A 126,085-nucleotide genomic window follows, 5' to 3' on the forward strand; every position below is an offset into this window, starting at 1 on the left:
TTCACCTGACTATCAAACATCCTGGGTTAGGTTAGGTTAGGTTAGGTTAAGAGTTCTTTGTATAAGTGAAACCTATGCCATTAATTAGCTCTTGGTTATTAAAACAGGCAAGTAAAGCAATCATTTTATAACCTAACCTAACCTAACCAGTGAATATTGCAAAGCCGCGTAAACATTAGCAAGTTATCGCCAAATATTAAACCTTCCACTGAGTATTTTTAATAATTTTACAACATACAGCACAAGTCAGTTCACGAGTGTCATAATGTTGTGTCAGGAGCGTTAATGTATGAACTGTGTGTGTGTGTGCGTGCGTGTGTGTGTGTGTGTGTGTGTGTGTGTGTGTGTGTGTGTGTGTGTGTGTGTGTGTGTGTGTGTGTGTGTGTGTGTGTGTGTGTCATCTTATCCTTATACCAACGCTCGTGATCATTTATACACCAGTAACAACATCCTTGAACGCACCAACTCACACAGTGGACAATGACCAACACAGTCAGTTAAATTTATTACCTTTTCCCTCCTAATCGTTCAATTTCTTTTATCTAAACATTTGCAAATCGTTAACTTAAGTCTGTTAAGGTAAACACCAGGCATTAGGTGGTTTAGTGGTGTGTCTGAGGAGATAGAGGAATGACGAGCACGTGGACAATGTTAAACGTGTTCAAAAAACAGCAGCCGAGGCTGGCAGAAGCAGTACAGCCTGGGCTAACACGATCACCACTGGCGATAATGGCGGTGAACATAATGTTTTTCTTGCTTCTCGTTCATTGCTTTTGACTCTTACAAGAGAGAGAGAGAGAGAGAGAGAGAGAGAGAGAGAGTTTCCTATTTTAGGAAATCTCAGTTCAACATCAAGCGGTGGATCACTGGAGTAACACAGACAACCACTCACGAACGCTGCCGACGTTGATGACCTGTAACACTGGCAGCCGTCGAGGACTGGACAAGGTTCTCGTTTCATGACTATTTTTTCTGACATGTACTGCACGTCCTCCTCAGTAACATATTTTGATAAACACACCACACTGTTCTTTATATCTCAAAGAACATGTAAGATACTCCAATAAGAACATTCACCCGGCGGGGGCAGAGTAAGAAGCGGTCAACTGTAATTTAAGACATTCTTAGGAATGCACAAGAGGGTGTCGACCCTCCTACTGTGGCCCTAGATGGGGGAGTATCAGTGTCCTGTGTGTAGGAACAACCTAATGGGCAATTCAGGTTAAGTTATCAGTTGACAACATCCCTTGACGAGACTCATTCAAGGCTGGTGAGTTAGATTTTGCCTTACGTTCGTGTACTGAATATTAATATTACAATTTCATCCTGTTTAGTCTTGATGATGTTAACAGTACATCATGAATGTTATACTTACGATTATTCTTTATATCGTTTAAAGGTCAAACAAAAAACTGGTTAAGGATTTCAGTCTCAACAGCACATGAAGGAAGATAAACCCAGTAACACCTCCCTGCTGTAGTGTCTACCACTCACTGCTAACACATACCGGCTCTTGCCACTCATGTGTGTGTGTGTGTGTGTGTGTGTGTGTGTGTGTGTGTGTGTGTGTGCGTGTGTGTGTGTGTACTGCTATTTTATTATTTTATAAAAGATTAAACAAAAATACTGAAAAAGAATAATTCACATTTACACTAAACTTTACTTGAGGACGCTGTTCTGTTCTTTATACAGAACAGTTTATCGGACTTACATGGTGACAGCAATTCCTCCTCTGTACTGTGGTGAGCGTGTGGGCGGGGTGAGGGAGATGGTGGTCCACAACAGGAAGAGAAGACTTCACGGGCCTGACATACACGTGGTATGCAAATCATCGCGTAACGTTCATTGTTCAGTACGCTCTGCAGTTGTTTTTGGAAATGTATGTGTATGTGTGTGTGTGTGTGTGTGTGTGTGTGTGTGTGTGTGTGTGTGTATGTGTGTGTGTGGGCGGGAAGCTGCTAATGTCCACCTGCAGAAGACGTCTGGCCCGGAAGCGTTCAGGCACACACCTAGGAAGGGGTTTATCAACTGCCGCCGGGGAAGAAGTGAGTGGGGGTAGGGTAGGACTACGTGTGTGGTGGGGAATGAGGGGGTGTTGTGAGGAAGGTGATGGGGAGTGGGGGAGGGGTGATGGGGGTGGAGGTGTGAGGACAGCACGGTCGTCCACAGCACTTGGGGTCCTGGCACCTGCATCCCTTACCCATGTTGCTTCATATACATGTGTTGACTTAACCTATAGTTCACCTCCCAATACCACCAGCCTACCACACCACCACCACCACACATAACACCACACACACCACCACCACCACCACACCACCACCAGCCTACCACACCACCACACCACCACCACCACCAGCCTACCACACCACCACCACCACCACCACCATAACACTACCAGCCTACCACACCACTATAACACTACCAGCCTACCACACCACCACGACACCATCCTACCACACCACCACGACACCATCCTATCACACCACCATGGCACCATCCTACCACACCACCATAACACTACCATCCTACCACACCACCATAACACCAGCCTACCACACTACCATACCAGCCTACCACACTACCATCAACAGCAATCACCACACCATCATCGTACCCCCACCATCACTACATCCACCACCATCACTCTCACCACCATCATCACCACTACCATCACCACTAATACTACCCTCAACACCGCTCCTATCACCATCACTATAGCCTCCTATCACCACCATCACACCAACCACCACCATCATTACCATCATGGACACCACTCCCACTACAACCACCATCACCATTATTACTACCACCACTACCACCACCAATCACCGTGAACCATTAACACCAACACCACCGTCACCATCAACCTAAACAACCATCACAGCAACCACCATTATATCACCACCACCACCACCATCACACCCACCAACACCATTATCACATCCACCAACACCATTATCACCACAACCATCACACCCACCAACACCATTATCACATCCACCAACACCATTATCACCACCACCATCACACCCACCAACACCATTATCAACACCATCATCATCATCATCACCACCACACACCCTTGGACACCTGAAAGTCAAATGAACACACTGAATAAAAACTGGATCATAAACGCGGGGAAGATAATGTACTGTTAATGCGTCTTGACTGTGTCGAACGAACACTCCCCTGTCAGAAGTACAGCGCTACGACACTCATCATCCTGCTGTTGTTGTTACATTAAAACCAAGTGTCTTATCTCGTGTAGCTTTATAATATTAACTCCTTCACTACGGGGACGCTATTCTTAATCTTTGACTAACGCTATACGATTTTATTCAGCTCCGAGGGGAACCCGTATACGCGCAGGGGGTAACGTTAGCAAAAAGAGTGTAGAAGGTTAGAACTTATTACCCTTCAAGTTGTTTACCGCGGCACTGGAGGAAGTTGTCACATATGCGTGGTGGCAACTGGTTTGTATGTCAATGGGATCAACTTAACGCATTCTTCTCCTTGACTGTCATCATAATTTTACTTAGGAACTCGATACAATTGCTAACTCGATTATAAGAGCTCGATGAACCAAACGAAAGACCAGTAATGAAGATATATCATACCAGGACTATAGTGTTGAACGGGTGTAAAAATTCCCAACCTTTAGCGATCAATAATTTAAATGGGAAGAAAGCCGTGCCACGTATGCATTTAAGACAGTCTACCGTAGAGTCACTTTATGATTTTTGTTTTAAGTGTAACAAAAAGACAAATCGAATGTGTGATGATGTGCTTTTAGAAGACAATTTTATGGAAGACCCTGGATATGAAAGATGGCGGCTAAATAAAAAAAAGCACACTTTTAAAACTTTCCCGAGAACATAGCAACATGTGTGTGTGTCATAACCCAGCGAGAAGGTTTGAGAAATAAATGAGTCTGCCCTGAGACTCATTTATGATCCTATTTCAAGAGCTTTACGAGAAATAGAGACGGCAGTGGGCAGACCTTCATCAGATCAACAGTGGAACAAACAAATACTTGATTGGATCTCACAGGACAGAAAAAAACCGGGGTAGATGAAGTCAGGATACCTTGACGTACTTATCTGGTGATAGGGGGAGGGGGCAGAAACCTATTGCAGGATGGTGGCAGCAGGTGAGGGTGGCCTTCAGTTCTTTAGCATCCTGAAAACAGCGGCCTTTGGGGCAGGGGGAAGATGGACAAGTTGTTCAAATCCTATCGCAGCCTAACCTAACCTAACCTAATCTAACCACTGCTCGAGGCCATAATCTTGCCAGCAAAATGCTTGATTATATTTTACTTAGGGATCAGAAAGTTTGCGTGTTTCCATTGCTTGGATTCCATCTTCGACTCGGGTCCCACTGATAAATCCCTATCTCACCTTCCATCACCAATCAGGAAAGAAAGTTGAGTGGATTGGTTTTGTCCCGTTCAAGGGGGTCACAACTTGAAGCCTTTCTGTGGTGTCGTTACTGAGCGCTGCTGTTTCAGGGAACTGATTTGACAGAAAACTTGAGACATCCTCAACAATTCATGATTGGTGACCACAATACTTTCAAGGTAAATGCCAACCTTAGTGTTTATGTGATGGAAAAATTAAGGCTTAAAACCCTTTGGGAATTCATTAGTATATTCGTTTTTATACTTCTTTTCAGATCTGCAGATTTTTGGTATAAGTAGCATTATTATTATTGTTATTATTATCATCATCAACGCCCTGTAATCCCACTTACAGTAAATAATATTTTAGATTATAGTTCTTGTAGCTTTTCCTTCTTATATAATCTTTCTTTCCCTAACCAATTGTATTATTTATATTGCAATTTCGTTGCCACCATTATCAGAAACACATAATTATTAATCACTAAAATGGTGTTGTATTGCGCCACCACCATCGTTCTACACACAGGGTGATGGTGGAGGAGAACTGGCAATATTATTGAAGATGTTCTCTCCGACAGGCGCCACCGGGACACGGAGTGGTTGTGGAAGTAGTCCGTCTCAGGCTGCGTCGTTCACGTCGCTGCGCCGTCAGCCGGGTACAGATCCTTCCTGGACTGTCCGTGGACCAGACCCGCACCAGACCGCTGGCCAAGTAAGTATCCAGAAGTAAGTTTGGCTGGTTGTCATACCCGCCTCACCTTCACAAGTAATAGACTTTATTGATCCTGTGTGTAGTCTATATGAACACACACACATGCGGTATACAACAATCGACTTCTCCAGTCACACCATTATTATTTAAACCGTAACCAGTAATTCTGCCTTAACAAGAATTGGCTTATCCAGAAGAGTAAAGATAGAAAATAAAAATTCAGTGAGACGTGAGAAATATTTTCATATACTGTACAATAAAAAAAAAATTCTGGAAGATGGCGAATAAGAAGAAAAAGTGATAATACTGAAACAAGAATATATTAAAATGTAATAGGATGTTGGTAAAAGAGGGTGTTTAGGGTAGTGTAAGGATTAATCTGGGTTGACGACGTTAGGGGTACTGAGAGAACACTTACAAGGTGATAGGGTGGCGTGTCAACAACATCCACTAATGTTAAAATATACGTCATTAAAGCGGCCAGCAGTTATACCGCCTCGACTATTGTCACAGTAACTGAACAAAATCATGTCATTTATCGCACCCGTACTATCAATTAACACCTCTTAAAGTCTTCTTGTCTGAATAATATTACCTGGTAGGCGTTCAAATTAAACCATGAGAAAATTAATGATTTCTTTTGTCTATTGGCTACAAAAGATCCTTCATGTCTACTGTACACTGGTCTTATCACTCAAGAAACAAAATGATGATCACGTACTCTATTTCCCTGGCTCCGACTCGTGAGGGGGTTAGGGGCAGTGTGAATTCAACACCCTGCATATTAACCCTTGTGGTACGTAAAGAGGCAGCACGCCGGCACTGCACTTGACTTCCTTCATTTCTCCAACAATCGAACCAGCGGGCCCTAAGACAAGGAGACAAGAGGCGAGCGTTATATCCACTTATCCACCGCTTCACCCTCAAACAGTTAGCACTCAAGGTAAACACGCCCTGTGTCGCTCTCCAGTAACATACAATGTGTCGTAGCTCTGGACTGTGATGACAGGAAATATTGATTACTGAGCCTTGAGACCTTCTGGTGATACATCCACGACCCAAGTTTGGTTAAAGTCCATCGTTCTTTTACCATATTCACAACTCCTGGGTGGACGTACAGTAAATATGCATTCCCTTCGAGTATTTAATTTCACCCCCCAGAAAACCTACGATAAACAAGAAAACCAGGAAAGGGAAACAAATTGAAAACAAAAAACAATCAAGCCGAATATTTATGGTAATAAAATCCCCGATGGCGTTCTCCGTCGGTAATTGATTACAAAGACCGGAATCACAAATTTATAGTTTAAGAGGACACGAGAACACGCGACACCACAATAAATGTATCAGAGGAATATTAAAGCGCCATTGTCCCTTGGAGGAGGGACCACCTGGTGTGGTGTGGCACTAGGCCTGGGGGCTGCGCGTTACTTCCCAGTAGTGGGAGGCACTTCCGTAGGCGTGGTCTCCCGCTTGTTCAATGGTTAGTTTCTTACGCTGCTGTCCCCACTTGAGATGCTTTTAATGATTGGCCAACTACGAAGCCCAGGTGCTCCCCTTATTACAGGAGCCAGCACATTATTGTTAATATAGTAATTGTGCTGTTGATTTATGTGACTCGTATGAAAAATAAATATTCAACATTTTCTATATTTCTATTTTTTATACTTTCTATATTTACCAGTTATTCGACCACTTGGAAAGTTCGTGCAGATCATGTGTGTATGTGTGTGTGTGTGTGTGTGTGTGTGTGTGTGTGTGTGTGTGTGTGTGTGTGTGTGTGTGTGTGTGTGTGTGTGTGTGTGTGTGTGTGTTATATAAACTGACAGTTGTTTTGATAACCTGTGTATAATTGCAGGTATTGTGGACAAACGCCCAGAATCAAATTATGGAAAACTACATTCTCTGAGGTTGATATAGAATATAAAAATGGCAAGAGCGACCGACTGAAGGTGAAGAACAGTCAACAGGACAGAAAAGTGACGAGACCCCAACAGCAAGACCCAGACACTAGAAACAGATCACCCTCTTCAACATCTCGTTCAGAGTCTAGGCACTCATCAGGTTCTACCAGAGCCGAGAAATTAGCGCGGATCAAGGCACTCCGACGATTGTATCAACTCAAAAACCAAGGAAATAAGCATTCTCAATCACTGAGAAGCCGCGAGCATTCCCCCCAGAGCAGACAACGCATCTACCGTTTCCGAGAGACAAACAGTCGTCGATTTTACAGGCACTCAAATGGCTCTACAGATGACTCCTCAGACCTTCCGATCAATGATAACTTGTTGGTGGACGGTGATCGTTTAGTGTTCGATGTGGAGAACAACATCTACGGGACTGTGTCAGACTACCCCAGGATGCAAACTGTCAGACTCCTCAGCGTCGGTGAACCATCATGGATTAATTCCAACTTTATCATCCATGACGGATTGAACTACACAGATTCAGAAGTTACACACTACATGGATGACTTGGCAACAGTGCAAGACCTTTCATCAAAACGAAAAAGGAAAAGACTTTCGACTAAAAGTAACAAATCTAACCGAAATAAATTTTTGGGAGAGTTGATGAGCGACATCGATGTGAAGCCAAATGAGTCGACTGAGAGACACCCAAGGTCCCCTCGGGTAGTACAGGAGACCAGTAACAATGGAAACACCCGCCGCAAGTATCACCGCACGCGGTATTACACAGTATCACGTGGCCGTCACACTCCCAGCGTAAACCAGTACCGGGTTACCATCACCAATCATGAACGACCCAACTCCAATGGTGACGTCTCCAAACCACCTCGCAGGGCTCTTGATACCAGTCATCATCGCTCACGAGGACACAACGAAATCATCCCCCATAAACCCTCCAAACCCGGTCACCAACACGGATCTAAACAAACATATTCTCCCACCAAGAACTTCGGGTATAAACACCCCAAATTTGCTCCACAGAAACCAGCGGTGCCAACACCTCCAGTGAACGGTAACAGGAGACGAAGACCGAAGGAATTCTTTGTGTTTAAGGTAAGCTGTAAATTTACCTTAATATGAGGAGGGTCTCAGCTATGCTATCCCTTTAACTTTTTTTTATTTGTATTTTTTCATTTTTTATTTATTCTTTGTGGGGCTGTCACAACCACAGCTAACTTACTTCCTCAGGTCACCCATCCAAGGTGTCAATGTATGTATGTGTGTGTGTGTGTGTGTGTGTGTGTGTGTGTGTGTGTGTGTGTGTGTGTGTGTGTGTGTGTGTGTGTGTGTGTGTGTGTGTGTGTGTTTTGTACAGAAAACAGGAAAAAATATTTTCAAATGAAGTGGCCTAAGACAGTAAAGGATCAAACTTACTTACTGTACATAATCAGAATTAGCTCTGAGGTCATGCGGGACGTGAGAGGTAGAAGTTTCTCTGAAGACGTTAGCAAATAGAGATAAGTTTTGTTCTCCATACTACAGTACTTTTTGACTGCGGGGAAAAGCATCAACGACATCGTTTCATAGCAGATATAGACGTGTCTGAGTGAGTGAGTGAATCTGCTACTACCTGTTAGTGCAATGCATCTAAGATGATATGTCGCTACAATACAGCTTTAATTTCGCACTTCTATGCCTCACAGTTATATTTCCTGATGTTTATAATCCACAGTTAAGCATTCCTTCATTTGTTTACCATTTTTCTAAGCCCCAAGCTAAGGTTTCTACTGCTTACACACTCAACTAAGCTTTCCCAAGACCTCCTAAAAGTTGATCCACCCAAGCCTTTTCTCCTCCCTCATCTGCCTTACCTGTTGGCATCGAGATCATATTTTATGCTCTCTCAGCTATATCTCCCTCATATATAGTTTATCATAAACCTTTCATTTAAGTTTGCTACGTCCCTTCTGATAGGATAGACTACCCCCCCCCCCCTATCCTCTTTTCGTCATTCCGTGTTCCTTTCATCTCAGTCTTCCAGTCTCCCCAGAGGTGTGTTTTAACGAAGGTGCAATGACGACGGGCCCCTCAAATTGCGGGCCCCTCAAATTAACGTCGATGTGGGAAGATTTGAACGCTGTGGTTTTTCTTTGTCTTATGTTCAATACAGTGGGAATCAAAGGTGCTGTGGGTCCTGGCGTATGGTACGTATACACATAAGTATTTATTGATTTTACACAGAATTATTGCATGAACTACCGCACGGAAAACTGCACCAAGTAATTTTGAAGTCATAAACACGCCTCTGAGTCTCTCCTTCAGTAAGTTGTTATGTTGTCCCAATCAAGTAAGTCTCCGATTGTCCTTCACCTGTTGGCGTCTTATCTTTCAGCTACACTTTCCAAATTTCCTCCCACTAGACCTTAAACCATTACACCTAAAATTAAACCATTCAGATCCTCCTGGAGTAAACCAAATCAGATCTTCATGAAATAAGGGGATCTATGTTGCCCCGAAATTAAACTTTCCCTTGGTTGCAGGTGTCAGCGTTCCGAAGTGGATGTGGCGGCCAGCTGGAAGAAGAACGAGGGAGGATCACCAGCCCCAATTACCCACACAAGACAGGCGGCAAGAGCTCTTGTTTCTGGAGGTTCAAGGTAAGAATTTCAACAGAGTAGCAACAAGGATGACTTATTACCTCCTTACAGTGTGCAGGGAGAGTTTGTGACGGGGAAGTTATGGTTACCTTCTCGTCTCAGCTCATTCTCTCATTTCAGTTTACACCCTCATCTCATCTTAGCTCACTTAATTAGTCATCCTAGCTCACTCAATCACCCCAGCCCACTCCATCACCCTTAATCACTCAATCACCCTAGCTCACTCAATCACCCCAGCCCACTCAATCACCCTAAATCACTCAATCACCCTAACCCACTCCATCACCCTTAATCACTCAATCACCCTAGCTCACTCAATCACCCCAGCCCACTCCATCACCCTTAATCACTCAATCACCCTAACCCACTCCATCACCCCCAGCCCATTCTGTAACTTCAGCTTCATCACCCCGTCTCTCTCTCTCTCTCAGACCCCCGTCGGGAGCCACTGGAAGCTGGAATGTCAGGACTTCAGAATCCGAAAATCGCAGCAGTGTCGGCGTGATCATCTCGCCATCAGGATTAATGATGCAGACTGGTCCAGGTGTGTTTAGTGTTCTGTTCGTGTTTGTGTTTGTTCTAATTTGGTCTTGTTGTTTGTGTCCGATAATGTTTATATCTGGTAATGTTTATGTCTAGTAATGTTTGGTAGAGGGAGTTGAACGGGTGTCTGCCAAGGATCGCTAGAACACACGGACATATAACTAGTGCCTATATACAGTGAAATATAAAGGTAAGAAAGACATCTTTGACATACTTCTCCATTGCCAGGTACTGCGGCCGTGAGGGACCAAGCCTAGCTCTCACGTCCTCCCATGAAGCTTCCGTTGATGTGGTTCTCAACACCTTCAGGAACAAGTCTGCCAAAGTCTACTGCTCTTGGGAGACAACCAGAATCGGTAGGTGTAATTACAAGATTGTAAGGTAAGAGGAGGTACTGGTGATGATTGTTTATACCTGTCTACCTACACATTCCTCTAGTCCTCTCGTAAGTGTTGACGTTAAATCCCGGACTGTTCCTCAGGGGAGACCAGCGAGCAGTATCACAACTACGGGAGATACTGGAGCTACAACCTGACGCGCGCCACCACCACAACCACCACTACTACTACCACCACCACAACCACTCTGCCGCCACCCGTGGCCTCACAAACTAGGTTAGTGGACAATTCCTTGAGACAAACTGGTGGAGGATGTGGGAAACCGCTGCCAGGAGGTCCCTTTCTCTACGCCTGGCATCAACTACCACTAGAAATGACGTTAAGATAATAAAAAGCAACTAACTGTACCGCTGTCACGAAACATTTTATAAATGTATAGGATAATAGTGAACTAATAAATTAATGAAATCTTAGTAATCACGAATGTGTGTGTGTGTGTGTGTGTGTGTGTGTGTGTGTGTGTGTGTGGTGAAGAAATATTGCTGATGTACTGTTGCGTGAGGTAAGTGCAAATGGCACTACTTACTGAGCACGTTAAGACAATCGTGGTCTGTTGATATTTTTAACTTTATTTCATGAACAAAAATTCTGGTTATTTAACAGAGAACTTCTCCTTCTGTCTGTCGCTATTCATAAATAATTTATATTCTACTTGTTAACTTGACATGCATTTTCTCACCTGATTCTAGAACTACAGTTATTAATTTCTGTAACTCTCGTTTAAAGAAAGATCTATAAAAAGAGAAAAGTAACATCGAATTGATTTAATATTTCTGTGATTTTGTATTAAATATAGAACTTACTAAGGCCTATGACAGTTAACATACAGAAGGTATTGATGAGGCTACCTTGTCTTAACCTTCTTCTGCTCTCTAGAAACTCAGGCAGTGACCCCTCTCTTCTCAATACCTCTTTGTGGTAACTTCTCCCTGGTCCTCAAATGGTACGACCCCCTTACGACTCCTCCACTATTAAGACTACCTTACGCCTTCAGGTGGAGTTGCCGGGACTACACCCATCTCAGCTCGGACCACACCATGTGTCGGCCGACGCCCTCCACCTGCGCCATCTACCATGAGGGCATAACGAGAAGCGACAAAGCTGCCATTCTAGAGTCACACAATAGGTACCGCGCTAAGGTGGCCCGCGGAGAGGAAAGCGAGGGGCTGCCTGGGCCACAGTATTCCTCCTCTGACATGCAGCAGCTGGCGTGGAACGATGAGCTGGCACAGGTGGCTCAGGCTTGGGCCTCCGCCTGCCCCGACTACCACGACTGCCATGACTGTCGTCGTTTGGTCTCCAGTAAGACCATCTTATTTCTTAATATTCCCCATTGCCTTCCCTCCTACCTAGTAACTGCCCCCTTTTTTTACGGGGATTAGCCCACCCGGGCACAGGTCACTGACCCACATAAGGGCGTGGAGGGTGAAAATGTAATAATAATAATAATAATAATAATAATAATAATAATAATAATAATAATAATAATAATAATAATAATTAATAACAATAATAATAATAATAGTAATGATAATGATAATAATAATAATAATAATAATAATAATAATAATAATAATAATAATAATAATAATAATAATAATAATAATAATAATAATAATAATAATAATAATAATAATAATAATAATAATAATAATTAATAAAAATTAATAAAAATTATAATGAATAAAACAATAATAAAAGTATAAATAATAACAATAAATAATAGCCTACAAAAATAAAAATAAATCAAGAGTGAGAAACGACATACATTATGTACAGTATGTTGTGTTGTTAAAGTAAAAGAAACAATTGAGACCCTGCAATTGTGAGTAAATGAGGCAGAAAGTCAGATCAACAACCTGGGTCTTGGTCACAATTTTTGTGGTGCCATATGGCAGCAGGGTCTACCACTAGACAGTACATTATGCTTCCAATATCTTCCCAGGCGGTAGTACCTCCCCATTTGATAGCTGCCTACTGCCTATTTCTTGACCACATATACAGTCTTCTGTGAAAATGGAACACTCCAATACTCTTTAAGTCCAGTTATAACATGACTTGTACGTTATACAGTATATCTAGCCCTCTGTTAAAAGAGGGTGGATAATGCTATAGCAACATTGCCTCACCAGGAACTCGTCTTACTGTTCAGCACCACTCACTCCTCTTGTCTCCTGCAGGGGACTACTACGTGGGACAGAACATCTTTTATGAATGGAGCAGCAGCAACTCCGGCTCAGTGTGGGACACGGCCGTTAGGCTCTGGTACGAGGAGGTCAAGTATGTCCCTAACCACCTTATCAAAAGCTTTAGGTAAGTCAAGCCTCCACATCACACCTCTCACGTCTTATTCAGTTAATTGTGCAAAAAAGTTCCTGTTATTATTATGGAATTATATTATATAATATATTTTATATCACCAACAATATCTTAATCTTCCAGACTACAAACTGTCCCCACTCGTCCTGTTCTCATTAACTGATGATTTAGAGGACAAGTGACAATGATCTATATTAAAGCGACAGTAATATCGCCTAGTACACCAGGGGTAAGCAGGGATTTAGCTGGGTAGTGAGAAAGTGTTGAACGCCATTGATTCATGCATGTAAGTTATAGGTAGATGAAGAACCATGAAAAAAATATAAAAGTGAAAGAAGAAAATTCAACGCGGTGGTTCTTGAGTGTGAGTGGCATGATAAAGAATGGCGTGTGTTATGACTGGGGATGGAAAAGAAAGGGGGAATGATAGATGAGATCTCACTAACACACTGACCATAGAAACAGTGGCACAGAAAAAAAATGGGGGGGGGGGCAGATCATCTAGCATCAAGATGATATATGGAAGAAGTTATTGGGACTGGTCGTTGATGAGGAAAACAAAAATAATAACTAAAATTATGATGTAGTAAGTTATGAAGGAACCCGAAAAGTAGACCTACTTTTCTTACAGACATTTATTTGCAATATTTAAAAATATAGGGATTCAAAGAGTTTATTAGCTGTATGCAAAACTAAGGATGCTACGATACTGACTGATGTAATAGAGGCGCTACTGTATATAAAAGGAGACTGAAAAAAGATCTTGTTTTGTGAGTCAGTGAAAGCTTGTGTGTTTGGTGGTTTACAAAGATGAATGGGTCCTCCCATGTTGTGAACTCTTTAGGTGATCAACTGGGTGAGATGGGGCTGAACATGGACGATAGAGCGATAGTAGATAGCCTTTTGTGCTGCAGGTTAGTGTCATGGGCAAAGAAGGAAGAGAAGGACAAGAGTATGGGCATGAGTCTTTTAAAACACTTCATTGTTGAGAGGAAAATAATGCAAATGCCAACAGTCCGTGTCTTAATGGTTATAGCTGCCTAATACAATAATAATCGTTTCACATCTTTTGTCTGCCGAACACTTCTCCCAAACTGACATTCCACCTTTTAATATCTCCACAAACTATGCCGTCTTGTTTATCCTAGTGAATTGTTTATTTTTTACTGTACATGATTATCTTATTTGCCCAGCAGAAGGTGGTAGTGGCAGAGGGTCGGTAAGTACAGGAAGGTATAGAGAGGTATTTGCTATTTGCTAGAGTCTCGCCGTGAGAGATTTCTGGTTTCTCGCGCCACAAAATGGACAACAGTGCGCTTCCATGAACTTGACTTTCTGTCTTTTTCTTCCTCTTGAAACTCTTGAGCTCGTTCAGTATCTTAACATTAAAGATAATGAAGCAAGTCAGACCAATCCCTCCACTTCTGCAGAATGATGAACCACGCTGTCATCGGCCACTACACGCAGTTAGTGTGGGCCGATACCCGTGAGGTAGGCTGTGGCGCCACCTACCATGATTGCTCCAAGGTCTTCAAGGGCCGCTCATGGAAGCTTAAATGCAAGATCTATGTCTGCAACTACGGCCCCACGTTAGTATTACCTGTGTTCGTGAGTGTTTAAACATTGTCCTTCGAATTTTCCAGGTAACATATTGTCATTAGTAAAAAAAAATCATGGTAAAGAAAAAATCTATACCTTGATTGTAACTGTTATTTCTTTCTTAAAACTTTTATTAGAAACTGTCAAGGTAATAGTAACTATACCACCTATATAACGTACTACTATAGAAGATAAATACTTTCTTATCTCGTTAGTATACCAAAAAGTGTACGAGGAATACTGTACTTTGGGTGTAGTATTATTTTTTATTTTTTTTTTACGTGTGGAAGGTGAGGACGAGAAGCTTCCTTGTGTACTCCCTGTTAGTCTCTATATTCTATAATAAATCGTTCATAAAATGTACCAAACTAACCTAACCTAACCCAAAATAATATAGTTATCTTGAATTCTAATGTCATTAAAAGCAAAAAAAAACTTGCTAAGAGGCTGTCAAAAGTTTACTCACGGAAACCAAACCCTGGCGGACAGTGAGAGCTCATATTTTGCCTCCCTGGTGTATGTAAATACTGTATTCGTAAATGTGATATTAAGTAAAATATATTCCTCGTGCACATTTTGGTAAGAAAACATTTATCGTCTACGACTCTACGATGATAAGTTCTACCGTTATTAAATATTCTAGCATTTAAAAAAAAAAAAAAGAGAGACTCGCATTTACACAAGTTATGGTACACACTCGGTATCGTCCCCCAAAATGTTTCTTCACTCTCACCTCTTTTCGATTAACCCACGAATCAGCTTTAATTTGTGCATCCACGTCATTTGCCATTAGTCATTTTACCAATTTACAGAATTACATTTTTCAGGCAGACTTGCGCAACAATTCATTTCTCTTTACTCCCCATTTTTGTTATGGCTTAAAGTGTCCTATTTTACTTGCAGTGGTAACTACCTCAAGAAACCCATGTACAACATAGGACCAGCTGCCTCTGCTTGCCCAAGTGACTCTCGTCCCTCACAGGAGTACCCTGGCCTCTGTACCTCCCACTGATGAGCGTTTCGACTCAGGACTTCCACTCGCGACTGTACTTGTACTAACGATCGTCTGCTTAGCCCGTTTGAACACAGGTCTTCCAGTTTCTGCACTGCGACAATCCACATCCCTGCGGACATCCACCAGTGTGCTGGCGGGTGATGCGCGCAGCTAAACAACCACTACCTTTCTTCACCCTCCCTACAGACGCGAATTACTGACAGTGGCTTTCATGCCTTTCAGGTTGCACACTTAGATAAAGAACGGTGGCAGTATTTTCCCTGTGCATGGTTGCGGGTGTGTGTGCACTTTAAGCATGCACCGTGCACTGTATAAGGGAGAAATAGGAATTATATCAAAGTGTAAACTGTGACTCAATGACTGAAAAGCCAGGAGTGGTTTAACTAGTACTGTGTTTGTTATTAGGAAAAGACAGACTGAAAATGCTTGTTCTTATTTCACCGTATTTGTGTGAAACAGTCCGATCGCTGTACTACTTCCTTCAGGTTATGGCTGAAGTGTTCAATCCTGAGTGACAAGGTTATGGCTGAAGTGTTCTTTTACTGAGACAGTGTTGAAGTGATCACAGAACAGAGAAATATATTAGTAAAATATTGATATATTGAAAGTTCGAGAACTAAGAACTATTTGGTACTCTAGTCTTGTATCGTGTGGTTGTTGCTCAGTTACCTAAAGTGTTGGTAACTGGATGTTCGCTGACTGAAATGACTACAATATAAGTGATTAAGTAACTTAGCGAGAAAGTTACCCGAGACGTACTCTATTGTAGGAGAGATTAGTATTACGAAGATGTTCCCTCGCTGGGAAGCTCATTATTGATGTACTGACTGATCAGTGAGGTACAGTAAACACGTTACTCAACTGTATACCGACTGAAAAGGTTATTACTGAAGTGTTCCCTATTACAGATAACACATACTGCCGTTCTCTCTAACAGGTCGTGATCCTCCCCCCAGTGAATGGTATCTATCCCGCTCCCTCTCAGCAAAAAAATTATGAAAAAATACTTAGAAATAGCCAGGAGTTTATATTTATCTTAGGTGTATCGTGTGAACTCTTTAAGCTGATTGTAAGAGCGGCTTTCTATAAGTTATACGGCATCTAGTGCTTAAGGACGACAGTTTTGACACACTGGTTTAGTTGAAGCCTCGACCTGTGGCACGGGACGTCTGCGACTGTGATATTGTTTTTGTTTTGTTTTGTTTTTTTATGAAAAGAAGAAAAAACACAGCATGTTCTCCACCGCCGTGGTCGACTGGTCTTCTTGTGGCTCTATAGTGGTAAGGATTAATTACTCCTTAGCACCAAAACAAAATACAATATGAAAACATCCACCTCTTGTTTATTTATCAGATCAGCACAATCCAGTGTTAAAAAAAAGAAATATATATATATATATATATATATATATATATATATATATATATATATATATATATATATATATATATATATATATATACTGTATATATATTGTCGTTCCCTGGAGCTACAGATCACGACCTTACACCCTCAAGATATAATTGTTGTCCATTATCGCTGCCAGGAAGGCTGCTGGAGTGACGTAATGCAACACTGTAACACGTGTTCAAGCGCTCACGGAGACAGGTTCTCACACAATACTGTAAATACTTGATCAATTAACTAACTTTCACTCTATATGTTTCTTTCTTTCCACACAAGTTACACCACAATGAATTGTATCACCACTAGGAAATAAAAATTAAAACCATAACACACCTAATTGGTCTCATCAGAAAGAGAAGATTAACTTGTACAAATAATAAACATTAAAATAAACTGTATATAAAGATGTGGATTTATTAATCTTTTTAGACCTTATGATTTTTATTCATAACTTGAACCTAACTATACTAATTTAAGGAGTGACGACGACGACCATGTATAATATTATAGTGTAAGTGAACATAACACTGAGCTCTGGGTAGTGGGTGTTAATACTCGTGTTATCAACCTCACACAAGCGATTTACAGTGTTTCTTACATTTAAGAGTCTCTGTATTAGCCGCTATCAATTAATATTATATAAATATGAGCTAAGGACATATATTCATTATATACATTCTATCACCCAGACTATTGAGCATACAGCTACATTAAGCATTTGTTCTGTCACACCTCCGAGGGTGGACGGCCTATAAACATTTGTTGTGTCACACCTCAGGTATACAACCCATAAACTTACTCCTCAGCCCTCCGTGTGTGAGTAGGCCTGTTTAGATCCTATGTCCGTGTTGACGTATAGCTTACTCTCCAACAAACAGACTCAGAGAGGTCAGCCAGTTTCCCCAGTTCTCACGAGTTCACGGCCAGACACGATACCATAGAGACGTGTTGTGAGCCTAGCTCTCCAGGCTGTACCTCTCTCTAATTATATCAGCTAATTACAAGCTAATAGCTAATGCTCATTAGTCTGTCAACAATCAACCTTGTAAAAATCAGACTACCCAATATAACTAGAAAATCGCCACGTGTGTTTACATTAAACCAGGGAACAACAAGTGAAGATAACATAACTTGTGTAACTTACAAGCTAACATAATTACAAGTGCAACCCAGGGCGGCTGTGACGATTTCAACTATAAGTAATTAAATAATACATAAATTGAATGAGGGTGTAGTATTGTACTCAGGCGTGTTTGTACTGTAAAAAGTAATTACTATTAACCTCAGAATAACTCCTAATATCAAGTGGATATGCCTTCAAAATGTCCTCAAAATGCCCATGATATTGGTCAGATTAAAAAAAAAAAAATAATATATATATATATATATATATATATATATATATATATATATATATATATATATATATATATATATATATATATATATATATATATATATATATATATATATATATATATATAGCTGGTTGGGCTAGTTGTGCTTGCCTTGTTTCCCCATCCACAATTTCTTGGACCCCCTTTGATATTCCTGGATCCGCCCTGCGTGGATGTTTCAGTATGAGAACGTAAATTAAACTATTAACATCGATGTTTCGTGAGGATAATTAGCCAATGACAACCTAGGTTTATCTTTTCGTCCAATAAGAATGTTGCTTGCTATGTAACATTGTTTTTTTTCAGTATATTCTTGTTACAAATTATAAATAATTGCTCAAACCCTTGAATAAATGTAGATATGTTGAACGCTAATACTTAACGGAGAGTGAGAATCCAGTACAGAGCTTAGTAAGTAATAAATTAAATAGAAGACGGAAAATTAAACAGTGACTTCCGACCAATCTGAGCCGACATCTTGGCAAGACGGTCAGGGTCGAGGGAGGTCAGTCGAGCAGAAGTGTCCACGAGTGTACCTGGGATTCCCAACATGGCTTCGCAAGCAGGCGTTCATGTTTAACTAATCCATTAACATTCTTTTCAGCTGTTTTCGAATCAGCGGACGAGGGGCACGACTATGATGTGGTATATCTTGACTTTAGCAAAGCCTTCGACAGGGTCCCCCACGAAAGACTAATAAGAAAAGTGGAGGCTCAAGGCATTGGAGGAGATATTCTAAAATGGATTAGTGCGTGGTTACAGGACAGGAAACAGCGATTGCAGTAACGTCACAAGTGGAGTACCCCAAGGCTCAGTACTTGGACCATTATTATTTAGTATATACATGAACGACATAGATATCGGCATAGACAGCAACATTAGTAAATTTGCTGATGACACTAAAATAGGACGTGTAATTAAATCTGGCGAGGACTCCGCAAAACTACAGGAAGATCTGGACAAATTTTTCGAATGGTCTGAAAAATAGCAGATGAAATTCAATGTGGACAAATGTAAAGTACTCAGTATAGGAGATGTAAACAGACAAACCAGATATCAGATGACCAACGATGTTATAGAGAAATCCGAATGTGAGAAATATTTAGGAGTAATGATAAGTAGGATTCTTAAGCCAAGTAAACAATGTGTATTTGCTCGAAACAAGGCTAATAAAGTACTTGGGTACATACAAAGGAGTGTAAGTTAAAAAATACTGGAGAGGTCATCCTAAAACTATATCTTGCGCTTGTGAGACCTCACTTGGATTACGCAGTTCAATTCTGGTCACCGTATTACAGAATGGATATATAATCCATAGGAAGAATTCAGAGGAGAATGACAAGATTAATCCCGGGCATTAGGAACCTCGAGTGCAGAGACAGGTTAAAGCATCTTAATTTGCACTCCCTCGAGAGACGTAGAGTGAGGGGCGATATGATAGAGGTGTATAAATGGGAGTCATGGCTAAACAAAGGGGACATAACAAAGGTACTCAAACTATCCAACCAGGAGGGAACTCGTAACAATGGTTTTAAATTAGACAAATTTAGATTTAGGGGTGAAATAGGTAAACATTAGTTTGGAAATAGAGTAGTGGATGAATGGAACAAGTTACCAAACATCATTATTGACTCGAATACGATGGATAGCTTCAAACATAGGTTGGATGGATATATGAGCAATAGGGGTTGGGTGTAAATGGGACTGTTCAGTATGGGCCAATAGGCCCGCTGCAGTTTCCTCCATTCTTATGTTCTTAAATACACATACTGTACACAACAACACAAAAACCTGATAGAAATGGCAGTTCAGGTAGCAAGTCTCGGTTGCGATGGCCAACCACAAGGAACCAGGGATTAGCGCCGTAGTCCACTATCATCAAACCACCACAACACCACTGGCAGTTGTCCTTAATACATTTCGTCGTCCACACCCCGGGAGAAGGGAAACGCCGAAGAGTGCAGAGAAGCGACTCTCCGCCTGTATTATTAAACAACATCTTCCCTTGAAGAGGGTCGTCGTGTTTCAACCCGAGTTTAAAAAGAAAAAAAAAAGAATCCTGAAGGACACTGCAGTACAGTACTTGACGGGCTGATGTGGCGGTAAAATTAACTATTTCCAATATTATAAATTAATTTTATTGGAATTAATTAATTTTACCGCCACACCACCCCGTCAAGTACTGTACTGCGGTGTCCCTCGGGACTCCCTTTTTTTCCTTTTTAACTCGGGTTGAAACACGACGACCCTCTTCAACGGATGTTTAAAACTCCGGGCGTTGGCCTACCAGGAAGATACACTTGCCTGGATACCTCGGTCTCATAGTCAGATGGGAAACGGGTCTCATAGTCGGATAGGAAACTGGTTCTGAAACGGTGCTCACTGGGGTCGAGTAGCTTCGTGAAGCAGTTTTTTCTCCTGGTGTAAAGTTGGAGCAAGTGATGGTTATGGCGGTAGAGTGAGGAGGGGACAGAGTTGTCACAAGCTCAATACTTAGTACAGTTTACCAGTAACACAAAATATCATAATTCTCTGGTATCATTTTCCAGTGTCTATAATTTTAACTGTTAAGTCAGTAGATCTGAAGAGAGTATTATGAGCTATCCTCCTCTTGAGAGTCTTATAAAACATACCATCACTTGTTACTGTTGTATTAGTTGTGATGTCTCATCTGCTTCCAAATCGACTTGAAACATAGATATCGTTGGTGACAGAATCTCCGGGTCGGGCCACTAAGTTGTTTTTAGAATCTGAAAAGTGTATTATTATTCTTGCTAATAATAATAATAATATTATTATTATTATTATTATTATTATTATTATTATTATTATTATTATTATTATTATTATTATTATTATTATTATTATTATTATTATTATGATGATAGTGAAGATAAATACTGTACTAAGATAGGCATGTGCAGATGCCTTAACTTGTTTTTTCCCTGTTATCAGTGTGAGCTTTTTTGTACCATTCCTTTTGTTTTCGGGGAACTTTTATGATATGACAGTCAGTGGTGGACAGAGGTGACTGCCAGATGCCAGATTCTAAATTTCTCCCCAATTGGTGATGTGAAAACGTATCATCCTGGTTTATTTAATATCTAGGAAAACTATAGTGGTCTGAGTGCCATTAAAATTACACTAGCATTCTATCATCACCCGGTCTACGTTTTCCCATTCTTCGTTTCGAGATAAAAAAACAAAAACAAAAAGAAGTGCGCAAGAATCCGTGGTGATGCAAAAATTTGACTTACACTGAAACTCTACAAGCACATTGTTATAGCAAGAGAAAGAGACAAATGGTTCCAAAGAGAGAAACATGGTGAGCAGGTTATAGTTCATATATACACGAACTTCACAACAGGATGTAAATATTCTTACATTAACAGGAAGGCTCTGTCACGTGTTCTATTGATGTCACTCACTATCTCCAACTGTTATCATTGACTTTCCGCTTGACGGTGTTCGCTATCATCCTGCGTCTCTCTTGCTCTTTCTCTTTTCTCCTTCATCATGTCTATCTCTCTCGTTCTCATTCTACCCTTTGGCTCATTCTACCAAGTGGGTACAGCGCTCGCCTTCAGTCTTAAGAGTAGTTGGTTTCTTTCCCCTGATTATTCAGCTGCAAAACAGGCTAAGTGAAGATGGCCAAGTGTAGTGCCGGCCACACTGCCTTCTTGTGTACTGTACAAGTGTACTGTATCCACACGGTTTATGGGAACCTCTTTTATTTAAATCCTGCCCCTCCTCATGGCGTCATCATTATCCATTCTCATATTATCTTTCACTCAACCTCACCTCATGTTTCTCTCACATTACCTTTCTCTATATACTTTTCCCCCATCCAGATAGAACCACAGCCGACTACACACACCCCGCCCTTGTCACTATGTGTCATGGTAAAAAATAGGTAGACGGAGATGGGAAGGGAAGATTAGGAGGAGTTGGGGAGGTTAGGGGGAGAAGGAAAACATCTGGTTATGAATCACAACTTACGAGCTGGCTCAGAATAACCTAACTAACAGCCACTTTCACAGTTGCTTTATTTGTGAACACCAAAAGTACGGCTCAGGAAAGTTGTCAACGCCAGCGCAATGTTTTGATTGATATGTGTAATATAATCCCGATACTTGTATACAGAAAATTCAATCACCTTCCACAGATAGACTTACAGTAGACGGTCCTAATCACACGCATAAATACTACACATTGATGACGGTAACGTGCTTATCCCTCACCAGTGCGTCATGGTTTCTTTCCATAGAAATAAGAGACAACGTGAAGGCCAAAAATGTATATGTATTAATTGTTGTTGCTTTTGTCATGTGGCAAACCCTTAGTAAAATTTCATGTATTTATTTTCTACCTTTCTAGTGAACCAGTATTTTCATGTACGTCATATGAGTAACTTAGGTAAATTAAAAATGTTGTGTAGTTACAATTCATTTTATAATAATGTTATAAAAAAGGGATGGCAGTTGTTTGCCCACAGCGACCCCACAACCAGCACCACAGCACCCCCACCCCTCACACGCTCTTGATAAAAGGATCCGGCGGACGTGACAATATGTCAAACCGGAGCTGAAATGAACAGTACAGTACAGTACAGTACAGTACAGTACAGTACAGTACAGTGCAGTACAGTACAGTACAGTGCAGAAATATAACTTAAAGGAATTGGCTTAACTAGGGATTTCAAGTAATCCCTTTAAATGTTCTAGTAATCACTGCAATGGTCGGCTGACCTAACGTATACAACCTGATCATTAGCCAAGTTAGGTTAGGTTAGAATAAGTTAGCTGAGGGTTGCAACGATTACAAGAAATTTTTAAAATTTTTAGGGATTACATAAAATTCCTGAACATTAAGTTTGTATTACAATAGATATGTGCTGCCCACTTCTGACTGTTTGATTGCTAATTAATCCCTTCACTATGACGTGGATAAGATAAATCTTGATAAACTCGCACAGGAAAAGGGAAACAATGGAGCACCTTAGCTTTCGTCTTTTTATTCAAGACGAAAGCTAAGGTGCTCCATTGTTTCCCTTTTCCTGTGTGAGTTTATCAAGATATATATATATATATATATATATATATATATAGTATATATAACTTTGGGATTCCAAATAGGATATTTAGGTTAGGTAAGATTTGGGTTGGGTTAGGTTACGTTAAGTTAGGTTATTTGTTTTCCCCCAAAAATTATTATCACCACAAGAAACGGTCTAGACTCTGGAAAAGTCGCGTTTTACGCTAAAACCATCCGCCGGTGTCATTTGGATTGTTGCCTTATATATAGTTACACTTATACTTAGTAGCCACGTAAATCTGGCTGATACTCGTAAAAAGTACTGTGTTACAGACCAAACTCCTGACAGACAATGTTCATGGAGACCCTTCAGTTTCTCCCCAATTGGTAGTCCTGAAAACCATTCCTTTTTTCCCAGTGGTTCCCAGTGTTGTTGTTTAGGTTCCGCTTGATTTAGGGGACATAATAATACACTAAAGAAGATCTAAATACAAACTAAAGACAGAGTACACAGCGCAGCAAGAAACACCTGGGATTTGGGAATTGACACTAAATGCCTCAGCCTACTGCTGCCTCACGTTAACTCCCCCCACCCCCCTATAAGCCAGAGCCTCGTCCGACTTATGGGGGCTTTCGACTTACGGAAGTTCCGACTTTGAGAGGTCTTTACTACTATCAAAATTATGGGCACGAGATAACATTTATATATTTCCTACCACACTCCAAAGGGTTTTTTATATGCACCTTACAATGTGCATGAGGCAAATCATTTAATAATGTTGCACTTTTTAGTAGATCCTCTGGTGTAATTTTACATTTTGCTGGATCTTTGAACCCTTCAAAAGAATGTGAGTACAGTCAGTATAGCCACTACTGTGACTCGGGTGCAGGAGATACCATCAATTCGTCATAGGACTCATATACGTCGTTTTCAGTACACACTCCCTCATGAGTGTTGGCGGGAGGTTGTGTAGACGTGTCCCGGGAGATGAGTGAATGACCTGTGTAGAGGCCGATTATTATTATTATTATTATTATTATTATTATGACATGGCATAAATATTTTTTTTGTATCACTTATATACAAGCATCCTTTTGAAATAACTGTTCCTGAACTAGTACCAACACCTTTGCAACTAAATTAACAAAATGTAAAATGGAGATATAATTTAATTATTGTTTAGATTGTCATTGTGCAGCCTATAAGTTATTGTGTCAATAAGAATTTTTTATCTTTTAGCAACAAATGACTTTGAATATCTTAAAGAACATGTAAGATAAGGTGAGATACTAAATTATCTCCAAAAGTCTCTTGGTTAGAAAGAAAGATGACTAAGGTCAGTGAACAGGTCTTCGAACACTGTCACAACTCAGTTCTCAAGCAACACTTATAATGCTTAAAACAGCGTCAGTTATGGTGATATAAAAACTTTCTTCTCTTGATGCACCATGACTTTTAATCATACAAAGAAGCTTGACAAGCACACTCTTACACACACGAGAAATAGAGACATACAACGGAGGAGAAAGACACACAGTCCACAGATAAAGCACAAGAAAAAGAAAACAAAGAGTGATCACAGCTTTGTAATCAGTAGCATTTACATTTTAGACCTAGTCAATCTTCTATGCTCAACATCGAGGCGACAGTGACAGAAAGAAGGGCTAAGGGGAATGCTTGGTGGGTAGAGGAAGTTGGTGCAGAAGTTAATAACATTGCCTTGCCCGCCATGAAGTATATCTTCCACATGTGAAGGACAGGGTTGGGTTGGTTGTAAACGGGGCTCATTAGTATGGGCCAATTGTCCAGCTGCAGTTTCCTCTATTATTATGTTAAGACATAGGAAGTTTTTATTAAATATGTATAAGACGGTAATTAGAACTATCTCTGAGCGTCGGCGAGGAACACCACGATATCCAAAGTTGTCTTGATGAACAACCGAGGCTTCTGCATCAGTCTCGAAGCCCTTATATATACTAAAAAAATTATTGACAGTAAAGGCTAATACACTTCCTCTACACCTATGGCCTGATACTGACCATCCGTGAGGGAACTTCATACAGGTCCATCTCCACGCCTTATGTTTCTCTACAAGAGTGCAACTATAAAACATTGTACGCTCCTTTGTCCATCCAACAGCGGACAACAGTTCGCCTCCGTGTAGCGGCTTCATGGTGGGGAAAAAAAATCCTGAAGTTGAGATCTACTCACCCAAAGTGATCATGACAAAGCCAAACTTCCTGTCATATCATCTAACAACTTCAACTTCATACAAAAATAAATATAGAAATGAGCAACATCGCCAATAATCTAAAGTTAATCCCCCCAAAAATGAACAGGTCACCTCGTCACTACAACACCCTTAGCCACTCACTCAGTCTGAGAAGCTATTCATAGTTACCTACAGCAGCTAAAAATATCACTTCCTTAGTGAATAGAACCAGCAGTATGACGAAATGGCGGTGTTTATCTCAAAGTTTATCCACTTCCGTAAATTATCCTCTGTTACTTTCCGCCTGTCTTTTTCCACCCGTGTCTCACCATGTCTCTTACCTTGCATGTATCTCACACGTGTCTCTCACTCTACTGCTCATTCATACTGACTCCCGTACGCAAGAGAGTTTACTAACACACTAACTGTTAGATGCGGCGAATCGGAGAGCTCCCTCCAACACGATGCTATACTCTACTATCTTCTATTTAACATATCTTTCATCCTCTATATCCTCTATATCTCTTCCTACCCATCTCTCATACCGCTCACTCTTATTATGTCACTTTACATCGCAGTCGCCTGTCTTTCCCTAACTCTACATTTTCTTAATTTGTTAAGTTGGTGATCAATTGGTTCTCTAATTCTACCTTTTTATCATTAAGAAAGAATAAGCTCAGGCAAAGCATCTGATACATGACACGATAATTGATAACTTGATGCGACAGAAAACTTTGCCAACCTTTAAAATGACAAGATTCGAAGGTTTCACTTGACAAAGAAAGAGGAAGCGTATCAGCAGCAACAGAAAGTAGAGCAGCTGCAAGAACACCAGAAATAGTAACAGCAGCAGAAACAAAACGCCCGTGATGGCACGATGCCTCACCTGTTCGGTGGTCTGGTTGATTTATGTCATTTTGACCAGTGTTCCCATATCGCACCTGAGGGTACACAACCTCTCATTAATTAATGCGCTATGTGCTGTTTTGAAGATGAGAGTGAGACAGAAGACGGGCATAAACGATATATATATATATATATATATATATATATATATATATATATATATATATATATATATATATATATATATATATATATATATATATATATATATATATGTGTGTGTGTGTGTGTGTGTGTCTGTGTGTGTGTGTGTGTGTGTGTGTGTGTGTGTGTGTGTGTGTGTGTGTGTGTGTGTGTGTTTCTTCAATACAGCGCATGTGAGGGAGGAAGTGAGTTCAGGAAATAGAAACAGATAAATAAAGACGTTTCCCAGTCTCTCAGAGTTTCTGACGGGACATCCTCCACTCAGGCTGAACTAATAGCCCTCCTTGCTGCCCTTCTCGCTGAGGAAGAAGCAGATGGTTTCTGCCCCTTGCTTGTCTGCTGCGATTCCAGGTCTGCTCTCGACGGGATCGCATTTGGATCAGGGGAAAATAAGGACTTCATCCTCCTAATACGAGGGTTAACATCCACACTTCAGGATGCAGGCCGTCCTGTGATATTCCTATGGATACCCAGTCATGTCGGTATCTTGGGGAATGAGGCAGCAGATGGCCTTGCCAAGACTGGCTGCAACAAGGCCACACCTGACTACGTTGTTCCTCGAACACTTGTTCCTCGAGCTTAGGACCCAAATTCGCCGCAAACAGAGAGAAGCTCGGGAAGCAGCCATCCCCCTGGACTCCCCGCCCACCTGGTACGATGTCCTCCGCTTCCTCTATCAAGGAATAAACAATTGTAATTGAATTGAATTGACTTTTCCCTGTGTAAATTTCCTGGAGACATCAGCCACAACACAACGCCGCCCTGCTTACAGGAAGTAAGATACAGATACTGTATATGACAACTGAAATATCACGATGTGGGTCCTCTCTTTGTTGAGAAATATCACATGTACACGTTATAAAGCCTTGTGCAGACACAAAATATATAGTGGCAACACTTCCCTCTGTAGTTTTTGGATTTAGCATTGAAAGGCAAGAATTATAATTGCCAGACGCCTCCCGGCGACGAGCACATACTATAGTACAGTGTACAGTACAGTATATAGATTTAGACAATATTCGTTACATAAGAGAGTCTTTGTAAAGAACAGTATATTGTAAACAAACCAGGTGAGGATTAAGCACTTCAGTATATTTCACTTAATATTTAAAACACCCGCGCGCTACTTATGTTAAGTTAGCGTTAGGTTACCATGAGTTGATGTTAGGTTTGATTCGTGTTTGTTATGATGTATGTTGTTATGTGGTATGTTGTTATGTGTTGTGTTGTTATGCGTTGTGTTGTTATATGTTGTGTTGGTATGTGTTGTGTTACGTTTTGTTTTGTTAGGTTAGGTTAATATTAAAGGCGAAATGAGCTGGGGTGCCTTACCTTCACACACTCCCAGTAAACAATTAAATTGCAGCAGAGTGGAAACAGCTGGTGGGTGAAGTCTGGTGATAAGAATTCAAGAGTTACGCAAACAGTATACATATAATGATCCCCCTCACCTATCAATAAGGCACTTATCTGATGCCTCACCCTCACACCTCTCTATGAGCCTCTCCTGGTGACTCAAGTAGAGATGAAGACAATATCTAGAGACTTCAACAGATGTAGACTCAATTTGTGGAAGTGGTGAGGGAAATAAGAGTTAGACTCAGAGAGGGTCATAATATCCGGAGTCTTAAGATAAACAGAAAAACTCTCTTGAGTCTCACAGAAACTAAGGCAATACCTTGAGTCTCCGAGGGAGGTCGATGACGATAATGAAGAGGATGACGGCGATGGCGGCGAAGATGCCCAGGAAAATATTACTGAGAGTACAGTTGTGGCCACAGTTTATTGGTGGTGAGGATGTAAGGCCTGTTTGGGAGACACCGTCAAGTAAATTTAATGTGCCTGAATATATTTTTATACTGTATTTATATGATTCAGGTGACACACACACACACACCACCCCTCCCTCACCCCATGCTGTGTCCCTAGCCTCTCGCATTCTCTCAGTCCTAACCTTCTGTCGCTTCTGTCGTCTGTGAGAATTCTGGAGAGGTAATATCATCTGTACCTTTCTTCTTGTAGCTCTCGATGCACTGGGCGATATATAATGTTCCTGCCAAGTTCTCGGGAGAAAACTTGAGTGTCATTTCACCAGAGAGCGTCAAGTTGTCCAGGAGTTCCTCTCCAGACAGGATCTGTGCAACAAATTGCAATTCTGACTCGTTGTTGTGACAGATGATCATTATAATTAGATTTTCGCTGAGCTCATACTGGTGAAAAAAAAAATTTTAATTTAAATTTTTCTTGCTCACTTGCCGAAGCTATTTCCAAGTTCACACTCATGATTTATTATCAGGAAGCCGAAGCCAAGGCTTTAAGCCTTTAAGGGATACACCAAACTTTATCACCATTATTTATATAGTATACCGTATTACCTTACATGTTGATGGGAAAATACTGTATATGATATTCTAAGTTACAGTTAGAATTTGAGACAAACTGATTTTAAGCTGATTGTTCTTAGGGTAAGTTTACACAGCGTAGGACAAAAAGAGATTGCACACACACACACACACACACACACACACACACACACACACACACACACACACATATATATATATATATATATATATATATATATATATATATATATATATATATATATATATATATATATATATATATATATATATATATATATATATATCAACGCTATTATTAAACATACTACCTACCTTAACTGTGTCTTCCTCCGTATTCTTCATAAACTGGAGTTGGACGGGAGTGTTTCTGGTTAAGTTGCCACATTGCTGTCCTTCGTCTTGGTCCATCACTGTCACTCTCGAGTTGTTCAGACACAAAATCCTGTTAGCCTCTGACACTGAAAACTGTACCTTAGTGTCCTGGGTGGGTGTGAGTACCAGAGTCTCTCCTTCATTGCCAGAGGAGGGAATTTCTTGAGCACTTGCCAAGGCTTGACTCAATTCTCGATTCAGCCATCCTGAAAAAATATATATTTACCTTCTTTACTTAATGGCCACCCACTAGACGTAGCCATGCCGAGGGAAGGTGGCCAGTGGCAATGGGAAGGATACCTCCATTATTCTGGGCTGTTTAGAAGATCACTAATGTTTTCTATTCCACAGCTTGGTCTGGTAGACCGTTCTATAGGTCTACCACCCTCTGTGTGAAGAAGTATTTCGTAATGTTCATTCTGCACGATAACTTGGCATGTTATGTCCCCTCGTGTTGGTGGTGTGTAACACAGCAAAGAAATACCCAGGGCTCAAGTTTTCTATTCCTTTCAAGATTTGGAGATCTGCCCAATTGTGCCGTCTGAAGGGTTGTTAGTTCTAAGGCCCCAGTACATATAAAAACATATACAAACCATAAATTGAGCTAAAAAAACTAGCCCAACTCATCATTTACGTCACTAACGCGACAAAAGCCATTTACCTTACTTGACCCATTTGATCGATAAATATATACCCAAGACCAAATCCAGTGCTTCTAGGAATACGAGGGGATCCCTACACATGAACCATGCGGCGGTCGACAAAATTAAGAAGAAAACCCAGAAATTCAAGTCGTGGGTTGGGTCAAACGATGAGCAAGACAGGAGGATGTATGCAAGAGCCAGAAACCAAGCAAAGATAGAGTGTAGGAGGGCTGAAAAGGAGTTCCAGAGGCTGGTTGCAAGCGAGGTCAAGTCAAACCCAAATGCGTTTTACCGCTATGCAAAGTCGAAATTGAAAACGCGAGTAGGAGTATCAGACCTGAGGCTGGTGGATGGTAGTTACGCAGATTCTGACCAGGATAAAGCCGAGGCATTGAACAACTTCTTTTCCTCGGTGTTCACAAGAGAGGATGCAACTAACCTTTCTGCGTTTGAGGACAGACGGTTCGACACAGCACTGACCTACATTGTGTTCACAGAAGAGGGTATTAGAAATAAACTGTCAAAGCTAAAGGTCCATAAACGCCCCGGACCTGACATGGTGCATCCTAGAGTGCTAAGAGAGCTGTGCAACGAGCTTGCCGAGCCCCTGAAGATCCTGCTTTGTAAAGGCCTGGATGAACAAAAGGTCCCCAGTGAATGGATAGTGGCTTATGTGAGTCCTATCTTCAAGAAGGGCGATCGTCACTCCACGAAACACTATAGACCGGTGAGCCTGACCAGCATAATATGTAAAGTACTTGAGAATATTATCAGAGATGCCACAATGGAACATCTACTACGAAACAACCTTGTAAAGGATTGCCAACACGGTTTTATGCCGGGACGCTCCTGCTTAACACAATTGCTCAAGGTATTGGATATTTGGACCCATATTCTGGAACGGGGTGGTAATATCGACAATATTTACCTAGATTTTGCCAAGGCTTTCGACAGTGTACCCCACGAAAGGCTGAAAATCAAACTGGAAGGGTACGTAATTCGGGGAAATGTCCTAGCGTGGATAGAAGACTTTCTACATGGCCGCAAGCAGTGTGTGGTGATTAATGGCACGAAATCGTCAACTGTACCTGTCACAAGTGGGGTACCGCAGGGCAGTGTATTGGGCCCGCTGTTGTTTGTTTGTTTCATAAATGACATGCCTGACGTTGTACACTCCTCCATACAAATGTTTGCCGATGACACCAAGTTATTTCGAGAAATTAAGAACCAAGCGGATTGTGAAGAGCTGCAGAAGGACCTCTGTGGGCTCCAGGAATGGTCGAAGAAATGGCTGCTGAGATTCAATGTCACGAAGTGTAAGAGGATGCACCTGGGGCGTACCAACGGTAAGGAGGCGTATCATATGTCCCAACGGGATGAAGAAACTGCACTAGTTGAGACTGATTGTGAGAAGGACCTAGGTATGTATGTTGACAATGAGCTGAAGTTCTCGGGCCATTGCGAGAAGAAGGTAAATCAGGCAAATAAATTATTGGGTTTTATAAGAAGGTCGTTCAGATATCTAGACGGTTCGTCCCTCTTAACGATCTTCAGGAGTGAAGTGCTTCCCCATCTGGAGTACTGTCACCCCCATCTGGTCCCCGAGATATGCTAGGGACTGTCAGTTGGTTGAAAATGTTCAAAGGAGGGCCACCAGACTGGTGCCTGCACTTCGGCACCTCAGCTACCCTGAGAGATTGGAGCGCCTGAACTTGCATAGCTTATACTACAGACGGGCAAGGGGGGACCTAGTTGAGGTGTATAAGCATCTCAGGGGGCACTACTCAGTTGAGTGTCCTTACTTGGAGCTGGCGGACGCTCGCCCCACGAGGGGTCACAGCTCAAGATTGAAGAAGCCGCAAGTCCAGAAAACTGTGAGGGCCAACTTTTTCGGAGTGAGGGTTGTAAACTCTTGGAACAATCTACCAGAGAGTGTTGTGACGGCACCGAGTGTGAGCTCTTTCAAGACAAGACTTGACCAACACTGGAGCGGGTTCAGGTACATTCAGGAGCCGGTGCAATGCCCAGTATTTGCCAACAGTGCGTGACAGAGACGTGACCGATCGCTCAAGCGGCTAACGAGCCGATCAGTGGCGAAGAGGATAAAAGTAAAAAGTAAAGGTAAAAATATTAATTCAGAGGAAAAGTCATAGAGCAAACGCATTATTAACTCCAAATTTGAATCAATGAAGCTGAGCGTTGTAGAGATTGTAGAAACTATGTTCATAAAAGAAAATGCCATGTACATACAGAAGACTACTTACTGAAATAGCTACAAGGAGTCAACAACAGAATATAACGTTATAACAAAGTTCTTTCCTCTCTGAAGGGAATCTACCGAAGCATTCGCTTACACACGTTTAGTTCTATAAGGAAATTATCACCAAAAAAGAACAACAAACCGACTGATGAAATGGAAAAAAGTGGTCCAAAGTTGACGCAAATTGGTTCAAACTTTATCAATATTCCCGGAAACAATAACCAACACTGGCGCAGCCAATACGTGCCCAGCATTTGATAAGGTGCGTAAGAGACGTGACCGGCCGCCCATGAGATGAAGATGAATAAGTAAATAAAGCTAGTCTACTAAAGATAATACAGTTTATATATATATATATATATATATATATATATATATATATATATATATATATATATACAGTAAACACACATATTGGTCAGTGTTTACATTAACATTCATTTCATTATCCATTGTTTGTTTTAATATATTTCATTAAAAAAACTAACATTTCCAAGAGAATATTGTATCCGTGGAAGCAGTCAATTGATATACTGACCTCGAGTACATCCTAATACAATGCGAACTTCATTGTCAACAATGATTGTTTTCTTGGTTCCTTTTCTGATACTTGGTTTACCGGTAAATGATTCATTCCGGCCTTGAAGCTGCAGCTGTGGAAGACCGGTCATGTTCAGTACACCAGACATCCATTTATCTTTAGAAATATTTTTTATCGTGTGCTTATATTCCTCTCCGTCCTGCTGCACTGTCACTTCCACTTGTTTTTCTTCGCCACCTACGACGCTAAGATTGATGGAATCTTTAAATGTCTCAAGTTTCAAGCTGCTTCCCTTCTTAATGATACACTCTGAAATATTTCAGTTAACTTTAGAGTAAGTTAAAGATATGTTCTTATTCTATGTAAATTATCTCAATATTTTCTTTTTCTCCAAAGTTAATTTTAGGTCCTGTTAACTAGACTTACACCAGATACACTAAGCGAAAATAGTACAAGAATCCTATTATTTTACATATTATCTATACACCATTACTAGATATTTACTATAAAAACGAAGGGAAACAGGATGAAGCTCACATATCTTTGGTCAGCTATAAGTCATAACAGAAGTGGCCTTTAATCCAAAGTGATAGAACGAAAATAACAAATAAGAGCCATCTTGAAAAGTGTTTTAACTTTGGGAGTTGTCGAACACAAACCCTCGTGTTCTTCATCGTCACATTAGTGGTGAATATTCCTTGACAGAAGTTGTTCTACATCTTACTGAGTTGCTGCAGTAATAGTTTATCTAAAAAAATTACATAAGTCCTGAAGCTGATAAACTTAACACAAGCACGAATGGTCAGTGATTGTCTCCGAGGGGGCACTCGCCATCATATAAGGAGTGACAGTGACTGGGGACAGGACTTACTATCATCTACAGTAAGCAGGAGTACCAGTAACTAGAGAAGTACTTACCACCATACAGGTGAGTTGAGTCAGACACAGCCAGGCCCACCGCTACTTGAGTCACCATCAACACCACCACGACCACCCTCTTCATAATGGGCACCTCAATCCTGATGTAAACTTAAACCTTTATACCTTACGTTATAAAATGCTACAGAGAGTAATATATGGGCACGTATTATCTAATCAAATGTTCAATAGAATTAAAAAGATTTTATATGGCTTCTATTATAAAATGCTCACAATCACAGCTTACATTATACCTTCTATTTGCACACAAGCCAGCTGGAACATATCTTGACTTTGCTAATAAAAAGTCTAATTTATAGGATTTCTATTTAATTAGTGGTGCCAAATTGTTCGTCAGATATGTGAAAACTTAATAACACATTTTCCCCTTCCCCTAATTCACAAACTAGATCTGTTTCTAGAGCTGATGTCATTACATCTGAAGAAAAAATTTACAATTATAGCAAAATAAAAAAAATAAAAAAAACATGCCACATGACTCAGAGAAAATCATCCATCTTCTCCTAACCTTTTCTCCATTAGCAAGCTTTCGGGAAAAAATGCCTTATTTAAGTACCTGGTTCTTCCATCATCATAAGTTTTAGCTGGGGTTTTCAGGTTTAGTGCATCCAAGTCCTGTTCAAGCTTTTTCTGAGAAAGGTAACCACATAATTCATGTGTAATGTCAGTCCACAGTGCGGGATCCTCAGAAAATGTCACTGTTTGTCCTCCAAAAGACTCCCTCCTAAACGAAATGATTCCGGGACTTAGAAACCTTCCATATCAGGATAGGTTAAAGAAACTAAACTTGCATTCCCTAGAAAGACGAAGAGTGCGGGGAGATATGATAGAAGTATTTAAGTGGGTGAAAGGAATCAATAAAGGGGATATAGATAAAGTTCTTATAATATCCGAGCAGGATAGGACTCGTAACAACGGATTTAAGTTGGATAAGTTCAGGTTTAGGAGGGAGATAGGAAGGAACTGGTTCACAAATAGGGTGGTGGACGAGTGGAACAAGCTTAGCAACTTTGTAGTAAATGCTGGAACGCTGGAAAGTTTCAAAAGGAGGCTGGATAGATTCATGGATGATAGAGAGTGGTAGTAACTCTCGACAGGAGCTGCCATGCACAGGCCAACCGGCCTATTGCAGACTCCTTATTTTCTTATGTTCTTATGTTCTTAAAGGGAACACTTAGCTAGGTCTCATAAGGGGCGCAAAATTTTCACTGTACGACTTCAGAACATGTAATGCATATGCTGATAAAGTATACTATTTAGTTTGTAACCGTTATAATAATCCTCTTAGAATACATATTTCACAAAGGATTTCATCCATTTTTATACAGGCATATTTTCTGAGGGCCACGTTCATCACAGTAAATTCGGCCCTGATCGCGGGGCCCCTTGAGTCGCGGGGCCCTGGGCCATGGCCTTGCCTTAATCCGGCTCTGGCCACTAGACAACACATTATGATTCCAATATCTTCTCAGGTGGTAGTACCACCCTTTTTGACAGCTGCCTACTAATCAATCAGTCCAGTCCTACTTTACTTTACTTACATTTATCCTCTTCACCACTGATCAGCTCATTAGCCGCTTGGGCGTAGTGTAGTGTGAAACTCCGTTTCCCAGCTGAGAAGAGATCATACTAATACTCCGACCAAATCACGGGAAGCGCGCGAGGGCGCGGGGGTTGCCGTTTATCACTCAACTCTATGACGTCATTTTTCATCACGTTTTCTTTTGGTATTAATGGGCATTACAAAGCATGTATTTTAGGTATAACTATTGTAATGTCTTGACAAAATATATATATGCACATACAAAAACCCTACAATCAAATAACATTATAACATAACATGGGAAAATTAAACACTAATTGAACAAAAAATATCAAACACAAGTTAACATCCTCAGATTTGGCGTAAAATTTATACATCCACCCTGGAATTTCACAACCTCGGACAAGGCTATTAATGAATTAATAGAGGGAATTTGTAGAGCGTTTCTGGATTTTGTTTTCATTAAATTTAATTTATAAAATATTCTCTCTGCATCTGCATTGGATGTTGGAAGAGACAATACCTGCAAAGCAAATGTACAAAGGTCCTTAAATTGGGAAACACCTACACTGTCCTTAAGTTCCCCTAGTTTTGTATAAACGTCCATTATGTCATTTCTGTCCTTAATCTCGGGTGGTATAGCAATCACATCTAAGTCTCTCCATTGACCATCTAAAACTTGTATACTGCCACTGTATATATGGGGCACCGCCTTCACAAAGTCGTATAAGGATGGCATCTCCTTCCTGGATTTATTATCAAATACCCTATTTGATGACATAAATGAGCAGATCCATAAAAACCTACTCCCAAACTCAAATCTTTGACGGAATTGCACACAAAGGTTTATCATGAAGATACGACATCTGAATTGTACATCCTTGACCATATTCGGGAGTTCTCTATGGTGTTCACTTTGCAGAAGGCCATGTATTGTTGCTCCCACGTATATTTGGCCTATTGGGAGGTGATTTTCTTAATTTCTGGTGTAATGACCACGGTCATACACGCCAGTTTACGTAAAATCAGACGATTCATATTACGCTCAATAGCCCACAAAACATGTAGCTATGCCTTCTTATTAAAGTTACCCATCTGAGGAGTACGTTTTCTCATCGCTTCAAGACGCCCGAGTCCTTCGTTTTCTTTCAATCTTGAGTGTACCCGAGACTTCATTATTCCTTAGTAATGACAGAATTTTAAATTGCAACTGTGGTTGCAATTGGTGAGGCAACCTAGATATGTCTGTTTACAGTTGGAACTTTCAAGATCCATTGTGAGTGGTGTTGAAAGCTTCAACTGTCTTTATTGTTAGTAAAACTTGTCAAGTAAGTGAGTGTCGAGTTTGTCAGTTAGAGTGGCCTATTTTATGTCGTTCGTAGGGACATCCTGGATTTACGATCGCTACTGAAGTTATATTATTTTGTCGCCCAAACCTCAGGGAATCTGATGGTTGTAGTTTAGTTAGTGTCAGTTGTCTATTTTAGAAAGGCATTAATCTACTGAACAGTTTCTGTCAAACTCAAAATCTCCAAGACTTAACGGCTGTTTCGGCCTGGGCTGTGGTCTGCGGTCAGGCCAGTAGAGTTGTTAGTGTATATATAACTCTATTTCACCTCTTTCCTGACAAACTCATTCTCTGATTTGATCATAAAGATAGACGTAGAAAATTAGCCTGATCTGTGACACTGACGGTCACAGCTAGGTGTCCAGCGACCACTTTGAATAGAAGGTCTATTGTTAGTAAGATTAGTCTTTCTTGGAGGCATATGCCCCAGGCTCGTATATACTGTATACCGATGCACGAGAAAAATCACTCTCTTATGATTTCTCCTCAAACGCATCTCCAGGTATGTGTGATTGTTTCTCGCCGTCATGTTAATTCAGTTTAACTTAGTCGATTTTTGTGAATACCAGTGTTCATGTTTTAACCTATTAAAATATTCTGTGCCAAATAAGTCGAGTAACGTAGATATCGTCTGTACCGTTGCCAGACGTATGTTTTGTATAGTTGAAGTTAAACATTCACACCCTTGTGATTTCTCCTCGACGCATCTCCAGACGCTGTTTGTGAGTTGGCAACACTACTGAGGTTCGGGAGTCGCCTATGGGCAAGATGGCTCTCGAAGGATGTCTTTAAAGTGGCGAGATTAGAATCCCATGGCGAGATTAGAATCCCATGGCGAGATTCCTAGACAGACGCCAGGGCCGACCCACTGCCACGACAAGTCAACCCTCCCCGGGCCGGGCGCTCCTAGGAGCGAGCGAGCCTGTAAATAACTTTGGCCCCCTGACTCCGTCTTGTGATGGTGGTCCATCTAATGATCTTGGCTATATATATGGAGCCGTATTAATATCTATTGTTGGGGATGACTAGCAGAAATATAGTCATCCCAGGTTAAGTATTGAATCAATGAATGTTGGTGGTACCCGGGTTATTGTTATTCTCGGAGTTGAGTCCACCAAACCACTGAATACTATGGAAGTTAAAGTGTCACGTTAGTCATTCCGAAATAACATGTTATAAAGAATATTTTAATTCGGGATAGTGTCAAGTGTGTCATAATACCCATTTGCAGTGACAATTGAATAATATATTGATTGTTAAATATTGTAACCAAGAATTGAAGATGTAATTTGTTGCTTATAGAAAGTAAGACCTGAGGGTCCAGTGTTATCTGACCGTGTGTAGTAATTCCTGGATCTTACTTGTCAGAGAAATAATACAACAGTTGTCTAATGAAGAAATGAGTAATTGAAGTAGTTGACCTCCGTAATGTATAGCGGCGCTGGTTGACCCAGACCACGAGGCACACACTGTTGAATTCGCGGGGTCGTCTACTCAGCGACAAACAGCGTTTGTAGGGGAGAAATCCACTACAATACTCCCTCCTTCCCTCCAGGCGGTGTAGGAGACTTGTTGTCTGCAGGGTTGCATGGCACATGTGAGGCAGAACGGGCGGTGCATGCCTCATGTGAAACATAACGGCGATGGCGTGGATGAGCCGGCCGTTAGTGGAGGCAACTGTCTAGATACACAAGATCTGTGGGAGAAGAGAGGGAGAAAAAGGGTTGTGGAGGCGATGAATGTTGTGCTTCCCTCACGGCAGGTACAGAGTCGTCAGATGCGCCTGCTGGGGTGTGTGGGCCTGGGTCAGGAGCAGGGGCTGCATCAGCAGAAGCGGATGAGGGCTCGTGACAGCAGCTGGGTCCACGACAGCAGCAGGGTGCAGGACATTAGCAGGGAGTACCTGAGGGAGAAAAGAGGGGTGTGTGGGTCCGCACTCAGGAGCAGGGGCCGCGTCAGGAGAAGCGGCAGGGGGTACTGCTGGGCCGGGGCAGCGTCTGAGGCAAGACGGGTGTGTTGGGGTCGGTAGGACGTGGTGCTTGGGGCAGGAAGAGGAGCTGGTGTCTGCTTAGAGAAGCAGTGCTGCTCTAGGGTGTCTAACCTGCGGTGTAGAGACATTAGTTGTAGAGCCGATGAGAGCTGCTTCTGTGTGGATAAGCCAGTCTTCCAAGTTACTTGAAGACTGGGAGCGTGATCAGCTTCTCCTCCATCCTGTGTGAGTGCGAATCTCCGGGGGTCACCATTTGTGGGGTATGGGTTTGTGTTCACACTCAGGATGGGTTGGAGAAAGGAAACTCACAATGTGCTCTCTGTATACATGTTGTATTGGATGTACAATGCAGCTTGGTGCTGGGATGTGGCAGCATGGTTACAAGCGTGATGTAGAGAGAGCTGGTTGGTGAGGGTGCTCAGAGGAGGACAGCTTGTGGATCGCCATGCTCGCCGGCGGGAGCGAGGACCGCCAGGCAGGGGGAGGAGGAGGAGGTGTTGCTGGCTGGTTGGTGTAGGTAGAAAGAGCGAGATCACCACGAGGTCAGGTCTTAAATAGCAGGGGTAGGCGTGGCTTAGTAGTTGACCTCCGTAATGTATGGCGGCGCTGGTTGACCCAGACCACGAGGCATACACTGTGGAATTCGCGGGGTCGGCTACTCAGCGCAAACAGCGTTTGTAGGGGAGAAATCCACTACAGTAGCGTCTTTGCAGCCTCCGAAGCGCATAAGTGAATATAATGACAAATACATTTCAATATGGTTATACCAGGAATAGTGATACGTAGTCTGCTGCTCACAGAATTGTGTTCTCCCATAATGTTACTAGTGCCGTCAGCAGCAAAGCCAATCAGGTTCTCATGTGGAATTCGGTGTGTTTCTAATGTTTTCATAATTAAATTATACAAAATTTTCCCCTGTTGACCCTGTAGATGATTCATCACCATATACATTGATCACCTCTAATAACCCAGATTTAATGCTGTTTGTGGTTGAATCCTCAAATCTTACAAGAACAGAGGATGCTTTCACCGTACTAACGTCTGTTGTTTCGTCAACGATAATGGACAATTTATTTTCTCTAAGTTTATCTACTAATCCTCGGTGACACACCGTCCTAACGTCCTCACAACCTCTGTACATTTTGTTCTTTTCATGTTCATGCCTTGAGCAATTGCAGAATCAGGAAACATCCTCTTCATGAGGCCTACTAGATGATCAGCAGTGGTAAATGGCAAGTTGTGCTCGGCTATAAAGCAAGCAAAAAGAATTGTTGCTATGGCTACTCCATATGCTGCATAGTTCCCATGGTGGACCGGGATCCTCTCCTGCTGGACCTCCTGTGTTCCGAGGCCTCATAAACTGCATGCATCTTTGTCGCTGTGTGACGTTTGATGGCTGTCAACTCTGCACTCACTTCCCTCTTGCATATTTTGCAAAAGGCCCTAGATGGATTGTCTTCAACACGGGACAACCAGGGCTGGAAATCATTGTTCAGCCACGCATCTCTGAAGCTCCGCTTCGCAGCCATCACCACCTGCAATAGGAGATTTGATCAACTTTTGTGTAGGCTTTCCTGCAAACCCAAGGTATTATATGTCAAAGAGCATTGTAAAAAGTTTGATATTGATATTGAAAGTTTACTTAGCCAGAAAAATTACAGATACAGAGTCGATAATAATAGCAATATTAATATGGCTTAGCCAGTTGAGAGCCTGAGTTCTCCTGAAGGCACTTGATATACAGTACACTGTACATGTATCTCAAGTATTAGGTAACGTGAGGTCATTGGATTCAAGGTAGGTATCTACCTACCTTGATTGGATTAGGTTAGGGTAGGTTAGATTCGGTATCAGAAAATTATTAAAAAAAAATTACCGCGATACCCAACAATAAACCACTTGCTTTTGAAATAACTACTTCGCCATCCCATTACAAAACGCACTAAGCGTTATCTGTTTAGTTATAATGGAATTTTTATTGCACATTAATATTTATTTTATTATACTGTAGGTAGAGCGCCCTCACGCCTCCCGCCCGTCACTCACCGCTGCTTCACCTCAGCTGGTTGATAACATTTGAACGTCGCTCGTCTCAACAACACACATAAGGTATTAATGAAATAAAAGGATTGCATGCTTAATTCACTGTGCTTTTAAGGAACCTTTAGCACCTAATCAAAATAGTTTAAAGGTAAAATGAAACGGATATCAGTGGATTACTTAATATTACGCAGATAAACCATAAATACATTGGAAATAATACCAGGCTAACTTATCCTCTTTACCAGTGATCGGGGTCTTATAGATGATTAATTGATTTGGCAAGTATTGCAGTAGTGGACATGTACTAGTTCTAAAATGTTCTTGAATATGAGCCAGTTTTGTCAAGTGTTAAATGAACTCACGCGTGGCACTCTTTAAGGGGGTCTGCCCATTTCGTCACCTCGTTCACTCCCATCAATATATACACTAAAGAAACTGTTGCCTGGGATAGAAAATGGTAATTATATAGGACTAACCCGCAAGCGAAATTGATTGAAAACAATTATAAGAACCGGATTTTCATTGTTATATTACAGTGGACACTGTTGTAGTTTGTGGAAATATGTTAAAAAATTGATATTTTAAAAATAAATGCTACTTTACACTTGTGAGTGTGAAGAACATACCTAACCAACCTAAACCTACCTAACCTTACCTTAACTTCCCCTGGGTAAAGGTGTAGAAGAGGGTGACCACCAGAAGGAATTGTCCAACTTGGTTGAAATTTTTTCTACACACTAAAATGATATTAAACACCAAATGGAAACGACAATGCATAGAACCTACTAACACCTGACCTAACATACCCGTAGGTTGGGTGTGTTAGGTCAGGTTCTATGCATTATTGTTTCCAATTTGTGCTTAAATATCATATTAGTGTATTGAAAAATTTTCAATCAATTTGGACAATTCCTTCTGGTGGTCACCCTCTTCTACACCTTTACTCTTTCCTGGTATATTAAACGGAAAACTTACTATGATATGGTGAAATTTGAGGCATTTTCTGGACGTGAGATGATATGGCCCCATCGGTGTTATGCAGCCGGTTTTGAATTGAGCAATGTGTTTTTCCAATGGTTTGATGTGTTTTATCCAATTTTTATATTGATTTTTGTTGGAAATCACTTTTTTGGTAGTGGGAGGGCTATCTCAAAAACAAGTGATTGCCGACAAAACTCAATATCAAAATTGAATATAAAACATCAAAAACAATCGAAAAAACATTGTTCAAGATTCACATGGAAATTTACAGAAACAAAAATAGGTTTTCCTAGTCTATTATGTGTTTCAAGCGAATCATCCCTAATACGAATCTTTACCCATCCACTAGCTCAAGATGTGAACAATAGATTAAATTGTCTTTTTTTTCCTTTTCTTCTTACATCTGACCGTGCTATCGTATTATCATTTATGACTAAACTGATCTCTATATATGTTCAGTTTGGATCATCTCCCATAGGCTGTGTCATAACAGGAGGAAACTGTGGCGTAATACATTAGGACACCATCCATTAAGAACCAGCAGCTCTACAAAAATTTCCAATAAATATTTGGTAGTGTACATGAGAAGAAACTACTAAAATATTGATTTTATGTAGGGCGAGAGAGGGAAAGAAACTTGGTGGATGCGAGTACGGCAGCCGTATTGATCGTATAATTATTGGACTGTGTTTTTAATGGTTAGATTAGGTTACAGGGTTGGTGAGATTATGTTAGGTTTGTTTAGGATATGTTAGATTAGTCAGAGAGATGGCCATCTTAGTAATTATTTTTGTATAGTCTACCCACCACACAGTGCATTAGCTGGCGTACCAGTTGACATTGACGTTTCACATACGGCTGCCGTACCTCTATCCTGTGCCAAGAAAGAGAATACTTAACAGTAAAATTTTAGTTTCCATCATCCCTGTACTGTATTTAGATATCCAAACTACAGTACTATATATGTCAAAACACGTCAAAAGCCATTGGAAAAACATAGTTTGGATATCTAACCTAACCTAACCTAAGATTCCCCGGATGACCGAGACAACTTTATAGCATCTCCATTGGAAATTTATAGTTTTCAAGTTATTTTGACCTATTTCACTTTAAGAGAGTACAAGTTTGTGGGGATATACATTGTTTTACCTCTTACTCAGCCAATCAGCAGAAGCTCTGGAACTTGAATTGCGTACTGTCGAGCTGCAAGATGGAGTCTCTGTGAAGGTTGCTCATGAGGAGATTGGTGTGTAATTCAATGAATATTTGAGAATAAAGTCACAGCTGTTGACATCTTTAGATCTCATGGTTTTCTTCTTGGTTCAGTAAAGTGGCCAAGGTGTAATTTATATTTTTATCTTTTATTAAAAATTTTACAATTTACATTTACTGTATTCATAAATGTTACATATTAATATATTTGTCTGTGACTGTCTGTATTGTCAAGATCTTTCTCCATCTATTAATTAAGGTAAGTTTGGTAGGTAAAGTAAGCTTAGGTTAGGTTTACAGTGGGGTATGCTATAACGAATCTAATTGGTTCTAGAACCTTGTTCGTTATAGCATTCGTTTGTTATAGGATTAATCCGTTCCAGGCCCCCAAATACAACCACTTAACACTGAAAAATATAATATAAAATTGTAAAAAAGTGCATAAATATACATCTAAACCCCTGAAATAAAGAATATCATTAATACTTGTAATAAAAAAACAATAAATTAGTAAAAAAAATAAAAAAAAATAAAATTTTAAATAATGTTCGTTGTAGGAGTTTCGTTCGTTATAGCATTCTTAATTTTATAGGTAAAACCGTTCGTTATAGGAATATTCGTAGTAGGATCCGTTCGTTATAGCATACCCCACTGTACACACTGGGAGGTCCAAGGGGTGGAGACCTCCTCGGGTCCTTCTGATTGATTTCTTTGGTTAGGTGAAGTTAGATATGTATACAATACTGATATTTGAGTAATTTTTGCTTGTTATCTCCCCATAATGTTGGTAATTAGGGCAGGTCAGATCTGCATAACTGTTCATTTCTGACGGAAATGAAGGTCAAATTCGCGTGAAAAATGCGATAACAACCAATTTTCCATAGTACATATCTGTGCATGGTAACTACCAAACATTTACCAAAATCAAGGATGGATCCATGGGGGGTCCTGGAGTCCAGACCCCCTCCTCTCCCCCCTTTCATCAGAAAATCCCAATACTTTTTCTTTAATGTAGTATTGTACTTGGGCATTTTTGTATAGTAAAAGGTAATTAATGTTGACATCAGAATATCTCCTAATATCAAGTGCGCATGGGTTTAAATGGCTGGGTGGGCTCACTGTGCTCGCCATGTTTCCCCACCCACAACTTCTTGGACCCCCCTTTTGATATTCCTGGATCCGCCCCTGAAAATGGGTTTTCATGGTGTTACAATCGAATCTGACCTTCATTTATGTTGGAAATGAGCAGTTATGGAGATATGACCCCACCCTTCACTACAGTACAAGTACTGTACAGTACAGTACTTACAATTTGGGGTCCCTAGAAATGGGCAAAGTTTTGAAGTATGTAGAGGGAATTTGTGGGGTAAAAACATGCCTAACCTCACCTAACCTTGAAAATGTTAATTGTAGCAGCATTTATTTTCAAAAACACATTGAATGGCTTACCATTCTGACTGGGAACATCCTGGAAGACACCTTGTGAGTAACAAAATTTAAATTCAAAAGCTTGAGCATGCACAGGTGTAACCCGTGACGGCATAACTTCCACTGAAAGGTGGAACATCATCGCATAAGTAGAAGTCAACAATATACAGTAGTAGGTATTCCGCAAACTTATTTGAGCGAACTTAAATCCCTCCAAATTGTACTTTCATAAATACTGTAAATTTGAAATGACAAAATATAAATTTAAATTTGCAGTGTAAATGCTGTAAAGTATTATTATTATTATGTATTATTACTACTCTATCCCTCTATTAATCAATACAGTATGGAGTTGAGTTCAGGTACACTACATAATCTTAACCAATTCCTACACAGTATAGTGAGTATCATTTTATTCACAAGTTCCAAGTGCTGTACAGTGCAGTACTTTATATCACTTGCTTCAAATATTGGTGGTACAGAGGTAACATGTGTGCCTCTCAACTTGTGCCCCCAGTTTGATCCCTGGCCCACATCACCTCTGAGAGGGATTTTATCCAATGTGACCTTTCCAAACATATCAGGTTTGCTCTGGGTACTCCAGTTTTCTCTAGTACTGTACTAACACTGGACAAAAAAGTTTATAGCAAAGAACTTATGTACTGTATGACCTTAATGGCTAGTAAGCTGATGCAGTACAGTATCTGGTTGAAAGACAAGTTAAAATTTAATTACTCTTGTTTTTTCTTTTACTTTTTTTAATTTCTTGTGAAAGAAGGGTAAATTTAAATAATAGCTATTGTTTGTACTTTGATTTCAGAGTAAGCAAATCTGGATGGTGTGGGTAAACCTAGCATCATGATATCATGTGGAGACGCCCAAGAATATGTTCCTTTTGGGCGGGAATATCTCGGCTATCACCCAGGAGATGTGGGACTGCCTCCACCACGACCAAATCCAGCACCTCCACACATAGATCTTTTAAGACAGCTCGATACAGTCTCCATTAATGGCTCCAAGGTGCAGTATACTTGCCGTGTCTTTCAAAATTATTTAATTATTTTTTTTAATGTAAATCTGTTTATGGCCTATGAATTATGCGAGTGACTTCTTAAAGGGCTTTGTCTCTGTGATGGACACCTTCCTGTGTGGGTCTGTGAAAATGTTGCATAATATCACATGCCCAACTGATATAGTGGTTAGTGACTGATGAACATAAGCCATAATTCAATGGAGTTCTAAAAAACCTGCAAGCCAATAGAGTCATTGAAAAGAATCCTTTACTGATGAGACCACCCTGTCATTAATGTGGGTTTCTGAAGTTTCAATCCTTTGCATCTTTCTTCACCTACAAACACACAGGACAATTATTTCGTATTTTAAAACTTAATTCAAAAGAGACTGAATTTAATACAGAATATTTAACCCCATGACAGATCGTCATTATTATTGTCTGTGCTCTTTACACTTCAATATGTCATCAAATGCCACCATCCATGTTATCATTTCTATCATCATCTTTTTGAGAAATATGAATTTAGAATAGGCAAGGTCAGATGAAATTAGTCATTGAATGAGTTTATTAATGTTTTGAAAACCTGCAGTATGAGTCAATGAATTAAGTTAGTACAGTATTTCTAGTTTGCTTTGTGTGACTGCCTAATCCCACTTTGTGAGGTACAGTACCATCGGTGAACCAGAGGAGTTCTACTGTAGCTGGCATTGTATTGTAGTTTATGATAGCAGTCTAGGAGATACAGTATTACAGAACAATTGTAAAAATTCCATTACAGGTTTTCCTATTTATTTTGACAGAACCATACAGAACTATAATACCCCATACATGTTTTTGTTTTTTCTGGACTATTTTACCCATGATTATCCACACCCACATTAAGAGCTCTGTATGAGATAGTCAGATATCTAATGAATTAGAAAGTTTGTGTTTGAGAGAGAGAGAAATGGAAGATTGTGTATCAGTAAAATTACATTTTGCATAATGGAAAATACTAGTAATCCCAAAATTATTTCATACACATGAAAACATGTAAAGCGGGAGCGCGCATAGTGAGAACTGCTTGTAATTTGCATTTGTCTGTCTCCATTTATTTGAAAGATATATTCATTCTAATGCTGTAATTGAATTATCCAATGGTTACATTTCAGGATTGGTGGGAAATTCGTCACAGCACTGATGGCTTGACAGAAGAAGAGTTATATGTGTGCGGACCAACAGTAGTATGGTCACGAGGACAAGCTGGGAATGCAGGGTCTCGTCAGGTCATTAAGTGTATGACCTGTGATTCTTCAGTGCAGTATGTAATGTTTGCTACATTCTACACTTATCCTGACCAGCCTCCATTGCTTGGGGAACCTGTCCCAGAGGAGCCAACAGGTAAGAATGTATTTACTAATGTGAATTACAGTACACTGTACAGTTCTAGTTTTTGCTCTGCATTGGGGAGACAGTATATCCCTGGACTGTATTGATGAGTTCTGTTACAGTACTTAGGTGACGGGTGGAAGGGATGGTTGTAAAGATATAACTGCTTGAAAACATTAAATTTCAATATATGAGTGAAAAAAAAAGTTTGAAATAAAAAATATTTACTGTCAAAGCTACAAACAAATTCATGCTTTTGGAGAATACATTTAACACTTCTCCTTTCACTCATTCTTATGTACAGTACTTGTATATCAAGACAAAAGACACCAAACATATAAAGCAATGGATAATAATGACCTTTTGATAAATAGTAGAAATATTGTATACTGTATACAGTACTATAAATGTGTTGGAAATGTTTGGAATCTTTTTTTTTATCTTCACAACACCTGGTTTCTAAGTACAGTATATAATATTTCTATGTTACTCCCAAGGCCTCAGGTTGGCTTTTTAGGTCTGGCAATTCCCCTCTGTACTGTTTTGGTGGAAACAGTACTCATTTGGGTCAAGTTAGTATGAGATAATTGAGGTAGCCACAGCAGAAATTTTCTAGGCACAGTCTATGTTATTTATTTATTTAGAGTTTTAACATTATTTTATTTCATATTTTCTTTTTCAGAAAAATATTTTACAATACTTTTAACATGATGAATGTTTTTATTTTTATTTATTTGTTTTTATTATAAAAGGAACAATTCAGAAGGATCAAGGGGGTTTCAAAAACTCATTGCTGAAAGTGTGATCAGTCTACTGTTTTCAAGGCATTTGTGTATGGAGTCTACAATACAGTGCGTATAAGTATTGTTGTAATTCAAAGTGCAGTACAGTATCTGTTGTCAGGTATTTACTTATCCAAAGTGAGCTGATAGGGTAAACAGAATGCACCTGCATGGTTAGGAGTGGTTTGGGTTATCAGTACGTTAGTTGGTGAATTTTTTTAAGTTTGTCTATTGCTTACCTGATTGTCAAATTAATGTTAAGCAGTATCTTAGTCTCCATACTTTTTTCAGGTGAACTCTTACCTAGTATCTGTGTCGTGGAGAGTGACAGTTTGAATGTCTTTACTGAAGATGGGGATGACTACTCTGTGGCCTTGCCATTTCCGGTGAGTTGAGAAAACCTGAATTATTTTTTTCAATCTCTTTCTAGTAAAGAAAATATCTTTTTTGTTTCCCACAAAATCGAGCATTAAATAGGCTGCTAGCAAGGGAAATAGACCTACTTTAAACCAGCCTAGTTCGTCCCAGTCCAATTCATTGCAATTGATCCTGATCCAGCCCAAGATAAATTAACATAGCTAATCTCATATACCCAACTTTTACGAGGTACTGAAGGTGATACAACTCGGAATTCAGCTTTGAACAAAAATACTATAACTGGTCATTTTGGTGGCATTGACTGGTTGTATGATTCCATTGAAGGTAATAAATATTTTATGTTGCACAATATGCAGTGTTTTATTAGGTCTTTAGCTTCAGCTTTGAACTTTAGGCTTTAGGTTAAAAATCAAGGTAACACACACAAACACTCTGACATACCTCCCAAGATGATCTGGTAGAGTAATTATTTATATACTGTATTAATGTTACTCTGATTATATGATGATAAGGTAATGCGTATATATTTCAGGTTCGGAAAGTGTGGCCGGTAAAGTATGGGATACTTCTTGAACGTCAGGTTCCATCAGCTGAAATAGCGTCTCCAAAACCAGAAGGAGAGCGACTGCCAACATTCTACAGTTTACTGCATCCACTAGATGAAATAAATCCTCTTCTCTACAGAGCTGGTTAGACTGGAAAGCCCTTCCTTATTATCATAAACTTAAACTTTTGAGGATATGCGAAGAAAATTATGTAATGTCACTTACCAGTCATAGCTATAGTGTTTGTTAAAAAAATTCATCCAAACAACTTATCACATACTAAAACAAACTTACCAAGACACCACACCTAAACAATAGATTACAGTACAGTACTGTTCTTCACTTTTCTTTTTTTATGTCTCACCTCACTTCTGAGAGCTCTTGTTCAGGCATCAATCATTTATATCCAAGTGATATGATTACACTAACAACACCTCCTTCACCACAATAATCACACCTTCTCACTCTACATCACTTTCATGTTTTCTTGTTGCTCCTCACCACCTCATTTTTAACTATTACACCTCCATATAAAGAGATCCTCTTTTTCATACATAATAATATTCCACCATACTCACTTCCTTATTACCAGATCATTTCATTTTTGCATGTTTATTGTTTTTTGCTTCGACACTTTTTTTGGTTTATCAACATATTTTTTGCATCCACACTCTTCTTTAAATATTACAAGCACTTAAAGATATGTATAGTACTGTATTGGGTCATCTTTTCCTGATGTTACTTATACTGTACAGTACTTACTTCATTAAGCTGAAATATACTGATGCATCATTAAACATCTACAGGTTACAGTGGCACTGCTCGACCTGCCTACATGAGTGACTTGTCTCAACAAGCTGTGTTCATGTCAACAGATCCTTCCATATGTATTCTCTACAACTCCAACAACAACAGCCATACTATATGGAAAATACGTAGAGCAAAACTGGAGGTACAGTAATTATGATTGCTTTTGAGTTTATTTGAGGGAGAAATCTGTTATTCATTTATTATTAGGTACTTTTTTGGGTGATTCTTAATGCTGAAGATGAGTCAGGGATGTGTTAATCAGAGTAAAAGTATTTAAATCACTGATATACATTGTCAGCTAAATTAAATCAGTACGTGTAGTAAAAACCAGGTCGATCATTGACTTTCTGTGTGACACCCAGTTATATTGTGGACATTTTTTGGGGGGATATTTATCATTTCAATTGTGGTATTACCGGTAGATAAAATGCAAATGATAGAAGCCCCATACACCAAGTGAGAGTGAGAAAACTGTTCACTGTTTTGTTCTGTAAAAGGAGAAGTAAGCGAGGATATCATTAAACGTACAGTGCAATATGATTTCTGACTTTTCATATTTTTTCATCCTATTTTTATTTTGTTTGATTTTATTTTTTCTATCTATATTTCTCTCTCTCTCTTTTTCTCTTTTTATTTCTCTCTTTCGTTCTATCTTCCTCTCTCTTTGAATCATCTTCAACATTTGTTTTGCTTCCCAACTAAGGTTTGTGCTTATACCACTGAATAATGAAGTTTGACTCCAGCTCCACAGTCATGAAAAATGAGAATAATTTAGGTTTCTGCGTTATATTGAAAGCATAATACTGTATTGAATCTTGTTGTATATTGAGGATTTACTCCGGGTGTGTTTGTGTACGTGTGTAATTAAGATAGCCAAGATCTGTTTCAGAGAGTTTTCTGACCTCAGATTGTACAGTAAATATCCCTTTACCCTGGGAAGGTTCTATTAGTGAGTTACGAGTTGGCTGTGTCATAAGTCACTTCCTGACAGCTATAAAATGAGATTTCCTTTTTCTTTTTTTTTCTTTATTTTTAACCCATAATTCTCCAAAGTTGTTTAACATGGTTTTTCATTTCAGGAAAATAACTTGGTACTTCAAAGCAGTGTTCAAGCCAGTTTAAGTAATACTCCAGTGTCCTCTGTACTCTCCAACCCTGGGTCATTTGCACAACTGCATTCCTATTCACACAGTCATTCTCTTTCTCAAAGCCACTCCCATGTTACTTCTCCTGCTGCTCAAATATCTTCCCATTCACCAACTCCAACAAGTTCTCGTACAAGATCTAGCATATTCCCCAATATGCTGACCACGCCGAAGACACAGCATTCTCAGACACCCAGGAACCATATGGCAACCCTCAGGTAAGTCTACAAATATGATTTTTTTTTTGGCATGGATGGTTTACATTGCTTTGATATTGTACTAGAAAACTTACTGTATCACCCATGAGACTCCCTGGATAAGACTCTTGGAGTAGTTTCTTTAATTTATAATGTACTGTTCTAGAAGGCTTCAGGTTACAGTACATACAGGAGGTCCACGACTTACGAACGTCCGCTGATACAAACGGGGTTAAACTTGAAATTTACAGTATTTTATTTACTTGATGACTTATTTTTTACTTTCATTTACTGTATTTTGTCATTCTATTTCTTCTTTTGTCTTAAATTAATTGATTTTAGCTGTATATAAGGAGGAGCCTCTAAAAATTTGTAGAGGCTGTAATTCAGACAAGATTTAGCATATTCCCCAATATGCTTTCTGCTTATCTACACTACTACCTCCCATATTTTGTTTTACTTAATCATGTCACTTTACCCATCTGAGCTGAATAAAATCATCTGGCATTAGTCAAGTAAAATATTAAAAGTGCTTTCCCTGTAGTGAAGGGGTTAAGCTTGTGGATTAAAGATTAGACAGGAAAAGGTTATATGCCTTTGTGTGTGCATCAAATGTACTGTAAGTGTTGCTGTCTTCATTATTATATGTTTATTGCATTTTTAAATAATTTATTCTTCTTGAAATTTAGTTATTTTTGTGCATCCCTTTTTCCAGAAACACTTAATGTCATTATCAACAGTTTTACCATTTGTGGTGATCTCAGATATATAACCCCCGCAAATACCTCGGGTCTCTTGTACAAACGGTGTTGCAAAGTACCAAGATTAACTTAATTACCATTGAGAGAATGGTGAAGTTTTGTGTAGGGGCAGGCTGAGATGGTTTGGGCATATGGAGAGAATGGATGAGACCAATTGGGTCAAGAGGTTCATGAGTCTAAATGTAGAGGGGGAGGAGAGCCAAGGTTAGGCCAAGAATGGCATGGGAGAGGCTTTAAGAAATGACATGAGAGTTAAGAAACATAATTACAGGTAATTACAGCTTACCCATGCAATTGTGGAAAATGGCCGTGAAACATTGATGATGTAAGTTATTAAAGTAGGTAATAAAAACATAGATTTTATGAAACACTGGGAGTTGTTGGTTTTAAAAAATTAATATATTTCTTATATATTTTCAGCCGAACTCAGTCACCATCATTGTTTGGAGGACAGCATTTAAGGCTAGCTATGAGTCCTTCTCCAGCTCGATCACCTGGACCACGCACACCCCGAACATCACAGCATACTTTTCTTAATGAGACCTTAGTTGAGCCAGAACCCTTGGTGCCTGATATATGTTTAGATCACCTATGGACAGATCATTCACTTGCCCGAGCCACTAAGGCTTTCCTGACAGAGGACAGTGTTGGTCAAAGATATCTTTGTTTAATGCTGTCCCAGGCAGGAATGCTTCGCTGCATTAAATATGATTATACCAATGATCAATCTAGTTTGGTCTTTGGTTCTGTATGTTCTATACCTGCCAAAGATGCATTACCAATTAAAGCCCTCAAAATGATGATTGTTGTGGATGGAAGTAGCAGTCTATCCCTCTACACAGGTTCTGTCCATGTGAGTCGTATTAATCTTTGCGGATTACCAACCTTTAACTCCTCACTCTTCAAAGATTTTTCATCATTAAACATATCATCTAGGCTTCAGAGTCCAGCCACTACACCACTTCGTCGATCAAGTCTTCTCACGTCAAGCAGGCCAACTTCAGCTGCGGATGCAAAGTTTGAAATAGGTCTTTCTCCAGTTGTTACTGAAAGGTCCCACATGGATGGCTCCTTCAGTGATGATCCAAATTTACCAGTGTCTTCTGCCATTGTGTCCCTAAGAGATCCAACTGATACTCGGGTTACATTAGAGCATGCCAATGGAAATTTTTATAGAATAACTCTCCCTGACGTTACATCCTCTCCGGTGGTGAAGCAATCTTTAGCTGCACTCAAACATGTTCTTCCCCGAGATGCAGCTCTTCAGTTGGTCAACAAGTGGTATGCAACCAGGAATGCCCCAGGGTCTGGTGACTTTTCCCCTCAAGGGGAATGGACTATGTTTTCAATGATGCTGTTATCCATGATAGGCTATGACACAGACAAACTAGCTCTAACATGTCCAGTAGAAGCCTCTGACTCATGTAGTACTCTTGTGGCTACTAAGAAGTTTCGTGCTGCTGAGAGTGGTTCAGATAATGATTGGGAGTATATGTTATCTTCGTCATTTCACATGGCTGCTGGAAATAGTCTGAGTGAAGTTTTAGGTTTACAGAAAGTTGGTGTGATGCAAAAGCCAAAAGAAGTTAATAGGGGTACAGTACATACAAATGCACCTCTGTTTTCCCATTTCCCATCAATTCTTTTTGCTCTTCATTTGGTTTATGAAGACTTCAAGTTAAATACTTTACATTGGGAGTTTTGTAGTTTACTGGTTACATGTCTGGATCAACTAGCCTCAGATTTACGACTTAATCAGTATCTCCACCACTATTGGAGAGATTTTCCCACTGTGTGCCCTTTACATGGTCCACCCTCACAGGTACCACTGCAAGAGTCACAAAAGCTGACATACCCAGGTTACTTCACTGAGAACCCCCCTAATGTACTAGCTCACTTATACACAATAATGGGAAGCATTGAACCCGAGCCTTTTCCATTCATCCCACAAGTCTGCACTACAACCAAAAACTTGATTCTGCTATACTCAGTAGCAGCAGCAGATTGTGGCTTACAGAATATACCCTTGGAGCGATTTTTGAGGCACATCAACCCAAATAATCCAAAACCATTTGTGTCAGCTAATCTGACACTGAATTTTCAGTTTTGTTGTGAAGCTATTCCCAAAATTCATGAAAAGATTGTTCTCTTAACAGATCAACTTGGATTAACAGTCCGAGACATTCAACTACTCTCTCCCGGGGTATCATTAGTTCTAATGAATGCACAGCACATGTGTCGCACTTGTCCCCCACAGGACTGGCCTGCCTCAGCTTACCACCTTATCCACAGACCTGATCTTGTTGCTCACAGGGAAGAAGCTGCGAAAAACGAAAGTGTCAGTGGAAAAAAGTCAAGAGATCCATTTAATATAAAAGTGAGAATGCAAGAGGAAAAGAAAGTGTCACAGGCATCTAAAGAAGAAGAAGATGGAATGGAAACCTTGGATATGGACATGCTGGCACTTAGGTGGCGCGAAGATCAACGCATAACTGAAGTACAACGCATGTTTTGCTCGTCCCGTGCCGTTACGATTAACATTGTTCAGCGACCAGAAGTATCAGATCATGATTTCCTTGAAGAACAAGAAAGACATTTATATGCCCTCTGCATCAGGACAATGTCACTTCCTATTGGTCGAGGTATGTTCACTCTATTCACCTCTGCTCCAGTAATTACAGAAACTCTTCCAATACCTAAACTCAACCTATCTGGTAGAGCTCCACCAAGAGGAACAACCATTGATCTTTCTAATATTGAAGTGCCTCCAAACATGGATATGTGGCCACATTTCCACAATGGTGTTGCAGCTGGACTCAAAATTGCTCCTAACTGTGGAGAAATAGATTCAACTTGGATTGTATACAATAAACCTAAGGGATCTTTGGATAGCCCAACTGAACATGCAGGCTTTCTCATGGCCCTTGGACTGAATGGTCACCTTCGGAACCTTGCAACTGTTAATATGCACGATTACCTAGCTCGTGGACATGAAATGACTTGTGTTGGTCTTCTGCTTGGGATATCTGTAGCTAAACGAGGAACAATGGATATCCAAACTACAAAACTACTCAGTGTACACTTAGAATGTCTTTTGCCACCCACATCAACTGAGCTGGATGTTCCTCACACTGTTCAGGTGCGTCAGGTGTTTCAAGAAGTCATTTTTTATAATGTGGTATACTTTATCTACCTATATAGATGTTTTGAAAGTTTACATTTTGTATAGTATATTCTTATGATTTAAATTTTTTTCTCTGCTGGAAGCCTTAATATATTGTGAACATTGTATGTATGTGTGTGCGTGCGCAAAGGTACTCGCTGCTTAAAGTAAATCCAGTTTGGTTGATGTTCCTTCTTTTACTGTGACATTGGTGACATTATCTTAGATTTATTTAGAGTAGTGCCGTGTTTTGTTATAACATCATCTGCATGTAAGTCACTACTTTTTGATGGAGAGGGTGGGATGTGTGGAGTACTTAAGTGATGCTCCCACCTTGCCAGTGGTCCTGCTGTGTTAATTGTTTATATTATGGCTCCCTTACTACACTTATATTTTGGTCTGCAGATGACATTGCTCTGGTAGATAGCTTAGAAAAAAAATTAATTGTTAGTGAGTGAGTTTGGAAGATTGTGTATTAGGAGAAAATTAGTTGATTTTGAACAAAACTAAAGTTGTGAAAATAAATGAAGAGAGACTGGGAGAAATATATGATTCTTGAATAAAGATAGATAAGAAGAATGTTTCAGATATTTGGGAATGGATTTGTTATTGTGAAATGATTAGAAAAGAACCATGTAGCAATAAAACCTAGGACATAATACAAAGTCATTGATTGCTATCATGCATTATGCCAATTTCATGGAGGACATAATTCTTATGAATCAGGCCATTTTTTTTTGTTGATTATGAGGTGAACTGACCAGTGTATAGCTAAACTCTTGCAGAATGATAATCTGCTAAATAATCTCTGTGGTGTTGAATGATTTTTGGAGAAAGACATGGTGCTGATAGCCTTGTGATGCTGGCTTGTGTCAAACAATGGGTAAACTATTGTAGGTTTGCAGGCTTGTTGTGGAGGGGAAGTGACAAAACGGAATGGATCTATAACACTGTAGTGGTAACAATGATTGAATGTCATTTATTTTAGGAAAGGAGTAAGTGGATGTGTTTGTTTCTTATTATGGCAACCCTGCATTATAACAGGAAAAGGACTGAAAGAATTAGGAATAATTATACTAATTCAGACTCTTTTATATCCCTTTGCATTGTCTTATAGGTTGCAGCCATAATTGGAGTTGGTTTAGTCTACCAGGATACAGCTCATCGTCATATGGCAGAAGTTCTCTTGCAAGAAATTGGTCGCCCTCCCGGTCCTGAAATGGAAAATTCAAATGACCGAGAATCCTATTCCTTGGCAGCTGGGCTTGCACTTGGTTTAGTGCTATTTGGGAGAGGTGGGGAAGCTGCAGGGTTTACTGATCTGAACATTGCTGGAGAACTGTATCACTATATTGAAGGAGGGCATAAGAAACCACTTTTTGGCATCCACAAAGATAAATATAAATCACCAAGTTATCAAATAAAGGTGAGTTTGATATTAATGGATGAGTCATGTATACAGATGTGGGAAGGAAATTTTTTTGATAAATACAATAGAAAAACAGTAATGCTGTATTAATGGAAGCAAGTTCCCTACAACTTGTATGTGTTGGGGAGATTAAATCTTAAATACAGTAAAGCCTCCGATGACAACGGTTCGACCAACAACTTTTCATATTTAAAACCCTAGTTAATTTATGGCTCAATTCAATTTACGTCCTTATTTCAATCGTATATACGACCAAAATATAATAAAAGTAAAATAAAATTACATTTTCATATAAATAATACCCAAATCCTGATATGTATTATTAAAAAAAAATTACTCAAAAAAAATGAAGAGCGCCTTGCGCAAAGAAGCTGTCTTGTTAATGAGTGGTAAACAACAGTCGGAGCTTGGCGGGCCTTTTGTTTTCACGCATCTGGAACAGGAGAAAAACTTTCTCGGGTTTCTAACAGCTTTTTTGCATCCCTATTCAACATGAGCAAGTGATGGTAGTGTTGTTTCAAAAGCTAATAGAAAGTGTCTAAGCTTAGCCGAGAAACTAGATTTGTTAAAACGATATGAAAAAGGTGAGAGGTCTGTGGATATTATATGGAGTAAGCATTGAACATATTTTCTTAAGTGGATCCATTAACAGAACAAAGCATTAAAATTTAAGTAAATGCAAATGACCTCTACATAAAGATGTATAATGAGAAAAGAAAGCAGCTGGGCAAGGTTCTTTTGACACCTTTATTATTCGAAGGCTTAAACCATCAACTTCAGCTACACCATCAAATTCAGCATCATAAGCAGCCTCAACAACAACTTCAGGTTCAGTAACAGTTTCAGCAACAGCTTTATGGAAAGCTACAGCTTCAGCCAGAGTTGAACCTGATGACTTTGTCATCTGAGTAAAAACTCACAATATTCATTGGCTGTCCTTATGTTTTAGACTTTACCACCATTGGTGAATAGAATTTTAGTTTTACTTTGGTAAATATTATTTAAAACATATATGAACAGTAAATAAGTGTTGCTTTCATATTCATATGTAGAGAAATGACGATATGTTTTCACCTGTACTCACTTACTGTTCATCCGTTGGCGTTCCCAATCGTCTCGCCTTATTTCTTTACCATGAGTGGTTAGCTGCTTCTAGTGTTCCATTTATTAACATGAAATAGCATTACTTAAAACATACATACAGGTATTCATTTTTTTAAAATTAAGTTCACTACAGCTGCAACCAGGGTCTTATTTTCTTCAGTTTCTTATGTAGAACCATCGTCACTCATGAAAACAATGCTTTCTTGTCTCCTCTTGTATGTTTTAATATTCTACATATTATTAATGAATTGCATTATTCATTTCACATATATAAACATTAATTCAATCAAATACATATTCAGTAATAAACAATGATGAATCTTTTGTACATATTCTTAAGATAAATAACTATGTTTCCTTGAGTGCTCACGTATACATTGGGTGTAAACACTGACAACAACGTCATCTCTTATCCTCTTGTGTGTTTTAATATACTGTACTACGTATTAATGAATTGTATTGTTCATTTCGCATATTTAAAGATTAATTAAATCAAATACATATTCAGTAATAAACAATAATGAATCTTTTGTACATATTCTTAAGATAAATGACGTGGTATCCTTAAATGCGCACGTATATGATGGCGTTCCCAATCCATCTCTTTTTTTTTTCTTTGCCATTAGTGGTTAGCTACTTCGATTGTTCCATTTATTAACATTAAATAACATTACTTAAAACATATATATTAATTTTTTACATTAAATTTACTACAGCTACAACCAGGTTCTTAATTTTCTCGTGTAGAACTATCGTCCCGGACTCCCGGCTGTAAACACAAACGAAAACAGTGGCGTCCCATCTCCTTTTGTGTGACCATATTATTATTCATTTATATTATATAAAGTGCATTCAGAAACATTATTTAAAGAAAATAGTTTGCAATTGTCATTAATTACATTGTTTTGGGGGGAAAAGAGGGTAAAAAACTACACAAAAGATATGAAAAGGTCACACTTGGGAACGCATCTCATTATTATTGCTTTATTTTAATGGTAATTAATGATTCCCGATAAGACGATTCACCTTACACTGCAATATTGGAGGACACATTAACGTCGTTATTCGAGGCTTTACTGTACAGGATAAGGAAACAATTCTGTTCTTCACCTCAATGGGTAGGAGTAGTTACTGGTACTTGCAAAATATACCAGTTATATAAAATTTGTGCCGTTTAAAGTAGAAACAATTTATAAAGGATGAGGGGTAGCACATCCAACGACTTGCCTGAAGTCATAGAGTACTGTATTAGGAACTTGTACAATAATATGAAGTGTAAATGTTGTGTATAGTAATTTATTCTCCTTTCCACCAATAGGAAGGTGATTGTGTGAACATCGATGTTACTGCTCCAGGAGCCACCTTAGCTTTGGGGATGATATATTTTCAAAGTAATAATAAAGCCATTGCAGAATGGATGGTTTCACCGAGCACGCCCTACCTATTAGACCAGGTAAGTCTTGTACCTCTTTAGTTTGTAGTGATGATGTTTATTGTTACTTCACTACATTGGGTAACTAAGCAAATTAGAAGAGATATGTGTATTTTGATGAATTAGTGTACATCAGTTTACAATACAGTCCACAAGTTTTCTTAATTAAAATGGAGAGCAAAACAGTTTGTCAGTCATTTACTGTAGTGTAAAATTGCATCAATTCTTCCTGACATAGTGAGTTTATTTTTGTGTGGTATCTTATACTATATCTAAGTTGTATGTACCACTGATGAAGTATTCTAAGTAAGGTGTATTCTAAGCAACCTTATATATATATATATATATATATATCCTTCCATACTTATAATGTATCTCTCACTTCCTTCACTTTTCTCCCCGTAAATATTTTTCTTTCACTGGTTTTTTATTTTGCCTGTTACAGTACAGTATTAAAACTATTTGTCCTCTCCTGTATGAATTAAACTTAAAGTAGAGTGCCTCAAGTTTTTTAATAACATGATTACTGCGCTGTATTTAGAAAGACTTTTTCACTTAAGTGTGTTTATGAAAATTTTAAGAAGGTTTTTATGCTTGTACAGTATATCCAACCCCAGCAGTCCAGCTTTTGGGATGGGAAGTTTACTGTATATTGTACAGGCAGTCCCTGGTTTATGAACATAATGTGTTCCTGAAAATGCATTTGTAAACCACATCAATAAGTCTCATTGAAAAAAAAATATATATATATAAATAAATAATTGGTCACAAATGCAAGTGAAAACCATTTTTTTTAATAAAAACATTAATTAATACACATTTATGAAAACATGGTCTCTGGTACTGTACTTGCATTATGCTTATTGTGGTGTAATGATCAGCATGCTCGCCTCGCAAGCGAGTGGACCCAGGTTCAATCCCTGGACAGGGTGAAATTATGGAAAAGTTTCTTTATACCATTTGCCTCTGTCTACCCAGCAGTAATTGGGAACCTGCGGATTGTGTTCACGGTTAATACCACAAAATTGGAGAAATAGTGAGCAAAAATTGCGTTACAGCAAACAAGCGTTTGCGTTATACAATTATCGTTCCTCCATTCATAAATCGTGTTAGAGCCAATTAGCGTTGTCAAAACACGCGTTATAGCAGAACTCACTGTACTGTGCAGTGCCTTGTATTGTAGGGTTATGCAAGAAAATAGCTCTTCTCATCCATGTACCTGCTATAGTGCAGGATGGTGGAGTCGACATGAAGATGTACTCTGCCACAGTATAAATCACTGTCTTTAATTCTCCTTAACTACCTTGAATAGTTTAAGTATATAATTGAAGGTAATTTTTATCATTCTAGGTACGACCTGATTTCTTGCTCCTGCGCACAGTTGCTCTTGGCCTTATCATGTGGGATGCAGTGATGCCAACATCTCACTGGATTGAGAGCCATGTGCCTATGACTGTTCTTACTCATGTTCATCGAGGTGGAAATCACTCCACACCGGGAATAGATTATGAATCTATGCATCAGGTTTGTGTGACTACATGACTGCTCCACTCTCACTAGGCCAGCACATATAGTTTTCTTGAAGCTTTTCTGGAACAAATTATCTCTACTTTTGCAGTGATATAATATTCTATAATAATTTTTTAACAATTAGTTAAAGGAACTCTGTATTTTGATAGAGTATTGTTAGCAAATGAATGAACCAGGTCACCACTACATAAATTCAGAAATAGTATTGAGAAGATTGAGGACTGCCACAGTAGCCTTGGGTTATTTTGGAATTTATTTGTTTATTTATTTGATTTTTTTGTGGCTACCTCAGTTATTTAGATACATTTCCACTGAACTTTATCAGACTGACTTTACAGACAGACCCTTGATCTCAGGATGATGCCAATTTGTTGTCATCACATAGTCTCATTTTACTTTTATTACAATAGTAAATGCAGTTAAGAATGTGTCTGTTGAGATTGTGTCATATTTCTACTAGGCCTACTACAACATACTAGCTGGTGCTTGTATGGTCATAGGATTGAAGTTTGCTGGGTCTGGCAACAGTGAGGCTTTCCAAATTTTGTGGAAGTATACAAGAATGTTCACCAATTTCACTAAGAGGTAAGCCCCCCCCCAAAAAAAACTAAATGTTCTAGCATGATGTTAGGTACAGGGGTATATTGCATTCATGTTCCTTTGGGTTTTCTATAAGTGAATGTTTTTTAATTAGTCAACTTATGCTTTCATGCAGTTTTCATCTGAGTACTTAATCTTTATAATATTAAACTATTTTTTCATAGTTTTCATAATTATTATTTTTTAAATATATAATAAGTTTTGATAAAAAAATTGAAAATGAAACAATTCATGTTTCAAAAAGCATAATGTTAATACAGTATTTTTAATTCATTGTTTGTATTCAGCATATGACATCTTATCAACATTTTTCCTTTACTTTGACTTCCACTGATATTAAGATATTTCTTTATTAATGAAGTTCTCAAAATTATTTCTCCAGACACACTTTACTATAGACCAAGCAACTTCTTCCTCATTTTAGGAGTGTAGCAGAACTTGCGGGGAAATCAACCATAGAAACTTGTCTTAATGTGATTCTACTAAGCCTCTCCATGGTAATGGCTGGAACAGGGGACCTCGATGTACTTCGTATCATCCGGTACCTCCGCTCCAGGGTGGGGCCGTCTAACTCCACTGTTGGGTATGTAGGGGTCGATGTTGTATCAAGAGTGATGATGATTAATATTGTACAAAATAAACTGTATGAATCTAGAATTATTATTTATCAAAGTCTTTCAGAAATGACTGCCATTTTCTCAGATATATTAGCTATAAAGTGTATGTTCTGTATTTCTTCCTATTTGTTTTATAAGATGAATATTAGAGGAATAATCCTGAAGAAAGTGTTGTTGGTAATAGCAGAGGAGATTGTTAAAAGACAAGTATAGAAAGAGCTGAAACAGGTATCATAGACATAGACTTCCTGCACCCATGCTACCCTACCTTCTCAGTTTGCATACAATATATCAATATATTCATAGGGAATCTTTAACTGCCACATAGATTTACAATGCATCAGACCGATTCAATATGCGCACTAAATTATTGAGTAAATCTCTAGAATTGCTTTTCCAATTTTCTTAAACAATGATGGCAGCATTGTTAGGTTGAGCTTGTGTAGTCTCTGCTCATATTGGAATATACAAAAGGGTTCATGTGTAGTATACTGTTCTACACAAATTTACCTTCATTTTGGAGCATGCATTTCATAATAGTTTTTAATACCGTATATGTCGGCGTATAAGATGGAATTTGGGTATAAAATCCGAACCTCTACATCCTGTGGTTTAGTGTGTCACCAGTGGTGATGGAAAACATCGTAAAACACTCGCCTTAATCCCACGGTCCTACCACTAATTATTTTCTACTGAAACTTACGTTTGGGAAGCTGGATTAAAAATAAGATTACCGGAATATTAAAGTAATGAAAATGTATTATAAACCTGTCTAACATACTGTAAATACCAAGGTGAATTTAATAGCATCATGGTGAAAAGGTGAACTAAAAATGATTAGGGAGGAAGAAAGGAGATTGAAATTTGGACAGGATAATGACTTTTTTTCCCTTTTACCTCATTCTTTCTGCAGGTGTCATGCAAAGTGTAGTTAGTGTACAGTATATTGTTGAACCTATTACTATTTGTTCTGATATGTATAATAAACAACAGACCCATTTAGATTATATATGTATTAATGTTATTTGTTGCAGATATGGTTCCCACTTGACAATCCATATGGCATTAGGCTTCCTGTTTCTGGGTGGCGGTCGCTTCTCCTTAGGAACTTCTAACATGGCCATTGCTGCTCTCCTCATTGCGTGTTTTCCCAAATTCCCAACACATTCAAATGATAATCGTTATCATTTACAAGTAAGTTTACGTATACTGTACAGTGTATTATTGTGTAAATCCAGTATGGGGTGAAGAAATTATGAAAGTACAAAGTTTTATATTTTTATACAAAGTTTTATGTAGCCATGCTGATATCGTCATATCAACTCTTCCCTTACGTACAGTAGGGTAGCGTATGCAAAATATTTTAAAGATATTTGAGGTACAGGAGACCCTCGATAAAGTGAAAGAATGGGACTGAGAACCGTCGAGCAATAACAAATCTTTCTTTGTATTTTAACATGAAGTACAGAATAGGGTACAGTAGGACTGCAACCCCCCAAAACATACACCAAAAACTTCCTTTAAAACATCAGTTTTTCTTACATTAACACTAATTCCGTTATTTCAAAACACTTTCTAGGACAATATAATTCTCCTTGAGTCTGAACAAATCAACACTGCACTGCATTATATATTGTCAATATGTAAAATAAATTTCAAAATGACCAATAATTTGCTTGGAAACACAGAAAAAAAGCATTTAGTTGAAGAGAGTCTCAAGCAAGATGTTACCTCCAGTGAAAAGAGAGAGAGACTAACGCCTGTTTCTTGTGTTGCCAGGCTGGATGGCATGCCAGAAACTAGTTTCTTTACCTTCAATTATGTTCAATAATTGTTAAAATGACTAAAAAATTTAATATTAAACTTTTAAAATTATTGAATAGTATAAACTTCTTGATATTTACTAAAATGGTAAGGAATATAAGCCTTAGAACCGATTACTGTATTGGCAGACTAATACTACAGCTGGTGGACCGCCAAATGCAAGCGAAAAAATGTTGAGGTCGGCTCGTAAGAAACTCGTTAATCGAGGGATTGCTCGTTAACCGAAGTTAAGAATCTTATGGAAGGTAACTCGTTAACCGAATTCTCGTTAACCGAGGCGCTCGTTAACCGAGGGACCACTGTATATAGAAAATCTAAAATGGGCGTCTCTTTTTCTTCTCAGCACCACGAGAACTCTCACTTTTACGCTTGCCAGTCATTTTAAAGGGAATTACAAACAAAAATTTTGTCAGTACACAGCGCGATCACTAACGTCGGGACTCGAAAATACGCAATTTGAAAAATATTTTATACGACTGCGGCGGTCGTATGCCCTGGTGGTCGTAAGTGGAGGAGTACCTGTACTTCACTTTATGCAGTGTCATTACAGACATGCTTCTAAAAAAAAATTTTTTTACCTGTGCTTATTTTATTCATTGTAACAATAATACTATTTCTGCTAGTGGCTTATTGTGAATGTAGTATAAAAGAAAACCCACGAATTTATTATATACTGGTAGTGTGTCACTCTTCATATTTTTAGGCTCTGAGGCACCTCTATGTTTTAGCAGCCGAGCCAAGGCTACTGATGCCTGTTGATGTAGATACTGGAAGACTCTGCCAAGTTAATGTTACAGTCAGGTGAGGTCATTGTTTTGTTTTTGCTTCTTATCATTTCACAGTTGGATAAAAATAGATAGTTATATACAGTGCCAGTGATGTAGTTGAGACCATGAAAGAGGCCATTTGCAAATATAACTTTTAAATACTACCTGAAGATTAGCACCCCCCCCCCCCTCTCCTACAGACATTTTTGGGGTGGTAAAATTTCAGGCTGGATAAACTGAAGGGTGAAACTTCAAGTGAAAGTTTTGGGGGACTGATCTTAGGGTGTTTCTAAAAAGCTAAAATTGCAAAGGGTCTTGTTGACATCACTGCTACAGTATGTACGTTTAGGTCTATCAGGTGATTTTATTTATATTTGCTTTACTGTCCTTAAAGATAAGGAATCACAACCCTGAAATACACTTGTCAAATTCCAGATTTTTTTTCATGCAAATGTCTGACTAAAATAGTTTGAAGTTAACAAAGCATTTTAAGAAGTAAGCTCTTGATGTCTTAAATAATTTGATGCCTGAATTGATAATCCTTTCTCCATTATCTAGGTTCAGTGACACGCATCAGTACAAGAATCAATCATATGATGCCATGGCTCCAATTATGTTACCAGAATTATCAAAACTGTCTCAAGTTATCATAGAAGGTGACACCAGTAGCCATCGTTATTGGCCCGTCAGGTATGGGTAATTTACAGTACTGTACTGTATGTTAATTTTGATTGTTTTTATTTCTTACCTGAAGATTAGACACCCCAGCTTATTTCACATGATTAAACTTCCTAATGCTTACCTAACCTAAACTATTAACCAAATCAAACTTGACCTAATATGTATAACAATGGCTAACCAAACCAAATCTACTTTAACCTAGCCTGGTTACAGGGTTTCAAGATCAGTCCTCTAATTTTTACTTTTGTTGGCAGCAGCTTAGATGACCCAGTTTAAAAGACTACTAAAGCCTTCTATCATTTTTTTGTCTTTCTTTCTTTCCTCATTCTACCTCAAATGAGCAGTAGATGTGAATTATATCATCATTTCAATTCATTATTTTAATTTTGTTTATTTGATTATTTTTTTCTCTCTAAGGTTTTCTGCACATAATAGAACCTGGTCTGTCCTGGAAACAATATTATGTTCGGGGGAAGGCTTAGCAGTTAAGTTAAAAGATGGTCGTTACCCATACGGTGATGCTCCTTCAGGCTTCCAAGTTCAGCTGGCCCACCTGCTCACACAAGACAAGTCTGCTCGTTGGACAATTAAGGTAAATGGCCTGACATCTTATTTGTATTATCATTTGTAGAAATAAAATGTTGGTAAGTGGTCATAGATAAGAACTAATGCAGGGTTTTTATGTAAAGATTGTTTTTGTTTATTTAATATTGTGTCCCAGGATATGCATGTCTTTGTTATCTTTGCATTTTGAAAGCAGTTGAATATTTACCAGACTCAACACATCCCAAGTCAAGGCATACTGGGTGTCATTCTGATTTAAAGCTAGTCCTCTGTTTTCTTCTCAGTGTTTGGTTGACAGCCTGAACACTGTTGCAGCTGATGGACTGGTTGACAGTCTGAACACTGTTGCAGCAGATGGACAACACCTGTTTTGCCTGCATTTTGCAAAAGATAAATATCAGCTAATTTAGACACTTTAGGTATCTGTTGACTTGAGTTACCGCAGTCTGGGTCATAATGTTAAAGTGGATAGCCTTAGCACTGTCATTTATTGATTAATTCGTACAAATACCTTACTTCAGTCCAGCTTATGGTGAGTAAATTAATATTTATTAAAAGAATAATCCTCCCACACAATTCGTTACTGTTTCATCACCCAAGAGTAAGTACAGTAACTACGAAAATGTAACTTTTATACAGTACAGTATACAGGTATACCCTGTAGGTGCTGTAATAAAAAAATGCCCATTGGACATAATAATGGTGCCAAATTCATTCACTAATCATATTCAACATCAGATGCATACACAATTGAGCAGACACCGTCTGTCCTTGACCCGTGTGTGCGTGTGCGTTAATTCACCTACCCTCACAAATATATTGACCCAGTATTAATGGGAAAATTACATGAGATGAAATTTTTTTATGTTATCTCACTCAGGGGTCACTGCTGGAGGAGGTGAGTGGGTGTTCAGCAAGACTTGTTCGCACCCTGGTTGGTGGTTCTTCTCCTGTGCCATCCTCCTCTTCCACTACCTCCTCCTCCTCTCCTACCTCTTCATCATCCAAGGTTTCTTCTACTTTGTCAACTGCTGCCCCAGCATCATCTACCAGACCAGATGAGGGAGAGGCAGCATTTACTCAGGCATTAGTTACAATTATATATGAGTATCTGTCTGTAGGCAAGCCTCAAGCTATCACCAACTGGCTAGCAGCTCTACAGGTGAGAATGTGTTCTGTATTATTCTGTAAGTTCGAATGTGCCATATTTCTGTTATACATATGGAACTGATCCTCCATTGTCTTAATGGTTCTAGGTGTGAATTCATAATGACCTATTAATAGTCCTGTATGGTAATTTTCATCCATTAATTATAAGAAATGAAAAATAGGAATAATTCTTCATGTTAAAATTCACTTAACAAGCTAGCATGTGCAATCATGCTCACACAGTACTGTACTGTATATGCATTACTGGGTCACTGGAGAAGGTTATCCTTACATTCATTATACTGTAAATGTATAAATAATTTGTCTGCTGATTTTGGCATGCCTTGTCATTGCAGGGTGTTAGGCGAGTGTCAGTTCTTAGTCAAAGAGCAGGACTGTTACTGTGGCAAGTTAAATTAATAGCCCGTGCTGCTCATTTCCTTCATTGCCTCTCTCGCATATCAACGGAAACATCTCCATCAATTGAGGAGAACAATAGCGGAGAACCCAGTCCTCTGGTGTCAGCAGAGCAAGCATTATCACTTAATAAGCGGCTAGAGTTACTTACTGATACCTGGCTTGAAGGTAAGTTTTGCAGGGTTTATAAAGTTCCCATTTTATTGAAGTACATTACTCGTATGAGATGATAATGGTCAGTGGTTGTACTGATAGTACACGCATTTACATTATTGTGCAGTACAGTATACAGTATTATACAATCTAGAGCTAACAAAATTTACAACCAGTTATACTTTGTCTCCCTCAGTACAGTATACTTATTTTTGAACTACTATATAATACAAATGTATTCATTTCTGAACTACAGGTTGACAACCCTTTTTACGAAATCCCGAAAACCTCTGAAAACCGAAAGTTTTTTTTTTTCTTCAGGGATTAGCCCACCCGGGCATAGATCACTGACCCACATCAGGGCCTGGGGGGGTGAATGTAATAGTAATAATAATTATAATAATAATAATTATTCATAGTAAATAAAATTTTTAATAAAAATACACCAAAATAAAATAATATAACATTAATAATAATAATAATAATAAAATATAATAATAAAATTAATAAAAATAACTAATACAGGAGTACTGTAATAGTAAGATAATAATAACAAAGAAATACAAGAATGAAAAAAGATCAAAAATGAGAAACACAACCTAGACCTATGAATTATTATTATTATTATTATTATTATTATATTTTTTATTATATTTTCGCCCCTCAGGCCCTGACGTGGGTCAGTGATCTATGCCCGGGTGGGCTAATACACATTAAAAAACTAACCATTCTGAAAACCGAAAAATTACGAAATGCCTCTGGTCCCAAGGATTTCGGATAACGGATTGTCAACCTGTACTATACTGTACTATATAATACAAATGTATTCTTATTTAGTTATCATTTAACCTAAGTGTAACCAACATCTTGGGATAGATTTTAGATACTGGTATGTATAAGTATAGCTCTGCAAATATGTATCTAAGATAAGCACTTTTTTTTTATCCCAGTATAATTATAGTAAAACCTTGCTAGTCCAGATTAAATGTGGGGTAGTCGGAGTCTGAATTTTAGCCCAAATTCCAGACTATCCAGCCTACTGTAAAGTACTGTACTGTATTTATAAAATAATGCATTACACATGTAAATGAAGCACAAGAAATCTGTAAAATCCAAAATTAATGCCACAACCACCCACTGCTGTCAACAAAACTAGGATTACCTAAATGTTTAGCGAGACTTTTGGTTGCAAACCGAAGCTCAACACCGCTTGAACGATGATACATATATACTGTACAGTACCTGTACCAATTGTAACTACCTTCTTTCAGTTGTGGATTAGTCATTTGTTTCAGTCATTCTTGTTGACACAGTAATGTTCCTGTACTACCAGCACTGACATCAAACTATAGTACACCCACCTCTCGTTTTAGGTAGGGGGTTACGTTCTTCAAAAACACTGCTTAATTAAAAAACGCGTAAATTAAACATAATTTTCCCATAAGAATACATGTAAATGGTACAGGTTAGGGGAACCATCATATACCGCACAGGGTCTGAACAGTGCTCTCACTTAACCAGGCACGCGGCCAACCTACGACACACGCTCTCCTCTCTGAAGGCGGGTGATCACATTTAATTTTACGTCCATTGCGATTGTTTTTCGTGCCTTTTTAGCTTTAGGCGCCCCAGAGGAGGCAGATGGGTATTTTCCAGACATGCTTAATGGGGAAAACGATGTTTAACATTAAAAAGGTACGTGATAAACACACAATGCAAATAAGAGCACAGAAAAAATAGTGCTGGTGTGAACTGAGAAATCAATACGCGGGAAGCTTGCTGGACGTGGTCACAGTTATGGAAAGAATACTTCATTATCATCATTATCTTCATCATTAGTAGTAATAATCTTTATTGTTACATTATAATATTTATTATTACCTGGGGTAATAATAATATTAAAATCGTTGATGTTGATATGACTGCAACTTTATAGTAATAACTTACAAGCACCTCACCAGGCATCACACTTAACTCCACTGCCAGGCGAATACGCGTGGCAAATTTAAACTGTCTTGAACGCGTTATTTAAAAAATAGGTGCGCGTAAATAAGCTTTTGGTGTTAATTGAACAATCGCGTTATTCCAAAAAATGCTTAAATCAAACTCGCGTAAAATGCGAGTTATCTGTACTGTATAATGTAAACTGTTTTTCATAATATCAGACTACAGTTTGTTAGATATGCCATACTCCTTCGTGATCTTTTCTCCACCCACTTCTTTCAGCTTTCTTTATTATTTTTCACTTTTCTGCAACAGTTATGGAGACATGTTTCTTTTCTATCTATAGACCCACCTTTAAACATTGTATTGGGTACTAAAACTTAGAAAAAAAAGAAAAGGTTTATAATACAGTTTCTCAAACCTGTACAGCCTCCATGGATAAACACTAACACTATGTGGTTATGCCAGGTTGGAGGCTCCAGCATCATTTTCTTTTAAAACTGGGTCTTCTTAAGGCATGAGCATTAATAGCATTGGGCTCAATCTTCATTTTCCCTTAAAATGGGTTTTTATTAGAACATGAGGCCCAGCCCCACATCTTAATGGGAACCAAACTTGATACCACACACACAAAGATTACATATTGGTATCAAGACCAAGGTTCTCAAAAACTCTCTCTCTCTCTTGCCACCAGATAGGGTTTACTGTACGGTACTGTCAATGATGACTGACAGTTTCTCATTAGAATTCATGTAAGGTAAGCTAACTTGCAACAACAGCAGTATGGAATCAGTTGAACATTATAGGAATTGTGTCAGGATAGATTTAAGGGTTTTTAAATTAACATCACTATGAATAAACATTAATGTTGCAGAAATAGTATGTGATGTGCTGTGTAACAAGGGTACAGTATTGTATTTGAATACAGTATACTGTACTGTACACTGGACCCTCACTGAAGAATGATACAGGTATTGAATTCTTGAAAAACCTTGATCATTTGCAATATGTCCTTTATCACACTTTACTTTTTATGGGAAATAGGGGGTTAAGTTCTTGAACAGGCACAACTTGACCCTTTTCACCTGTACAGTATTTACAAAAAAGAAGGGATAAGATGAGAAGGGGAAACACAAAGACAGAACCATTTATTTTCCTCCTTCACCCTTAGCAACTACTGCATTCATATACAAATTAATTTTCTCTCAGTTTTAGGTAAAATCCAAATTTTAACATGCCTCACACAGAACTAAAAATCAAGTTTTTCAGAAAATATGAACAAGCATTCTCATTTCAGAAGTATGTGAAGAAATTGTGCGTTACCTGCGAGGAGATACAGAAAAGCAGTATTCAGCAAAATGTGCATTTACACTTGTAATGCGAGATCTTCCCTCTCCTGTTAATATTCAAGGGATTGAAGGTAAGGAATATACCCTACGGTAATTATTTATCTGATTGTACAGTTGCAGAAATGTGTTTCTATGCCCCCTGTGGTCACTCATGTCTCCAAAAGGCAACGCTGCAGTAGTAGCATCATTGTATATGAATGATTGGGTATTGGTTGTGTAACAATGGATGTGATTGGTAGATAGGTTTCCAATAGGTCAAGCATGGGCAACTTTTCCTCAGTCATGGGTTGTATTCTGATTGAGGAATTTTTCTGCAGGCTTACCCACCAAAATTTATATCCTATCTAACCCAAAAGTAATGTTAATATTGTATTAACACGGACAGTGGAACAGTTTATCGTCCATTCACCTTACAATATTTTCAGTCTACAATCGCAGTCTTCTTCCCATTTATGAAACAAATCAATCATAATAATTTTTTAAGTCATATGTTAATGTTTCTAGGCACTCAACAGAAGATGAGTGAAACATTCTATGAATATTAGATTTTTTCTACAGTTACAGCATTTTTCATACTTATGTGACACACCCACCAGAAAAATGCCAATGTTAATCTTGGCATACGAGGAACTACAATGAAACAACCTATAGGCACATCTATCTCTCTCTTTTCTCAATTTAACGAACTAATACAGTCTCTCCTCGACTTACAACGGGGTTCCGTCCCGACAACCAGGTCGTAAGTCGAAAATATGAAAATAATACATAGAAATTCTAAAATGGGTGTCTCTGTTTCTTGTCAGCACCACGAGAACTCTCACTTTTACGCTTGCCAGCCATTTTAAAGGGAATTATAAATGAAAATTTTGTCAGTACAGGAAAGGAGTTGTTCGTACAGTACAGGTACTCATCGACTTAAGACATACTCGACTTACGACAACCCAGACATAGGACGGCCATGGTCGTATAAAATATTTTTCACATTAAGTATTTTCGAGTCCCGACATTAGTGATCGTGCTGTGTACTGACAAAATTTTCGTTTGTAATTCCCTTTAAAATGGCTGGCAAGCGTAAAAGTGAGAGTTCTCGTGGTGCTGACAAGAAAAAGAGAAACCCATTTTAGAATTTCTATGTATTATTTTCGCCTTTTCGACTTACGACTTGGTCATCGGGACGGAACCCCGTCGTAAGTCGAGGAGAGACTGTACTTTCTTTTGATTGTTTTATCATTTAAAAAGGTTAAAAATTATTTTTGGAAAACTTTTGATTTTTCTCAATTTACCCCCGTGTGGGGGAACACGGCCAGCGGCACCCTAGCCCGGGGTGTAGGGGTTAAAGTAAACCATGGATAATATTTCTAATGGTTCTATGTGCATATTATGTGTCTGAAGTGTCTCTTTAGGTGTGAATGTATTAACGGAATTAATCTCAATTTGGCGAACTAGTTCACGAAATTGGGCTAAAAATAATGGAAAAAACTCCTTCCGCTAAATCGATAGTTTGTTACATTGGGTTCTGTTAAATCAAGAGTATACTGAACATACTGATTCTGAATCTATGATTCACGGTTCGATTGCAGGGAAATTAGTGGTCATAATGAGGCTTGGAAGATTTTAATTACATTATTTCAGTGTTAATTACTCGCCAACTATGGGTTTCCGAGGTGCAGTCTTGGTGTTATTCTGGAAGGATTTAATTCGTTAAACCCTTTAAATTCCAATTTCAAGAGAAAAATATATTTTGGTCAAAATATTACCAAGACATAGGGCTTAATATTTTGGCGGTTTTGGCCAAAAATTAGATCTCGTTGAAAATCTCATTATAGGTACTCCTGAGCATGCTGATTACGAATCTATGGTCCACGATTCGATCGCGGGGTAATTAATGGTCATAATGATGCTTGGGTGATTTTAATTACATTATATCAATGTTAATTAATCACCAACTATGAGTGAACAAATCCTAGCTCATTTAGAAATTTTTATTTTAGCATTACAGTAGTTTCTAATGTGTCCAAGCAAAAAAGAAAAGTTACCGATACTCTCTCATTAATCCCTTGGTTGGTTTTCCTGTCAATAAGAAAATGTGAGGATTGATATTTGGAAACCAGGTTTAAGACCAAGAGGTTTGAGTAAAGCAAAATAGTTTGTCTCGGTGTATCTGTTGGTTTGCTCATTTTGAAGTATGGTAACCATGGAGATGGGATTGGAGCTTACTTCACAAACTCTTGTTTGGTTGGGAATCAGTTGTTCATATAGTATTAACACTACTCTTAGCAGGACAGTATCCCCATCTCCAGAATACAGATATCCCAGTAAATGAGGCAGGCTCTGCCAGTGTTGTTTGGGCTGGGTATTCACATACAGTTTGTCACTTAGTCTCGTTCTTAGAATGGGATTTCATAGGCAATTCTTTACTTTGGGAGAGGGTTTTATTGAATCCTGGATTCCAACAGAAAAAGAATTAGCATCAATCACTTCCATTCATGTAGTCCTTGTTTTGGCAGGTGACTGGCTCAACTTAAAGAGCCTGTAGAAAAACATTCACAGAAAGTTTTTATTTTTACTCCGGCATTATCATATTATGTCAACATTTTGACTATTTTTAAAGGTACTAATTAGAGCATTTTGGAAAGATATTACAATACAGTATTATACTAATTATGCCAATACTTTCAGTACTGTACTGTATTATTTTTTACTTACAAAAAATATAGATTGTTAGACAGTCAGAATTTGTATTCCGATACACCATCAGCTTATAAAATATGACATAGCAGTTGTATGTTAGTGGTATTGAATCACCTTTAATGACACTCAGTATAATATTTCTGTCGTGACCATTTGTATCATACTAATTTATTCATGTTTATCCATAGGATGCTCAGATCCACTGTCTTTACTTGGCATTTTGCACAAAGCCAAGGTACCAGCTGTTGCAATATCTGCACTTGCAAAGATACTCTTCCAGTCTTGTACGTAATCTTCATTTCAGTAAGTGTAACATATTTTATTTTGTGATGTATCATTTTATTCTAAAATTTTATAAAATCAGTAATAACATCACTGACATTAATTGATAAGTCAAAACAGTGGTTGATACACCAATTAAGCTCTCTTGTTATTATGCTTCATAGTTTATAAAGTATATACTGTACTGTAGTATTGTACCTTCATTATACATTACTGTAGTGTGAAGGTACAGTATTACAGTTCAAAGAATAAACTTCAAGGCATAAGCTCATTGATAAATGGAGACATTTTAAGCATTGTGAGATGTAATTTCACAGATTTATTGCAAAGAAGTATTAAAAAATAACTTTAAAAAAGCCATTTTGTCATTAACTGAGGTTTAAAAAAAAAGTACAGTATAATGTAAAATTTTGAATAAGTTTAAGACCATTTGGTGTGTAATGTAAAATATGTTTACATTACATTGTTGAATTGCTTATACAGGTATTAAATGTGAGATGCTGTTATAATTTTCTATACTTTTTATAATTAAATGCTAATTTAAATAATTCATTTTTATAAACCCAAGTCTATTAACTTGATTTTTAAAAATCTACATCTCCAAAATAATGTAGATCACATTAGCCCACCTTCTGCTAAGAATACCCAAACTTCCCTTTGATGAACAAGTACTGTATCCTTATAAAAGGTTGGAATAGCACAGTTGCTCCAGCACCAAATTTCAAATTTCCTGCTGTGCCTAGGTTGGTGAGTTTTAGGAAACACAAGTGATAAACCCATTAGCCAGAACAACTGGTGCAAAGTTCTTCTGGAGATGAGAGATTTCTGGGTAACGAGACAACAATTCTCTTAAACCTGGAAAAATCCCACATCACCAGAATTTTTCCAGTTACAGTATCCTGTACTGGGGAAAGTTTTCTGGAATTTTCCAGAAATTGCACATTATTTCATCCTTGGAATTTGCTTCCAGACCCTGGGAAAATATTGGAGTGTTATAAGAATTTTATCTCCTCAGAATTTCCTGCCTGCTCCCCACCCACACAAAAAAAAATTGAGCTAGTTTCTGGAATTTTCCCAGAATTGTTCAGAATTAGCATACACATTACAGTATTTCATCCTTGGAATTTGCTCTGGTATTTTATTCATTAAAAATATTTATCTTCAATCTTCATTATAAAAAAAAAGGTTCTAAAGTAAAGTATTATAAAACATGAAAAAGCATCATACAGAATTTAACAATTTATTTAACCATTTTGTTAACATTATGCAATATTTATCCTCATAAGTTATTTCTATAACTAAATTTCTGAAAGGTTACAGAAATGTATATCAATTTCTGGATTTTTGAAGAACATGATGCCAAATAAAAAATAAAAAAGCATTATTGTACAAATAAAAAATTATCACCAATCCATCTCTTAAGCTGAAGGAATGAAAGCAGGGGCTTAAAAGGAAAAGAGAAGAGAAAGATGAGTATGAAGTAGATAAAAAAAGATTACAGTAAACCCTCGATAACTCGGCACATATGGGGCTCTAGCGTTGCCGAGTTATCCCAAATGCCGACTTATTGAGCCACTTACCCCCTCCTACAAAAATACAATTAAAAATTCTCAACCCATGTACAGTGAACCCTCACTTTACGCGGTCAATTGAACCCACGGCGGCCCGCGTAAAGTGAGAAACGCGTAAAGTGAACAACATAACATATGGGATTAATTGAAATAGAGACCGGGCCGACCCCCAAACTCCACTTTTTCAGACACAATACCTACGTTGTAGTAAAAATAACTTCTTAATTTTATGATGGTATGCACACACAATTAATAATTAAGAGAAATATCAATAATATTAGGTTTTTTAACACTTACATTAGTAGAAAAGATGGCTGGGCACACGGGGATGGGGGAGGTTGGTTCCGAGGCAGAGGGCAGATTATTGGCCCTCACCTGTATCACTTGTATCAATTGTATCACTATCCACCACAGAGGCTTGCAGGGCCTCTTTGTCAAACCATTCAAAGTCCATATAAGTCCATATCCTCACTATCATTATCTCTATCACTGACTTGGGCTGGCTGTGGTGGGTGGCGGGTGAAGACCTCGGTAATGTTTTGATGACTGGGCGACCTTGTGCGCACCCTGCTCGCGCCGCTCTCAGCGTAAAAGGGTACACACACCGCGGAAAGTGAGCATTCCGTGTTCGGCAGGGTACCGCGTAAACGCGTAAAGTGGGACCGCGTAAAGCGAGGGCTGACTGTATGTGTACAATGAAAGACAAAAGTCGTGTCGTGAAATTTGGTGAAAACATATGCCGAAGGGCTAAACTTTTGGTGCGCTCTGCCTTGTGGTAGGGGGCTCTCATAATGTTTCACGAGTTGTATTTAATCTTCGGACAAAATTGCAACACGACTTTTGTCTTTAATTGTACATGCAATTACTAAATGTAAAAAGGTAACTTATCAGCACTGCAGGTAAAGAATGTAGCATCATAGTAGGAGACACAGATGCATGGTAGGTGACACAGACGCTGGTAGGTGATGCAGAGGACCACATATGCCGAGATTTTCCCAGATAATTTTATATATATCCGCATTTCCAGAGTTATACTAATACATTCTGAGACCGTATCCATGCTGAGTTATATGAAATTCTAAGTTATCGAGGGTTTACTGTAAATGGAAGAGGGAATATGTAAGGTAGGAAAAGATTATTTGGAAGAAGAAAAATAAAGAGGGTTGAAGGAAAGGTAAAAGATTATGAGAAGAAAAAAAAGGAAAGGCACAGACTTTAAGCTTGAAGAGAGATGAGGAGGATAAGCACAAAGATGAAAACCAAATTAGAAAGATGGTTTACAAATGGAAAGCCGTATGGAAAATAATTAAGGAAATGTCAAAGAAGCAAGGCAAAAAAATTTAGAAGTCGTGGTAAACATAAAAAGATGGGAAAGGGAATGTCATCAAGGAAGGGGTAGATAACAACTTAAAAGAAACTCCATCAATCTTTTGGGTTAAGAGAGCATGTTTTAACTAACAACTGTCACTTATCTCAACTGAATTAAGAGAGCTTGTTTAGACAGTTATGATAGAAGAATCAGCTATATCTCACATACATTCCCTGCATAATTATGTCATTGTGACACTACAAAGGAGCATTAATTGTATTAATTATTTCTAAGATATGTGTATAACATTTAATAACACAATGAGAAGGCTTACCTAAGCACAAAAATCTAACATATGACTTACTCAAATAAAGTAAGTATAAAAATTATACAATAGTGACTTTTGAGACTCAAATAATGAGTATGATATAGTGAATATATATACTGTATTTATATAATAAGTTTATACAAAAGAATATAAAGTACCCATTAACTTACTAATATGACCAGCAAAAGACAGGGATGTACAACCCGATTCCAAAATTATTAACATGAAATTGACAAAAAGTTGCGAAAAATCTATGATACATAAAGATAAAAGAAGGCATGTTGTGAAGAATTCATTATCAAGTATAAGAAACACAATCTATTATTTGTTCTGGTTAACATTACATGCCACATCTCATGTGTTAACTGTATGTGACCACTGAGGGGTTGAGCTGCCTCATTTGGTAAGGTTTTAAATGATAGGATAAAGTTCTAACTGATGTTTGCTCTTTCTAAAGTAATTGTAATTTATAAGAGTAAACATTTTTGAGGATATCCAAATACCAAACTTTAGTATAACAGCCATTGACATGAGGATCTATCTCTCTCTCTATCATAAATGCCAATGATAGTGGTTTGCCTTTTTTGACACATCAACTGCAATACATATGCTAACTTATCTTCCTTTATACAGAATTGGGTTTCTTGTCAGATGAACTTTTACAATTCACATTGATTAACAAGCATTTACCTCAACTGTTCAACAACTCTTAATCAAGTCTGAATAAATTTAGCAATCTGCACCATTACATTCTCCATACCAGGCACACCTCATTTAGTGATCATCCATGATACAACCTGATAATATACAATTACATTATTCTATTCACATTTACATTACAAGAGTACTAAGATGCACATGTGATATTAGACAAAATCCTCATGCATTATTATTATTTTCTAAACTGATAAAAGTATTTGTTGGCGAGATGCATATTTTAAGGCTCAAATCTAAATTTCACAATCAGTCCTTATCACTGCTAATATTTCTTCAGAGTTTAAAGAACAGCATTTAATAAAAAAAATAAAATAAATACAAAATTCCATAATATGTTGGAATAAAAAGAAAAAAAATTAAAATACAACAATTATGAGCAGTGGTGAGAAACTCTTAAATTACAGCAAAACTATCCGTCAGCATTTAGAAGAGTCATTTACCTATTCACTGTGCTTGTAGAGGACCCAATTACCCAACTTGGATCAGGTAAGAGTATCACCCTGCTCAATATTTTCTGGCTTATCACAATAATACAACAGAGCAACTATGTACACAGTACTAGATATCTGTTGCAAGGTCTGCACATCAGCAAGAAGCCAGGAAATAGCAGTAATATTGTGCAATGATACACAAGACAGCAAAATTACTCAATTATACATTGTGATACAAATTTATCCCATATGTGTCACTAAAAAGATTGTTTTTGCATATTTAGGGGAAATGAAATGAGTTAATAATACTGATTCATAACAATGTCAAAATAAATTATTTGTATTATTGCAGTTCAATTACAACAAAATAAAAGAACATTTCATAGCATATGATACAACCATATTAATTTTATCTGTTGAATCAAAGCCTTATATCTGATGAAACGAATCAAAACATTATAGCAAAGGAATTACAAGTTACTATTCAATATCAAGACTCTTCAGAACAATAAAGTAAGAAAAAAAAAGTGTTCGCAGACACCAGGCACCATCACTGGTGCACAGCTTGCTTCCTGCAACCTATGCTCTTTTCAAACATATACTGTATATACAAACACTCACATTTTTCATTCACACCACTATTTCTGCATCAAGAAATTCTACAAAATAAATACTAAATGACACAAAGAAGCCTAGGGATGAGCATTTCATGGCCTCTCACACTGGGCCACACAGGTTATTGTTTTGATCCCTCAGCATTTGGAATTATTGCACACTGGCATTATTAATACATAAAATATCCAATCAGTCAATGAAACTTTGTTACTATAAAATCAAAGCAATGAAAGGTAAATTAATCAAAGCTGAAAGTCATTTTAGTACTCTTCTAACCCAAATTCTTCAGATCAAAAAGATTAATTAATAATGCACACTCTAAACATACCATTTCACATGGTAATCAACCTTATTTGACTGACTGGATAAATACATAACAGCCTGAAAGATAAGGTAATATATGCTATATTACTACAGCATATTATATTTACATCACATTTGGAATGTTGCTTTTGTAAAATAAAGACGTTCATGATTCATGCTCAAAAAAGAAAAAAAAATATTATTCAATAGCTCATAAACATTGGACCTATAAAAATAAGGATATTTGTTAACCTTGATTAATACAGCTGATCTCAGCTACTGACAAGTTAACAATTATGGTCTATTCAATGTCAGTACAATGGTCTAGGCAGTTAAGGGGATATGGTTCTTGGAATTCTGTAAGTTTTTGCCCTCCAGCAGCTACTGGCCAATCACCAAGAGAAAGAAAAAATAAGGAAGACTAGAACAGGAGTCATACAAAAATATGCTAGAATTGGCTCTGTAATCAATAGGAGTGACAGTTGCATCTAGAAACACCAATTCTATTAAGTACACTTACTAATAATGAGCTCATTGCTCACATACACCAACCAACAATGCTTAACATGACTTGGACTTCTCTTTGCTCTGGGCAAAACCATCTATCTGTACAGATTTGTGACCTTTAAAACAATATGATTCTATGTATAACCACAGGGTTAACTTTTGTATTTTCAACTTTTAATATGGTTGACCTATCAAATGACTCTATGTAACTCTATTATTATTACTCCAATATACCAATATGTATATACATATATTAATAACCAAGCTCTGAGTGTGAAGCCCCTAACACCGAACTTGTACTTATAGCAGCCCCTCATTGTACTCTGGACTGTCAAGAGTGATGGGCCGTGACCGTGAAGTCTCCAGCTTGGGTAATGTTGGAGAAATCGGTGCTGAGTAAGTTTTGGCTTGTGAGGTGAATTCCTGCGTGAAACTAAAGTCCTGAAGTGTGGTGGACAGGTCCTGTGAGGACATGTCCAAAGGTGAAGAGAAGTTCTGTGAAGTTGTGAGGTCCATTGAGTTGGAAAATTCTCTTGGAGAGCTTCTTGGAGTGGAGGAATGTTCTCTTGGGGAAGACAGAGAATCATCTCCATCAACATGGATCATGATCTTATTAGGATCCTTAGAACCAGTGGAGATGAATTTGAGTTCCTCAACAGGAGGAGACTTTGGGACTTGAGTTTTAGGTGTTAATGTTTCTGTGTTCCCTGAGTATGGTACAAAGATTCTCACAGTATCAGGTGTCTCTGTTGCCTTTGGAGTGGCAGGCTCAGATAGTAGGGCCTCTTTGTCCTGCAATGTGGTCTGACTAACAGACAGACAGGACGGTCGTGGAGTGGAGGGGCTGTGGGATGGGCTGCCCAATATACCGTTATGCACAATCTCACCTTCACTCTGGATTGATCGTGTATCACCATGTACATCACCATTAGTCTGATGTGGGAGTGACTGTGATGGTGAATGACTATTAGAGTGTCTGAACTTCTCTGTTGGTGACCTTGGTGATCGTACCGATTGTACAGAGCGGGTATCTGGAGAGATGAGTGAACGGCCGGATTGTATGGAAGCTGCATCTATATCCCCACGTCTGGCCAACGTAACAGAGGAAAGTGTGGATAGATCCGCAGCTGAGGTAAGAGATGTGTTGGCAAGGGAGGCTCGGGAACCTCCAACTCCACCTAGGCTGCTTACTTCATCAATGCTGCACTCCAGTGAATACCTTGACCCTGTAGCCACAGCCATCACATGATCAGAACATTTATGTGCACATGATTGGATTATCATATATAATTTAATACAATGAAAATCAAGGTATGATAAACAATAAAAAAAAAAAAAAAGTATAACCTCAGAAAACCAGAAATCAGATTTCCTCACGTCTCAGAAAAGTGGCCCCTTCAAAAGTATTAATAGCAAAAATATCTATTTGGCACCCAATGTAGTAAACAACACACTGGTTTGAATGTCCAGCTGCCATTGACATTTTATTTTCCCATGACTGATGTAAGCCGTCCTCAATGGGTTTGTGTGTGACAAAGCTTTCTAATTTTGTGGACTTGTATTACATAAAAATTTAAAAAAATTACCAAAGAATTACACCAAAGGAAGTAAAATTGTCAAATTTTCAATCAGGAGAAACATCCACTATTCCCCAATCCTCTGTAGTCACACAAAACATTTATTGGTTTGCAACTGTGAGAGTTGGTTCCTATGAAACAATCTACAGTATTTAATTTACTTTAACAAACACTGAAAATTTCAGATGCTCAAAAATCTGAATACAGTAATATCTCCGTTAGCTGGAATCCCTCAAACCAAGAAATCTTTGATTGCTAGAATTCAAATTTTCTGAGGGGCACATTTTCCTGAAATTCCGAGAAAATTTCCAGGGATGGGGGTTGTTTTTCCGGGTTCAAGAGATGATGTAATGGGCAATTTCTGGAACTTCCGAGAAAATTTTTCCGATACCCAGAAAATTCTGGGGAAATCTCTCATTCCCGGAAGTACTCTGCACCGATTGTTCCGGCTAATGGAGACATCACTATATTATTAACTCGTAAAATTTTAATAATTTAGATGAATAAACAGATATGTTTTAGTCATCATATACTTTGCTGGATAATAATTTAAAAATGAGTTCATTGTGAACTGCATACAGTATTGCATAAATGTTAAACAGAGATAAATTAAAACAAATGCCAATGTTATAATGAGCACTAAGAAGTCAATCACCTTCTTGCCAAAATAATAAATTTATGGAAGTATGGCCAAGAAATGATAAGGTACATGGCCTCAGTGTAATGTTTCAAGAGCTTCATCATCAAAATACTTAGTGGTTTTAAAGGGAGTGGGGAGCAGAGTATGTGACCTTGAATAAGCTTAAAAAATCACAAATCTGGGATACTATTCATCTTAAGAGTTCTGGATTTCTGTGGTCATACTGTAATGTTCTAGAAATAATAATGCAGTAAGGAAAATTTAAACTATAATGAATGAATGATGAAATTGTGAAACAAAATAACTGGAAACAGTGTAATTGAAGATTTTTTTAAATAATAATATTTTATATGTGGATGGATGTTATAAATTTATTGCATTAATAAACAAAATAAAACTTTAAAAGAAAATAAAGACAAAATATATCTTACAGAACATTATACTTACATTATATTCACGTGAAAATAAATTTCCACATTTTTACTTAACAACTGTACATACATGCATTTAATTATCTAAACAAATTATTTACCGAAAACAATTACTGTATATAAAACATAACCAAATTCTCATGATAAAATATTCACACATGCCTATGCTAAGATAGTAATCAATATATCCCTATTTGATTACATAATAAATATAATTTAGTCCACTCTGCAAAGTTCAAGTCTCCTGATTATATCCACATACTTCAAACAAATACACTATTGTAATAACATTTGGTAATGCAAGCTCATTCCAAGAACTCCCAACTAAAGTTGCATATAAAAGTAAAGGAACATATCTTTCCATGCCCTACAGTTTTGAATATACAGTATTACTGTAATAACAGAAGTAAAGGAGACATTGATGTGTCATCAACATCATAGTCTAAACAGACATTGTGTATTAGTACCTGTAATCACTTCGTGCAGTTTAAATGAAAATTTCCATTATGATGAGATATAAATCTCCTTATGATATATTACCTGGTTTGTGTTTCCAAGAAATATATTTTTTGAAAAGTAAATATTGAACAAATATAATTTTATTTTCTTGGATAGGGGGGTAATTTCACATGTGCAAATTTCTCCCCTTAAGTTGTGTGATCCAGATCACATAATTTTCACTGAACAGTAATTAAAAACCAAATGGGTATATCTTAAAAACAGAAGCTGCACAGTATAACCACATACTGCATATGATTGGCTTACACACAATATGGGAAGCAATGACAGCTAAATATATACAAGTGCCTTTGAAGACAAAAGTAAAAGCCTTTTAATACTGTCCTTGCTAAAACAAACTAAGATGCTGCTCTAGTATTAGACAAATTGTTATTCCAAAAAATTAATATGAGGAAATCAATAGAAGCTGAAAAAAAATATTGGCATAGTTAAATGAATATAAGCTTAGAAATCCTTCAAACAAAACTCATACTGTCTATTAAAAAAATCCCCCAGGGACCCTACCAAGAAGCTTACAATAATGGTATTGTACTTAGCTGTGAAAGCATATTTCAGGAAGTCCAACCTAGAGTCTACAATACTGCAGAGCCTGACAGAAAACTATCCTCCTCCATTCCTTCCAACTCAAACCCTGAGAAGGAGAAAGGGCCATTCAAACCCAATGGAGGAGAGGAAATCCTATTCTGATTTACTGCTGAGGGAGCTAATCACTAAGTATTCTTCCTAAACCTTTTCAGGCTCCTGAAACCAATTATCATTCAGGGAAGGATCTACAGTCTAACTCTAAAATAGGACTCACCCCAACATGTACACTAATGCCCCCCCCACCCCAAAAGGCCTTAACAAACTGGAGGTGGCATCAAAGTCTCCTCTGTAAAGTTGAGTAATATTATCTAAAATCCTGTAACAAATCTGACAGTACTTTGGACGAAATGAGTTCAAAGCACATCAATGATCATGGACACAACTTGTGGCTGCAAATCACTTGAAAAAAACACTAAGTCACCTAAAACCATTTAACTAAAAATCTCAGTGACTAAGATATCAATACAGTATTCCATTTTGACAATGTAAACTCAGTGAGAAATCAAACAACCCAAATTCATTCATGTTGCAAAAGGAATAAACTAACAGCCTATTTGATTTACTGAAAACAATATAACTTTGAGAAAACTGTCCTTGACCTACATTTTCCCTTCTTGGTGCACTGCCTGTGGAAAGGGCCTTTGAGTGAACCATATAGTAAATAGTATGGATTGTTTGGTTAAAATGCTTTTTACTGGAGAGCATAACTCAATCTTGTGGTGATGGGTCATATTAATGATTATATCACACTCATCATAGCTACTCCATGCCAATTTTCATTCGCGTTTCCATAAACAATTCGTTGCCTAACATTCTCATGTAATAATCCAACTGAAAAATTAGTCCCGAAAAGGATTTTCTTGTGCTCCACTGCAAAACATAATAATAATAATAGTTGCCCCTTATGTTTGAGGGCTGGCCCTAGGTCCACCTTGGTGTGAATTTATATGAGAACCTGTAATGTATACAGGTTAAAATATTGTGCAAAGGTGTGAATTTGTTTAAAGTGTAGATGTTGTCACCAACACAACAACCACACCATAAGTTAATGAGCTACATGACCCAGTGTCAAGGAATACTAAAATCCAAAAAGATCGGATAATTTGCCAACTGTACTGGCTCACCATTACCCTGGAATGTGATCCTCAAATCGATTAACATCCAGGTTCCCCATTACTGCTAGATATACGCAGGCAAATGGCATAAAGAAACTTGACCATAGTTTCACCCTACCCTGGGATCAAACCCAATGATCACTCACTTGTGAGGCAAGCATGCTGACCATTACACCATAGATTAATAGAAATAATAGTTGGTCTTTTGTTTCTCAAAAGTGCAAGTTCTTCATCTGTGAAGACCTATGACCAACTTTGATTTAGGCATTCTCCTCTTTCTCTTGGGACAATACAGGTAGTGTATACAGTATATGTTATATATAGTTTCTTTAAAATATTTGCAAGAGTTAAGCTCCAAACAGGAAAAAGTTTATGCACCTCCAGATACGCTGACACACAATTAGATGGATAAATAAACAGACTCATAAGTCATAACTTTCTCAGCCATATTTTCAAATTGAGAAAATAAAAAAAATAAATTACCCTCTTCACTTAGCCCATCATTATATTAACTCTTACGCTGGCCGCTCGTGCGGTCCAAATCTCACCCATAGACCAGCCGATGACACTATCTGCATCATCCAAAATGCGTAGACTTTTCATTTAATTTATTTTTAATTTATCAGCCACAGGTATAATTATGCAAATTTCTTTTTTATTGACATAAAAAGATAAACTATTATATCTGATTAAGTGATAAAATAACAATATAGTTGTATAAATAATATGGGATGGCTGAAAATGAGTGTGGAAAGATAATATCTTACACACCGGATCCGCACGCGGGTGGTCTAGCCAGTGTGAGTGCCGAAGGTCACGGGAGACATCTAGCTCCCTTCAGCCCGCGAAGTGACACAAATAGTGTCATTGGCCAGTTCCAGAGAAAATTATACTTCATTAAGGGATGGAAAAAATGTCTGAAGCATGCTTGTTTTCTCTTGTATAGGTGTTGTCACTAACAGCAATATCTCCCACCTCAGTTCCTCTCATCCCATTGTGAAAAACTCTTAAATGACATAATTATTGGCACATGATGCACATATACAGTAATGACTAGCACATTCACATATGCTGCTGTATAACTTCTCATACCCAGTGTAAGCTTGATATCAACAATTCAAGTTTCTGTTTTTAAGATACAGTTTGATTTTTCCTTGATATTGAAAAGGCTCCTATGATCAGGCCAATAAGTGATGAAGACTGGATATAATTAGGAAACCAACTCTGCACCATCATATACTGTACCTACATTTCTTCCTAAGTTGATAATTGTTGTAGAAAATTAATACTGAAAAGATATAAATTAGTATTCTTTTGTTACAGTTGAATTGATGATATGTCTTACCATTACAGTCAAGTTATTTGAAAAATATGAAGACTGTTCTACTAAATGCATTAAGGCTTTATCACAACAATCTTTGAGCACTTAGAAAATATTTGACACAATAATCTAAATTACAGGTGATATACTTACACTGTACTTTCATAAGGAAATGCTCACTTAATTTTTAAAATCAACTACCCCTACTCAAAACAACAAATGTTAGACAAATGAGCACATAACACTCCTATATAAAAAGGAATTAGTTGAAATGCCATCTGTCAACTCTATTTCACCCCTACCTTAACATGATACAACAGATGCACTAACTTAGGAAGCTTTCAGCATCTTCATACCTTTTAGATACCTCCTATAACATGCAAGGGATGCAGATGATCTATTCCATGAGGCCAGACCTACAAAGCATGTCTTAAGATGCCTACAAGTGTGTGTACACTTCCAAATTAATAACAATAAGCAGGGAGTTGTTTAAAACAGTAACTAAAGCAGTAATGAAATCAAGAAGCAATCCTAAGCTTTGTACTTCTGGAAGTATAGTACTATACAGTACTAGAAAACATCATATAATATATATATATAAATATATATGTATGTATGTATGTATGTATGTATGTATGTAATACTGTAATAATAATAAAACTAAACGGTTTATTAATAGAGATGAAGTCGGTGGCTGAAAATATACAGACTTACATTTGATTTAGACATAATGATATAATATGCATTGAATACATCATTTACAGGGCTGTACAGTACATAAATCAGGAGTTGTTTATTATTTTAACAATATATATATATATATATATATATATATATATATATATATATATATATATATATATATATATATATATATATATATATATATATATATAACTGACTTCTAGAACGCCTGAACCTGGCAGCTTGACTGAGAGCGTAACGCTGGACCACCAGGATACTAAGCAGTCTAGACTTTCTGTTATATTTCACACACTTCAACAAGCTTATGGCGCCGTGAACCTCAAGTGGGACTACCCGGTATCGTAGGTGGTCAAATAGCGTTTTTACCAAATCGGCAAACACGAGGATCCATATATATTTCATTAGCCCAATAAACAAGTGAAATTTCATACAATCAACACTCAACCGCCAGGATTACCTGACCTGAGCACATGACTGTGACCGGTCACAGTCATGTATATATATATATATATATATATATATATATATATATATATATATATATATATATATATATATATATATATATATATATATATATATATATATATATATATTACAGTATATATACACACACACACACACACACACACACACAGCTCCTCCCCGACTTACGACGGGGCTAAGGACCCAAATCAAGGTTGTAAGTCGAAAATGCTTAAATAATACATAGAAAATCTAAAATGGGTGTCTCTTTTTCTTCTCAGCACTACAAAACTTTCACTTTTAAGCTTGACAGCCATTTTAAAGTGAAGTACACATGAAAAATTTTGTCTGTGTACTGACATTGGGACTCGAAAATACGTAATTTGACAAAATTTTGGTACGACTGAGGCAGGTCGTAAGTGCGGGTTGGTCGTAAGTCAAGTAGGTCGTAAGTAAGAGTGTGTGTGTGTGTGTGTGTGTGTGTGTGTGTGTGTGTGTGTGTGCGTGTGTGTGTAAGGAGGAACAGAAACCAGCTAAAAAATATACATATTACCTAAGAAATGCCATTCATGAAAACACACAGCAAATTAGTTAACAAAACAAATTCTAGTAGAAATCAAAGAAAAATCAGCTATAAAATGCAGCAATGCAGGATAACAAAAATACACACAAAATGAGCGAAACGTCAAGACCAGGAGGGTGTACTAGGCAACCTACGGATACATGTGACACAGCAGACGTAACAATTATCACACGACACTTGTAGTTTTGCAGTCCTTGGGATTCAGGGGCATAAATATTGGGAAAACTTAAATTACCTTTCTTTCCTATGAGATGCCAAGTAGGGAGGGTATAGAGAATTCAGTTTCAAATATATAATAAGTAAGTGATTTTCAAATGAGATATAATAATTATAATATATTAATAAAATGTGTAACTACTTTTTTCTTTTTAACATGATACTCTCAAAGATCGTGATCTAACCGACAGATGTCTATGGCACCCACCTAAGACTACAGCTGAACATATAATTCAACAGAAAATAAATACAGGTAGTAAGAGAAACACACAATACCTTTATAAGCATGGAACTAAAAGCATTCTGGCCATGCTGCAGCACAGTTGCCTTATTTTAAATTGTTCAATGACTCGAACTATCATCAGTGCTTCAATCAGATGAGAGGCCACCAAGCAAAGCTATAATCTACAAGAACCATCTGAAGACAACATCCACCCTCTCTCCTGACCAATAGATTGGACAGAAAGATATAAACTCATCAGAGCAAAACTATCATAACACATGCACATCATCCATCCACATACACCATCTGTCCCAAGTGGCATGAATTCCTATTGAAAACGTTGAAAACTGAACACACACACAAACCCATACTCTGACAAACATCTCTATATTCCCATGCCCAGGGAAGAGCAGACAATAAAGGTGAAGAAGAATGGTTATCCTCATTAGATCTGATTAGCTCTTTCTTTGTAATAGAATTTATCATATTTGACTTTTGAAGTTTTTCTTCTTGGGGTAATTTTTACATGCATAATGCAGCAAAAAAGAGGAGTGATGTAAAACTATGGCAATATAACAGATGAAGATATGACACAAAAACTCAGATCCTGTAATTGTTGATATATAAAAATTATGCAAAACAGAATGGTCCAGGATAGAACCAAGAAACAAAATAGAGTACACTAAGATATTTATGTTTCCAAACATTGATGAAACAACCTTTTCTTAGACCATCATGTAAGTATAGTTTGGGTGGCCATTAGGTGAATAAAGGTACAATTGATCATATATACAGAGGAGTGAAGAAACTCATTATTTGCAAAACCAGAAATACAATCCAGTGCAAATGCTTCATGTAAGATTCAAGTTTCAAAATGTGATGCAGAAACTGAACTTTCTTTTATATAAACAATACAAGGGCAAATTAACCAGTGTTGTACTGCATTATCTTCCCCATCTTGGTCACTGTTTTATGACCATTTTCCACACATTCATGAGATAGCCATGATTACTCTACCTGATGGCATGGTGTCCCATTTGCCGTCAGATAAATTTGAAGCAAGTTTTATAGATTGACGCACTTCCAATCACAAACCTACTTTTACAGAGTGGGAACTAGGCTTTATAGTGGGATTTCCAAGTTTCCTCTTAGCTGGTAAGACAGGGTTGCAACTTAGTGTGAAGCAAAGATAAAAATTACTAAAATGTTCGTAATTTGTTAATTACTGTACTGCAGAGTACATTTTACTGTTGATTTTGTTTTCGAAAGAAAGGAAGCAAAACTGATTATGATACAAAAATACTGCAGCCAAGACGATATCATTCACAAAGAATTTGTTTCCTCATACAGTACATCATTTTCCAAGAGAGTAAACTTTACAAAAAATATACAGTACGTATCTGAATTATCAGAGCAGTACAGTACCTAAAGACCGGGGAATACATTCTAGGACAAATGACCTAAGGTGTGAATACATTTACAAACTGACTTGAGAAGTGAATGCATTAACAACAAAGCAAAGGGTTAGTGTGAAGTGTAATGCAAGATTTTTTCTCTCACAAAAAAGCACAGCATCATACCAAAGCATGAGTTATAACCTGAAGAAAGTTAGTCAAAATGTCAAGGATAAAAAAAGTTTCGTCCATGGATAAAAATATCATCCTGAAACATCACAGTGACCATGTACGGTACTCTAATAACAAGGGAGGTGTGCTCCATGATGAACCAAATCAATTAATGCACTGTTGAGATAGGGGATAAATTCTCTAAATGGCCACCATGGTACACCATTAATACAAAGAATTACAGCACACTTTATTATGCAAAATGGTTAAAGTACTGTCAAGTTATTGTACAGAAATAATGACCTCTCTTACAAAAATAGAACTAGTTCCACATGCAGTGACAATGGTAGAGCACTGCCTTTTAATAGCGTAGTGCATCATACTGTATAAGGTAAATGTAGAATTCTTGACAAAATATGTTCGCTTTAGATGCAACCACAATAAAGTATACCATAAAATTCTAAAGTCTTTGAATTCCAAATCTGCAACAAATCAGATTAAATGCAAAAAAGTTTCCCTGAAAAGAATGACCACTCAAAAAGAAAAACAATCTCAACCTATTCAGATACTATCTAGAGATGAACAAAAACAAAAGAGGGAGAACCAATTCATAAAGCATCTCTGACTGATATATGTTTAACTTTAGCTAAAAAAATTTATGAACTAGCCATGGATAAACTGGGGAAGGCAACCCTTTATATCTTATCTAAATTTGGGTAAAAATTGATGTAGATCCTTAAATATTCCTCAATTATCCAGTCATAAGAACTAAAAGCCAACATAGTAGAGAAACAAAGTCCATACCATTGATCACCATAATGCTCAGTGGGTGGTTGTCAATCTGAATGAAGCTCTGATACCATGTCTATCCATTAGATTATTTTGTGATGTGGTGGGAAGGCAGCTGTGCATGCCCTTTGTCTCATGTTCTCTTAGTCCACATATGCAAATAGTACAAATTTCCTCTTATGCCAGTCCTTTATATGAGGTCTGCTCAAAATGTTCCAGGGCAGAATTATTTTTTGGAAAGCTTAAGGTCATATAGTTAATGAAATTTATAACCAAGCAGTGACTCCAGTGGCCCTGCCAATTAAAGTACCTCTGGTACTTTTCTTTCAAGATGGCATTACATTCCCACACGGCATTTCCCTTGATCTGTGGTACATACTGAAATCTCTTTTCTTTTAAGGTCTTTTAATTTTAAGAACTTAAGACAACTAGACCCCAGTTACATTTATGCAAGCTATTAATGATAATGTCTGGTATTGTATGTTTTCTTAGAAACCATTACAAAAAATGACTAAATTTGTGATTAATGATAATTTGTTGAAAAGTTTAAAATTTAGGTGTGTGTGTGTGTGTGTGTGAATAAGTTGGGTGTGTTGATGTATCTGACAAAATGTGGTTGTCCAATGAACCATTTGAATTGGGATATGTTCCTGAATTACATTTATAAATTTATTCTAGTACACGTAGTTATTTTTGTGGCCTAACTATTCTTAGAAAATTTTCTAGGCAGATAAAATTGGAAAAAATTTTAACATGGGGAGTTTAAAATATAGCAAAACTGCTTTTCTACTTTTCTATCAGTCATCCTAAGAACATGTTATGTCCTGATTTCCAAATAATAAGTGATAATTGATGATTTAATTTAATTTGTATTTGATTAAATGTTGCTATTTCCTCTCCTGTATAAGTTGCAGCATGCTGCATAATGTCTGACAAATTAAACAAGATCCATGCTAGTGGCTCTGCCAAGCAGAAAAAGAGCGCAGAGCTTGAGAGCAAAGTTGTCAAAAGTCACGTATTTTGGGGGGTAAAAGTACAGTCACCTGAAAGACAAGACAGTGACATTGAAACTGAGGCTACTGCCAGCAATGATACAACTCATACCAGCACCAATACACTACCCCGGACTTTGTCATTACATATAATTTGGAAAGGGGGCATAAGGGGTTAAAATTAATTTTGCACAATGGCCCTTAAGTGGAGTATGGCCACAACTGCAAATATTAAGTCTCACTCGATGATCAAATGATTCAGGACTCTCTTGACCAATAACTAAATCATACTGAATTTCTAGTTAAAAGGAATCACACTGTGAAACAATTACAAGCTATGGACAGATCACATATGTACACATATAAACTGTACACATACACTGAATTATTGTAAACAATGAAGAAAGCTGCAAAATATTATACAGTACTTTGTTAATAATAAATTATGATAGTCAACAGTGTCCTTTTTTTAAGCTTTCACTGTTATACAGTATAAAGGAAACATTGTGAAATATATCTACTTTACATAAATTGCCAAAAGCATGATAAATTTGAAGCCTTGAATGCTCAATCATCATTTCACTTATATCCTGGACTGTAAGGGCATGTACTAGGTACAGTATATATGTAATACCAGTACAGTAATATATATCCTTACAGAATTATTTAGAAGATAATGTGACTGAGAATTCGTTGCAAATGATGTGCTTAAGTACGTGATCATGCTTGTACTGTAGCCTGAAGACAAACATTATTCAATAGCTTGATGACTCAGGTTCACAATTATAAAATGTACAATAAAAACTGCTCCAGATTTGCCGATCTTATTTCTGGAGAGCATTACGATTAATCTATACAACAATATTACCAGTAGGAATATCTCAATAATATATACTGTAATTGTGTATCTGAGGTTCATCACAAAAAATTAAGCTCTGAAGTCAACTAAAAAAATGATAAACTCTTTGACTAACCGCGGTCAACAGAGAGATGAGACCCATTGAGCCCAATAGTTTCTGTCCGCTTCATCAATTTCTCGGTAATCATGCGCTCCTCATCTGTGAAATCCCGACGAATTCCAGATTCCTTCTCAATTGTAGGTTCTATAAACATTCCTGTTGAGTTAGAGAAGCAATGAATCAGTAATAAGAGCATGATCCAAGCAAAAAAAAAAAAAAAAAAAAAAAAAAAAAAAAAAATATATATATATATATATATATATATATATATATATATATATATATATATATATATATATATATATATATATATATATATATATATATATATATATATATATATATATATATATATATATATATTGATTGATAAAATCACACAGGAAAAGGGAAACAACGGAGCACCTTAGCTTTCGTCTTTATGCAAGACATCTTCAGAGGCAACTGAAGATGTGATTTTATCAAGATTTATCTTATCCACATTTTCATTGTGGATCTATATGAATATTATATATATATATATATATATATATATATATATATATATATATATATATATATATATATATATATATATATATATATATATATATATATATATATATATATATATATATATATATATACACACACACACACACACACAGTAATATCTCCGTTAACCAGAACAATTGGTACAGAGCACTTCCGGGAATGGGAGATTTCAGGGTAACAAAACGACTCTCAAAGCCAGAAAAATCCCTCATCCCTGGAATTTTCCGGGTAACGGAAAAATTTTCTTGGAAGTTCCAGAAATTGTGAATTACATCATCTTTTCATCTCTTGAACTCAGAAAAATATTCCCATCCCCAGAATTTTCTGGAATTTTTCCGGGTATCGGAAAAATTTTCTCGGAATTTCCGGAACATGTGCCTGATTTTCATCTCTCAAACCTGGAGAAAAACTCCCCCATCCCTGGAAATTTCCATACTGGGAAAATTTTCTCAGAATTTCCCAGAAAATTTCAATTCTGGCTATTGGAGAGTTCCGGGTTTGAGGGATATGGCTAACGGAGATATTACTGATACTTCTGTGCAATTTACGCCAATTAATTATTCTCAACAGTACAGGAGGTAGAACGTCCGCCTATTCCCACAACCGTTTTTTTTAAGTTGATTTTTTCTCAATTTATCCGCGGTGGGGGTTACTGCCAGCAGCACCCTAACCCGGGGCTTAAGAGCTAAGGATGTTTTGTCTTTATCAAAGTTAATAAATTGTATGATAAACTAAACTAATACTGACAATACTGAAAATAAACCAGGAATCTTAACTGGTGAGGAACATCTTTACTACTGAAATAATAGCTGTAGAACTGTGTGACCCAACACAAGGTCAGTCCCAGAATATTATGGATCAGATAAAAATGAAGTAGCTATGAAATAAAATCCTGTGACACATGGGAGGAGGAAAGAGAGATGCTTTAGGAACTAAGAATCACTGAGAAAGATCAAAACAACCCAATTTTTCCCACAAAATAACCTGGTTTATAGTAAGCCAGCTAAGAGTCTTCTCAAGTCTAATACACAATATTCAAATGGAAAATGAAGAGCGAGACCTAATCTTTACTTGCTATTATTTTACTTTTTTCCAACATTTATCTTTTACATAAATTTTTAAATTTCTGCAATTTCCAAGAATTATTGATGAAAAACTCACTTGACATGCATCAACTTAGTACCTAACTCTTTCAGCCCCTATAAATATCACAAAATAAACTGTGTTAGATTTTTGAGACCATTATTCACAACTACTACTTCTACGCCAACCTAAATCAATAGTTGTCACAAGTTTTGCTATAAAACAAAAAAGGAATCTTGTCAAGAGACCTAGTACTTCTACTTACCAAAAGGTTGCTGTGGTAATTCCCCATCTGGTGGTGCTCCAGGATGATCTAATTTGGCTTTCTTTAACTCATCCATTGACTTTTCCAAACTCTCTATCACATAGTCATCTTCATAACCAAAATTTTTCTCCAACCTGCAACAATAAGAAGAAATGTAATACCTGTATGAAATATCTTGACCATGGAAACAGGTTATCTGTTCTGAGTTTGATACAGTCCCTTTTCCTCTAGTCCTAAGATGAGGGTGAGTAACCTCACTGCCTTGTAGTTGATCACTGATATGAAAAAAGGAACAAGAAGAGTGGGTATGAGAGAGATTCTAAAATGGAAAGATATGAAAAGTTGCAAGGAAATCATTAGATGACATATAGTGATAGTAATGGAAGATTTGAATGCAAGAGTTGATGATAAGTAACAAAGCATTATGGAAAACTATAGTCCCAAAAATTAATGGAAATAGAGACATTAAAAACAAAAATTGAGAGAGAAGAGATATAGTGGACAGAAGAATTAAATATAAACAGATTCATGTGAATGTACTTCATGGTGTGACAAACACAGTTTCTGACCATTACTCCTGTACTTGGTAGAAACATGATTAATTGTAAATGGGACTTCAGGTTGAAAGAAATTCTAAGCAGTGAGAAACTGATCAGCAGGAAAAAAGTAGCAAAAATATTTCAAGAAATTATCAAGACAAGAAAGATACAAATAAGAAGAATGGAAATGGTTCAAGAGTGCAGTCAGAGAAAGTGGAGCTTAAGTGTGTGAGTACAAGGAAATTGTATGGAAAACAAGAAAGAATGGTTAAACGATAGATTGGCTGCACTCATTAAAGAAAAGAGGGGGCATCTGAACACCAGCTGCAAGGAGTGACATAAGATAGGTGGAGTACTGTACAGAGAGATTAGAAGGAAAGTAAAGAGTGGTGAAAGAACAGAAAAGTGGAAGATTAAAAGTAGGAAAGGATGTCACAAAGTTTAAAAGAAAAAGAAGCCATTCTGGATTAACAAAATAGGGAGAGAAACCTAAGAGAACAAATGAAAGTGACAGTTCGTGTAAAATGATATCAGCCATCAATGAGAATGCTGGATAAGAACATAGGTGACCATATTTAATAGTAGAATTTATATTAAACTGAAATACTAACTTTTTCTGCAGATAGTCTAAAATCTGGTCCATATCTAGACGGGCTATTTGACGACGATGTAGCTTGAGGACAGTATAGGCAAAGGCAATTAGGAGGTGCTCTCCTACCATCAAAAAGATGTCCCACAGCCGCAGGGTTAAAGTGAATGGAACCTGTGGGCAAGATGGAAAAACCATTAGTGGCCATTTACACATCACTTCTCTACCTGTACTGTGTAATTTTCATGTTCATTTCTCATACTGAGCATGCAACTAGAAATGACTCATGTCAATACCATGTGCATGTGTGTGTGTGTGTGTGCGTGTGTGTGCGCGCGCTATTGGGTTAGTGTACTAGATGAACAAGGGTATAAGACACACCAAAACTAATCCAAATATATATATATATATATATATATATATATATATATATATATATATATATAGTATATATATATATATATATATATATATATATATATATATATATATATATATATATATATATATATATATATATATATATATATATATATATATATATACTGTATATATATATATATAATATATATACAGTATATTATACTGTACAGTATACTGTGTGTACATAATAAAGTATATCATAGATTAATTTTGGATTTTGAAGGGGACCCACCCTATCAAGAAAACACTGAAAGAACCACTTGAGGGTGTAGAGTCCAGAATCTATGCAATTCCTTTCCAAGTGCTTTTTAAGCTTGGGGAGGAATTTTTCAAGTATTTTGTCATGGTGCTGTTGATATCGCAAAAGTTTTGGAAAGCCAGGTATGAAGAAGCCTGAAAAGACAAAAATAATAGTACATCAAAATAAATTCATGACAATACATACTGATTTCAGAGTTAAAAATATAATAAGTAAAACAGTACTAAAGCAGCATATAATATAAAAGTTGGAATACTCTGGTCTGAGTGAATAATAAACATAAAACACCCTGCAACATTGTTGCTACATTTGGTGAGCAGCTACAGAAATGAAGAGTTGGAATATGAAATCCCACTCTACACTCAAGGGGAAGATACAAATGACATGCATGATAAAAGCCAATAAAATAGTGAACAAGGGAATAAGTGAATTTGAATAAAAAAAATTTAAATAATTAATTAGAGCAACATTGCAAAATACTAATTATTATATAAACATTATCAAGATATTAGGTTCATGAGTCAACCTGTAGTTCAATGCAAAGAGTGATTTTTTAAAAAATAGGTGAAGTCTAGTTCCACCAAAGGCTAACAGGCCTAGACCTGACAATCATACAGTGTCCCAGACTGTGTAATATGACTTGTGGAGTACCTCAGATTTATGCCTAAGCTAAATGGCATAACCCCAATACCTTTTCAAAAGGGCACAGCACTAATCAAACCTCATTTATCCAACCTATTCTTAACCTGCTGTGTACAGTGTCCTCTCTGTGCTGAATAAAATCATCTGACATTAACCAAATAAAATATCAATAGTGGCATCCCTGTAGTGAAGGGCTTAAGAGTCACTTGAAGAGTTTACAGACGTTTAATCATGAAGATCAAAGGTACGAACATATAATTAGAGAAATCATCTTAAAATTTACTTTTCATAACAAAACTTTCCATGAAACAACGTGGCATGGCAGATCATGCATATTGTGCTTCAATCAAAGTTATTAGTTTTTACACTTATGCATTAATATTACTGGGTATTCTATGTTTAAATTAATTTTAGTCATCCAATACACTTGACCATCAAACATCCAGCTCAAGGAGCATCAAAACACCAATCCAAATCCATTCCTTCACAAATCTTGAATTTGAAAATTAGCAGATAGGTTTATGTATAAAAATCATATGCTTCACATCATATCTGTATAAAAGGCCCATAATAAGAAACAACTGGGCGTTCTTGCACAGAAAACAGCAGCCCTGTAACAAGAAAAAAAAAAGAAAAAGAAAAAAGACCCTGAAATCCCTTTTTATAATAAAGCATTGATCAGGAGACTTATGTACAGTACTGTGTCAATAAGCTTGAAGGCAGATGCCCCAGCAGACCCAGGACATATCAACGTACAAGTGGAAGCACAGTACATTATAGCCTTACCTCACAAGTGTGACTAAGTTTATATAGTAATTGTATTCTGGATATACAGTTAAGTGAAAAATTTGAAAGAGGAGATTGAGCCTAAAATCCTATTCTATAAACAAGTTATGACAGAGCTTCTTTGTATAATTAACAACTCCAGAGGTCATAAGACCAGGGACCCAGCATGTGACTAGGATTTAAAACCAAATAAATATGATTAATAGATTGTCAAAATATCAAATACTAATCACAAATAATCAAACTGTCTTGTCAGTATGATATTCTCTTATATGCACAACAGAAATTATTAACAAGAAAAATAATATAAAAGTTAAGACACTAAATACAATTTATATTTCTTAATTAAACATCAAAATCCTTATCTTATTGAGCTCACCGTGCATAGAATATTTAGGCGAGGACATAAGGGCAGAGAGCGCCCAAAAAGCATCCTCTTCATTCAGGTACATGAGTAACAAAGCAGCAATCTGGGACATTCCTTGGCAGTAACCCACTTCTTGGTTGTACATAGAGTAGGCAACTGAAAAAGAATAATAATAATAATAATAATAATAATAATAATAATAATAATAATAATAATAATAATAATAATAATAATAATAATAATAATAATAATAATAATAATAGTACCAATCTAGGCAGCATCAACCTAACACTTCACTAGTGATATACAGTACAGTATTTCAATGCATTTCAGTTGTTCCTCAGATCTGGCATAAACTATATATTAAAACTGATGATACGTAACAATAGGGGTCAGACAATTGTACAGTAGTTATTACATCTATTTACCAAGATGTTCTCTTTACAAAGACTGAAGGTAGTTGAAGCAAAAATTTTTAAACTGTTAAGAGGTTGTATGATATGTAAATTAGAAAATAATATAATGTAAATACTCAAATATAGTTCAAGTTTTTATGATAAAATTTTTAAGCAAAAAGTAAGTCGAACTGTATATGCATAGTATCATTGAGGGGTTAAAATTCATGCATTTCCACGGGTCAGTTACGGTGAACAATAGCTACCTGGGCCATGCTCGCGGTAAGCTAACCTTACCGAGCTGTGAGGTGCTATGGTTATTTTACAACTCATAATTTTGAGTAAATATTCGTACCCTGTACGAATACCCTGTAAACATTTCTTTGTGCATGAGTTAGGAGACTGAGCTGGGGAAGTGGGAGGGAGCTGAGGGGAGAGGGTCCAGTTGTTGTCGAGTTGGCAGAGGCAGAGTCCCAGCCCAGGTAGGCTGTATTGCTATGGGCACTGGCGAGTGTTGAGATGGTCAAGTAGCCAGCATCTATGCAAATGGCGGTTGTGTTAAACTTTCATTTAGTTTTCCTTAATGGTTTTAACTGCATTTTTTTAACCACAATTTCTACAGTTTAGAAGAGTCAACATTCAGATGATCAATTAATTAACCAAGCACCAACTCATTTATTAGTACAACTAGCAAAGGTTATCTGTAAGAGATACTTTAGTTCTCACCAAGAACATGGAAGAGCTGCTGTTGCTTCTCATCATATCTCTTACGAAACATAGTATGGTCCCTATATGTTCTATTTACATCCAAGTCAATCTGTCGGACATCTGTAGACCACTTGCATCCAAGTCTCTTCATTTCCTGTTCATTAAAATAAAAAAGCATTATACATTTATATATATACTGTAGTTCCCATACATAACATCATTTCTACCTGAGACAACAAAAGAAATAGATTACATATCAAACTCATGAAATTAATTTTTCTAATTCACTATTAACATGAAATCTTCAACAAAGGGATTAGTGAATGCAATATTACAAAATAAGTGTAATAACGACACAACTACTGTTGGACAACAATCACAGCAATAGTTTCAAAAAATTACCAAAAACTATATTATTAACTTATATGTTTAATAATTCATTCCTCCCAGAGCTTGAATGTAACAGCACTAAGAATGTTGCACAAACCTCTCAACATGATCAAACTTCTAAATGTTAAAACTTTGATTTAACTCTTAGACACATCTGATAATGAATTCTATATATTGCTTTGGCCCTCATGTGATTGAAGTCATCACTGCTTGTTTACTTATCACGTAAGCAAAGCACAGAATACTTGTTTAGCCAAATAAGTACCTGTAAAGTATTAAAGTACAGGAGGTCCCCGACTTACGAACAACCACCGATACAAATGGGGTCTAACTTGAAATTTACAGTATTTTATTTACATGATGACTTATTTTTTATTTTCATTTTCTGTATTTTGTCATTCAATTTCTTCTTTTGTCTTAAATTAAGTGATTTTAGATGTATATAAGGACTTAGACTATGATATAGTGGGATTTTAAATATTGTTATGTAAGTACGGTATGCACACAGCATGTGTTCCGACTTACGTACAAATCCGACTTATGAACATCCTCAAGAACAGAACCTGTTTATAACCTGGGGACCCCCTGTAGTGTTTACCTGTTTAGCCACTACATAAGTGAGGAACTTAAGTATTTGGCCATCACTTAAGTGAAACAATGACATCTTGCTTAACTGTAACTGAAGCAGTTTATACCAGTTAGCTTTAAGTGAAATACTCATTACTTGCTTTGCCAAAACATACCGTAAGTGAATATTCATTACTTGTTTACCAATCACATACGTAAAGAAATAACTATTTGTTTACCTTTCACATAAAACACAGTCACAAATTAATCAGCCGTCTCATACCGGGTAAGTGAAGCAGGTCCAGCACAGTACTGTTGCTTATATATCATAGGAGTGAAGCAAGTCACTACTGTACTTGTTAAGGCTTAACACAAGTACAGTGACCCCTCGTTTAACGAAATTTCGGTTAACGAACTGCCTTCCATAAGGATCTTCAATTCGGTTAACGAATTTCTTACGAACCGACCTCAACATGTTTTCGCTTGCACTGACCGGGCAACCAGCTTTAGTATCAGTCCGCCAATGCATTAATCGGTTCTAGGGCTTAAATTCCTTACTATTTTAGTAAATATCAAGAAGTTTATACTATTCAATAATTTTAAAAGTTTAATATTCAATTTTTTAGTCATTTTAACAATTATTGAACATAATTGAAGGTAAAGTGACTAGTTTAATGCGCGGCATCCAGCCTCTTAACACAGCAAACAGGCGTTAGTCTCTCTCTGTTTTCACTGGAGGTAACATCTTGCTTGAGAGTCTCTTCAACTAAATGCTTTTTTCTGTGTTTCTAAGCAAATTATTGGTCATTTTGAAATATATTTTACATATTGACAATATATAATGCAGTGCAGTGTTGATTTAAAGAAAATAATCTTGAAATACACCAAGAGAACTAAAATTTTATGGATGAAATGGTGCCATAGGGTGACTTCTCTTCCACCCCAATGCCTTCTCTTCTCCCTTCTCCTCCACCCCCATTCTAATCCCCATCATCATCATCCAGGAGCCTTCTACATACACACCTCAAAGTAAGTGAACTTTTCTACCATTTTTGTTGAATTTAGGCAATTTTCGGTGAGCTGGAACCAATTACCCAAAAACCCATTGAAACAATGGTTTCGGTTAACGAACGACCTTCTGGAACGGATTGAGTTCGTTAACCGAGGGGTCACTGTACTGCAGTCAATAAATGTTTTAGCCAAAACATAAAAGAAGCAATTACACAATCATCACCCTGAACAGAAAAGAGAGAAACAAACCAGACAGTCACTAAAAGTGGAGATCACATGCTCATGCTGACAACAAAAAATATGAGCGCTGCCACGCAGTCACCTGGTGCACTACTGTACCAAACTATATTCTATGGTGATGCCACATTGCCGCAAACATGTACTTCAACGATTATCAATCAGTATTGGTGTTGCTACTTTCATGTGTTTTTTGTTTACCTTACAGAGAGAGGACATCACTAACTCTCACACTGTGCTCTGTTTTGGTGACTGTGAAGTGATTTTGGCTATGTTTTTTGTGACTGTAAAGTGCTTTGTCTCTTGTTGTCAACATGTGAGCAGTGGTGGCTGCTATCATTGATCTTATGTTATCATTGTTTGCTTCATGTTTGTGACAAGTGCTTTAGCTCTGTTTTATGACTGTGAAGTAAGCAGTGTTCTTGTTTAATTGTTTTATGTATATTATTAGTGTATGATTTTTGTTTAAGGTGATGATACATGCTGGTGTTGGACTGGCTGGGAATGTATTCCATCAAACCCCATGTTATAATGGTCCCAATCTACAATATTTCAGCTAGCAATGGGTTTTCAGGAACCTAACTCCATTGTATAAAAGGGGAATACCAGTACAGTGTACCGGTAACCTGTTACAAGTACTTAAAAAATGCGACCTTCTTAAATAACAGCAATTTCCTATACAGTCTCTCCTTGACTTACGAAATATGTGACTTACAACAACCCAGACTTACGATGTTCATTTACGTTATATTACAGTAAAATATTTTTCATTATTTTCGCGTCCAGAAGTCTGGTCATAATGTCTAACGACCCTGTACGACAACTTTGGCTGGCACCCTGCCGCGTGGTGTACAGCATCCACGTAGTATCCCGCTCAGTTTGTGTGTTAAAAAGTAAAAGTTTTACAATTATTACAGTAGGGTTGGGATGTATAGCGAGATAGGGTCCAAGAATGTTCGCTATGTACTAAATCGTGATATATAATTACATGTAATCAATGGGGAAAATAGGGTTAGGTTCTGGAGGCCAATAAAAGTGACTAAACTTAACATAAACTGGCACAGACTAAAGTTAGCAGAATATAAATTGCACTGCTGGAATCCTTGCAAGACAGCGAATAATTTGAATATAGACATCAAATATTTTACACAAGAGGTAATTTTTTTAGTCTTTTAGAGTATACTGTACTGTACTGTACTGTACATTTAGGTACTGTACAGTTTTTCAACTCGTATTTTGGGGGCAATTTAGGGGATTTTTAGGAGTTTCTGATTTCATACGGTTTTTGGTTTTATGTGAGATCCCAGGAACACAACCCAGAGCAAGTTGTGAGTCTTCTGTAAATAAAATTATCACTATATATAGGAAAATGTCGATAATTTTGGAAGCAGCATATAATTTTTGTTTTATATATATACCTGTAAAGTCTCTATATATCCCGACCCTAATGTACTACGTATTATTTTCGTCGGTTCGACTTACGACCTGGTAGTCGGAACGGAACCCAGTCATAAGTGGAGGAGAGACTGCACTGTATCTGGCTCAAGAGCTGGTCCCATGGTTGCCACATGTATGAGTTTCAACCTGTATTAGTATGTTCTCATTTGTATTATTATTAATACTATTATCAATACCCCAATGAAGCCCTCATATACTATATAAGAAATGCCAGAAACACTGTTGGGAATGCCTCTCCATACCTAGAATGGCATTAAAGACCCTTTTAACATAAACTTGATTAACACTCACTTATTCATGAACACATCCTGAGCTAAGTGAGGTATCAGTGTACAGTATGTCATTCCCCTGACATTGGATACTAAATTAATATCCATTCATAAACATTACCATATGGAAATCACATTCAGACTTAGCACAGTACACAATATTTAATATACAATACAGTATTTTCTCCATACAGTACAGTACTTCCTCCATACAGTACAGTACTTTCTCCATTCCTGTAACCCACATGGATCCCATATCTACAGCATGTGTAAAAAATGCAAAGTAATAGTTCATACATGTACAAGAGCAAGATAATTAGCAACAAATTACAGTAATTTTAGTCAGTAGCTTTGTACTTGAAAATATATAAAGTCTAACCACAAAACAGAAGCAAACTTTATCAGCTATCCTTACCTCATATTTTCCTCTTTGTTCTTCTTTTATTTGTTCCAAGAGAAGTAATTTTGCCCAAACTACACCCCGAAACCTATCTGGAATGCCTTTGTATATTCTTTTGATGAATTTGTCTTTGTCCCAGTATTTATCCCAGCTTTTGATCATCTTCAACCACTTTGGGATCCGGGAAAGCTCAATTTCCAATCTTTTTTCCTCTTCCTTTGAGCGAGACTGGGGTAATCTTGTGTCACTGGTAAAAGTATTGCAAGACATAAATTGAGGCTATTTCAATAATAAAATAACTTAATAAATACATTCATGATTTAACAGAGATGAATGATCTTTTTTGTAGTGAATGAAAAGGAGAATGTCCCATTCCAGATTTTATTTATTTTTTAATGAGACTAAAACAAAAACATTGTTCAGAAAATCCACTACAGTAGTATACAATATTCAATTGTATTCATATGAACTATTGTAGCAAAAATCTATACCAAACCAAAAATGCATTCAATGTACTGTACAGTAGATTCATTCAACAAGACTCACTGTATAAAGCCGTATCTGTCTGTGGAATGATAAACCTCGAATTCTGGGTCTTCCCATGGGTCTATGATAGCTCCTTCTTCGCGGCCGAGTTCGTATCGTCCAACAATAGTTGCACGTTCTTCCCGTGCCCGGATGAGCAGCTCCTCCTCGCTCAATCCTGCAATATAATCATTTCTATAATAAAAAAAAATACCGACAGTTAAAAATACACACTGTATTGATAATTGTATATAAACACTCACACATACCCGGTACATATAACATACTGAACCTTCATCAGCAAGGCTTGAACTCAGATTTACAGCATGTTAACTCTCTTAAATGTAAGGTGCATGAAATCTGTGAAGGCCAAAGAACTTCAAACTTTCATCCCTATAGTACAAGAAAAATCTGAAGAGTAAGTTTATATGCAAAATAATTCTTTTCATATTACAGTAAATATAATCGATCTAAGTGTTTTTTTATGATTAAAAGCCTGTTAATATATTGTACAGGATAATTTTTTTTAAATTACTGTATAACTCCCACTTATTCAATTTTATAAATCTAATATACTGTACAGTCTGTACCTCTATTATTTGCCAAACAAAATTCTGTTCAAAGACATATAATGCAAACCTAATCTGTCAAGAGAAACTATTAATTGTAAAAATGAAATTTATAATCTAACTTCTACTGACAGCAAACTATTTTCTTCTTAACCTCTAGGAGAAAATAGTATGTGGTTTCTGCTCTAGTTATGAACAGAGAAAAAGGCTTTAACCATTTCACAGAGACCTTTACAGCTCCTGAGGTCTCTTATACAGTGAATCTAACTGCTAATTGACTAGACATTTTATAATCTGTCTACTAAACTAACAAGAAATTAAACACATTCAGCGTATGTACACATTTATCATGTGTATATTTTAGTAAAGTGTATGTACAACTATACCTATGCAGAATTCAAAATAAAAAAGGCAGTATCATGCATAATTAATAAACAGCATTTTGAACACTTAAAACTCTCTCACAAGTAAGTATGTTTACACTGGTCAGGTCCACCTCAGTTAAGTTTTTAAAAATAAAAATGAAGGGTCAAAACACAATATCCAATTTTATTGCTTTAGGGAACAAACACAATGTCCTAGGAGATCCACACCATCAAAACACTGCCTGCCAGAGCCTATCAATACCTGAGGGCTCTGACAATCTTTGCAGTGGGATTCATCTTCCAGAAAAACAGCTCACTGTGCTGCAAAACAGCTCCTCACCCAGCAAATCCAGGGTCATATCATTATTTCAAATGCCCAACCACTGACAAGGCTCTGTGCTTCAGTCCTCTCAGTTCCTGCCAATTTTGAACAATTAAAGAAAGAAAGAAAGAAAGGGAGGAAACTTGGATACTAGTTTCTTCCACTCACTAACAAAAACCAGACTCACAAGTAAATACAGTCCAGTATTTTAATTTGTATTACCATTTTTTTATACTGAACTAAGGTTTATATGTGTGCAGATGCACATAATGCTTTTCACCTTTCCCATATGTAAAGCATTAGGGGAAAACATCTTGTGTACCAGAGCATCTGGGGTTTGTTGTGTAAAGACAATTGCTAGGATTTCTGAAAATTAAATACCAGATACTTATGTGCAGCATAAAGCAGAGACTGTCATTTTGCAGTAACACATAGCTACTCAGTGGTATTTGTGTGTACTGTAATATAAAGATACACAAATAAATGCCAGAATACATAAAATGTAAAAACTCATAATAAGTGTTTTCTTATGAGGTACTGAACGAGATTAAAGGTATTTGATTGATCATTAACAGGTCACCACTATGCATTGTATTTCACATTTATTTAAAAAATCTGGTTAATTGTTTGGCCTTCTCAATTGAAAAAGGAAGCCAAAAATAGGCACCCCATCACTTCTTAAGCCATTAATATACCACTGTGTCCAGCTCTGTTGACCCTGCTTCATGCAATGATTTATGCTTGGCCATGCTCTTGTTTATTTCACTGCCAGCATAGAACTAATTTCTTTTCATGCTGCCTCTTGATATCATAAACTTGTGTTCCCAACATCATGCTGTTCATTGTGTACTGAAACACCTTAGCCTAGTTTCTTTAATATTTCAGCTTTCTGCCTAATATTATGAGTTATGTGCTTCTATTGCTATTCAAAGCATCACTAACCCATGGTCTTTTTGGGAACCTATTGTTTAGAATGGCCGAATTCAAGAAACAAATTACAGTCACAGTCACGGAGAACATTATGATGCAAGACAACAACTGCTTGGGTGAAGGGAGTCCAAAGGGTTTATTGCAGCTAAACTCCCCCCAAAAATGCTCAAATCTTGATGCACACTTTAAATCTGAAACTGTGCAGATTTTTTAATTTTGGATTTTTAAGTTTTGGCTATAATGGCTCCTCCAACATCTTTAAGTTCTTCTACAAGTGAAGAAGCCAAAAATTATATTAATACAGTACAGTACTACACTAGAAACTAAATTGGAGATATTGAGAAGTCTTGAAAGAGTTTAGCATACATACTGGAATTATATTCATGCACTATGATTATTCAGTACACTAACCCCAGGAACTGATCACAGTGTTATTAGCAGCCTTTTATTTTATTCAATTGTTACATTCTGGGAGTGACAAAATTTAAATTTAGTTCCAGCAATAAGTTGGATCCTGGGACCAGGGCTTCACCCCTTAGCCTTGTCTGGTTATACAGTTACCCGAGACTTACATTAAGTTACAAAAATTAAGCAATGAGGAGGCCAGCAAGATTTTGTAAGGACGGTGAACATATTTTAAGCATCATTAACATCTATATGGCTGAATTTGGGGGAATAAATTCATCTACTATGCAGGCATCATGTTATGCTGAAGTAACTGCTCTCTATTGGCAATGCTTGACTGGTAGTAAGAAGCCCGGCATAAAAATTTAAACATAACAAGAACAGAATCACTTCTTAATTCATATGAATGATGCATGAACACACACTGCCTTCAATTTCTTTTTATCATTTGGGCTGCAAAACTCTAAGCAATGAAAAACATAAAATTAATTCCCACATACTGTACTGTATAATGAAGCTTACAAGATGACCTGGATGATGAAAGAAATTCTCAAAGAGTGGTTTGATATCATTTTGTACGGAGATGAAGAACAAATTTTCAATACTTTAATGTATTTAGTCAATATCTTATACCTGTATACTCTTATGTTTCTTAAGTTTTAAGATGACCCACTACACGGCAGCAATTACCTCAAAAAATTATTATCTACAAGATGCCAGTGTACTGTAGATACTATTAATAAAAATTCCATTAAATTTGAAACTACTACTTCAAAAGAAAATATCCTTTACAAGATTTGATGCTACACATTTTAATGACAAAAAGGTCAAGGCTGAAATGTTCAAATGATCAAACTGGACATTTTCAAATGTGAAGGTACAGTATACTAACATAACATTAGGTTACACTCATTCTCCTCTAACTTAGCTGCTGAGTTATCTTAATGACTCCCAGGTGTATGCAAGTTGCATAAAAATTAGTTATACAGTACAATCAATTATAGTACAGGTACTGTATGATATAAATAATTTCAAGTTTGGATGCCAATGTGGAGTTACCAATTACACTATAGCATATTTCCTCAAGACCATAAACATGCAACACCCACGTGACATCATACACAACTTATCACACTAATTCAATTGAGGCAGAGTTATGGTGTTGGAAATCTTGACATTGAAAGAATTTATTTAACAAAACAAAATGAACTGAACCTGATCAGCAGATTTACAAAAGAACTTTGAAGAATTGTTTTAACTCATATGTTTACTCTATCTGGCTAACTTCACTTTTGGGTTAACATGCACAAGGAACTCTGGGGAATGAAGCAATACAACCTTCACTTCTTATTACTGGAGAACTGAGTTGGATCAACTTCTACCGTCAAATAATATCACCATTACAAGTTCCAATGTACAGGGGTAAACTCAATAATCTGACACCTGGCATATAACCCTTGCTCATATCCTAAACTTGGTAGATTCCGACTGGGCACTTTTCATAAAAATTGGCAAAAGCAAATTTCCTTTTCAAAAGATTACCAGATTTTTCATCTCTGCATTTTCCTAAAAGATGATATAATGCTTATGCACATACAGTAACAGATACTGCATGTATTGATGGAGATATACATTTACTGTATAATTAAAGAATAAAATACATAAACATGTCCTGTAAAACATTGTTATGCAATTTACTGTACTACTGTACATAAAAAGGTTATTTTCATTTTCTTAACTACTGTGACAACTCTTCATTTCCACTTCCAAAATAAGATGCATAGAATAACTGATATCTAATTATACATAGGAAAAAGATAAAGGTTTGTGTTTTGCAAGCTGTGCACTTTTGATATCACTTACTTGGCCTTTGGAAAGCATCATGATAATAGCCGAGAGCAACACTCTCCAGCACCCCAAGTGGATGTGACACAATTAGCTGCCAAACAGCCACCCATAAATGTTTATACCAATTTAAGATTTTTAAAGTCATTTGCAAGTATTGATAAAAAAATATATATATACAGTATATGATTGTTCTACAATACTGTACAGTACATCAGGTACTCTAGTACAGGAATTAATAAAAACAATCTTTTTGTTTGTTTGTACTCGTCCTTGGAAGGTTGACATGAGTCTAAAACCAAACAGGCACCAAAAGAGCCAAAAATGAATTCTTAGTGAATTTACTAAAGTAGATAAAAAAAAATTATGACATCAACTGATCACCTCACCATAACTAATGGAGCAGTGACAGTAAAATAATCCTGGAGTCTTCCCAGTTTTCTTGGAAATTCTGGATTAATGAGAAGAGTTTACAAAAGAAAAATTAGCTAGTTTTCAAGAAGAGCCAGGTTTTTTAAATACCAGATTATTGAGTTTATGCAATTAATGGAAATGTCCTAATACTGAAGTAATAAAATATGCGCAACGTTTAAATGAAAGGTCACTTATACAGAGAAACATTCATCAAAGTAGACGTATTTCACATATATATACACCGTACAGGCAGACTATGATTTACGAGAGGGTTACCTCTCTGAAAAACCACTCGCAAGTAAATTTTTCATAAATCAATGCATATTTTCCTATTGATTCTCATTAGATTATTAGATATGATCTCTACGAGAAAAAACAAACCCCCCTCAAGCCCTAATTCATCATCTTTGATTTACATGGCACAAACACTGTGGTCACAGACACTTGAGCTATGACCGACACTTCAAGGAGTCTTGGTTCCTCCCGGTTGTGCTTTCACAAAGCCCTCAAATACAAAAGTAATAAAACTGAGTTTAACAGAGCTGAAAAGAAACATAAAGTGCTAAGTGTAAAAAAAATAAAAGTGGATATTCTATGAAAACTGAAGCAAAGACAATATATGAGCAAGGTGCCTAGATAAAGTGTTTTACGAATATTTTAAGCAACGAAATGTCTGCAAAGAGGCGTAAAATATTACGTACGCCAGCTAGCATTCCCGTCCGGCCGCTCCCACCCTCCTACCAGCCAGCCAGCTACACATCTGACTCGGCTCAGCTGACGCTCCGCTCCTCGTGCGTTGTCAGCGTTCTCCATACCTTCAAACATCTCTCTTCATTTCCAAATTCCACACTTTCTCTTACAATTCTAGACCTTTATTGTACATAATTAGCAAATAAAATTCAAATACAGAATGATTTTCTTTTATCAGTACTGTATCTAATTTTCCACATACAGTATTACATGAGAGAAAATTAGGAGAAATTGTACAGTCAGCTAACTGGCTCAGTGACTGTGTGTGGGGCAGTGAGAGTGAAAATTCACTTGTCTTCAAGTGAAAGAGGAGTAAGTTATACATTGATTGTAGGAGAATGATGACACACTGAAAGCTTATTTGAAGACTTAGTAACACTGCAAGTGGTAGAGAATAATGAAAAAATTTAGTGAAATAAATAAGCATAGTACTGTACAGTACTATGCATTATTTTACCATATAATCATAATTAAATTTTGTCCTCATAATTTCAGGGTTTTTTACTCGCAAATCAAATTGTGGGACAATTTTTCTTCCGAAATAGCAAATTTTCATAAATCAAATCTGCATTAATTGGGGTCTGCCTGTATACAGCATTTCATTTTCTTTTAAAAAATGATAAGAGCATGTCTACCTATTATCAGATGTTTAATGACAAATTTTGATAACTGGACTTTGTTCAATTAAGTTCTCACTTCCTTAGGGTTAAGAAAATCTGTGGAAAAGTCGTCAACTTCCATCTTTGTGAAGTGAGAGAGTTTAGCAGCATAATTTACAATCCTAGATATTCAAATAACAGCTGTGAAGGAAAATGGAGAGTTGATCCCAAAATCCTGTAAACCAAGACTGGATCAAGTAACTCTGTATGTCAGCAAGTCAGTAGGTCAAAATCCCTGGCCCCAGAGCCTTGACTTATACAACCCAGAAACCCTGCATCTGTAAAAGTCCAGTAAAATCAGAGAATTAGAGATGCAATCTCTCATAGATCAACTGGTCAACTGCAGCCTCTATACACAGTACAGTATAGGGGTTATCCAGGGAGAACCAATTGTATTAGCTGACAGCAGAGAGCCTACACCACCATAGTACCGAGCATGTGTTCATGTGATTCTATACGAGATGTTCAAGCAACCTTACTTTCCAGCTCAATCCAGCATCCTTAAGCAGGGGGGCAAGATCTGAATCACTCAATCCATACTCATGATAAAATGAGGTTTTAGGATCAATCCTTCATTTATAACTAACACATTAGATCTGGTGACTCATATATGCTCAAGTCAGTTGGTACTGATTGGAAGGATTGAGACAAATTAAAAGAAACAGCAAAACTTATATCCTTCATCCCAGTCAGCAGATTCAAAAGCATCAAATGTTCCCAGGTGTCATGGAGACCCAATCAAAGGGATCACTACTGTGTGAAAGGGTAGATCATACTTTGAAGGGATTAGGTTACATAACTTTAGAAGATAACCTAAAGTGCTCCCACTGAATGGCCAAGCTCCTCTAAATCATTTCAGTGCTGTATGCTCAACAAAGCGCATAAAACAACTTAAGCAAGAAACCTTATAAGTGCATTTTCATGTTAGAATCCCTGAAGCAGGGATATCTCATAAGATATTCAGAGTGGAACATTCCTGGAATTTCACACCAAATACACTCCTCCTCAGTAACAGGATCACCTCTAACTAGCCTTGGGCAAACACCTAACCTGGTACACATACATCTTATAAAAAATAAGCTAATCTATAAACAGCCTCAGTGCACTGACCCCATAGCAAGTCTAGTATCAAACTCTCCACTAAGTCGTCAAGCAAACACACTGTAAAGTGTTTGTATGAATAAAAGTAAAACCTAAGGCTGTGTGGCTGACAATGCACCCTCTTTTTAAGTGCCAAAAAATATAAAGAACACTTCAATTTCTCTGAAGTCAAAGCAGGAATTAAATATCCACACGTTACAACAGGTGACCGAAATCTGAAGAGGTCAATCCAGATTGAGTGTTCTGTAGTCAACGTAAATAAACAAATTAAATATATCAGTGTACGCATCTTGTTATGCCCAAGAGCAAAACACTAAAGTCTTCTCCGTTTCTAGAATGCCTTTGTACCAAGTGGTTGCCCTTTGGGAGCCTGGTATGAATGATATCTGTATTTTCAAAGTTATTAAATTTTTAGTCGCCTAGACTTGCTGACTACAGAGTTTTTTCATCCTCATGTAATGATGTAAAATTGTTTGAGAAGTTAAAATAATCATCTTAAAAGGGTGACAGCAACTAGTCAGAAGGCACATGTGGTAATCAGGTAGTCACAAACACAAACCAGTTGACTGAGTTTATCTGATCTTAGGAGTCAATCTCTGAGGATGTCATAATAACAACTGTATATGGGGCACAATTAGCAATAATGCAAAAGATTATTTTTCACTTTTATAACAACTTTCTCCTATGGGAAAAGTAAAGTCTTCTGAACAGTGAATTCAATAAGGTTAATGGAGAATTTAGTACAGGTATAGGCCCTCAAATCCAGAACACTTGGGACCAAGACAACTGTTTTGAACATCATCCAGTTTTCTCAATCTTAGGTCATCCATGTTACCATCAACCCACCAGTGGAATATATCAAGTTTTGATTCCACACACACTATTACAAATGCGGTTGAATTTTGTTTTACTTCTTAAATAACAAAATAAGGAAAATATCGCTGTATGCATACTGTACTTTAAATAAAATAAAAAATATATTAGATATCGTTTTTTTAGAAGTACCCTATACTGTACTGTACAGGGCTGCAGCGGTAGGCCTACATCACACTGTATCTTGGGTTTGTTTATGCCTGACTCCCAGAAGCTCATGTGTCTAGCGAGACATTTTCAGTAAATAGAGAGTTTATAAACAAATATTTTCTAATTGAATAAACTACCCAATACAGTACGTACCTTGATTTTCTTTATCTATATTTATTTGTATTACAGTAATAAAATATCCTTTATGTTTTCATATACTGTACAGTCTCTCCTGGACTTATGACAACCTGGACATACGACGGCCATAGTCGTATAAAATATTTTTCAAATTACGTATTTTCGAGTCCCGACGTTAGTGATCGCGCTGTGTACTGACAAAATTTTCATTTGTAATTCCCTTTAAAATGGCTGGCAAGCGTAACAGTGAGAGTTCTCGTGGTGCTGAGAAGAAAAAGAGACACCCATTTTAGAATTTCTATGTATTGTATTATTTTTGCCTTTTCGACTTACGACCAGGTCGTCGAGATGGAACCCAGTCGTAAGTCGATGAGAGACTGTACTGTGCCTTTAAAAAAATAATATTGATCAAATTAAACCAAAGACTTGAGGTAACTTATGCCAGACACTGCCTGTTCTCACACAGGCCATGTGAGAAAAAGGAAGAAAATTTAACCTAACCCAGGGAAGGAAATAACCGACTTTCGAGGCTTTCTCGTTTTCTGAGATCCGGTTTCGAGGGTCTGTACCTGTAGTCTAAACTTGCATCTGACTTTTCTGACAAATAATCTCAAGGGATTTGGGATACTTTCTTTTTATCCAATCATCTTTGAGGAACACTTAATAATTAGGGTGGGAAATTCTTCTTGGCTTAGATGGCAGGAAATCAATTATCATGGTCTACAGTATTAACATTCAGTTGCTTCAATCATGAAACTCTGCCATTCTTTCAGTACTAAAATGTGCAGTCTGTTCATACTCTCATAAAACTTAAACTCTCTATGGAAATCACACTTTAAAACTACTTCCTCCTTATCAGTTAAAATGTTATCCCATTATAATCACCTCTTAAAAAAAATTGAATATCTCGTAGAATATCAACTGGACTTCTCCCTTACCAAACAATTCATGCATTTGGAGATTCTTCAGGGAAATAATAATTTAAAGATGACCAACCATAAAACCACTGTGTTAATTCAGAAGGACAGTATTTGCTTGTAAAACTACTGTATATACTACTGTATCCCTCTTTGAGACAATTAGATACATTTGTTTGAAGATTAACTATGATGCCTGGTTGTGTATAACTATTACTGGAAAAGAGGCATTCTCATGAAATAAAAGGAAGATTTGTATACTGTATAGACGACCATGTTCCCATAGGTATTTAGTTAATAGCCAATTGAGGTATTAAGTGTTTCATATACTGTACATGCTAATGATCCTCTTTTAAAGGTGCACATTATAATTATATCTTTCACTAAGAGCATATAACTTCATCAGAGGGCTATCATAATAAAACTACTCATTAAGAAATGCATAAATTATTAGCAATCTCAATTATTCAAATTACAAAACAAATTTTCATATTCCAACATAAAAGTACCTCAAACTTTAAATTTAAAATCAATTTAGGCAGTCAGAATATGCACTACGTATTTATCTTTCCATGAGGACAGGAACACAACACAAAATACTGTACAATACAACATTCCATCTTTATCAGACAACTAATGGAAACACAAGCAAAACAACCAACTGTACACAACATGTGCATGTCCATGATTAATACCTGAAATGAAAGGCATAAACAGCAGTAACGGTGTATAAAGTAAAGCACTTTAAGGGTTGGTGGATAAAATAAACTTTAAGGGGATATGTTCACAATAAGACTTTTCAAGGAAGTAAATGGAAGCAGGGACAGAGAGATAAAAGTTTACCCATGAGAGACCGGGAGTCTGGGTTCAGCATCTTCCGAATGTCCTGATTTCTGCGAGCTAGGGGGAGGTGAAGTTATTATTCAACCATTTATGAAGGGTATAAAATTCTCTTCCTTTACATGCAAATACTTTTTTTTATATTGGTATATCTTATCCCTTAGGCCCCGGGTGACGTTCCAGAACGTCCTCCTATTTTCCCGCCATTTTTTTTATTTATTTAATTTTTTTTTAAGTTTATTTTTTTCTTGATTTATCCCCGCGGGGGTACTGTCAGCAGCACCCTAACCCGGGGCTTAAGGGTAAAATGCCATCTGCAAACTGCAGGAAATCCTTAAAGATAATTAACATATGCTGAACAATGATGGATTCTTAGATAATTATATAAAAGATTATTTTACTCAAGCTTTAGTTTATTCTTAAGTATAAGCAGCATTAATGGGTACATATTTAGACTATTCTGCACATGACATAGATGGTGATAACAGAGGAATTTGAAGAAAAAAATAACTTGCACAACAGGATATTCTGATGATTAAAAATCAATAAAGTACAGTATTTCCCGTACCTTTTGTAAAGTTGTGTCATAAAATCCCTTATAAAAGGTTTACCATATATTGCAAAAGGTATTAATACAATATATATAATAAATATTTATGCAAAAATGGGTCATGTCAACAAGACCACTCGAAACTAAAAAAAAAAAAAACATTAATAATATAATATATATATATATATATATATATATATATATATATATATATATATATATATATATATATATATATATATATATATATATATATATATATATATATATATATATATATATATATATATATATACACACACACACACACACAGTGGGGTATGCTATAACGAACGGATTCTACTACGAATATTCCTATAACGAACGGTTTTACCTATAAAATTGAGAATGCTATAACGAACGCAACTCCTACAACGAACACGGATGAATACGGGACTATTTCGTCTGGCACATGAATATTGTTGTACCACGGCTCACAGCAAGAGCGTCAGGCGCCATATTGGTTCATTGTGTAGTCAGTGCACCACTGAACTTGTTGAAATTTCGTCTTTTGATGTGGAAATTCGTGTTTTTTTATAACTATTTTGTTATACAAGTGTACAATTGTAACAATGAATCGTCAAAGGCGAGTGAGAAAGCTAATAACCCTTGAAACTAAGAAAGAAATTATAAATAAACAGACAAAGTGCCTGTAAGACAGTCACCAAAGAGGGCTAGGAAGGATGACTCCTCTCCTTCCACCTCTTCTCCATAATTCTCTCCTCCCCCTCCTCCTCTGCCTCCTGTCCTGCATGCTAACAACACTAAGGTAAGATAAAGTACCGTATTTTTTACAATTTCCACGTAAATTTTTCAGTGTTAAGCGGTTGTATTTGGGGCCCTGGAACGGATTATTCCTATAACGGACGAGGTTCTAGAACCAATTAGATTCGTTATAGCATACCCCACTGTATATATATAGTATAGTCTTCATTACGTGGTCAATTGAACCCGTGGAGGTCCACGTAAAAAGAGAAACGCGTAAACGAAATAACAGAACATATGGGACTAATTGAAATAGAGACTGGGCCGACCCCCAAACTCCATTTTTTCCGACATAATACGTACGTTGTAGTAAAAATAACATCTTAACTTTATGATGGTATGCACACAATTAATATTTAAGAGAAATATCAATAATATTAGGTTTTTTAACACTTACGTTAGTAGAAAAGAGGGCTGGGCACACGGGGATGGGGGGTTGGTTCCGAGGCAGAGGGCAGATTATTGGCCCTCACCTGTATCACTTGTATCAATTGTATCACTATCCACCACAGAGGCTGGCAGGGCCTCTGTGTCAAACCCCTCAAAGTCCATATCCTCACTACCACTATCACTGACTTGGGCTGGCTGTGGTGAGTGGCGGGTGAAGAACTCGGTAATGTTTTGTTGACTGGGCGGCCTTGTGCGCACCCTGCCCGCGCCGCTTCCCGCGTATATGATGGAATGAGCCGTGTAAATAAAAATCGTCAGTCTGGCAAGGTGCCGTGTAAATGACCAAACGCGTAAACCACATCCGTGTAAACCGAGACTATACTGTGTGTGTATATATATATATATATATATATATATATATATATATATATATATATATATATATATATATATATATATATATATATATATATATATATATATATATATATATATATATATATATATATATATATATATATATATATATATATATATATATATATATATGTATATATATACATATATATATATATTTATTTATATGCAGTACTGTACATTAAAAGACTAAATTGATACAATATGGAAAGGTCATGCATAAATAAAAAAATATTTAAAATTAATAATTAATTTGGACACATCACAAAGTGACCAAAATGACCAGGTACAAAGTGAGAGTCAGTAAACACCGAGAGATTGTAAATTTAATAAAACAAGGAGGTAGCTTGGTCACTGACTGGCCTGTAGTGGAGTAGTGTGCATGGCAGTCACATAATGAAGAGGTGTGAGGTGTAGTCAGGTAATATTGCCCAGGAATGTTGTGAGGTCTCTAAATGCTGGGTGTAAATGTGCTCCAAGAAGACGTCAGGTGGTCTAATGGTGATGTGCAGGGAGAAAGTGAAGTAGAACAGAACTGCCCCCTATAAGATGGGTGGCGAGAGATGAGTTGGGGTAAGGCCACTGTGATCAAGTCCATGCTACTGTTGTTTAAATACTCACAGCAGTAGAAGTATGCAATTTGTATGGCAGTGTGGGTAGTGAGTGATATAAGGTTGCAGTAGGGATGGTGGCATAAAGTTGTGATATGAGTGTAGTACAGCACTGTAGTATCTTAAGGCTAGTGTTTTAAATTGGTGGACCTCTACACTATCATGGCACCAAAGCAAGTTGTGGTCCATCACACCCACCTAATGCTCAGGACACCTTGGCCATACCACCACCACTATACCTGTATCTTTTAGGTATTCAAACACTATCTCCAAAGTAATTACAAGGTAAAATTACTTATCTACAGTGTCAATTACATTATTGAAGATATTCTAATGGCACATGAAGGAGTAATGACCTCAAATTCATTAATATATTTCAATTTGGACTTGCAAAGGAATCAAAGTGTCAGCTATGACTTTACCTTGGAATGTTGGTGTGCTGTTTACATACCCTTGGCTTTCTCCTGGTGTGCTTATGATATGTGTATGTTATTAATATGTAGGGGGCTGACTGTGAAAGACACCAGTGATACAAATGGGAAATTCTAAGATACATTTATTCTTTTTAACATCCACAAATGGTAAATTTACAAAAGGTATGGGAACTAGTAGACTTGATACATTTTTCCACCCAGCATGAAATTGAAAAAAAAAAATGAAATGACAAAAACATGTTATTTTCAAAAGCCAGGGTTGACAGAGAAATAGAGTGTATTAGCAAGTACTGTATTCATTTTGTAGTCATAAGAGCTTTTGTAGACGAGATGTAAACGAAGACAAACAATAAGATACAAATGATAGCCAATGAAAATGTATACATAAAAAGTTTGTAGAATCCCAAATAGTTCAATAGAGTTTTCTGAAGGGCCTACCCTGATGTTAGATAAAGTGTTCAATATATTGTATCATCAAAATAGTGCTCTTCTTCTTAAATTCACTAAATTTTTTAGATGTACTGAATTTGTACCCAATTACCTTCAATAATTATCATTACATTTATTTAGTTTTGAAAAGCAAAAAAGAATTTTAACATTTCAAGGCATGCATCAAGCCTTATAGGTTTCCACATTATGTATTTCTATAATGGTATTAGAGTTTACGTACAAGTATTAAGGGTACAGAATAACCTTAAATATAGATACTGTATACTGTATTGCACTAAAGTACAGGGTACTTCTAAGTCCTAGTCTTAACTTATATTAATTCACAAAATAAGCATGTTATCCATACCAGCATCCATGTTGCTTGTCATTCATTTGAGTCATCAACCAGAGTATCTCTTTGCACCCATCACATCAGCACCTGAAAAAATGATCAACAACATCATATTAATGCACAGAGTACAGTACGTGATAAGTCGTACAGTACTGTATTTACATAAAAACAAAATGAGTGGATTATGGTAAGAATTCTCACAAGCATATCTATAATATTATTATTAAGTCTAAATCATCATCCATCCAGAATCAATTTCAAGTAAACACTCGAGTGACTATTCATCGATGACAACTTAAAATGGAAGAACGATCCTGACTGACATTTCCTTTTATGCCCAAGTCTGGATCAAGCAAGTTAAACAAAGATCAGAGTACATGTATTGTAGTGTGAGAAAATAAAATAAACACGAGTATTTCCAAAACCAGAACAAGTTACACGAGGTAGCAAAAAAAAAACGGGCATATACCTACGTTAATAATCAAGACTTCAATATACCGAAAAACTTGATAATCTGGACTTCAATAAACCAACAACACAATAACCTGGACTAACTGAAAGATTCAATTATGTGGAATTCATTAAACCAAACAACTCAATGATCCAGACCATTAGAGCCTTAACTAGCCAATGAGCTTTTCTCCTCAGTCCTCAATTGTTTACCTTTTGTGTTTGATGAGGTAAACAGTACAGTATATGTTAGGTTAAGTGGTTCTCTCTGATGAATCATATAATGTAGCCGTCATTTGTAACTTATTCCTGTCTGAGAAAGTCATGTCATCAATGAAGACCACTTCCCTGGGTAGATGTAGATTTAGTGTTCAGGGTTAAAAACATCACCACAAAAAAATATGACAGAAATTGCAAATTATTGTCAATATGGTAATACACTGGTACAACGACTCATGATAATCAGCAACTTGATGATAATTTTCTATACAACAGAAGAAAATATCTTTCTTACTTTTAGATCTAGAATATCCCAAAGAAATTGAGGAATTAAATCTTTCTCACTTTTTGTTTGTCTCTAATTTTTATTATGACTAAATACAGTCCCTGCATACATGAACACCATGTTTAAGATTCTTTGGTTGACAAATGCTTCTCAGAGACTGACAGAATGCCGAGTGACAAAATGCTTCAGTGACCCTTCCATACCTTACACATCCATAACCAAACCTACCTAACATAAATCACCTTACCAAACCTAACCAAAAACAATATAGTTTCATAGTAGGGTAGATAGGTTGGGTAGTTTTGGCTAGCTCATCTTATCTTGCAACAAATATAATGTAATGTAATAAAGTCAACATGGCAATGCTAAGAGCTGGTGCTTGCAGAATAATTACCAGGAAATCTTCCTTATGTTGCTGAGTCAGTACGACTGTCAACTTTTGAGATATTCTTGACAAAAATTCTACAGAAAACTTGTCTAAAGTTCCTGGTTAGCCTATATTTGTCAGTTCCAATTGTTCTTCCCTTATATAAGAATATTTTTCAAGGAATGTTCACTTAACGGTAATTCATTATTCATATAGTATATAAAAAATATTCACAATATTTATTCCATAGTCTTGTCCACAGATACAATGTAAGATTCTACAATATAGAATTTACATATTTTGTGTGCACTGATTGTGATTTAATATAAATCATCTCCAGGAACAATCAGATAAAGTTTCATGTCATATAAAAGACCAATTAATAAGCGCCCACCTTTCACCAACAGATTTATACACTTGTGTGACCAAGTTTACATCCAATGATTCTTCCAAAGGCTATAAATAAGATATACACCAACCAAACTCACCCCAGAGGCAAGCTTCCTTTAATCACTGACGATAACAACGGAAACGCCCACAACATTCATCACCAATTGTATTAATCATAAAATTTTCTCTCACCGTGGCGTCAACTTCTCCAGTGTTAATTACAAGACTAGATCATGATCACACCACATCAACAGAGACCAATCATCTTACTCACCCTATAAACTGGAATTAATTATTATGACCCTGGGTAACTCCATCAGTCATAAAATAAAGAGATTCCGTACCGCATATTGGTCAATGTTTAACACTCTTGTGTACATGTAGCTGCTGCCATCTGTGGCCAATCACAACACGGCTAGTTTGGTGGTTCTATATAGTAAACAACCATTGATATATATTGATTCATTGATGTTTTACCTTATAAATTGAAGTAAAATAATTCTAATTAGTGGTTTTCCTTTCGTTTTTTAACTTTAATTTGTTTTGGGAGGCAGATAGGGGGTCACAATATGCATCCATTCTGAGTCTCATAATCATTCTTAAAACTTTATACAAAGAAAAGTTAACAACACCGCCCCTTTGAAATCTTTCAGTTAATATACACAGATTGAAAATGTTTTCTTCATGGTCTTATTTCTTTATTGGGCGAACTCAGATATACATTTTTTTTACCGCGCATTTTCTGTGATATGAATTGAAAGAAGAGGTGATGAGCAGCACATTGTAGTAGTATCACTTTATCTTATCTCGTACAATCATAGAATATCTCGCGAAGGAATATCACCATGAGATAATATCGCCTACTTGGCTCAGTTGCTGGTTACTGATGTACAGGACTGGAGTTTTCGACTTATGGATGAGTAGAAAAAAATAACCAAACACCATCATTATTCATTAACTTTAACTCACTAGGAGGCTTCAAAATGTAGGTTGGATAGATTTATGGATGATTGAAGCCCGCTACAGTTTCATCCATTTTTATATTAATATATACGAAAGACAAGAGGATAATTTTATGTACTTTGCACCGTGGTCGTACTACCAATAAGTTCTAAACCTCTATGTGATTATTTATCTGTTACGTTTTACTATTTACAGTATATCTAAAGTGTTATGCTAGGGCTTCAGCAACTATGGGAGGGGAGTTGAAACTAAGTAAATAACGGTAAGGTGACCCACATAGTAGTTACTGGTTAGATACAGGCTGATCAATGGCCAGAGACCTCATGCCCTACTTATCGTTTGTATTGCTCAGTCAATTGCTGGCATGATCCAAGTTTATAATCCATAACGATGGGTTGTATGCAAAAGCAACCATTCGAAAAACACATACAAAGAACGTGTGACACTTATTCAAACTAGACAAACACTGAACTCCCCCACCCCACCTAAAGAAAATAACTTGCAACTTAATTTTATACTTATTGATAACTGAAGCTTATCCTCCATAAGTACTGTAGTTGTATTTTGCAAGTAAATTTTAGCAGTGAAATGCAATAATGGTCATACGACGTGACAAAATAAATCCTGGAATAATGGTATGTACAGTACAAGAGCATAACATAATGGAAGAGTAATATAATGTTCCGCACTGTGTCGCCGTGTTACCGTGAAGGGGACTAAAGGTTTGGGGCCCAATTAGTGTGGGGCTAATTGGGAAATGGGTTAATTGACTTGCATTCGACAAAAGGGTTCTGCACACACACTGCCCTGAAAACAGTCCCAGCGAATATTCTAGTCCTATAAAACTACTATTTCACTTCACTAATATTACAGATTCAGATATAAAAAACATACTTGTTAAAAATCCAACAGCTACACAACTCGGAACTGTTGAAGAATTTAATTAAGACGATTCAAAACATTAAAAAATCCCTGGTAGTTTTTTGTTGTTGTTGTTGTTTCATCCAAACTGATATTCTACTTTATTTACGGTGCTGGATAAATTACTCGAATATATTACTGTTCCTGTGGCACACATGGCACTGATTATTCTGATTTGTGATGTACCATTAACGAGTGTGGCCAATTTTGTGACAAATAATTCATTCTGTGGCAGCCTATCCTCTTTCATTCTCTCCTCCGCACGCTTCCCCTTCTCATGCCAAAAAACTACCACACTAAGTCGTTATTTCTTTGAGGTACGGTATCTGAATGCTCTAAGCTACACCACTGATAACAATTATGTATTAATTTAATACATATTTTGTACAGATTTCAATGGCATGCATGAAAGTAATATACTGTACAGACTCGTGCTTTTGAGTAAATTATCATTATATTACCACTCGGTGACATCTCAATGAAATCCCTAATTTACCTGCTGAAATATAACATGATAGGCTAGCCTAGTGTAGAGTAGCATAATCTAGCAACCTAACCTAATCTAACCTAACCTAACCTTACCTAACCTTATGATAGGCTTGATTAGATTAGCTTCTTACCTCTATTCAGAGCCCTAAACATTTTTTTTTTATAAATTTCAATACTTTCTACCTTTTCTCCAAGACATTATTTATATTTTGAAACCAGAACGCTAATCTACGTCAGATTAATGTGTTTTTATTATAAAAAAATGTAGTTCATCAAAACGAAAAGAACCAAACTATGAAACACTGATTATTATATATGTATTTTATTCATTTTTCATTCATAACAGCTTTTGTCTCTTTGTGTACAACTCATTCAGGGCGTCGCAATTTTTTACGACGAACCATCAATTCACACGACGCAATTTTTATTTCAGATACAATAAATTAGTAGCGGCATGGTTGCAGTGTGTGGGATGGAGATGACAACGCCCACCCACCACAACCTCAGTTCAAGGCCGTTGGGGACGAAGAACTTGGGGGAGTGTAGTGGGTGGCGGAGGAGAGGTGAGGGGGAGAAGAGGATATACTTGTGAAGGTCACCTCATCCTCATCACTACTTCCAGCTCGCAGACCCTGGGGAGCAGTGTGTGAAGTAGTTAATGAATATATTAAGGATCCTTTGTTAAACATGTCATGGGGATGCCAGAAAGTGTAACCTAACCACGAATGACTAATAATATTGTTTTAGCTGAACTTGACGTCGTTAATCCCTTTCTTTTTCAGTTCAGGCAGCCCTCATATTATCGACTGATATGCAAAGTGTTATCCGAAGTAATTTCAACGCCATTCTGGCCGCCACGATAGCAACCCTTTTGAGTTAATAAATTTTATTCATAAATATTTATTTTCTTAAAATTACGAAATGGCTATTGTTATGAAACGTTATCGCCTTGATGGTTAAAGTTAGGTTCGGTTAGTTAGATTACATTAAGTTAACTTTCTCTTCTGCCATACCAATAGCTTACTAATCCCTGAGGTTCCACGGTATTGCACAATGAATACCTGTAATAACTGTATCTACAGTACTCTCCACTCAGTTATAACAGTGAACAATCTACTATATAACAACAAGAGTAATTAAACTCAGATACTAAAAACCTGAGAACACGAACTCAAAACAATTATATTCGTACACAACAAATGCGTCAGTGTTTACAATTACAATATTTAATATAGTACTGTAGTCATTTTGATATACTGAAGGCAAGTGCAAGTGAGATTAATGGGCTAATTTGCTTTTAAAAACAACTTGCTGGGGTTACCAGATGTTCACCATAATTGCTAAACTCATCAACAAACCCTCCCCCTCCCCAAAACTCTCACAGTTAGTCTACCCGGGAAGCTAATGACATAATATGAAGCGGTAGGGTACAAATTCTCCGATTTTTTACAGCAAATTTCCCGCTGCAAGAGAGACAAAAGCCTCTTCTGAAACACGCGCTTCATTGCAACACACAACATACTTTAGTTACATAAATTCAGTAAAATCGCCCTACAAATTCACATTGACTCTGCAAGTATGTAGACAGTGCAAGTATACGATGTACAGTACATAATGCAAGAACCGTATACAAACAATGTACTGTACATAATCAGTGCAGGTGTCATTGGTAAACAGTAAATTGATCATTGCAAGAATAATCCAACAGTCCTGGATACCTTAAGAGCATTTCCAGCAGGGTCCTTTACTTAAGCTGGAAGACTAATCAATAACTATAACCACCAACTTTGTGTCGGAACTAACATGAAACAATTCTGTGCGTTCATGCTCTCTCACATTCCAGTTAGATGGAAAAGGTTAAGATGTATGAACCGCTGGAAATTCACGGGTTCATTATTTTCAACGGCGGTGGATATGATCAACAGCGGTGGGTATGTTCAGCGGCGGTGGGTATGTTCAACGGCGGTGGATATGTTCAACAATGGTGGGTATGATCAACAGTGGTGGATATGATCAACAGCGGTGGGTATGTTCAGCGGCGGTGGGTATGTTCAGCGGCGGTGGATATGTTCAACAATGGTGGGTATGATCAACAGTGGTGGGTATGATCAACAGCGGTGGGTATGTTCAGCGGCGGTGGGTATGTTCAGCGGCGGTGGATATGTTCAACAATGGTGGGTATGATCAACAGTGGTGGGTATGATCAACAGCGGTGGGTATGTTCAACAGTAGTGGGTATATTCAACAGTGGTGGGTATGATCAACAGCGGTGGTTATTATGTAGGGTTTTCACAATTATATCATGTAGGTGTTGGAGTCACAGTGTTAAAGAGAAAAAATACGTGTAAGTGACGTCCAGTTTATGATGGATATGACCATAAGGACAGCAACTACACCCGCGTCAACAACCACAAGCACGTCAACAACCACATGTACGTCAAACATACACGTCAACAACCACACGCACGTCAACCACACGCATGTCAACAACCACACGCACGTTGACAAACTACACGCAATGTCATCAACAACCACACGCACGTCAACAACCATGGTGCATGTGCTAACAACCACACGCACGCCGTACAATAACCATATCGCACGTCAACCACAGGCATAAAAGCAACAACTACACGCACGTCAACAACCACGCGCACGTCAACAAACCATTTCTAATGTCAACCACACGCACGTCACAACCACGCACGTTGACAACCGCAGTGCTGTTAACAACCAATGCACGCCAACAACCATATACGTCAAATCCACACGCGTCAACACAACCACACGCACGTTGACAACCACAGGCATGCAGCACAACCATACGGACGTCAACCACAGGCATGTTAATCAACCACACGCACGTCAACCACAGGCGCATCAACCACACGCATCGTCAACCGCAGGCATGCGTTAACAACCACACGTACGTCAACAACCACACGCATGTCAACAAACGGTTATCGCGCACGTCACCACACGCATGTCAATGAAACGCCACACGCATGTCAACAACCACACGCACGTTAGCAACCACAGGCATGTTAACAACCACACGCACGTCAACAACTGCAATTACGTCAACCACGCACGTCAACAACCGCACGCACTTCAACCACACCTAAATCTATAACAACACCCACATCCATAAGATCATAACACCGCATCCTTTATTCGACAGTGGGATGTAGTTAATAAGAGCATATGGTTGTCAGCGTTAGGTGACGGATGACAGAAGGTCTGAGGGAACAGTAGAGGACCTTGACATTTCTCATGAGGGTCACACAAAAAATATGTAACTGTAAATATTGTTCATGTATCATGGAGGAGGCACGTGTCCTGTATACCCCCACCCCATCCCCTTCTCCTCTGGCCGGGTGTGGACCATTGCCCCCCTTTACCAATGACCTAGTAACATTTATATCAGTTTCCGATACCATTCATGTGACGTGTGTTCGTTTTCTTTGAAGGGTGTCACCTACTGTATTGCAGTACAATACTTTGCTTTACTTTCCCTCTTCGTCACTGATCGGTCTGTCTTTATTTGTACTGCCGTTTTTATCGGTCTGTCACGTGACGTCTTTTACCCACTTTTTTTTTATTTATCATTTGTACAAGATGTTGAAGACGGTTTTAATTCCCTCTCTCGCTGTCGCCGCATCTTAATGAATGGAGTCATGTACTATACACTGCAGCGTTTTAGCGTTGTGTCTGCATAGTATTGTGGTAACACCAAACTATATTCAATTGTTAGAAATTCAACATTTTTTTAATGATGTAAAGAGTATAACAAATGAATGTGAGAATGTCCCACAATGCACCAGTGTATGTGGCTACACAGGAGAACCACAAGTTATAAACATCGTTCTTGCATCTTAATGGTTTAATTTGTGATAGTTAGTGCATTTACTAGCCTAGAATACGTGGTAAAGATCTTAGTTGTTAAAACTCAATAATACACTATTTCAACTTCTAAAGACATGCGTATTCACCGATACTTCAGCATTCAGGAAACGCATGGCGGTTTTAGAAATCCACCTTATGGTGAAAGGAAAAAATATTTTGTATTCTTTATATAGAAATCCTTACATGAAACAACGCGACTCCATAAAATCCTAAACCCCATTTGACACAAGCTAATAATGCATTGATTATATATTATTTGTAAAGGTAGTTCGGCCATAAAATAAATTTGATGAAATTTGTCTTACAGTCTGTTGCTATCCGCCATCGTGTTGCTTTGAGTGGTCGGAAACAGGATGGCTGCAAAGTCTAGACTAGCAATAAGTGAAGCTAGGTAGGTGCTAATAAGGGCTCGTTACTCGGATACTATGACAGCCTAACATGTGCAGAATCGAGAAAAAAATATAAAGCGACGTTGGGGTATTTAGAATCCCGTTAACAGAACAAAATTCTAAGAAATGAGTGGCTCGATAACAGACGAACCGCTGTCGATCTCATACAACCCAGGTAACCCACGTTCCAATTTCCGATTCAGAATTTCAGAGTTGCCCTAACGCAGCGTGAGGTAATGAACAATCAGGATTGTCGGGTATTCACTAAGCTACTGACGCAGGTGGAAAGAACGAAGGGTCTTATAAGAAGGTCGTTCAGATATCTAGACGGTCCGTCCCTCGTGACGATCTTCAGGAGTGAAGTGCTTCCCCATCTGGAGTACTGTCACCCCATCTGGTCCCCGAGATATGCTAGGGACTGTCAGTTGGTTGAAAATGTTCAAAGGAGGGCCACCAAACTGGTGCCTGCACTTCGGCACCTCAGCTACCCTGAGAGATTGGAGCGCCTGA

At 37.4% G+C, this 126,085-nt stretch overlaps 4 protein-coding genes across 17 annotated transcripts in view; 2 read left to right on the forward strand and 2 right to left on the reverse strand.

Annotated features, from left to right (window-relative positions):
* Positions 1–17,365, forward strand: part of LOC121878949 — a 97,003-nt gene extending 79,638 nt beyond the window's left edge. For all 3 annotated transcript variants that reach the window (XM_042385402.1, XM_042385401.1, XM_042385399.1), the window contains exons 5-14: positions 4,981–5,114; positions 6,973–8,134; positions 9,562–9,678; positions 10,110–10,222; positions 10,450–10,577; positions 10,703–10,835; positions 11,614–11,921; positions 12,800–12,932; positions 14,369–14,527; positions 15,441–17,365. In XM_042385402.1, coding sequence (XP_042241336.1) covers positions 4,981–5,114; positions 6,973–8,134; positions 9,562–9,678; positions 10,110–10,222; positions 10,450–10,577; positions 10,703–10,835; positions 11,614–11,921; positions 12,800–12,932; positions 14,369–14,527; positions 15,441–15,549 — 2,496 coding nt within the window. In that variant the 3' untranslated portion in view covers positions 15,550–17,365. The remainder of the gene's footprint in view (positions 1–4,980; positions 5,115–6,972; positions 8,135–9,561; positions 9,679–10,109; positions 10,223–10,449; positions 10,578–10,702; positions 10,836–11,613; positions 11,922–12,799; positions 12,933–14,368; positions 14,528–15,440) is intronic.
* Positions 17,366–22,789: 5,424 nt separating this feature from the next.
* Positions 22,790–35,447, reverse strand: LOC121879043. 4 transcript variants are annotated; one of them, XM_042385528.1, is made up of 8 exons: positions 35,317–35,447; positions 33,755–33,855; positions 32,834–33,145; positions 29,332–29,597; positions 28,662–28,788; positions 28,332–28,459; positions 26,490–26,544; positions 23,452–24,391 (listed from the first exon to the last, which is right to left on the reverse strand). In XM_042385528.1, coding segments are annotated over exons 1-8 (1,122 nt in total). In that variant the 5' UTR covers positions 35,319–35,447; the 3' UTR covers positions 23,452–24,260. The 4 variants fall into 4 exon arrangements, with proteins under 4 accessions (XP_042241463.1, XP_042241462.1, XP_042241460.1 ...); XM_042385526.1 differs by having other exon boundaries at positions 28,608–28,788; XM_042385529.1 differs by lacking the exons at positions 23,452–24,391; positions 26,490–26,544 and adding an exon at positions 22,790–22,940 and having other exon boundaries at positions 28,608–28,788.
* A 5,232-nt stretch (positions 35,448–40,679) lies between these two features.
* Positions 40,680–74,398, forward strand: LOC121879023 (anaphase-promoting complex subunit 1-like). 2 transcript variants are annotated; one of them, XM_042385489.1, is made up of 21 exons: positions 40,680–40,765; positions 45,141–45,340; positions 46,487–46,715; positions 47,777–47,871; positions 48,396–48,552; positions 49,215–49,360; positions 50,298–50,581; positions 51,742–54,460; positions 55,602–55,910; positions 58,336–58,470; positions 59,800–59,973; positions 60,440–60,564; positions 61,004–61,162; positions 62,231–62,390; positions 63,724–63,821; positions 64,346–64,477; positions 64,886–65,060; positions 65,913–66,194; positions 66,538–66,766; positions 69,993–70,115; positions 72,924–74,398. In XM_042385489.1, exons 2-21 carry the CDS (start codon positions 45,179–45,181, stop codon positions 73,025–73,027), a joined length of 5,997 nt encoding a protein of 1,998 aa, XP_042241423.1. In that variant the 5' UTR covers positions 40,680–40,765; positions 45,141–45,178; the 3' UTR covers positions 73,028–74,398. The 2 variants fall into 2 exon arrangements, 1 of the variants encoding a protein (XP_042241423.1); XR_006091269.1 differs by lacking the exons at positions 64,886–65,060; positions 65,913–66,194; positions 66,538–66,766; positions 69,993–70,115; positions 72,924–74,398 and having other exon boundaries at positions 63,752–63,821; positions 64,346–64,474.
* A 943-nt stretch (positions 74,399–75,341) lies between these two features.
* Positions 75,342–119,312, reverse strand: LOC121879024 (TBC1 domain family member 1-like). Of its 8 annotated transcripts, none has more exons than XM_042385490.1 (14): positions 119,182–119,312; positions 117,211–117,282; positions 113,212–113,268; positions 108,482–108,595; positions 102,952–103,108; positions 102,421–102,652; positions 98,092–98,227; positions 96,983–97,126; positions 95,149–95,309; positions 94,516–94,667; positions 93,366–93,499; positions 91,499–91,639; positions 86,975–86,983; positions 75,342–80,024 (listed from the first exon to the last, which is right to left on the reverse strand). In XM_042385490.1, exons 2-14 carry the CDS (start codon positions 117,230–117,232, stop codon positions 79,099–79,101), a joined length of 2,385 nt encoding a protein of 794 aa, XP_042241424.1. In that variant the 5' UTR covers positions 117,233–117,282; positions 119,182–119,312; the 3' UTR covers positions 75,342–79,098. The 8 variants fall into 8 exon arrangements, with proteins under 8 accessions (XP_042241424.1, XP_042241425.1, XP_042241427.1 ...); XM_042385491.1 differs by having other exon boundaries at positions 119,252–119,300; XM_042385493.1 differs by lacking the exon at positions 113,212–113,268 and having other exon boundaries at positions 119,182–119,306.
* Between the last annotated feature and the right edge of the window lie 6,773 nt (positions 119,313–126,085).

Source organism: Homarus americanus, unplaced genomic scaffold (genome assembly GCF_018991925.1).
Source record: "Homarus americanus isolate GMGI-L3 unplaced genomic scaffold, GMGI_Hamer_2.0 scaffold4060, whole genome shotgun sequence".
In the NCBI taxonomy this organism is placed as follows: domain Eukaryota; kingdom Metazoa; phylum Arthropoda; class Malacostraca; order Decapoda; family Nephropidae; genus Homarus; species Homarus americanus.

What these genes read in the sequence shown, in the direction of transcription:
- LOC121879023 (XM_042385489.1), top strand. Translation starts at nt 45,179, where the DNA reads ATGATATCATGTGGAGACGCCCAAGAATATGTTCCTTTTGGGCGGGAA. An exon ending in ATGTTCCTCACACTGTTCAG is followed by an intron (nt 54,461 to 55,601) that starts GTGCGTCAGGTG and finishes ATTGTCTTATAG; the next exon opens with GTTGCAGCCATAATTGGAGT. An exon ending in CAAGTTAATGTTACAGTCAG is followed by an intron (nt 63,822 to 64,345) that starts GTGAGGTCATTG and finishes TCCATTATCTAG; the next exon opens with GTTCAGTGACACGCATCAGT.
- LOC121879043 (XM_042385526.1), bottom strand. An exon ending in TGTATTAGGATGTACTCGAG is followed by an intron (nt 29,598 to 32,833) that starts GTCAGTATATCA and finishes ATATTTTTTCAG; the next exon opens with GATGGCTGAATCGAGAATTG. An exon ending in ACCTCCCTCGGAGACTCAAG is followed by an intron (nt 26,545 to 28,331) that starts GTATTGCCTTAG and finishes GTGTACCCTCAG; the next exon opens with GTGCGATATGGGAACACTGG.
- LOC121879024 (XM_042385490.1), bottom strand. Translation starts at nt 117,232, where the DNA reads ATGACAAGCAACATGGATGCTG. An exon ending in AACAAAGAGGAAAATATGAG is followed by an intron (nt 98,228 to 102,420) that starts GTAAGGATAGCT and finishes TTTAATGAACAG; the next exon opens with GAAATGAAGAGACTTGGATG. An exon ending in TTAGACTATCTGCAGAAAAA is followed by an intron (nt 93,500 to 94,515) that starts GTTAGTATTTCA and finishes TTATTGTTGCAG; the next exon opens with GTTGGAGAAAAATTTTGGTT.